At 37.1% G+C, this 144179-nt stretch overlaps 1 protein-coding gene across 4 annotated transcripts; it reads left to right on the top strand.

Annotated features, from left to right (window-relative positions):
* Positions 1–13125: 13125 nt before the first annotated feature.
* Positions 13126–88315, top strand: Sack1b (scaffolding CK1 anchoring protein B). Of its 4 annotated transcripts, XM_021247615.2 has the most exons (6): positions 13136–13270; positions 27187–27251; positions 33991–34494; positions 70971–71135; positions 71806–71930; positions 84910–87415. In XM_021247615.2, exons 3-6 carry the CDS (start codon positions 34051–34053, stop codon positions 87212–87214), a joined length of 3039 nt encoding a protein of 1012 aa, XP_021103274.2. In that variant the 5' UTR covers positions 13136–13270; positions 27187–27251; positions 33991–34050; the 3' UTR covers positions 87215–87415. The 4 variants fall into 4 exon arrangements, with proteins under 4 accessions (XP_004868884.2, XP_021103274.2, XP_087052128.1 ...); XM_004868827.3 differs by lacking the exon at positions 27187–27251 and having other exon boundaries at positions 13126–13270; positions 84910–88315; XM_087196002.1 differs by lacking the exons at positions 13136–13270; positions 27187–27251 and adding an exon at positions 13328–13350.
* Positions 88316–144179: the final 55864 nt, after the last annotated feature.

Genomic DNA, 144179 nt, shown 5'->3' on the forward strand with positions numbered 1-144179 from the left:
CTTTTATTGGATTAGGCCTAAAATAGGGATAGTAACTTTTCAATTGCTGAATTTAAATGAAGTATCACAGGGAGATTCTGATCTTAATTCCCCTCAAAAATTAACTTCAGAGGCACAAAAGGAGTTACAATTAATAGAACAAAGAATACATAACTTGCAGGTTTTTCTTATCAACTCTTAACTATCCAGTTCATTTGTTTATGCTTAGCACCCCTCATTCACCTACAGGTTTGATAAGACAGTGGTATGAAAAACAGGTCTTTCCCATGGAATGGTGGTTTTTGTCTAACCAGTTAGTGAAATCTCTACAATTATATCTAGAGCAAATTGCAAAAATAGTTTTCTTGAGACATAATCAAACCTGACAGTTATTTGGTGCTGACCTTCATTTCATCATTATCCCAATTGACAAGGATCTAATGCAGATGCTACTACAAACTGCTCTATATTGGCAAGTAGCCTTTGCAGATTTCATTGAATAGATAGATAACCCTAACCCTAATAATCCTCTGTTTTAGTTTTTTTCATGGCATGAGTTTATTCTCCCCAAGACTACTCACTTTCAGCCATTGCAAGGTGCCTTAACCTATTTCACCAATGGCTCCTCTAAGGGCCAAGCAGCAACTTAGAACTCTTCCTTTAGTTATGTGTTGCCTACACTCGGTCTTTCTGCTCAGAGGTCAGAGTTGCTAGCCATTTTATTTGTGATCTGAAAACTTTCCCTCCCAATCTCTTAATATTTTGAATGATTCCTTTTATGCAGTTTGTTTGACTCAAAGACTGGAAGGAGCTATGGTCTGCTCTACCTTAGAACCTAAATTATTAAACTTGTTTTTGAGATTACAAAAGGCCATACATCAAAAAATTCCTCATGCTTTAATAACTTGGGGGAGAGATTTTGCCTGTGTGCGGACAGATAAGAATGAAACCTTGTAGCTGCCCTCCTGGAACATGCGATCATGGGTTACTGGGTCATGCCAGTGGAACCACCAACATCTCAGAGACCAGGGATAGCACCCCCACTAAGAGCGATGAGCCAGCTGCACCTGAGTGACCCACCTCACCAGAGATGACTAACAAATCCACGGCAGGGTCCAGGACTGAGATGATGCCCCCAGAGGAAGAATAAATATAGACTTATGTTTAAAAAAAAGGCGGGGGAACAACTTCAAAATGTTCTTTTTACACTCACAGGTATAAAAGTGCTTGCATTCCTTCTGATTCTAAACTCAAGAGATCTCTGTTATTTGACTACAAAAGTTTTTATCTAGTCTCATGTACAATTATAAACCTAAAAATCATAAAAGGGATATTATAATTCAATTTGGCCAAATATATTTGAGTGCACTCTAGTTTTATAAATTGTCTTATATGTTTGTCTACTGTCTGTCTGTTTGTATAGTTGAGCTCAAAAAATAATTTTTTTCCCCTCTTTTCCTTTTCACCTTTAAAAATTTTTTTTTCTTTTTTCTTAAAAGATATTCATTCACCTATTAAACTGGCTTACAGATAAAGGTTATTAAGTTAAAAGCATGCCCTCCTTCCCAGGTTGCTAACTGATCAAAGTGCCAAAATAAATCTTACAAAAGTAATGTGTATTGTCACCTACTTGCAATAATCAAATTGCAATAAGCAGTTATAAATAAAAAGATATATATTCTTATCATTTATTTGTCAAAGTACAGAGAGATCGTGGGTACTCCCTTTGGTGAATAAAGAAGTGGCCACCAAGAAAATAATTATTCTGGTCTTAATTCACTAAAGGGACCCCCTAGTAATTTTCATAATCTTATGGGAGACACACTGCAATAAATATTGTCTAAAAATGTTATTATAAATTGGTTACATTGGTTATCATTGAAGTTTAAGTTCTAAATATGTTATTATAAAATGTTTACATTTGTTAAGTTCTAAATATGTTATTGTGATATGTCTACATTAGTCATCTTCAAAAGATTAATTTCTGTGGCATAAACAAAAGTGTTATTAGAAAGACGCTTTTGGTACCAAACTACATTGAAGAACATAACGTTTTATGTAATTGTAATATTTATTACTGCTCCGTTTCTGGTGTACAAAGTGTATTCATGCCCTCTAATTGTATGGGTCTTCCAACATATTGTTTATGGTAATAACCTTTTGATTCAAATATTTACCCTTCTCCTATGCTCCAGCCACCTATGATAATAAGCACACTTGTAGCCTGATATATTTTCCTTAGATGACATCCTATAAAAAGATAGCTACTTAGGGATTCAACCATAAGAACAAGCATGATTGGCAATAATAACAGTCTTTTAACTATATTTTTATTCCAAAATGCTTAATATCCAGGTAAAATTATAATAGTTGAGTTCACTACTCCTCTTACAATGCTAATGTTATTGATCTTCCCTTCTGGGTGTTCAACAACCAAAGCTTAGAGACCAGAACTTAAAAGGTATCTGGGCTAAGATGACAGCCAATATTTTGGTCCTGGCCCTCCAAGGTCAACTATAACAAAAAGATCCAGGACATGAGAAGGGAACCTTCTCCAAGATCCTACATCTTTAGTGAGTCACCCAATCTCCTGAGCAAGGAGGTTGCTGAATACCAAAATGGTAAGATCCAACAAAAAGTGTGCCAAAGTAATGTCACCTGGAGGAAAAAAAATCTCCCATGCTTTCGCAAGAAGCAACACGGTCAAGCAAGGCCATAACATATCCTGATGGCTGACACTGACAGAGGAGCTAAGAGGCTCTATGCATAGTTCCAAGACAGTACCTGAGGAGACTTAATTGACCTTGTTAGCAAGAGGTTGATTTTATTTAATATAAGTCTCACCGAAACTTGGTCTTAAACACCCAGTAGAAAAGTATAACTGAAGACAATATTTATTTGAGTTCAACAAAAGTTTCAAGTTTTTTAGCCAACAATGTTTTAAAAAAATTATTGGTTTTTTAATCCTTTTACAGCCCCAATTAAGAGAAATTATGCTTATTATAGACAGCTAAGCCAGTCAAACACACTATAGATCCTCACAATATATAGGGACAAGCCATTGTTGGGTGTATTCACTTTTCCTAAAAACATCTTCACATAAAACAAAAAGAAAGGGAGATATGTCGGGAGCAATGCTATGTAATTTTAGGGAAAAATCATTTGGTTAGCCTAGTATTCCTGCCTACAGCCCAGCTATGGCATTCTGAGACAAAATTCCATTTTGGCCTCTGGTCACAACTGAGACCTCAGTGATCTGGTGATGCTGTGATTCTCCAGAACAAGATTGTACCAGCTGAAGACAACCTGGGAGGAACCAAATCTTCATCTGCACAGTTCCTCATTGTTCTTGAATTTCCTCCACCCCCCAGTCTTTTGTTACACCTTTTTTATCTCAATGTGAGGTACTGAACTTTCTGCATTTCATTTGTTACATTTGTTTCTCCTGATCTACTGAATAAAAGGTGCTGCAAGCAGGGGATCTTTTGTCTTTGCTGCCCAGGGCAGTACTGATCAGGCCCAAAGCTCAGCTTCTCCAAGTCTCATTTTTTCTACTTTTCCTGTATAATAAGTTAATTTGCCCTGTGCTGCTGTGGCTCACAGGGGACTAGGACTTACTGCAGAGGTTCTAGTAACATCCCCTTTCCTTGTTCCCTATATTGAGCTGCAGAATGTGTGTGTCAGGGTACCTGTTGTCCAGTATCTGTGCCTACACACTCTCCCCCTTGTCATCTTCCAGTAATCACTACTGTACTTCAGATCAACTTTTAAAGTTGTAACCTCTGAGAGAGAACATGTGGCATTTGTTTTTCTGTATCTGGCTTCTTTCACTTAACATAATGTCTTCAGATTCCATCCACTTTCTGCAAATGACAGGATTTCACTTTTTATGGGGTAACAATTGTCATTGGGTGCATACAGACATCACACTGTCTTTATCCTGCATCTGAAGATGACCCAAGTGGCTAACACTCCCCCACAATTTGTTACCATGGATCCCTGCTCCTCAGAGTCATGCCATCTTAAAACTCATAGCCTGTGTTTCTTTTTTTTTTTTTTTTTTTTTTTGGTACCAGGTATTTAACTTGGGAACTTGTGCTTGCAAGGCAGGCAGTGGAACCAGTGAGCTAAATCCCCGGCCTCATAGCCTGTCTTTTGATTTCATTTTGGATGATTCAGTTTGCTAGAAAAAAAAAGCCTGTAAAGACTCTCCTTTCCTGTGATGTTGAGCTATCACCTCTGCTCTTTGTCTTCTGAATGAATTCACCCACAGACTACAGATTGGTAATGATGCATGAAGAGGAGCCTGTATTAGTAGGAGCCCATCCTGGCCCTTCCTCCTGATGAAGCAGGGATGGAAGGTACTTCACAATGTAGTGCAGAGAATATCACTCCTGGGAACAACTGTTAGATGATGAGTGCTTTAAGGATTTTTGCTTGGGGGAGGGAAGATGATTAGGCTTCCCAATATTAGGATTCTTTCATTTTTGAATCTGCATCTTTCTTACCCATAGTTTTTGTTGAATACACCTACTGCAATTCATTTGTCTCATAGTTAAATCTTTTTGCTTGATCTCAAATATTTGAAACACAACTGAGCTCAGAACAAGAGCATAACTTGATACTAAAAACTGAACTAAAAATATCAAAGAGCAAACAACATGCTCCCACGCATGCAGGCACGGAGTACTGTTTTCACTAAGTTTGATCATTGTCAATCACCCAGCCTAAGTCTCAAGAGCCAACAGCAAATAGCTTTGTCAAATTCTTCTTTGTTCTGTGGTAGAAAAGACCAATTTCCTCTGGCGGGGGGGGGGGGCTCCTAACCTCTCACCTCCCAGGATCTGGTCCTTACCTGACTCAGCCAGTTTCTCATTCTCTGGAGGTCTCTTATCAGCCCATCGCCACACACTAGAATTCTTTAGATTACAAGTAACAGCAACAACCTGATGCTTGTAAATGCAGGAACGGAAAGGTACTACAAGGATATGCATACTGTATCAGGATATATGCATTTCTCTCAGAGCCCAAGGAGGAGATCACATTCAAACCCCCAGCAGAACCTGGACCCAGGAAATAGAAAGAAATTAGGACTCAGTTTCATCTTTTAATCCCACTTAGACTTTGTTTTTTTTGTTTGCTTTCTTTTTGCACACAAGTTTTCTTTACTTCTCTATCTACACAACTAAGTATGGCCACTCTGCAGGTTGATTTTGTAGCTCCAGACACATGGTGAGCTTGCCTCTACATTCTGAGGAAAAAATTCAATTGGCTTTGTTTTAAAACAAATGCCTTCTCATAGTTCATAGGCTGTACTAGGTGAAACTTAATGCGGGTCGGGGTAGGGGGTGTGTGTGTGTATCTGAAACATCTTTGGAACATGATCATTCAAGATAACCCACCAAAATGGAATTTGTCTCCTAGAAAATAAGTCTTGAGTTTCTGTCCTAATTCGTCCTAGAGCTTGTCTTGGCTTTGATGTCTAAATAGGTGTGGGATGTCTGCAGTAATGATAACCATGACAATGTTGAACTTTTGTATGATAATTGCAGGTATTCTGAACTATCCAGCATCTCTTTGAGGTAGGTTGATACTATTATAATTATGTTAGATTTGGGGGTATGGATATGGAGACACAGGAGTTTAAATTGCTGTGCCAAGGGGTCATAACTAATCCGGAATAAATCTAGCATTTGAATTAGTCAAGTAGCTCTAAACTTAGGTCCAAGTTTAGTAATGGTGTTAGATTTCAGGCTGTAGCCTATCTGGATTTCTATTTTCTTCTTTTTCCATTCTAGATGCTGTAATATTCCAATCATTTTTTATAGTAGATTTTAAGTTAAATAATCTGTGCTTTATATAATAACAAACAATACAATCTGACTATCCACAGCAATATCATCTTATAAGTTTTGTGCATTTTTGCTTGATCACAGTCCCTTATCTCTTTTTCTAATTAGTAATCATACTAATTATGAATTTTATTTTTGGCTACATTTGCTAGCAGAATTGAAACTTTAAGAAATAATCTGGTTAAGTGAAGTTTACTATCTTAGTGGGATTCTGGTTTAATTTCCATTAGAGAACTATAATTTTGGTTTGAATGGGATTTAGTTAAGGCAGAATAGAACAGTGCTCAGAAGTGTGACTATTCTTGTTTTAAATATTGATGATTTCATCTTAATGATTAAAGCACTGATTTGGAGATACATTTTTTATTGGAAATTTGACACTGAGGAATGCAGATGTTGAATCCTTTGCTTAGGCTCAAATTCTCTTCCATTTCCAGTTTCAGTACTATATCCATTTGCAATTCTGCAAAAGGAGGAAATGTCAGCTAGAGTTCTTAAGAGACAAAAGAGAATATATAAAAGTTACTGGTAGAGTTAAAGTGAGAAGGCCCTTCATTACAGAACTTTATGAGTTCATTAACTTGGCTCACTCCCTGTTCATGCTTCAGGCAGTCATTGAGCCCTCCTGGGTATCTTCTTGCTGTGGGCACAGTGGTGAACAGAAACAGGGGATTGGTCTCTGAGGAGTAGTGTGTGAGTTCTTTGGGAAGCACAGGAGTTGATCTTTTGCATAAATAAACCTAAGATTGAAATTATAATAGTTCTAGGAAGAAAAAGTGAATGAATGTTTATAAACCTAGAACTGACCTGGTCTGATAATCTAGGAAGCTTTCCTGGGAAAAGGAGACTTACATTGAACTCTGAAAGAGTGTGTGCATAGCAGATATCTTTTCTCTTAAGTGCATCAAGATGTTTAATAGAGAATTATAAATATCAGGAAAGTAGTATGGATATAAAATTTTAATCAGGAGGGAAATGTTGTACATACAGTGTATAGTGTACCCTCACAAAAGGATGATATGCACCTATTTAGAAGAATCACGTAATGCTTTGTCTGACACGGAGGGGTTTCCATGAAGTAACACTGAGTGAGGAAAAGGAACATGTGTATAGCGAAGGACCTACATGCACGCTTGTTCTGAGGAGGATGAGACTGGTGAAGGTCTGGAGAAAGAGGACTGAAAGGAAGTAGAAGGGGCTGGAGCTCAGAAAGGCAGGAAACACATGGGAGGAAGAGTAGGAGAGTAAGTAGGAGAGATAAGAGAAGGGTTCAAGAAGACCTAGACCAGGGCTGGGGATTTAGCTCAGGTGTTGCCATCCCTGCCTTGCAAGTGCAAAGTCCTGAGTTCAATTTGGAGGAGAAGGAGGAGGAGGGGGAGGGGGAGAGGGGAGGAGGAGGGGGAGGGGGAGAGGGGAGGAGGAGGCTGCATTAAGGACTTCAGTTATGTTTTATACCTTTGAACTATTTTTTCTTTCACCACTGAACGATTAGCAGTCTAGATCTGTGAAGTATATGATATATATCAGGATCTAGAACACCAGGCCTGGCAGCAGGAAATACTCGGTAAATCCTAGTTTTTCACATTACTTTTCCTTCCTTCCATTTCTTTTCTTCCATGACTGCCTGTAGTCTTGTTCTTTGGTTCTCAATTCTCAGACTTAAAACCTATTCTGGGTTTTAGACAAGTTTTTTCTAATGTCCTCTTCTTATAAAGAAGCATAATGTAATTTATTGCTAATTTAATTAAACTTACATAATTTAAAAAGAAATGTTATGCCATAAGTGTAAGTGAAATAAAAGCTATTTATAAAAAAATGCCACTTTTCATAGCATATAAATATGCATAAGACTATTATAAGAAGATATGAAGAAACCATCACCTGCCTGACCTACGGGTACAGACAAAACTAATGGACCTTATTGGTAACTCTGAGGCAATTCAGTTAATGTTATGCTCTACAAAATAGTGAGCAATCCCTAGCAAATGCCTACAATAAGTAAAACATATTGTAAATGGCTTCCTGTAAAAATTAAAAATATTAAAATTCTGTTAAGATTTTCTTACAGTATTTGTATGTAACCTGTCTTAGGTACTTTTCTCATTGCTGAGACAAAACACCTGATACCCAAGGTTAAAGGAGGAAAGGTTTATTTGGCTTACAATTTGTAGAGGTTTCTGTTCATAGTTGGCTGGCTCCAAGGCAACGTGACAGAGGGGCACTGCAGAAGAGAAACAGTTTATGGCAAACCAGAGCAGGAAGCAAGTAGCAAGCAGCAAGCAACAAGCAACAAGCAGTAACCCCCTTTCTGTCCCTTATATGCTATTCAGGCTACCCAACCTTAGCGCAGGTAGCACTCACACCCAGAGTGAAGTAGCCTTAATCCTAGTAGCACACCATGAATCAATTCCCCCATCATACCCTTGATACCAACATCACACACTGTAGATCCAGCCACCTTTGCAAAGCACCACCTATGACTGCATGAGGCTTTGTGGGGACCTCTAGGCACAGGCCATCACAACAACAGAAGTTCTACACTTATCTAATTATGAATGGGTATTTTTAACCTTCATTATGTATGGCAGGGGTGCTATTCACCCAAGACGTCAGACAATTTTCCACTGTCAAGAACACTGTCATTCTCTGTCCTCAAAATTCTACTCAAACCTTCAGTCACTGTGATATTTTTCCAAATGTCCTCAATAGGTTGGCACACTGAGAACCACTGGCCCAAGTGGAAGACAAGACACTGGGGAGGTTAAACTGTACCAGATACCTTCAGCACCTGCCTTGAGAAACAATAAACAGGATTTTACATAGTAGAGAAAGAAGCAGTAAAGGAATTAAGTCTTATGAATTGCCAAGAGCCCCCACCAGTCAAAGCTGGAATTGGACAGTGCAGGGATAGAAGTTCACCTAGGGCAACTTCACAGGTGGAGATGCACATGGGATGCAGAGGTGTGATATGCAGGTAAATGTGCGATATTAGGCAGTTGGTACAGGATTGCAGACCTCCCCAAGTTCTGCCCTTCAGAAAAAGCAGCTGGCATTGGCAGTTCACTGCCCCATTCTCTCTGTGTGTTCTCTCTGCTTCTCTGTCTGTTACTCTTTCTCAATAAATTATTAAAATAGAACTTGCATCCCAGATCTCAGCTGATCTCTGAAATTCAGCCCAGGCAATGAGTGACTCTAAGGACAACAAGTGTGATTGCTCCTGATGTATTTCTACATAATTAACAGATATCATGGCACTAATGTTGGAGATAAGGAATTTCACATACTGCTATGATAAAACACCTTCAAGATGCATATTAATAACTGATAAATAGCTAGTGACTTTTTATCTAATTAAAAAAATAAGTTACTCAATGTTTTAAAAGATATTTTAAAGGGAATAATTTTAATGTCATCAAATTCTAGTAAGAAAAGACTAATGTATATTTTTTAAATTGAATAATTAAAATAATTAGTTCTTTATATAAAACATCTCCTATTTTCCCACTAGAGTGGTATACATATCTCTACCTCATTACATTATTATGAATTTTCTCATTTAAATACTGGCAAGAGTTTTAGTTCTTTATATGTTTTATTAAAAATATAAGCAATTTAATATTTTTGTGTATTTGGTCTGCCAAAAGAAAAAGAGGAAATGTATTCATGAGATATAATGAACTGAGCTATTAAAGTAAACAACTATGATTTTTGGCTGTGTTAATGAAGTCATTTCATTCCTCTTTGTTTCATCCCCTAAAATAATTTTTTACAATTATCTAATCTTTTACAGATGTTTGGACACAAAATAATAACAACAACACAAAAACAATTAGCCAGTATTACACCATAATTTTGAAGAATGGAGGAAGTCCAAAGTGTAATAATGTTTTTCTTCTTTCTAAAGAAACTTAGTGATGGAAAAATAAAAAACAAAAACAGAAAAAAATATTAACCTACATATCTGTTTAATTCTATTTGTTTTATTTTAATTCTGTTTGTTTGCATGTCTCTTCACAAATGCTCTTACAATCTTTTTGAACTTTAAATGTCATTTAAGTTGTCTCATGTTTACAGACATGAATACACACATGCCAAGGAATCAGATGAACAGAAGAGTTCTGGTTATGTCGTTATCTACTAGGCTTTGTTTGTCTTTCCATCCTCTGCCTTAACCACTGCCTGGCTTGATGCTTTTCCTATGGAACTCTCTCACACATGTGTTAATGACTTGATGATTCTTACATAATGTCTTATATAATAATTTACGTGTGGCAGATATATAAAGTGATTCATTCAGTAATTTCACAGCAGTCTCCCATGAAATGCTATAAGGCTATTTAAACTAATGCTGTGCTTCATTCAGCATTAGATTTTGCCAACAAATAGAAATTTTGATTGTTAATTTCCCCAAAGCACTTGAGGAAAATGCTTTTGATAAACACATCCATCCATTTTCTTATTGTTAGATGTGATGGGTCTTTCCATATTAATGGCTTTATCTGCCTTCCTAGAAGTCATTGCCTGTGGTGCACTAAAATACATACATTTCAAAGCTCTTAATGGAACTGGTGTTACTTTTGTGTGGAAGTGACTGAAACCTGGTAACAAACTAGAGTAGCTATTTATCATTTTTCTAAGAATTTTTGAAGAAATATATGTTGGTTAAAGACAATAAACAAAACAGAAAGTGTTATCCAGAATATGTTTTTATCACTGAGTTCCTTTAGGAACTCTATAATAATGAAAAACACATTATTATACTTCGTGCCTCCTTCATTTTTCAAAATCATGATGTAGTGCTGGACAGTTTTTTTTAATCTAATGCTTTTATGATTTTGGTCTCTTATTTTTGCTGAATTTTTGATTCTTTGCCTTCATTACATAGTATATATATGTATATTTTTTTCTCAATTAAATTGTAAGTATTTTAAGGGCAGTAAAAGAATTTCTGAATACTGCTTTTGAACCCCTTGTATATCTGAACTCAAGATGTATTGAATTCAATTTAATATTTTCTGTAATTTGTCCTTGGACTTCAGATTAAGTTTTGTAGAATGGGGTAAAGATGCAATGAAGATTGAAAACTTTCATCAGCGCATTGTCTTGGGAGCCTTGTAACCAGGGGTGCAATCTTGGTCCTGGTATTTTTTGAGTGTGAGTTCTAAAATTCTAGTTACAGTTCCTGTCATCAACATAATGTAGCTGTTTACAAACATTGCTCAGTGAGGATTTATTAGGTACAGTTTGCATACCGAGAGACTGAAGTTTTCAGTCATCCTTCCCATCCCATCTGGGCTCTGCACATTACATATTATTCTTTCTATCCTCTCCTACCGAGTTTTGCCCCTCTTTTTCTGAGTACCTATGTAGGAGAGTTCTCAGTACCTTAAAAATAACCTTTCATCTGCCCCTGCCTCTGCTTCTCCCTACTTTTCACACGCATAACCATTTTATTTCCGCTGCTGCTTTTGGCAGTGTGAACTCAGGCTTGGGGTTTTTTCTCCCCTTAAACTTTAACACTGAATCTGACTCTAGATTTTCAATCTCACTGGCTCTCAGATCAGTGTCTTCCTCTCCATTTTTACTACTCCTTCCTCTGCCACATTTGTCACAGCACAGCAGGGCTGCTCCTAGCTCCTTAGAGTGTGTGTGAAGGACTCCAGCTGCCGCATCCCTCTTGTGCCCCTGCCATTCTTCCCTGTGTGCAGTCAGGGCTCCATACAACCTGACTCCCATTATAATAAGAACAGCCACTTGTCTACAACTTACCCACAGCCGCGATGTTTTATGCATAGTAGCTTTACTTAATAGTTCTCATAACAACCCTAGATTTCAAATAACACTGTAGGCGAGAAAATGACGTCAATAGCTGTCTCTAAATCTTCCTTCCACCCTAACCATGGTATGCCCATCTGGGAATGGATTTGTTAGGTGCTAGACCTTGGTTTAGTCACCTGCTGCTCGTCCTTACTCTGCTCTTCCAGCATCTAGTCCTGTATCCATTTCATTCTTCAGGAAGGTGTGCTCACCAGTCAGAAACCAACTAAATTCCAAAGTTCTGTGGAGTTCTGCATTCCTCAACCACCTCATGGGCTGCTTATGAAGTGAGGCCAGTTTTTACATACATCCTCATCTCTCCAAGAATGGCATGCACTTGGCCCAGGGCCTTTACTGGGTCCTCCCACTCCACTACATTTTCTCTCTTTACTTGCTTTTAAGAATTTACACGCAGTACTTATCCCTCTTTGTGATGTCAGTAGACTTAGGCATGACTGTCCATCTTAAACAAATTTCTCTTCCAGTGGTCTCATTGCAATTTGTTTGCTTTAAAAGTTCTTGCTGTTTTTCAAATAGGCTGTGTATATTTACAAATGCATCCTCAAGGTGCTCATCAACGTTACACCTGGAAGAAACATCCAGAATTATCACTGAAGTCTGCACACCTACACCAGAACACACAGAGAACAGAGTTAACCAAGTTAGAGGGCTGCAAAACTGCGAAGAACTGCACGATGTGCAAATGTGGGAAATGAAAAGTAGCAGGAACAGAGGGGAAAAAATAAATATGTAAAACAAGAAAACTACATTCTTTTGAAGAAAAGGACTACTGATCGAAGCTATGAGGATTAGGAAGCTTAGAATTTAGTATCCCGGGACTGGCTTTCCCTGCTCTGCCTTTAGTCTTGCCGGGAAGTTTCTTACCTAGACTGAGTGAACGTCCTTCAGTCCGCCAGGGCCTAATTCAAATCCTAACAGTTTAGCATTTTCCCCGTGTATTTTATTCAGGGCAAAATATTCATAGGAATCACTTGCAAGGGTCAGCTTCATTTCATGATAATTTAAGTATCACGCCAGAAGTTTAAGATGTGCCCGTTATGACCCCAAGTTTCAATCTCCCCGAGCTAGGCTGAATTTTAACATTTGCCACAGTTGTACCTTGAAGACAGCGTAATTACACAGGTTACAACCCTCACCGCATTTACGGAGGTGCAGGCAAGGAGGTACAATTATTTATTCTTTCTGTTTCCTTTATTAAAATAGAATTAAAATGTCTCTACTTCGGTAACATCGCTTCCCTGTATCCCCCTGGAGGGAGCCGCGATTCATTTCTGTACTCCGATTCTTCTGTACCCCAAGTTGAAAACAGTGCCCCGACCTTTGAAATCCTGCTTTTATATACAAAGGTCCAAGCTGGAGCCCATCCTTCCCCACGCTTTCCAGGCGCCTGCAGGGCGGAGCCGCCCGCCCCGCCCCGCCTTTCCCAGGTGCGCAGCCCGCGCTCAGGCCCGGCCCGCCGAGCCCGGTGTCGGGACTTGCCGGGCCCTGCAGCCCGCGGGCGGGCTGGGGAGAGAGGCTGCTTTACACCTCGCCGGAGGACCGGACGGCCGGGGTTCGAGTTCAGGGAGGCTCCGGTGGGACCTGCTCCGAGCGGCGCGCAGGTGAGTCCCGCCCCGTCCCTCGCTCTCCGAGTCCTCCGCGGCGACTCGGGCGCCCCTTCCCGGAGCGAACCCGCGCGGCGGTGAGTGGGGCGCGGGTCGGGTCGGTCCTTCCTCTGCTCCTCCCGGCCTCCTGGTGCTGCGAGCGCGCCCAGAAGTTTGCAAAGTTTGGTCTGGGCAGGGCGGGCGGGGTTTGGCCGGGAACGGGGACTAGAGCTGCTCCCGGGTGTCCGGTTCGGTTCCCTGGGGAGGAGGGCTGGGTCCCAGGGAAGGGGCAGCTCAGACGAGAGACGCGGGTGTTCCGTAATCTCGGGTCAGAGAGGAACGCTAGCGAGAAGACTGTCTTTCAACGCCTAGCTCGCATGTGTGCGGCCCCGCTTCTGGGGCGGGGTGGTGGAGACCAGCGTGTTCCAACTGGAGTTGGCCTGGGCCTGGGTCGCGTCGTGGGTTCGCGCCCCAGGCGACTCTGGTGAGCTCCAAGCTGGAGAGCCACTGCTCTAGGGAGCGGTGACCTTACGGGACAGCGACACCAGGTCTGTCCCGGGAAGGGACTTGGAGCTGGGTAGGGTGGGGTGTGTGTGACAGAGTGTCAGACGCTGGAGTCCGGGGCATATGGAGACCACAGTGCTCTACTGGGAGACACTGGGAGGTTTTGGAGCCCAGGGGTCCGGTTGGCTCTTCTGGGCGCGCTAGGGGTACGAGTGAGTTCCAGGGTGCAGAAGCGGAGATGAGAACTGCTCCGACCGAACACTTGGAAAAGGCACGCTGGCCCCGGCAGGCAAAGCGAAATTATAAGGTTCAGCAACCTATTTCCAAATTCGGCTTGCTAAATACCTCCAGGTTCCTGGCAGGCACCGCCCTTTTTTCCCTTTCTGATCCCAACAAGCACCAGGAAATCTATGACTGATGCTGAATCAGTGCTGAGCAGCAGTTGGAAATGGGGCAGGCGACGAAAGGGAACATGGAAGAGAAAGTTAGCCTTTTAGTTTCTGAGGGACTTGTTCTTTATTTCGTTTCTCCCCGTCTTCTTCATAGTTTCCAGAATAGTAGAAGGCCCCCGCACCTGCACCTCCAGATCCACATTCCCCTGCCTTGGTTTTGTGGCTGGGGCACACGTTGTGCACATCCCTTAGGTTGCTGGCTGCTCCCCGCGAGCCTGCCTTAGGGAATGGGTGGAGGCTGGTAGGCTCTAGACCGCAGGTGCCCAGGATTCAGTGTGGGAAGCTTCTCCAGTTGAACAGTCGCTGAAAGGGATTTCGTACATGGAAAGAGACCGTGCCTCTGCTGCTGACTCAGTGAGTCTGTGTTATGCTCCCAAATTTATTACTTTTAGAGGTGAATTAACTTTTATTACTCTTTCTAGTACATCTCCTCCTATTATCTCAGCCCCTCACAGTTTACAGTGGAGGTGCATTCACTGAGTTTATCCATAACCGTGACTTGCCTTGCAGCAGCTCACCCTGTGTCCCATTCACTGACATTAGACAGTAAGGTGTAACTTCGCTGTGCATTTATGTCTGCAGAGTCTTGTGGTGAAACTGTGATCCCGGGAAAGCTGGTGTCTTCTGAAACTCCTCTGGTTGGAGGAGGCCCGTTTGGCTTAATTTGACTAATTATTTATAAAATTACAAGTTGTCCTTGTCTAGCTAGTCAGGTAACTTTGCAGGTTTGTTCTTTGGTAACTTGCAAAGTGTAAGTGTCCCAGGGATGTTTCTCAGTTCAGATCTGTTCAGCACAATGTTGTTGTTAACTCTGAAATGTACTTTTGTTCACCTGGTTTCTAATCTGGAAATTTTAGAACTTTTATTTTAGAACTTTTTTGGTGAATGTATCATTGGGAAATCAGAATACATCCCTCCTCCTCATGGAAACAGAATTCTCAGCAATGCCCAACAAGGGTGCTGTTGATAAACCTTTGTACAAATAGTACTTTAACAACTAAGGCCACTGACATGTCTCTGAGAAAGTATATTAGAGCCTTCAGAGGGAATTCCTTCCCCTTGAGGTGGGTGGGCTGGTGGGCACAGGCTCTGTCTTGATGTAGCCCAGCCCACAGGGGTAGAACAGGTTTTTCAGGGATGTGGGCAGTGCCAGTCACTGGCAGGCTGAGTGCTGGGTCAGCTGAGCGAAGAGGTGGGGGACATGGGAGGTCCCCAGGGTGGAGTGTGTGTGGAGGTGTATGGACAGGTTGGCTCCAGATTACTGAGGAATCAAGAGGCCTGGAGTGTACAGGAGGCATGTATAGGAGGCCTGTCCTGTACAGGAGATAGGGGTGTGGGTCAGGTAGGCAAAGGGTGTTCTCAGTGTTCATGACTCTGAGGACCATGAGTTGGGGTGGAGAGATGAGCTATATATAAGTCATGGTCATGGGACATGTCTATCTTGGGAAGTTGTTCAATTATATGATCATGGATGATGTGGGGCAACTTTTTCTCTGAGGGACACCTACTCTTACTACCCAATTTGTATTGTGTTACTTTTTACACTGTTCTTAGAAGTGGGGTTAGTCATCTCCTAAGGGGAATGGGCATTTTATTTTGAACTGTGTGTCCAGTAATTTGTAGACTACACACTGCTGGGAAGATAAACAGTAACGGTCAGCCTGTTTTGAATTCTAGCATAGGGTCAGGTGTAATCACCATGCTACTGACAGGGGCCTTTTTTAAAGCACTTACACAAAAGTGTTGCAGTTATGGTGACATCTAATGGTATAACTAATGCTATTTTACATTATCCATTCATTAAACATTCACCATTATGTTCCAAACAAGATACTATTCATGTACCTGCACCTTGAAACCATATTGGTAAGTGAAATAAATCAGATACATAAATTCAAACAACACATGGTTTCTCTTATATGAAAAAGCAAGAGTATAAATAATTTAAAGAGCAAAATAAACGATAGGAAACAGAAAACAGGAAGATAGATTCTTCACAAATGGAAAGGGATCCAGAGATGAAGGGAGGGGGAGGAGGGAAGGGAAAGGGGAAGTATGAAGAATCAAGATGTGTCATGTTAACACACCAACTCCCTTCAATGAATTGAATCATTATGTACAGAAAACATGTGCTAATAAAAATAAAGAAGCTTGTGACTAAAAGTAATTGTAAATGCATACAGAAATGAATAGATCAGATTCATTGATTTCCTTTATAGTCTCTGAAGGCCCTCAGGGATATTGAAAGTTTTCATTAATCATTTGTGAAGTTGAACATCAGCAGATGTAGAGTTTGGACAAAGTGCTTGAATTCTCTTGGCCCCTCAGGTTTTCCCACTGGCATTATGAAATGTTTGAATTGTGTGATCACTCCCTTGTCCCACCTTGCTCTGAAATTCTTTTGAGATTGCTTCTGATTGAGGGAACCATAAAATAATGGTAACTAAGGTCTCCCTGTAGTATCCTTGGGAATCTCATTGTTTCCACTTTTATTGTCAGCTTTTCATTTCAAAGGGTTTTGGTTCTCTATTTAACATCAGATTGCTTTTCTGATTGTATAAACATTACTCACTTGAGAAAGAAAAGGCAGCTTTGAAAGCAGGAAAGACTGATGTCTTCAACCCGTGGCTGGACTGTAGTCTTTCACCATGGGACATTTGTCTGAGCTGTCTTTTATAAACGTGTAGAGGCAGTGCCACCTTTAAGCCTCAACAGCACATTGCTCTAGATACTTAGTCTCCTCTGACTCATTCATCACTGTTTCCTGATGTTTTAAAAGAATTGTGTGTTCCTCAAATAATAATAGAGCTTTTAATTATTTTCTAGAGAAGGGTGCAATATGTTTTTTGAGTACTGACAATTTGCCCTGTGATTTTCTTTTCAATCTTAACTCTTCTTTTGTCTTTCTTACCCTTGTCTTACCTTTTCTAGTGCTTTTTGGTTCCTTCTCCTTCCTTTCCTTTTTTATGCTTTTCTTCTCTTCCCACACTTGTTTTTCTTTCTCTACACTCTTGTTCTGCTTCTTCCACCTTGTTTTCTTTTTCTACCCGTTCAATTTTTCCTTGTATTTCCTATTTCTGTTTCTCCATCTGTTCACTTATTTATTGTTCATTATTATTTCTGTCATCTCTACAATGAAGTTCTACTTTAATACATTGTATGTTTCTAAGCATCTAAAAGTCATATATGAGTCAAATAAACATATATCACACAGGGAATTTTATTCTTACCAGCTGAAATATATCATAAATTAACTTTAAATGTTAAATGCAATAGTCAAAAATACACTTCTAGCATTTTATATACTAAAAAAAATTCCTTTCTTTCCCAATAGAACATGTGTACAATGAACATTTGATTAAAACTAAAAATTTGTTTGTTTTGGTAGGGCTAATCAGTTCCATCTTTGCTTTAGTTATATCCATCTTATGAGATAAACATCACTAAAATCAAGACCTTTGTTTTTCTATTTCTCGAGAATTTAGAAGTTCAAATTACATTTGTTATATGCAAATAAATGTATCAATAAGACATTAAAAAGCAAGAAAAGATATTATATGATATCTTACTGGTGTGCAATAAGTTGAAATATTTAGAAGTTGATGGACTGAAGACTAGAATTGTCACAGAAAAATTAAATTGAGAGTTAGGGTTTATGTAGAAAAGTCCAGGGTGTTCATAGGTCAAAAGTAGGTGGCCACTTCTACATATAATTGAATTTCCTTTTTTAAAAAACATTCTCAGCAGGAAAACAGTACTGAAGAAAATTAAAATTGCAGAATATATCTACAGCTCCTATATCTGCTATGTTGAGTAAAAATATCACTCCCTATACATTGAAAGTAATAAAAAAAAGCACCTTATTGCAAAAAGATCAATTTGTATAGTACCAGGCCAATTCATGTACATTCAAATTTAAATACATTCTCTGAGAATCACTCACACTTGATTCATAATCAAAGCCATTAATGAGTCCTGTTAAGAGCATAGGATTTTGAAACTATTTGAAAGTCTGTTTATACAGTTGAATTTTTCCTACTTGGCATGTTAAATCTTGTGTGTAGACAACTTAGAATAAAAAAAAAAATCTAGAGAAAAAGAGTAAAAACTTTCCAAGGTCATTGGATCCAAAATGTGCTTCCAGAAAGCTGAGCCAGGAGTCCTGGAGCATCCTAAGTAGGTGTGTGGCTCTATCGCTCACAACCAACTCTATAAAGTCATTGATGATTTGAGTTAGAGAACTAATCCTTTTTAAAAATATAACAACATAGTGATACCCTCCTCCAAATCAATTTATTTCATGTACATTTTGTGTTCATCATTTTCTTGGTTTGTATAGCAGGTGATTAAAACTAAAGTCAACAGACTGTTTTAGATCCCATAATCAAGATGGCATGTGGGATGAATGCCAAGGCATATTTATTCATGTGATGGTGTAGGGATTGCTAAGTACTAGCCACATCCCTTTGGAGAAAGCTAAATTGAGAGACAAAGAGAGGAGCCTTGTCTTTGAAATAGATTTCAACTTTAAACTGCAGGGGAGTAGAAAAAGCAGTATTCACTTCCCTGTCCACACATTTGAACACCCAAGTAAGCTTGCACAGCTGCAATAAGATGTCATTCTGTCCCCTTCTCCTTCCCAATTACACTGACATGGGACAAATGAAAGGGAAACAGATGACCTGCCAGGTGTGCTATGTGTTCAGGGGTGGTTTAGACACCTGTGACAGAGGCCTGTAAATTCCGGTATTGTGACTTACCTCACAGTCTCCCAGCCTCTTGCTACTGTCCAGAGCCCAGCTTGCTGTCCATCTTAATCCACAGGACCTGCTAATCTCTCTGTATGAATTGAGTAGCAGTGTACATGTTTAAAAGATATATTTATTTGTCCCTTATTTATTAACATTCATGTGTGTAAGTGTTCGAAAACAAATGAGAAAAGCCAGGGAAGACAGTTCTTTGGAACAGAATGGAAGATCTCATTAAGGTTGAGAGTTTCTGGAGGAAAAATAAAAGGAAAGACAATTTTATTACAATTATGAAATAGTTATCTCGGCAAGCTTGATTAAAAGTGAGTCCCAAAGAAAACAACTAATGAAGAATTGATTGATACTGGGATTACTTTAGCTATTCTGATTATATATATATTTTTTCCTCAGGTTAAAAGTAAAATCTTTTCACACTAAATATACTATTAACATTTAATATTTTTTGGCACTCTAAATGAATTTGTCTCCACTTATAAAACTTCAACAAAATTATTCCTGTTTTTAGACTTCTTTTTAGCAGTCTGAAATTGCTTTTAAACAACCACATATACTTTGTCTTTTGAGACCAGTTTGCTTAAGACTATTAATTGCAGACTTTCACTTTTGCAGAGATGCAGCGCCCTGCTCTTGCTAGCAGTGCTTGGGAAGTCATCATTTAATATTTCATTTAATACATTTCGGTATACATTTACTGTATTTTCCTATAGCATTTGCCCTATACATGTCAATGTATAAATAGAGTGACTTTAATTTCCTGAATGGACTCAAAAGGTGAGACATGAGTGCATATGTTGGACATTTAGCTCCACGGGGCGCTTGTTGCCTGTGGTGTTTTTTGTCTAAATATAACCTTGCTATGAATTTTGCTGAGGTTCTGAAGCTGGAGTTGAAAGGTTTTTAACTCAACTTCTGTGGCATTTGGGGAATTGTGCATAGGTGTTGTGAAGTGAGGAGGAGAAGGGCTGGCCAGGTAGATCCCTACTTACTTTGCCTTTACCTGACATAGTGAAGGCAGAATTAAATGCTTGTCATGGAAGAAAATAGGCCTTATCCAAGACAGCAGCAATAGGGTGCTGATAAATCAGGACACAGGCTGTGGCAGCCTTGGAGCAACTTCCAGTGAGGTGGTGCAGGCAGCAGCCAACAAACATGTAGGTACCATTATTATTTCATACAGTAAGAACTTTTGGTTCATTAAAGTGGGTCATGGGAGGAAGCATGGCAGGTCAGGGGAAGGATTTCTGTAAAATAAGTAGGTGACATGAGTAATCAAATTAAGGAAGGAATGAAATCAGAGCATACCAGGCAGATGGAACAACTAATGTAGAGATCTAAGGTGGAAATTAGCAGGGCATGCTACACGTGAAGAGGAAAACCCTGTGAGACTTCCAGGGAAGGTCTCCATGAACTAACTGGATACATATGTGAGTCTGGTGCTTAGGGGAAGAGACAAGTCTGGAGATTGGTGAGTCATCGGTGCATCTAAGACTGGACATGATCATTCTGGGAGGAGGAATGAGAGTGAAAAGGTAAACACTCCAGCCCTGGAACAAGAAAACACGTGGCTGTGAGGACCTTTGAGGGAGCCTCCTAGACTCTTCTAGAATGCAGAGTGCAGGGCATCTCAGCAATGATTTTCATATGCTGTTGGCACTGACAACAGTCACTACTTAAAAATCATTTTCCTAGGGCCAGGGATTTAGCTCAATGGTTCCGGTGCCTGCCTTGCAAGCACAAGGTCCTGAGTTCAATCCCTGGTACCAATAATAATAATAGTAATAAATAAAAATAAAAATAAATCATTGTCCCACCTCTCTGGTGTTTTAAAGAAGAAAATGTGGTTATCCTGTTGCAAGTTTAACCTATTTTTACAGAGATACACATTCTTCCTGAAGCCAGAATCTGAGTTCATATCTGGATTTGTTTTTGGACAAACTGAAGGCTCACACTGATGTTTTGTCTGGTTGTAAAATGTGGTCTTGTCAAGCTCCAGGAGCTGCTCTGGAATGCTATATAGTCACTCCAGTTTCACCTTAATGATATACCAAACATCCATAATCATAATTTATTTAAATACCCAATTAATCTTCATATTGAGGTATTTATATATAAATAAAAGCAATACCAGAAACACAAGAAAAATGAGTCATGTTTTATAGCTAATTTTTATCACTGCTTATTCTGGAACATGTGAGACTTAGGACCTATATTATGATTAATTTAAATATACAGATACTGTTTGTGGAATGCTTTAATATAATAAAAAAGACACTTTATATCTTTATTCATCTAGCAAAATTCTCATTTGAAATTAATATTTACTTTGAGATACATCTATCAGTTCACCTAATTACAACATGTTTCTAATTTGTCTTTCAGAAGCTCTTTACAAATGGGTGATAAACAGTATTACCAAACCACTAACCTCCATTTATCATGAACAAGTACAACGAGTACCTACATTTTAAAAAGTTCTGTACATGTTCTTACAGTTTTAAAAATGTCTGCCTCAGCATTTCCCAATGTATCATCCTTTAATCAGCTCTCATTCTGTTTCCTTGAGTTATTGAGGCAATAGATTGTTAGTTTATTATTTTAACAGCTATGTGCTGAGCATTAAAAATTATTCTAAGTAGACACAATCACTGCCCTTACACAACTCCTCTCCTAGTAGTTAAGAGTAGAGAATGATGCATTTAAATAGTGCTTGGCCAGAAGTAACATATGCCCTGGATTGCCAGCCCCTGAGTTAGGGGTGATCCATGTATCAGGAACCTATTTACTGTGTCGCAACTCAGTGTATCTAGTTATTTTAAATTTTTTCTTTTTGGTTCCTGTACCCAAATAACTTTAGTTTCTGGATATTTTGTACTTGTTTTTGTTGTTGCTATGAAAGGATTATTCAACAGTTTTATATGTAGTGTTTAAACCATCAATTACTATAAACTTATTACATGACTGAGAATAGAGATAGCTATTCTAAAGTAAAAAAAGTAACTACCTACCAAGGTACTTCTTTTTAAAAATTTCTTTTCCTCCTTTGCAAAATAACACACATTCATTGATAAACATTTGTTAATACAGAAAAATGAAAAGCTTCAAAAAATAAAGTCACCTGTATAACCACCATTCAAAGATAACCACCCCCATTTTTTGTACATCTTTGTTCTTTTGGTTTTGGTTAAATTTTCTCTGATTATGTTTATTCTTTTATAGTATTATAGGCTGCTTATTGCCCATATAGCATCATAAAAGCATTTCTGTATGCTACTGAAACCACTAGAGGCAGATTTGACATTCTTATTTTTTTTATTTGAACATGGGTTTGTATGATGTTGTTTAGTTTAACCCCACACCCTCCACCCCCAAAAAAGAAGCAGCAGAAGCTGGCTGTTCCAGAAGGATGAACATGTTACGGTGTTGAGGGAGTGGGATCTCTGGAGAAAACATGGAAATCCTCCTTTCTTAAAGACTGCCCTGTTAGACCTCACCCTGTGCATCTCTTCCATTTGGCTGCTTCTGTTATAGACTTTATAAACAATATCCAGTAAACAAATTGTCATGTGGATTTAATTTTTTTTTTTTTTTTTGGTACTGGAGAGTGAACTCGGGTCCTTGCGCTTGCGCAGCAAGTGGCAAAACCACTAAGCTAAATCGCTGGCCCTAAAAATGTTTTTTGAAAATGCAAAGGGCCTGGAAAATCCTAAGGAATCTTGAAAGACAGAAAGTAGAGAGCTTACTCTATGTGACTTTGAGAATCACAACTGAGCTTTGGTGATCAAGAATGTATGATGATGACTTATAGATCAACAAAGAGATTATGGAACAGAAGAACAAACCCTGAAATATATTTTGTAATTTTCAACAAAGGCACAAAAGCTTTCCAGAGGGGAATAAAATGTTATTTTAATAAATAGTTCTAGAATGAATGGATGTGATATTTAAAAAAAACCCTCAAATCCTACCTCATACCATATACAAAAAGTAATTAAAGATGAATCACATGTCTAAAATGTAAAAGCTGAAACTATAAATCTTAAAGAAAATGAATGTTCCATCAAGATGTAAAACTATTGTGAGTTTGCTGTGTGTTCACAGTGACGTTCCCAGGCTGTGACTCACTGCTTCCTTTCTCCCTGATGTTCTCCAGAGGTTCATAAGAGCATTAAAGTGTTCATGTTATGGGGCAGATGTTTCATAGTATTAGAGATTAATATTTCATTCTCAAAGCTCCATCAAAATGTCCCAGCCTGGAAGTCTTATGAAAATGTCTATTAGTCATAAAGCTACAGGGCTTGTCCAAAATATGACCTTTGTGGTTCTTTTTGGGTCTAAATATTCTGTGAATTTACAAAATGATTGAGAAAGTGATGAGTCCCAGCTGAAATGTTTAGGATGCAAAAGCAAAAAGCTCAGAATGTAATGTGGGGTGGCAAGGCAGAGGAGCTGTCTGTGTTGCAGCCCACCTTGGGCTGAGCACAGTGGGGCACAGGAGGAGAGGCAGAAGGGGAGAAGGTAGCCCAGGCTCTGAGCAGCTTCCAGGTTTAGTCGAGTCTCAGTGCACACTCTAACCAGGGAAAGGTATTATGGCTTGTGTCTAGATGTGCCCCCAGAGCCTCATTCAGTCATAACTGAGGCTTTTTCAGAGGTGGCTGGATCTAGAGTGTGTGTTCCTGGTATTAAGGGTGTGTGATTCCTAAATCAGTCCACTGATTGGCTTGGCACTGCCCTAATCATGGTAGTCTGGATACAATATAAGGAACAGAAAGAGGTGTGTCTTGCCCTTGCTTGCTTTTGCTGTCAATGAACTGTTTCTCCTTTGCCATGTCCCTCTGCCAAGCCATCCTGCCTTGGAGCCAGCCAATTATAGACTGAAACCTCTACAATCAGTGAGCTAAATAAACCTTTCCTCCTTTAATTTTGGGTGTCAGGTATTTTGTCTCAGCAAGGAGAAAAGTAATTAATACAGAATTTGGTACCAGAGACATTAGGTCCGTAACCATAACTGACCCTGTGGTTAAAGCCTTTGGGAATGGCTTGTGGGAAGAGTTTCAAAAGGTTTGGAGATTTGAGCTAAAAGAGCAGAGCTGGAATGCCTGAGGCTGTACTTGATGGGAAATTCTGATCAGAGCTCAGAAGACCAGAAGGCTGATAGAAATCCTGCTGGTAAAGACCAGGCTTGGGAATTTTCTACTGGGAAGGACTACATTGACTGCTGGACTCCATATAATGTGTGTTATATACCTTGGCAGAAAGTTTGTCTGGATTTTGCTTGTGTCCAGACTGAGATTAAGGGTGGCAGACTGATTAATTTTGCAGAAGAGATTTCAAGACAGTCTAATGTTGAGGTGGTGGCATTGTTATTGTTGGGGGATTTTAACCAGATTTATGTTGAGAATCAAGAGCAAAGAGACCAACAGAATAATTCAAAACCTTATGAGTCTGACCAGAAAGAAAACTCCAGTAAAGTTGCAGCCTGCAAACATGGACCAGCGGAGAAATTGGTTGCTGAAAAGATTAGCAGGAAAAGGTCAAGTATTTCAGAAGAAGACAACAGAAAACATGGCCTTAGGATATCACAAGAACCAGCAGGACTCCAGCCTTTACAGCATCAGAGTTGCAAAGGTGAAAGACTGCTTTGAGAAGAGAGCCCCAGAGCACATGTTCCAGAATGGTGGCAGCTTAAGGAAGTTTTTCCTAGGGATTGGCTTCCAAGTGCTCAGCGATCCATCCAAAACAGAAGGGACACTAGCTACTGCTCCGGCTGAGGGCAGACCTTGGCATAATCCACTTGGTGCTGCTTTTAGGTGCAGGCAAAATGCAAGAGCATGGGGATCAAGAAGGCTGTCACCCAGATTTCAGAAGAAGACCTGGGAGGCCAGGCAGTGTGCCCTTGAGAGAGCAGTGTGTGAAGCTGTGAGTGTGAAGCTGAAGGTCCACTGGAGACCCCAGAAGTTTCAAAAATCCAGGAACATTTATTGTCTGAGAAAAACTGCAAGGAAGGAGTAGAGCTGGCCTAAGAGAGAAGACACGGGAGCTACCAGAACTGGAAGTGCCATAGGAGCAAAGCCACTTAAGCCCTTTGGAATTCATATTTTGCCACAGGTTGCCTCGGATGCTGCATAGGAAACTACAGGACTTAATGTTTGTCCTACTGGATTTTGGACTTGCTTTGGTCCTATTCTTTTGTATTCCCCCATTTTTTCCTTTTGGAAGGGTAATGTTTATTTTGTGCCATTGTATGTTGGAAGCGTTTAATTTTCTTTTCATTTGTACAGGGGCTCATAGCTAAGAGTTTGCCTTTAATCTCAGAGGAGACTTTAGGCTTGGACTTTTCAGCAATGCTAAAACTGTTAGGACTTTGACAACTCTTAGAGATATACTAAATGCCTTTTGAGTAAAAGAATGTACATGAGTCTTTTGGAAGGTAGGGGCAGAATGTTATGGTATGGGTCTAGATGTCCCCCAAAGCCTCATGCAGTCATAGGTGGAGCTTTTTCAGAGATGGCTAAATCTAGAGTGTGTGATCCTGGTATTCAGCATGTGTGATTACTAAATCAGTCCACTTATTGGTTTGGCACCACCCTAATCCCAGTAGCTTGGATACAATATAATGGACAGAAAGAGGCATGTCTCTTGCCCTTGCTTGCTTTTACTGTCTTCTACATACAATGAACTGTTTCTTGTCTTCCATACCCCTCTGCCATGTACTACCCTTCATTGGAGCCAGCCAATTATGGACTGAAACCTCTACAAACTGTGATCTTAAATAAACCTTTCCTCTCAGCAACGAGAAAAGTAACTAAGACAGGATGGAAGGATCCCCTGTGGGGGGACACTTCACCAGGATGGCCCCTATGTTGAGTCTGGTCCCTGTAGACATTTTCTTTATTGTCTATGAAATGAGGAGCTTGCATTTATCAGCAAGTATTTGTTCTTCCTTTTGTTTTAATCTAATGTGTTGTTCCATGAAGTAGGCACTTTTAATTAAATGCAAAAAATAGTGAACCTTGAAAGCTGACTCAGGAGACTCTGAAGAGGGGTAGTAGGCAGTGTCTTGTCACAGCCCAGGAGGGAATGGTTTCCTAACTCCTCACCTCCATCCAAAATTTGTGAATACCAGCAGGCAAAATAAAAGCTGTTTTAGCATTTGAGGCAGAGAGTGTCATAGGATACCAACATGTTACCTTATAGGATTCTGTCCAAGAACAAAGCCAAAAAAGTCCTCTGCTTGATTACACACAAAAGGAATGGTATGGTATTATAAAAAAATAATAGAGGCTTCCCTTTCCAATTTTGTGTAGCTTTCTTATTAAATAAAACTCTGTCCTGGATTACTGTCAGTTTTTTCCTTACTTCATGTAACTGAAGGCCATTTTTATGTTTCTTTTGGTGTTGCCTTTGCCCTAAAAAATTCTCACTTTTCAACTATTCTTCATGACATAATGGTTATATATTCTGTTCATTAGTGTATTTGTGTGGTCAATTTTTTATGTAAATTGAAGCTTCTAAATTTATTGTAGTGGAACCTAATACTGTTAATGTTTATTAACTGTTTTAACACCATTTTAAATGTTTATTCTGGCATTTAACAAATATGATTCTGTTCAGTTCTGCAGGTTGTATCAATGTGCTTGTATTATTCATCCAAACAGTTATTACACTTACTGATCAGGGTGGGACCAAGAAAAGAGCACTTGAACCCAGTACCAGATACAAGTCAATCAAGATGACCATGTCCCATTCATTGTAGCTTCTGGGATGCTAATATGGTGATAGAATGTATTCAACAATATTTCATGTGGTGGTAAAAGAGACTTTAATTTCATTTATATTTTAAACTGTGCACAGAGAAGTCCTCTGTAATTTGACCATTCAGTGTAATTTTTCTTGATAAATGGTTTCTTGTTTTTCTCATGAATTTGTTCATGGGAATTACCAATATGTTCTTCCAATTAATTGATAGTGATTATGTTTTAAAGTTAGTAACATTTATCAAGAGCCTTTTCTCCCAATATCAGGAATTCCTGTAATTTAGAATAGGGATAGTAAATGAATTAACAGTCAAAATAAGCATATCCTAAAATTATATTGTTGTAAAAGTGATATAGTTACCTCTGCCCTCCAATTTAAAAATTAGGGAAATTAAGAAATAATTAGGTATTGATCAAATGGAATTTCCTTTTGAGATTTATAAAATGAATTGCAGGTGTTGAAGGCTGTTCTTCTTAAAGGCTCCATAAGATGAGAGATTTCCTGTCCTCCACTCACGAGGTATGTGCACCCAGCACCCCATGATGGAGCATGCTCCTCGGCCTGTTGAAAATCATGCTTTGTGGGTGGCTGTGATCTGTGCTATTGGGCTATTCATTATTAGTGTTTTTATGAAGTCAGTTTAGAATCTTAATGAGTTTTGATGTCAAAATTAGAAGTCAATTTATACTTGACAGCTTGAGTATTATAGTACATTTTTAATTTAATAATAGCTTCTATAATGTTTTAATTGCCATCTTAAATTTCTGGTAATCAAATTTGAAGACAAACACAGTCCTGGTAGCTAAAATTTGAAGAGTGAAGAAATCTATGATTTTCAACTTTTATGGGCCTGGGATTATGAGCTCAAAAGGCAGATGTTTTGAAACAATCATTTTGAAACTTTTTTCACATTCTATGGGTAGACATTTTGATACATATCATAAAATCAATTCTGGAAAAAAAAGATTGATTTATGAGTTCTTTTTCCATATGTGAGTGATTGCAAAATACTCATTGAAGTTATATCAGATAACTAGTTTTGTACTATTGTATAAATTAGAAAAATACTTTAAATCATTTCCAGTTCTTTTATTTAAAATTGCTGTGGTTTAGATGGCTCCAGGGCTGGCCTCTCTTTGAAGCCTTCTGGGGAGAATCCATCCCAAGCCTCTTTGTTATCTGGTGCTACTGGCAATTTGTGGATTCTTGGCATTCCAGTCTGCCTTTGGAGTCCAGTAGGGTTCTCCTCTCAGGCCTTCTTTTCCTCTCCTTTGCTTGTAAAGATATCAGGCATACTGGATTAGGTCCCACTTTGACCCAGGAGGACTTCATCTTAACTGGGCATATTTACAAAGACCCCATTCCCAAATGAGGTCACCTTCAAAGGCAGTTAAGGTAGGACTTCAACATGTCTTATGGGAGGACACAATTCAACCCATAAGAGTATGCAATAGTTGAAGTAAAACAGCCTAAGACAGGCTGAGGAGGAGACCTCAGCAGTATTAGCACACATGAACCTCTTTACATTTCTTTAAAGTCCTGACTTTGGGTCATCTGCATATTAGGTAAGTACAGCCTCAGGCAATTTGTGATTTAATAAAGTTGTAATTTATCTCTGGAGCATTTTCCACTGATTTGTTATTTTAGAAGTGTCTTCAGTATATATTCTCAGACCAGATACTGGAAAAACTGAGACTAGGTTTAGTTTGTTTGTATTTGCCTATGATGAAATACTACTATATTGTGTGTGGTATAGGGAATGATCTGTTTTATCTTAAAAAAAAAAACTCTTATGGTCAAACTTATTTGAATCTTTATAGCAATTATACTGATTGGGAAAATGTTCTATCTTTATAGTAGTTATACTGTAACAGATTGTGAAAATATAAAAGTCATAATAATGTAATAATAATAGTGATGTTAAAAGCAAAGTTCTTAGCGTACATTATCTCATTTATTACTTAGAATGACAGACTGAGTAAATACTCTTACCCTTCCTTCTACATATCCCCAAAGCTGTCCAAGGGTTTCGTGGTAATTCGTGAATCAGGTTTTGAATCTGACGCTGTGACCCTACAAGATGAGTTCTCATCCTCTCTCTATATTTCTCTTCTATCCAGTGCTTGTAAAATTTCTCATCAATATGATTTTAATTAAACTTTTAATTCTGAGAGTTTTGTAAATTCATATATAGTTGAGAGAAACAGTACAGCAAGATCCCTTTTATTCTTTACTAGATACCCAAACTGTGATACTGAATCACAACCAGTATGTTGACATTGACACTGTGAAGGTTCAGAGTATTTCCATCACCTTCAAACATCCCTCCTGTTGCCATTTTATAGCCAGTTTTGCTCTCCTTAACCTTCCTTCTTCTTGACAAGGGCTAATATTCTGTACTTCTGTGATTTCAGGAAGGAGCCTACAGCACTGTAACCTTTGGGGAGTGGTGTTTCTCTGTCCTGCAGAACTCTTTAGAGACTCATCCAGGTCACTGCACTGATCAGTAGTCCATTTTATGCCTGAGCACTACACCACCATATGGGTGTATTTTGGGTTAATATTTACTTGTTGAGGGACACTTTGGTTGTTCCCAGTTTGGGACTGATATAAATAAAGTTGCGAGGAATATGCATGGACAAGTTTTTGAGTAAAGATGTCTTGATTTTTCTTGGATATTTTCCAAGAATATGAATGCTGTAATATATGTTAGTTTCTTGTTTTGTTTTATAAATTGCCAAACTTTTTCAGAGTAGCCAATAGTTTGATATATATATATATATATATATATATATATATTGTATTCAAAGGACTTACATTGAAATTTCCACTTGCCACAAGTGACTCTAAAGGTCTGACATCAAATGCAATCTGTAATTTAAAAAATGGATTTTTAAAGCCATTTTTTACTGACTAGATTCACTAGTAGATAAGGCCAGTGTTCTGCCCAGCTTTTAATTCATAATAAAATTTCATCTTTCTCTATTTATTGCTCCATGTTAAAAGAACATACATTTCCTAGGATTGTTAATAGTTATTAATAAAGTGGTACCTTCTTTTATAAGTTAAAAGCTACACCTAATTAATTTGACCTCTAATAAAACCTTCTGTCTGTCCAGTGAATGCCTTGAGGGTGTAGCTTTGTAAGAAAGCACAGGAGCTATTGTATCACAGTAGTCATTTATGTGTGCCATTTTGTCTCGTTAAGTTTTTTGTAAATGTTTCCTTCATAAGTATTCCTTGTAAACAGTCTTTGTAATAATTTAGTATCTCAAGACAGTGGATAGGTTATAGCTTTCCCATGGGACAAAAGCAAGAATATTTGATTTTTAACTTTTGTACATAACATAATAATAATCTTAACTCATTGCTCATGACTATTCAATTTTTCTTTTAATGTGGTTTTTCCACATGCCATCTACCATTAACTATTGGGTTAGTCCTCTGGTACTTCACTTTTTTTTTCATTTATTGACTCAGATTTCTTCATTAACTTTTCATGCAACCTCATTTATTTTGCTTTTATAGTCCTTTTGATCTCTGTGATTTCTGTTAATGAATCAGTAAAAGAATGAAATTTTTACAGTTTTAAAGTATTTATTTGGCCAGGTGTGGTGGTGCATGTTTGTAATCCCAGCACTCAGGAGGCTGAGGCAGAAGGATCACCATGAATTTGAGGCCAGCCTGGGCTACATATTGAGACCCTGTCTCAAACAAAACAAAATAAAATGAGACAATGAAGTATTTTTTTATAGGTAAAGCTCAAATAAATATTTTAAAAAGACTTTATACATTTTAACTTCCCTTAGATAATCAGCATTTAACATCACAGGTATAGGAATTCAAAAGTTAAATTTGAAAAGTTAAGTAAAGAAACAAGTGTTCAGAAAAGTGTGGTATATTATGCAAGGATTTTATTTTATTTTATTTTATTTTATTTTATCTTATCTTTTGGTACTGGGGATCGAACTCGGGTCATTGTGCTTGCACAGCAGGCAGGAAACCACTGAGCTAAATTCCTAGCCCAACTTGGGTATATTATGAACAGCCACTACCTGCCACCTTTAGCAGTCACAATTAATGAATGTAATTTCTTATGTAACTACTGAATGCATTTTCTTACAGGGGGTGGGATTATTAAATGAAAACTACACTTTAGCCAGGTATGGTGGCAAAGGCCTGTAATCCCAGCAGGTGATGAGGCTGAAGCAGAAGGATCCATAGATCAAGCCCAGCCTGTGCAATTTAGCAACTCACCCAGACCTTCTCTCAAACTAAAAATAAAGGGAGGGGGGGTGATATAGCTTGGTATTAGGTACTGGGGAAAGGAATACATCTCACTAAACCTTAGGAAACTATACTTTAAGCATAAGCATAGTCTGTCAAGTGAATAGAAACTTTGTTTCTTTGTTAAAAGGAGTATTATGATCCAGGTGTGATGGCACAGGCCTGTAATTCCAGAGCTCCAGAGGCTGAGTCAGGAAGATTGCAGGTTTAAAGCCAACCTGGACTATATAGTAAAACTCTATCTCAAAAAATAAAAAAGTGAACATTATATGCAAAAGAGACCTTTAGTGATGTTGAAAAAGTTTTGATACTATGTTGTCTTAGTTTGCTTTCTGTTACTATTACAAACTCCCTGAGATTGGGTAATTTATAAAGAGGTTTATTTATCTCACAGCTCTGTTGAGGGCCTTGTGCTGTGTCAGTTCATGGCAGAGAAGTGGAAAGGGGAAATGTGCCAGAAGTGCACTTCTATGATGGAGAGGGAGGGGAGAGAGACCTGATTTAACACAGCCTCCTCTTACCATAACTGAGTCAGTTCCCTGCCCTAGCTCACTTCCCCCATATATATATCCAGTCTCAAATCTATGAATGAGGGCAGTGCCCCCTTGGGCCAAGTACTTCCTCATAAGCCTCCATTCTTAAAGACCCCACCTCCTCTCCATACTGTTACATTGGACACCAGGCAGCCAGTGCCGGAAACTCCATGGCCAAGCCATGTGTAAACCTTACCACCTCTGTGAAGCAAGCAAGTGATGCTCTTTCAGTCTTGGTGCCATGGACACTTTAGGGCCAGGCGATTCCTTATTGCAAGAGTCTGTCCTCTGTGTCACAGTGTATGTAGCAAAGTCCCCAGTCTCTCTATCCACTGGATGCCAGTAGCACCCCTCCCTGCAAATGGTGACACTTAAAAACATCTCAGATATTGTCCCCTGGGGAAGTTTCCCCTATTGAAAGTCACTGAACTTGAATGAAGTGTGACTGAGAAAAAGGTAGCACCTACCACAGTGATCAAGAAATTTATGTTTCCTCTTGTGTACCCTGGTGCATACCAATTGAGTAAGCTAATTTAAGCTAAGTAATACAAGAAACAAATTTTCTCTATCTGTACTGTAGCTTTGATACTAACAGATGAGCTAGGTGTTCAGGGTGTTTCATAGCATTAGATGCTGTATCCTGGAGCTGGGATCTAGGAATTCTTCTAGCTGGCTAGGCTTGAATTAAGATGTGATTCATGGGGAGAGCTTTCTGGGAGATGGAGAACAATACATCCTCCATTTATCTTAGATCACATTTAATATTTAGGTTTTCTAGACAATTAGACTAAAAATTCTGAAACTGATAAAATGTGGCACACTTTGTCTTCCATTCTCCTCACTTTGTTCCAATGGGTGCTAGGTCTTTTCTGATCCCTGCGCTTCAGCAAAACAAGATTCTAGCATCCATTGCTTCTCAATTTCTCTGTATGATGAATGAGTGAATCTTCTTATATATTTTGAGCCAAGGAGCTTAAAAAATCATAATAGCTTCCAGATTTACCCTCTCTAATGTGATTTGAATTTGAGTAGCGCTAAGACTGAAAAGGATGAGTAGAGTGGAAATTTTTAATTAGGATAAGGCCACTGACTATGTTTTTGGTCCAATCAGCCCTTTAGTGCTTATAGCACATTATAGAGTTGTATTTTGTTTGCACCTGACAGTGAAAATCATGACTTCAAAACACTAGAAAGTCGCTTATCACACCTAGATAAAGACGAGTCCAGTATCTCACACAGTGAAGCACTGATTGATTGAAAACCTTGGTGGGCATTGTGAGGCCCGAAGCATAAGCGTGGGGAGGCAGCTTTCCATTGCTAAGAGAAAGCTCTGAATTTCCTTTGTCGTCTTAAATTTCTGTATCACCTATGTCTTGTGAAGTCACCAAATCTCATGGTTTTATTTCTTTGAACATCTCTTGAGTATTCCTGTCACTTCTTCATGGGATGTTTGAGCAGTGAAAGACTCTTTTAGCTGAGTGTCTCTCTTCTGGTCCCCAGCAATGTCCAGACAAGTTGTTTTAAGCACAAGTTTTGGTGAATCACAAAAGTCTCCTGGACCCTCCATACATGGCGCTCTCTTTTCTAGTCAGCTTTATCTTCTAGTAAAAGAAGCCTGTTTTCCAGCATCCAGAGTTGTTTTTTTCCTGATTCCTGAACAGCACTGATTACTGTTCTTTGCTTTTGCTTATCATTTTAGTATTGCATGGAATAAAAATATTTCTTCCTGCCATCTGATCAGATTTTTACTCACAGAACCCCAGGTTCAGCAGAAGCCTTCCTCCTGCACAGAACTGCCCATAACTCATTTTCTATTGAGCTCTACTTGCTTATATTTTTAAAGCGCTGAGTTCAGGCATTAACTAGCAAGTGAGGATGAATACATACTTATTTTGGCCCTTTGTTCAAAATGATAACAGTTTATGTATATATTTTGCCACCTACTTTAACTAATTAGTAAATCCCTGAAAGATAAATATTTTGTGCTTTTTGCATTTCATGTAGCGTATTATTATGTGCCTAACAAGTGCTTAGTAGAGACTTAGATTGCCAGCTGGCCAGGCACTAGCTGTGTTCTGATTGTATTTTAAAGCCACAATCCAGAGACTCACAGAAACTGATGCCATCATGTCCAGCCCTGTGTTTAAGTAAAGAACTTCAGTGTGTCAGAGAAGAGAGGTTTTTTAGATCGAAAGCTGAGGGTGGTACCTTGAAAAAGTAAAATCAGACAGCAGTTTGTAAAGGAAGTCTGCTTAACTGATTTGTGAGAGAGACATGAATTTTTCTGCAATTCCCATTTTGGATATGCAATATATGCCCCTGTGAATTACTTAGGTAATCCAAATGAGTAAATGTGAAAATAGTAGTTAACATATGTCAGAAAGCATTTGCATGCAGAATTCTAAGTGATTTTCATTTTCTTCTTTTCAAACACACAGGTATATCTTGCCACTGCCTACATGGACATTTGAAAGTGCCTGCATCAAACACTTGCAAGCATGGAGACCTCTTCCATGCTTTCCTCATTGAATGATGAGCGTAAGTCTGACAACTACATTGAGCCTCACTACAAGGAATGGTATCGGGTAGCTGTGGACACTCTGATAGAACATGGATTAGAGGCATACCAAGAATTTCTTGCCAAAGAACGAGTTTCAGACTTTCTAGCTGAGGAAGAAATTAATTATATTCTGAAAAATGTCCAGAAGGCTGCCCAGAGTACAGCACATGGAACTGATATTTCTTGCGATGAAAACTCATCTTCGGGAACCTACTGGCCCATTGAGTCAGATGTGGAAGCTCCCAATCTTGATCTGGGCTGGCCTTACGTGATGCCTGGACTCCTAGGGAGTACCCACATAGACCTCCTCTTCCATCCCCCGAGAGCACAGCTGCTTACAATAAAGGAAACCATTAGGAAGATGATCAAGGAAGCAAGAAAGGTAATAGTGTTTCTATCTTGAAATGAGAAATTTTGAAATGTGGAAAACTAACATGCATAGTGTAACAGATATGTATGTCTACATGTATGAAGCAGGTCCCTTAGTTTTAGGAAAGATAACTGTGGATTCATAAGAAACTTGTACTTTGCAGATGTCATATGGACCTGGGGAGAGGCGGTACATCCCAGCTCCAGGTGGAGAGATCCCTCTCTTCATAATGTGCCCAGGCGCTAATATCTTAGCCCTTGAAGGGCAAGATATGTGGACTAGGAATAAAATTATTTGATGTATTCCTAAATTTTAAGAACTTAAAATTTTCTTTATTCTCTGAAAAGAAATATTTTGGTGAATCTGGTGAAATTTTCTTTGTTCTCAATAAGACTAATTCTGCTTTATGTGATTACATAAACTATGGTTTTATTTATCTGTTTTCTGAGTTATGTGGAAACAGTATAAAAGCCAGATGATAATTTAGTACTATAAAATGAAGACCTCAGGTATTGGGCATTTTAGGGCCTTGGTGCTCTTTATCAAATATTTATATTGCCTTATAAATCTTACAAGTCCTATTTCAGAGCTCAGATAAAATTGCAGATATATTCCTGTAGTCAATAAGTAAAAATTATTGACAGTTTTTTTATATATCCAGCATCATGGAAGACACTTTGGAGAATCCAACAAAGTTTCCCAAGCACAACTTAGAATTTTAAAATGTTTGGGCAAAATATTATGATGTTTAATTAGAGTATCTATTAGTTATGGAGACTGCTTGGTGCACACATTTATATTTACACAGGACTTGAGGAGGCCTGTGATGGTATTTCTTTCTTCCATGTCAACACATAGCAATTATGAAATATGGAAATAATAAGATCTAGTGTGGTTCATATGACAGGCAACTAAAAATCCAACCATTGGTTGAGGGAGACACAATATGCTGAGGCTAATGTCAAGTGAAGGTTTTGCAAGTGCAAGTTGATTTTATCCCCAAACCTTCTGAAGTCAAATAACCAGACTTTTCAGCTGTGTTATCTTCTTGAGTACTAGTATGTTGCAAAAAGTGCTGAACTATTCCTACTGTTAAAAATTAAGTATAGAATCAGACATAATAGTTGACCAAATTTTATTAATGGGTTCAAATATTAATTCAAGTTTCTAAATTGAACCATGAGTGTTTTAAAAATTATGCCTTGTGTTCTATGATCAAAAATAGTGGTATTTTATAAAATAACAGAAAACTAAAGAATGCATATGTGTCCTTCTAAAGGGAAAATAACAAATGTCATATATTAACATTTACTAATTTCTTTTTTCTTTCTTTCTGGTGTGTGTGTGGCGGGGGGGCACTGAGGATTGAACCCAGGATCTTTGCACTGAGCTACAACCTTTACCCTTTTAAAATTTTTAATTTTGTGACAGGGTCTCACTAAATTGCTATGTTGTCTGGGCTGGAGTAAACTCGCCGTCTTTCTGCTTCAGCCTTGCACAGTGCTCAGATTATAGGCATGTGCCACCATGCCCAGCACATTTGTAATGTTTGTTAGAGGACATTATATGCTTTTGAAAGTCATTAGTGGTAGAGAACTGTATTACTGATCAGCTGCCCCATAGATGGCGAGGAGAAGGTGAACATATGAAGACGTGCTTCCCGGATTCAAGTTGGGAATGTGTATAAGGCTGGGGCAGGAAAACTGGAAAGTGTAGCATGCAGGTGAAGATTAGTACTGTGGTGACCTAGCATTTATGTAGTTATCACCCTATTTCCTTTGGGCCACACACTCAGTGCCACAAAACAGACATAATTCAGGAGGTATTACTAAATTTTTGGGCTAGCACTCACTGGAAACTGAACATTAGTTGTGACTTTTTGATGTATTTTTCTTTGCAAGGGCATTGTGTGTTTAGTGAGTCTCTAAAAGTAATACCATTCCCCTGGCCATTGTCTGCTGGGAGCTCTCTTGGAACAACAAGTGGAGGAAATTGAAGAATTTTCTATAGAACAATGTAATGTTTTGCTTCTCTTGCATAAAATCAAAATGACATCAAATAAGACATAGAATGCTACATATACATATCTAAGCCGAATTCAAAAAAGAGATTTGATCAAATTGAGTTATAATACAATTGAATATAAATCATAGCAATTTTGTTGTTGTCTTTCCAAAAACATTGAAGAATATGCTAGTTTTTACCCAAATGCAATAAATACTGAGGGCAAATTGGCTATCTATGCATGGAAGGGATATTTATCAAATATTTTGGGAGTTTCTTCATCTGACACTTATCTATTTAAAGATTTTTGAAGAATCAAATACTCTGGGCAAAATTCATTGACTGGATTGTTTTAAAAAATTAAGATTGTTTAGCTGATAACGAGACAAGGTCCTGTAAATAATTTTAAAGTAAGGACGAATATTATTATGAAATAAAGAGCTTGTCAGAACATGTTGCTTTTTAAATATGAAGCTTGGTTTTCACAACTATCATTTACTCAACAGAAAGTCACGTTCTGTTCTTAACCTGCAGAAGCAAGATAAGCTTTCAGGTTTTGAATCTTTTTCCAAGGATACTTCTTTTTATAGATGATTTAGTGGATATGTCTGTGTTATGGGGACAATCTCTCTTTCTCATGAAGTATTTGAATAAGGTAGATTTAATGGATAGAATAATTTCTAGCTCCTTTTCTTAAGGAGATTCCTTTGGTAATCAACATTGTAAAACTCTGCTAAAATATGAGGCCAAACAAGTAGGGATAAGAACTGGCAAAGAAGAACCTAAGAAGAGATCACAGAAAAGAACAGATCCATTTTCACTGTTCTGTTTCCAATTGAGATAAGACATTAATGGAAATAAATCTTAAATTAATTAATTGCTAAGAGGTCTGAACAATTAAAATCTGATCATGAAACACCAGGTTAACCTTTTAGTACCTTGAGAAAGGAGTTAAAAATAATGTTATATCTCATCTATCTTTACTGGAAATAAGTCTAAATTTTTTGTGTACTGATGATTGAACCAAGGGCCATACACATGCTAGGCAAGTGCACAACCATTGAGCTACATACACCCTTGACCCCTGAAATATTTTTTTAGTATCACTGTTACACTGTTGTTCCTAGTTTAAGTTGTACTGTTTATGAATCATTTTTCTTTTATAAATAGAAGATGCTTTTATAGTATTTTTAAAAATCTACACTTTTAATCACTTATACATATTAGTTTTGATAATTGTCCTTTAGACATTGTTTCCAGGCTTTTCTCCCCTTTCTTTTGCATATTTGCTTATGTTGTTTGAGAATTTTCCTTTGGGAAAATGCAATTATAGATACTATCTTACATGTGCCCTAAAGGAACATATTTTAATTTATTCAGTTTTTTTAGGCTTTTTCTATTTTTTACCGTGTGGTTGACATAATTACATTTGGGTCAGCTTCATAAAGTCTGACAGGGTCTAGCAAGACTTTCTCCCAAGTAATTACTTGTCTCTCAAGGAATGTTCCCAAGGTAATATATGCATGTATTCCTAATTACTGTGAACTCTTCTTATGAAAACATCCCCTTTAATTACTTTATAAAAAGTCATCTTTCATTAAAGTGATTTTTTTCCAGTCACTCAATGGTACCTATTCACCAAGTATGACTTCTGCTAGCATTGAGTATGGAAACATTTAATCAGAATGTCTTTTGCCTGTGTTTCCTAATTCTAGCCTAGATTCTTTTGTGAATTGTGACTCTTACTCTTGCAAAATATTGAATCAAGTTGGCACATAGCTGAAGTACAGTGAGAATTAGGGCACATAATCCCTGGGTGCTCTGTTATGTCACTCAAGTTCAGGTTTTGATTGCTCCCTGAGTCACTATTCCTGGGTGTGTCTGTTTGGCCCTGAGAGCTGTTAGTCACACAGAACAAAGTGATCTGTTACTGTAGTTGGCCCTGTGGATGCAAAGGAGAAGGTGAACTAATGGAGGTGCTTCCAGGGGCCAGCTGGTGGCATAAAAGTAGTGTTAAACTAGAGGTTTAGCCACCTGAGTGGCACACTAACTAGTTTTAGCATTGAACAACTCATTGTCCCTTCATAGGTATCAGCACTTACTCAGTAAAGGATAAGAAGCAAAAGCTCTTGGGTGTTTCTAAAATCTAGTATGCATATCCAAATTTCTAATTGTTTTAAAAATAGTATTATATTGCTTGCTGAACTAATCCATAATAGGAATGATTTTCATCATGTCACAGTGGTACTGCCAGGTGCATCACCTTATAACTATCCTTCTACCCGACTTGGTGACCTTTCTGTATTTATCTCTGCCTTTCTTAGGCTAGTATCACCTCTCTCCTAGTGTTCTCAGTTTTTAATTATTTCCTCTCTGCCCCATCTTTTTCCCAACTTGCACTGTAAATCCTTTCATTCTTGGAATTTGAGCCATAATTAGTTCTAGGAAATATATTTTACTTAGGTTTAATAATGTTATTATCTTGTGACATTAAATTGAATAGCTTTTCTCTGAATAAAGGGGATTACTATATGTTAATACATATTTTAGTTTAAGTATATGTGAGAAAGAGGTTAGGGAGAAGGAAGAAGGGGATAGAGAGAGTGTTAGGGAGAGAGGGAAAGAGAAGGGAGGTGGGCGGGGGTGAGGACAGGACCCTGAGCCTTGTTTGAATTGCACTGACTTCCTGCTGGAACTAGATGGAGAGAGTATGTTCCATGTTCTCCTTCCTTGATTCATTCACCTCCTTGCTCCTTCAACAACTACAACTCTGTATTAATTGTAGTGGGGGACCTCAACACCCCACTGTCACAAATAGATAGATCAACTAGACTAAAAATAAGTAATGAAATACTAGAACTCAATCGAACTCTTGAACAAATGAACTTAACAGATGTTTACAGAGTCTTCCACCCTACAAAATCAGAATACACATTCTTCTCAGCTGCACATGGGTCATTCTCAAAAATAGACCACATACTCACATATAGAACATGTTTAAGTAAGTGCAAGGGAATTGAAGTTATCCCCTGTATATTTTCAGACCATACTGCGATGAAATTGGAGATCCATAGCAAACTCGAAACTCGAAAAATTTCATAAACACGTGGAAATTGAACAACACACTTCTGAATAAGCAGTGAGTCACAGAGGAAATTAAAGAAGAAATCAGACAATTCCTTCAATTAAATGACAATGACAATACAACATATCGGAACCTATGGGACACAATGAAAGCAGTCTTACGAGGGAAATTCATAGCAGTGAATACGCATATCAGGAAAACAGAATGAGCCCAATTAAACAACCTGATGCTGCATCTCAAGCTTCTAGAAAAAGAAGAACAGGACAACCCCAGAGCTCATACAAGGGAGGAAATTATAAAGATCAGAGGAGAAATCAATGCAATGGAGACTAAGAGAACGATATAAAAAATCAATGAAGCCAGGAGTTGGTTCTTTGAAAGAATCAACAAAATTGACAAACCCTAAGTCTGTTATTTTTAAAAGTTACTTAATGAGGGCCGGGGATTTAGCTTAGTGGTTCCGTCACCTGCCTCACAAGTGCAAGGACCTGAGTTTGATCCCCGGTACCAAAAAAAAACCAAAAAAAAATCACATTAAAAGTTACTTAAGGGAGATGAGTGGGTGAAGAAGGCACTGTTTAGGAACTTTAAAATTTTTACTTTAAGGTAATTTTGTGCTTCCTTGGTTGACTTAATAACTTTTGTATAACTACTTTTAAAAAAAATTACCCCAATAAATAACGCTCTATTTTAAAGAGGCCAGCATATAATGGTATGAAAGCTTAGAATCTTGAAGTAATCTTAAACCTGGCTCAGTCAGCTTGTTTTCTTAGATTATACATTACAAATGCAGCCTTTGAATTATTTCCCGTGTACATCATGGAGATGCTGTGCAGATAGGACCCTTGTGAGAACTGAATAAGATAGCTGAAGTTTCTAAAGTGACACCCAAGACACCGGCTGCCCGTTTGGCTTTCCTGCCTGCTGCTGAGCTCTTAACCCCTCCTTTTCTTCCTTCTCTTCCTTCTATTTCCTTGTCCCTTACTTCTGTCAAAAAAATGCATCAACTTACATATTTACCTCACTTATTTGGCATTTGTTGTTTTAAAATAAGAGTAACCTCTGACTAAGTTCAGTATTTACTATCACGGCACAGCACTTGGAATACTAGCTAGGTTTCCTAGGTGTTTGTGATGTGAATAGTCCTCAAAAGATGTATGCACTTGTCTAAAGGATTGTAATGATTATGCATACTACATTAGTTGTAGGGTGACACAGTATTTCCCACATGTTATTGCTTGGAAGTTTCAACTGGGAACCTTAAATATAAGATTCAAATAAATATACTCGAAAGTAAGAACCACTGTGAAGACAGTGTAGATATGTATTTTATATTTAGGGTGTACAGAAACGTATCTTCTTAGAAATAATGGTGTTTTAGAAAAATGGCAAAGTCATACTTTCTTATCTGTCATCAGAGATCTGATGGGAAGTTAAAGACAAAGGATGTGTTCTACAGAGTAGGGAAAAAAATCATTCCATTATCATCAAGAATTTAAAAAATTTAAAAACTTTCTGGGTAATACAAGGTTATATACAAGGGTTATATATTTATATATACAAGAGTTATATATTTATGAAAAAGAACAAGGTTTTATAAATTCCTAAAATCTACCTGCCTTATAGACCTGTGATCTTTGTGTCAAAAGTTCAGCTAAGCAATTTTTAGTTTAATAATGTATTACTTACTGAAAATTTCTGGTACAATTCAAAAGGCAATAAATAATATTAATTGAGGTATATCCTATTTAGTCTTCTTATCTTAGTGATAATGGTACTATTTTATGCTTTATTGAAACAAATATTTGGAAAGATATGAAGAAATGAAAATAAAATTATTATGGTACAAAGTCTTGAACTTGGCTGTCCACCAAAACCTTCAGTAACTTATGAGTTTCAGATGTTTACAAGGCACTTATCAGTTAAATGCTAAAGATTATCCATGACTTTTAACAGATTTTAATTTAAAAATGGCAACTTAGAAGACTTTAGCTGTGAAAAGGAGACAGTTACAAGTGACAGTAAATTTAAGAGAGACTTTCTCTTGTTGATAACCACAATTCTATGAATACGTGCAAAGAAACAGTTTAGCATTTGAGTAATTTAGAAGTGTATACTGATTTATTTGATCAAGGGAAATGTTTTTAAGACCAATTATTACTCTTTGGTTCTTAAAAGCTCTTTTTTCCAAAATTAGCTATGAGAAACCACTCCTGAGGGACTGCACATTGTCTCCGCTGTCTTTCTATTGAACCTTGAGTAACTGTTATTAACAGCAGTGCAAAATGTATTTTTGTGTATGATGCATTCTCCAAAGTACAAAGCCTATGTTTTTTAAAGCTCATTTGTTAACCCATTTTCTTTCCTGTCACGGCTTTGAAATAAAAGTGACTTACTTATTGAAATGTGTAATACTTTGTCTGATGACACTTCTACTGCAGGAGTGACAAAGCTAAATGTCATCATAAAATGTCATCATAAAATGCTCAGCTTTCATAATGCCTAAATACCACCTCCATCTCATAGGATTTTTACAAAATCAGTTGCTTTCAGGGCTAAGCCAGAAAAAAAATAAAAAGGAGAAGGGAACAGATGTTGTTCCAACAGAGAGTAAAGGAACAAAGAGGAAATGACTTATTTGGGAATTCTTGTTAAAAGTATTATAGAAATGATAAGCTGAGGACCTTTGGTGTACACGGAGGCATGTTATCAAAAGTTGACGTTCATGAGACTGAGGATCTGGCTTCCCTTTACTCTGTGTGCTTTCAGTGAGATCTAAGTGATGGAGGTTTGTTATGGGAGTCTGGTTGAACTCATGAGTGCTGTAACACCAGACTGATGTTATATTTAAAATATTCTTCCTGCTTTTTTACAGTTTGTACAGATTCATGTGGCATATGCTTTTATATCCACTACTGGAGTCTATTAACTAGTCACTCTTAAAAGAGTCTTGAAAAATTCAGTAGGTTTTATCACCCAAAGGAGAGCTGGCTTCTACTTTTGAGCAAAGGTATCTATACAATGTAAGCTATTAGCAACAGAAGGCAATGTTTTTTAAGCACATGTGTATCAGACCCCATGCTATACATTTTACATGCATTACATTACATTGGCCTTTACAGTAGCCCTGAGGAATATCACATTTCACTGATGAATAATCTGCTCACTGCAGAAGTCATTAGTGACTGTGTGGCACCAAAATGCTCATGTTTGGTAAGTAATGACCATGCTTTCCTAAGTGAGGGTGTTAGAAGACCTGGTTTGGTGGGCCTAGCAGTGAGGCTAGGTGGTGCACTGTGGAGGCTTTGATTTCTAAATGAGCCAGGTAATTAATTGACCTGGCGGTGACAGAAGGTTATGACAAGCAGGTAAGGTGCAGTGGCTACAGTCCAGACAAAGGCAGGGTGTACGGAGGTGGGGCTCAGGATAACATATGGGGGATGTTTGAAGAGGGGAGAAAGTGGAAGCCAGAAAATGAAGTTGTCCTTTGGCCTCCCTGACCTTTGGGTTTTACTGTGAGGTAGAACAGTCAGCCTTTGTCAAACTCATGGCCTAAAATATGACAGCCATTCATTCATTCATTATTCATTCCTCATTCATTCATCAAATATTTATTTAGTGCCCACTGTATATAAGGCACTGTCCTAAGTTCTGGGAAATAACTGAAAGAATAAATTACTGAAGAAACCCTGCCTGCTCTTGAAGGAAGCTTGCATACAAATGTGAAAAGATAGATAATAAGTATGATAAATGAGACATTCTGTAGAGAAAATAAAAATGAAATCACAAATGTGGTTGGGCAGGAGGGAATTGGGAGAAGGTCATTTGTGATTCTAAATAAGATACTCAGATTTGGCCTTAAGAAAGTGACATTTGACCCAATATTTGAGGACAGAGTTGCTAGATCCAAGACAGCAAAGGGGAGATGAGTAAAAGGTAAGATTAGAGGGGTAAGACGGAGGCCAGGTCTTGGAAGTCCATGGAGGCCAGTATAAAGAACTTGGCTTAACCTCTGTGTAAATTGGGGCTGCAGTGGAACCTTTTGGGCAAAAGAAAGGCACGATCCATTTCAAGTACAGTGTATTTTAAAGGATGTTTCTTCCTGCATTGTTGAAAATTGACTGTAGAAGCTTGAGAGAAGAGTGTGTTAGGAAGGTCTTAATATAATTTATATGTTGGATGAGTGTCTTAGTAAGGACAGTGGCAGTGATGGCTAATTTGATATGTTTTAAAGGAGCAAAATGTGGAGTGTGAACTAAGTTGAATATAAGATGACTCTGGCAAGTTGGGCTTGTGCAGTTGGAATCATGGCACTGTCATCTACACTTATCAGAGGCCTCTGAGAGCTGGCACAAGGAAGCAGACAAGAGATAAGGTTTCAGGGGCCTTCTAGTTACTACTTTCAACTCAGCCTAGGAATGGGTGACCCATCATCCCAGCCTCTGTGACCTGGGCTCCAGACATGCTCAGTACAGAGATTAGTGTTCATATTGAAACCCAAACATAGTGACTAACTTGGTGAACAGGCCTGATCCTGAGGGCCTAAGTGAGGGACAGAGTTGGAAGTATAGGTAAATAACAGGTGTGAGATAAGAACCAGACTGACAAGATGCTGACCAGGATCTAAGAAAATAAATCATACACCCTGCTGAGAAACAGAACCTCCAAACAAACTAGTCATTTGAGCCCACTTCAGGCAATTATTAAGAAATTTAAAAAAAAATTCACAAATGCTGGTCAGGGCAAGGAAAGATACAATATAAAACTGATCAAGTGTGACATGGGAGGTCATTTTTTTAATAGGCCATTTGGGATGAATTTTTAAAATTATTTTTTTGGTAGTGCTAGGGATCAAATCTGGGATTCTGAATTTACTTGAGTGAATAAACTTTGAGAAGAATTTAACTGTATGCTGTAGAGCTTGGCAAGGGTTGCTGTGAGCAGTAAATTGGAGACAAATTTGAGAGAAAGCTTTGGCACAGCTCAGTAGATGCTAAGAAGTTATGAAATGTATTTGAGTAAGAAGATGGTGTCATCAAACCTGATGTTGGACATAGTGATATTTTATTTTGGTTAGGTTAAAAGACAGAGAAAAATATAAAACAGGTTATAGCAAGTATTGGGATAAGTAACAAGCGAACAGTAGACTGGAGTTAACTAAAGTTCAATAGAAAACAAAATGTCTTCCTGAAGAAGAATATGTCTTCAATTTACTGTTACAATAAGAAAAAATATAACTTCTTAATTCTATCTTAAGGTTTTTTTAGAGATATTTTAAGATATAAACACCTGATTTTAAATCCAAAAATGATTACTGTATAAAAATACTTACATGTATATACACAGTTTAATTCTGTACATGCCTGTTGAATTCCTGCTAGGTGCAAGACACTGTCAAATCATTCAAATGGGAAAAAAAGTTCTTCCAGTGTTTTAAATTCTAATGTTTGAGGAATGTGGTAAAAGTTTCGTGGAGGATATGTAGGTAAAATGCTATAGGTGTATGGATACCACCCAGGTAACCTATGTATTATAAAGGATATGGACTTTTTCCATCTTTTTACTGATGAAATATCAGAAGATTATAGAAAGTTTTGAATTTTTCTGACAATCACGATACAGATAAAATACAGAATAGTTTTTGGTAAACTTAGTAGCCCATCAAATGTGTATACTTAAGGTTTAATTTTTCTCTCATGATTGGAATACTTACATTCCTTACGAAAGGCATGAGAAAATACAGGAAGGGTTAAGAAAATAAAATTCAACTACTGTCTTCAGCTAGTATTAGAAATGTTCTTCCCTATTAGGTAAATAATAGAAAAAATAGGAAAAAATAGAGAGGTACATGTACCCACAAGTATTTGGGTATGTGTGTATTTAAAGGACTTATCTAGAAAAAAGGATGTTAGTTAATATGTAACACACCTGAGATATATACTTATTGTGTATATTTTAAAATGTTGCCTCCTGCATTTTCCACTTACAGTTTTTTTCCTATAATGAAATAATCGATTTTTCATCCTGGAATGTGATGACATAATGCAAGGCAATGGGAGCTGCCTACTTTGAGTGTAGATATTGAGGAGCTTCTCTATTCTGTGGAGACTTTAAGGAACAAAAGTAAAACCAGCTAGAGGGCTGTCTGCTTTTTATTAGTGCACATGCTGCTGCCTGTGATACTGCCAGTGATAACACACTCCTTTATCACCGGGCTCCTCCCTCTCACTCCTCAGGTAAACGCCTTGGTTTACTCTTGCTGATAGGATGAAGGTCTCAGGGCCATATTCCTGCATACATGAAGAAAACCTCAACTCTTTCTGCATAAATTTTAGCTACTAACATGGTCAGTTGACTTTTGAAGCTTTAAAAAAGTAGAAAAATACAGTAAGTTTACATTTTCTTTCACAAGCCAAAACTTTACTTTAGGTTATATTAATTTCTTATTAATAATCACTTTTTTATTTTTTCCCCTAACAAATTCAAACACAGGAAATATTTGCAACAAGTTAATAAATGTGAAAACCAAAAACATTGCCATTTGGCTAAATATCAACCCAATATGTGCTACTGAAAAATCTATAATCATGAGAATATAAGTATCTGAGTCATAGCAGTCATATTTGAACTGGCTAAAATTCTAGAGCAGTTAATTAAAAAAATCATATGTTTGTCTTTTTACAGATGAACATAGAGAAGTTGCAAGGTCCACAGTCACCCAACTGATTAATAACTATAAGAATGATGGTACAAAGGTGTCTTCACCTCTGTTCCAAGACTCTGTATCATATTGCTTCTCCCTTCAGAGGTGAAGAACAAAAGAGGCTAAATCATTTATCCTGGGCTTTAGAAGCAGGAAGTGACAGGAATGGTAGGAGGCCCCCAGAGGGCCTTCCTTTTTAACCACCCTGGTGTGTTACACCTCTGATAGACCATTTCAGGCTGGCACTGTGCCAACCAATCAGGTACTCTTTCCTTTTAACTAGTTATCTGCCAGGGACTCCAGCTCATAGAAGCTCCATGAATAGCTGGGTTTTTGTTCTGAAGTCTTCCCTTGTGTGCTTTATCTCCCTCTACCTCCTTCCATTCACTTTTTTTTTCTTGGTTTTTGGTGATTTGGTTCAGTCCTCCCACTTGTCTGGAAAGTTTGGAGCAAGCACTGGATATAAATGAAAAGATTCAGAAGATGTAGAGAGGATTTGGTTTTCTTTGGATTGGTGTAACAGTAGAACAGATCACCTTATTCTAGCCAGGGCTTGAGATTTTGTGAGGTTGAGATTTAGTCTTTTGATAGTGGTCTGTGTTCAGTTTTCACTTTTTTAAGTTTCTCTAACTCTCTGGGCTCTCATTTAAAAATCTGAAGGGTTTTTTTGGGATCTTCTTTCCTGGAAGAATCCAAACTCCAATTTTTATCTTCCCAATGTGATTATCAAAGCTTTCTGAAGATTTTTACCCTCTTAGAGCGACTTCATTCTAATTCGTTTCTCACTCTGTGCTCATTGAACAATTTAGGATTTGACAAATGCCTTAGGGCAATAACTGCAAAGATTTTTGAGTTTTCTTTATTTCGGTTGCTTTTTCTCTGAGTGGTGATCTACAGGTCATTTTGGGGTAGGTGTTTCAGGACTTGTTTTTCTCTTCTTATGCTTTTGAGATTGACAAAGAGCTCTTGATCACGTTTTACTGTTTGGCCTGCATGTCTTGCTGTTTGAATTAGGAAATGTGAAATTTTGTGAGGTAAAATAGTGCAAGAAAAAGAATTTGGCTTTCTCTGTGATCTTGGTACCACAAGTCCTAACTTTATTTTATTAAAAATTTTTTTTCTGCCTTTATCATTTTCATTTGGAGTGTTGGTCTAATACAAGCTATCAGTCTGAAGAAACTTTTTATATTGAATTAATTAGTGTGATAAAATATTACAAAATCTCCATGTGAATTTTGGAAGAAATTACACATTTTAGGTTTGCATTGAAGAAGTTTAAAATATAAATCATAGTGAATTGTCACTATTTTAATATTTAGAAAAGTTGTTTAAATTTATTTCTAATAGTAAAATGTAAATATTGCTCATTCAGTGAACCATGTAAGGGCTGTTTTTATTTCACTCTTATTTTGAGCATTTCCAACATTTTTATGGATGGATTTTATGGATGTAGTTTTTTATTTTCTTCCTGTGTCTTACTCTTCCAACATTCCTCATGCAGAGCACATCATGAAACTTATTTCAAACATTGTCTGGATGAAGCTTAGTCTATTAAGCTATTTATGATAAGTCTGAAGATTTAAAATGCTACTACTACAAAATGATATACACATGGAAATATGTGTATAGAGAGCCTGTATTGTAAGTACAGTGTGTGTGTACATATGTTGATATATACACAGAATTTATTTCCTCACTTTCAGAATCTTAAGTCTATGAGTCCCTCATACACACCCGTAAGTGTTTAACCCCAAGGAAAACTTAGCAGGTTTATGTGCTCCTGATTTTAAAGTCTTAAAAGTTAATTCTTGTCTATATTTTTAAAAGCCACCATAAACATCATAAACCATCTATAATTTAATAGTTAATTTTTATATATATGTAATTTTCACACTTTAGCTATTTATGTTAAAATTAGTTGTTAAATCAAAAGTATATAAGGCCATAATCTTTGAAACATTGGAATGAAAGTAAATAGCCATAATGAAACCAAATACTGTACAAGAATTTCATTGCATCATATTCATTATTTAGAAAATAATTTTATTCTAGAAGACATAGATGTTAGAAAGTGTGGTGTTAAAAACTTGAGCATATATATGCATTTATCCCTTTTTTCAAAGTCATTTATTATGTGAAAACAGTACAGGTGTCCATTGAGCCAAGTTCTGTAACTTCTTTTTCTAAGATATATTTTCAAATAGTTTATTTTCAGTTGTTAATAGCCTGATTTTTAAAACTATGCAGTTCATTCTTGAAACAAAAGATTGTCTGCTCTTTTTTTATATTTTTGTAAATGTATACCAATTTTAATTCAAGTACATAGTCTCACAGTATTGAAATCCCTTGAGCTCAAAGTCACATTTCCCAGGCATCAGTCTTATAATAATGCATATGACCATACTATTTTACTTTTTAGGAAGAAATCAAAGAAATTGAGAAACCAAAAAAATTATTTGAACATAACACTATAGAAAATATGATCCAAATAGTGTATACCTCTGTTACACTGATGTGTAAAAGTTGTCCTCTACCCTAGATGTACAAAAAGCCCATGTGTTTTTTTTGTTTTGTTTTGTTTTTTTTGTTTTTTCTGGTTATTGTTAAAGAAATTGCTGCAGTGCTATAATGAATGTGCATCAATATGTTGTTTTTTTTGTGATCAGGAAGAAACAGAGATAAGTACAGTTTAAGTTACATGGCTATCACATGGCTTAGCATTTAGAGCTGGACTTCATTCTTCCCTTCATAAACCTGTGATATTTCCCAATTAAGACTTTCAGGGTAGAATCCTTTAAACTTCCCACCTTTCCTCCTCTGATGTCTAGTTTCAGCTACTCTTCTTTTCTAATTTTTTTCCAAAGAAGGAAAACAATCTGTGATTTTGACCCCCTGTAATTCTGGTACTTTAATTCCAGTGCCTTTAATTTGTATTTACGGTCACTTCTCTGCTTTCCCACGTGATACTGCTCTACAGTGAGTTCGTGCCTCTGTCCCGTTATCTCCTTATCCTCCCATTCTTTGTTACACTTTAGCCATTACACACTTTTAAGTACTAATTTTTGTCAAGTGTCTCTACCTTCTAAAGTTTCTTTCCCCCCAACCTTAGTCTGAATTTCCCTTCTGTTCCTGTCCTAACCTGCAGTTGCATGGGCTGCCATGGTCTGCACCTTTAAGATAAGCCAGCAGCCTTTTGAAATCCCTGGGTCCCTTCCCTTTCTCTGTAAGCAGTGTTCAACTTTAGTTCCCACCCAGTTGCCTTCTATCTTATTTTCTCTTCATTCTTGTTCCATCTCTCCAGCTATTGCTATTTATTTAATTTATTTTAGTCATTCATCTCCTGAAAGTGAATATTTCAGAATTTTATCTTTAGGTCTGTTCTCTCCCTGCATTTTATTCCTTGGTTCTGCCTTCTATGTCCATGTTTCAGCCACCATTCCTATTTATAACCCTGGCATGACATGTCTCCCTGATCTCAGCTAGTAATTCTAGGTGATAGCCCAACATTTCTATTTAGAGGCCTCTCAAACACATCATGTCCAAAGTAGTAGCTAAGCATTGAGGAAGCTCAGTTAACTTTTTCTCCTGTCTGCTCTCTCCAATGAGAGGAGCACTGAATTCTTGGACCCCACACTCTGAAGTCACTATGATTCATTCCTCTTGCTGACCCCAGTTTTACCACGATATGCTGGATTTTGGGCTTCCGCCCTGTGTACCTCCTATTGCTCTTCCTTGTCCCCACCCTCAATCTGCCTTCTATGTTTTCCTGACTGGTGGACAGCCCCAGTCCTCTTAGCTCATCTTTTGCTTCATAACAACTTGGATCCCTCCAGTGTTTCTTCAGTATTCCTCTAGCATCTTGCCTGGATGATCAATGGCTCTGTCAACTTTTTCTGATATGTAACCTCTGTGTCTTTGCATTTATCCTTCACTAGCCTTGTCCAACATCTGCTTTCTAGATCTGACCGGCTCCTTTTTCTGCCTCTGAATCTTTCCCTTGGCCTTTCTTCTGCCAGAAATGCTCTTCTCCATTTATACCTTTTAATACTGTATATGATGTATTTTTGAGCAACAAATTTAAATGTGACGTGGTGATTTAAAAATATATCCACAACTTTTCTACAGTCTCCTCTCCAAAAGGTGGAGTGAATTTCCTTCCCCATGTGGCCCGGGCCTAGTGATGTCCACATAGTAGCAGTTGTGCAATTAGGAATAGCGTTCGTGTGCTTAGGCTGTACGTGCATAGTGCTTCCCCCTGCTCTCACTGGGACTGGGCACTTGGGAGAAAGCTGGAAGCCATGTCAGTAGGTCACTCAGCAGCGTAAGTAGAGGTCATTGTGGTTAGGAGCTGAGATTTCCTACCAGTGATGCACATGAAGCATCTCAAGTCTGTCTTCCTACCAATTTGAGATACTGTAGCCTCAAACCTTAAGCTGCTTCGAGTTAGTACCAGCCAACCAAGCTTTGCTCAAATTCCTGAACCACATAAGCTGTGTGATAAAAGATGTTTATCATTTCAAGCTAATACATGTTAGGAATAACTTGTTTTTCATAGATGACTAATAGAGTATATTTCCCAGGAGGTCTGATCTTTACTATTGAGATTATATTACTCATAAGAATTCATAGTTTATATCACAAACATGCTTTTCTAAATCCATCTATTAATATTATACATTTTTTTTTTTCGTACCAGGGATCGAACTCAGGACCTTGTGCTTGAGAGGCAGGCACCAGAACCACTGAGCTAAATCCCCGGCCCCAGTTTTTGTTAATATATTTATAATGACATTAATACACATTTTTATAAGCCTAAACTGTTTAGTAAACCATGTACATATGTATGACCCTAAAATATGAGTCAGATTTACGCTTTATATTTTGGGAGATTTCTAGATATAAATGTATACCATCACCTAGTGCTTCTTAAAAGACATTCACATCATCTAAAATTTCACATTTCTGATTATGCTGTGTCTCCAGTGTGAACATATTAAAGCGGTTTGATTCTTCTAAATTAGTTTATATGCAGAGCCAGCTTTGAAGTGAAATCTAAGGTCAAATACATGACAAGGAAATAATAAAAGGAAAGTATGTTTTTGCAAGATCTTCTAAAGTTTTTTCCTTTTGACAAAATTTTACACAAAGAAGGATAAAAAGAGTACTGTATAGCACACATATGTCTGTAAGTGTGTGAGCCCTCAGTATTTATTACTAGGGGCTGAGGTAGGGAAGCTCAGTGGTAGAATGTTTGTTTAGCATGTGTGAGACCCTGGATTCAAGTCACTGAAAATATTTCTTCTATGTCTTTCATATATATGAGTATATGCTATATATATTTACTATAGCTATTCTATTTCTCTCTATTTTTTAAGCATTTGACTTTGTAATGACTTTAAGTGCCATAAGTGCCAAAATATAATTCATTTACTCTTACCTTACTTTAGCACAATCAGTGTGTTTTATGGTGGTCATGAAAAGAGCAGTACTCTCTTCTCAGGAAGTAAACTGTCTTTTTAAAACTTTTGTCAGTTATATTTCTTTGTAGGGTGCAGAAGAGGAATTTCCTTCAGAGCTTGTATGGAACAGTGAATCTTCCGAGCTTCAGTCACATCCCTCCTGTGTTCGTCCGTGGTCCTTAGTGGCTGTAGGGTCCACGGATTTAATTGGATTTCTCAAGTGTGCCCTGTCTCTATTCAAGAAGCAATGGATCTGCCAAGCATTTGTTATGTAAAAATCCTAGGAGCCCTTTTCCCCCTGGTAGAATATGGTCAAATATTATGTGAGGTCTGTTTGGATTCTGATGAATCTCTTGATCTTATGTAGGATGACAGTCTCATAGGTATTGAGAAGATATGGTCTGCTTTCTGTGATTTAACCTATGTGTGTGGTGTGTGACAAGAAAATGTATGCACATGCCATAGAAAATGCAGAGACACAATCTAGTCTACACAAGTGTCTTATATTTGAGAGAATACACTTGAAGAGATTTTAATTAAGAATATGTGTCATCCTAAGAAACATAAGAAATAGAACTCTACAGGGTGTTTTACTTAACATTTTTGTTTTTTACTGAAGTTAAGCACAAAGCCTGTTCCCTTCTCTCCAGGGGATAACACAATGGAAAAGGTAACAGGTCCTTGGAATTTAGGATTCAGATGCAAAATGATTTCATTAGGCCAGAAGAGCAATGTTAGAAAATGAGTAGGGGAGTTGGGAGGAGGGGAAGAGAAATGAATGATAAAAAAATTGAGATGTATTATGTACACGTAACAACTCACCACAACGAATGTCATCAGTACGTACTGGAAACATGTACTGATAAAAAATACAAATTGAGAAAAAGAAATACACAGACACAAATTTGATATTCTTTCAGAGGGCACAGATGAATGAGGCAGCATAAAGTAATAGCTATGGGCATGGACCCTGGATTCAGACTTCCTAGCTTTGAATTTACCAAGTAGCTTTCACTATGTACTAGGTATGAAACAATACACCTAAAAGGATATTTTGGTCAGTCCTAATAAACATTATGGGATAGGTGTTATTTTCACTTTTTTTCTGATAAAGAAACAGATTTCATGAAGTGAAGGAATTTGACCGGGGTCAGCAGTGTGGTGGATCCAAGATTGGCGTGTAAATCTCTGAATCTGAACCCTAGGTTTTAGCTTATTTATGGATAGAGACTTTAAAAATACTTTGTTCTATAGACTGTGCTTCAGAAGGGATGTGGGACAGCAACAGTAACTTCCCAAACCTGTATCAGTGCAAGGAACTTTACAAAGAGATATTAAAGAAAGTTACTATTGATCCTGGAGAGAACAAGGTTGCTCTGGCTGGAACAGCAGGGTTCTTTCTTGGGATCATGGAGGGACAGAGTCAATGCCATTTCAAGGTCTTTATCTATGTTAGCTTTGCATAAAGTCCTGTATACTTCCTGTGCTTTCTTGAGACTCGCATGTTTGTGTTTTGTGTTTGTCTTTTTTTATATCTTCAGATAGATGTGTCAATTTGTGCTTCTGGCTTTATTAGTACATATTAGTAGCACAGAACACTGAGGTCTTTTGGGGGGGAAAGCAGCATGTGTATATAACATACCTTGCTTATTTTTAATGTCATCACCTCTCTCTTCTTTCCTTCACCCTCCCCCTGATGACTGACTCCTTTCCCCATCTCCAAAAGCTTACCTTCTTGTTTCGTCATTCCTCAACAGATAACATTTTTTTTCTTTTGTGTTAGTGGGGATTGAACCCAGGGCCTTCACCCTAAGCTGGATCCTTGATCCTTTAAAAAATTTTGTTTTGTTTTTTGAGACTGGGTCTGGCTTTACTTCTTTTTGTGTGGTTGATTATAGTTGTGGTTTCTGTTGAGAAGGCCCTAGAATATAGTGGCTGTCTCTCTCAACAATTGTCATTGACTTCCAGAGAAAATTTAAATTGCACCGAATTTAAATTATTTCTGGCCACTGTTTCTGAAAAGTTAAAAACATTGGATATTTAAAAGATTTTTTCCATTTAATATTGGTAGAGTAAAAACGGCAGAAACATTTTAGTACTTCAAGTTAGATTTCTATAACTGTCAGGGAAACTTACCTAATTGGCATTTATATATATTAGCCGAAATTATTGAAAGGAATTTGTTTGATAAAAATCAAGTATAATTGTTGAATATTAAACATAATTGGATATTATAGTCAAGTCTAGATTCTTAGAGGTTACACTGAAGTACTAAGATTGCAAAATATTCTGAAAATAAGTTGGACATAATCTTTTAAGTATTTACCTGGAGGTTATCTCTGTAGTTCCTCCACTGGAATCTTCTTTTTCATTATCTTGTCGCTATTGCATTCCTCCCCATGTCTTTTCTCTTAAACCCTTTAGGCTACTTACTACTTTCCAGCAGACCAGGGAGCAGCTTTACCAGCAAATACTGCTGCTATACTGGTATTGCAGCAGCAACCACAGATGCAAAATAGTCATGAGTAACGTGATTAATCAAATAATATTCATAATCTTCTTGCCGATAAGTCTCAATTGTATTGTTATGTGTTTTAGGTAGTTCAAATGTTAGCAATAGGAAAACCCTTAAATGAGGTTTAAAGTTCTAACATTTACTTGTATGCTGTTTTATTCCTAGATGTAGATAGTACAGATGGCGATGTAGGATAGTTTCCTAGAGCTTTAATGGAAATCCTAAAAATTCCATCTGAAACATTCTGTAGATGTCTTACAAAAGGTAGAAGAACACAAAAACCTAACTGTTGGTTTAGCTGTCACAGTGTTTAATCTTTTATATGGTAAATTTATAATGTGGGATGTGTTAGTCACTCATTTTATTTTTGTCTGAACTGGTAATATGATGAGGCAGTAAAAAAGAAATGTAAACAACATTAAGGTATCTAGCAGAGGGGTGAGATGGGTCACGTGACAGTTCACAACTAGCAAGGCTCTGGTGGGGGGGATATAATTATTTTCTAGTCAGCAACCTTAAGATTTAACGAACATTGATGTTATAATTAAAGCATAATCAATTAAAATAATGATTTGGACCGAGGAGAAGACATGAATGCATAAGGAAAACATCTGAATCATTCTTTATTTTTAACTAGCAATACCAGAAATTTGCAAGATTATGATATCCCTTATACTCCTTGACTGACACACATCTTCTTTTCCTCCTCTACTCAGGTTATCTTTCTTGGAGTGACTAATGATACATTCTTCCTTCACTTTTGGGTGGTTAGCTAAGATTTTCACCAGCATAGGCTCTCTGTGCTTCCTCGTACCATGAAGGCCTTCGAGGATCTGAGGTATGGGAACCTGGCCATTGCTGCTGTCCAGTCTTCTCCTAAGCTCCCTCTAACTCAAACAGGAATTCTCTGCCAGCCCTGCCGGGTTGCAGGGGTGGCAGGACTCTGCAGGAGCACATCACTAGCTCTGTTCAGGGCTTTGAAGGATTGAGCACTCTATACTTCCGGGGGACTCAAATGGAGATGACTGGTCTTCGTAGTCATGTGACCAGTTATGTGTTGAAAACTGGGACAAAGGTCAGAAAGGATGAGTCACTGCCCATTGTCACTGGGTCATGAGCATGTCTTTGTGGCATCCCCCTGAACTGTCCTAGAGACTCCAAACATAATACTTCCCTAGCTAACCCCTCATCTGTTTGCCTTTTTAATAGTGCACTAAACCTAAATTGTTTTAAATGCAATATGAGCATCTAGTTAAATTTAGAAAAAAAACTAGGTAATTTATACTATAAGGAGCAGATAAAAGTACCAGAACTCTAACAATGGTCCCATATAGCTAATATACATGGGTTGATTATAGTTGATTTTTTTTTTTTTGGTCACGGGGGATAGAACTCTGGTCCTTGCACTTGCAAGGCAGGTAGTGGAACAACTGAGCTAAATCCCTGGCCCAATAGTTGATGTTTTGATATCTTTTTTATCTGATTTATCATCAAAATTAAGAAGAATTTGATTTTTCTTATAAATCAATTTATGCAGTTTAATATATCAAGTTAAGTTATCGACTAGCCCCTCAGTCAATACAGATTTTGTACTATGATTTGATAAACACAGGATATTCCAAGGAATTCCATTTAAATCCTGGTAATATATTATGATTAAATAACAATATAGCAAAACATATACTCACAGGATCAATTAGGTCTTATACATAATCTCCTTTAGCCAATATATATTTGTAAATTTTTTTGCTTAGATATTCTTTCTTGATTACCTTGAAATGTATCCCATTTTATTCTCTTATAATGCATTTAAGGTGAACAGTACTGTTAAATTTAAATTTCCTTACAGGTATATGGAGAAAGACTACTTTTTAATAGGTGCCGCGCATCCATCCCCCCAATACCAGTCAGCTATTAAAAAAGCTACAAATAATATATATTTCAGCCTTTTTTGTTGTTTCTTTAGTGTAGAAAGCAATTATCTAATTAATCTTGTTATATTTTAATTAAACCAAAGAAGATTATTTCTATCATTGTTTTATTAAACAAATAGTATTGAAGAGTGTGTTAGAGATATTTACAGATCTCAGTGGTTTGGAAATGTTTTCGTGCAAAATAAGAAAACTATAAAGCATTCTTAAATATTGGTGAAATATAAAAGTTAAAAAATTCAGAAAGGCTAACTTTTAATTCTTTATTTTCTTTGGTCTCATTTGATCTTTATGCACAAGTCTATACCTAGCATCTTACTAGCCTGATTACAGTCTGAAAGCCACATATATTGTGTTCACACATTTACCTTGATTGAGTCACCGTGAACTTTTGCCAAACAAACAGCAAAGAGCAGATGTGACATGGAGTCTTGCTATAAAAAAGTAAATCCACCCAACAAACACAACATTAACAGTAGTTCTATAAGGCTCTCCTTGACCAGAATTTAAAGGAAGGAAAAAATAAATGAGAGGAATACTTAACAAAATCTAAGGCAGGTATTACTACTTAATTTGTTGAACTATCTTGAGGTTTCATGGGGGGAAATGTGTAACAAATGATGACAAGGATATTCTTCATGGGAGTTATATTTAGTTATTTTATTGGTTCTCAAATTCCTTATCTCTTCTTACCTACTTTTAAAAAGAATTCTTTTTGTGGTTCTGGGGTTCAAATGCATGGCCTTACACATGCTAAGCAATTCTTCTACCACTGAACTTTACTTCCAATTCTTCCTCCATTTCTGTTTTAGAAACCAAGCAATTTATTCCATGAACCATTGTATTTATGCTGTTGGAATTATGATTCCTTAACACATAATTCTTCCAGTATGAATGTTGTTCCTAAAGTATGGTTCTAATTCCAAGAATATACTCCTTTAAATACTCTGGAGATCTGTCATATTTAAATATTCTGTTCATTTTATTATGGATAAATATGGGATTACTGCTGGGGATTTAGCTCAGTGGCACCGCACCTGCCTTGCAAGCACATGGTCCTGAGTTCTATCCCTGGTACCACCAGTAAAAAAAAAATGGGATTGCTGCATTTAAAATTTTTGAATTAGTGAAAAATATTTCAAATGACCATTTTTAGCTATACTGTTTTTATTAGTACGTATTGGCAGTACATAATGTTTACATTCTTTGTGTGACGTTGGTACATGTGTAAAACCCATGCCAATTCCTTGATCACCCCCCCCCCTTTCTTCTCCTTCCCATTTGAGAAAGATGTGTCTCCACTTCTACTAGGTCCCCTTCCCACTGCCTCTACCCTTCTTTGCTTTTCTCTTTGTCACCCACCCAGGCCTCCTTGCCTCTTGTCTTTCTGGGAAGGAGGATTTGGCCTCTTGGAGGCAGCAGCCTGGGAGTAGGAGCTGAGAGGCAGGGAAAGTCTTTGAGGTGGCAACGTCTCCCTTGCACACTTCCTCTTTTTCATGTTTTAAGACTGTTCTTGGGTTTTGACCCAGATGCTATCATTGAAGGAAATGCCATAAATTTTACTTAGCAAGTTTGAATTCAATATGGAAATAAAAGGCCATCTGACATAACTTCTAAAAAACCAGTGGGGTGATCTTTTAACTGGATTATTAATAAGGATAAGGCTGTCTCAAATGATTTTGGAGCCTCTTTTTTATGCTTATGACTTCCAATTTAGTTTAAAACTAAGTATGTCATTGAAACTGTTCCACAATGTCAGGTATTTAAATTCACTAGACCATTCTGATGCCCTTCCTCTCCCCTCCTCTCAGGGGATGGATTAGTTTGGGCTCCTTCTAAGTTGCCAGGGTTACTGTTTCCTTAGATCACCGCAATAATAAAAACTAAGGTTTACCTTATGTTATTGAACTGCTTCACTCTTTAGTAATTTGGATAACTTTACCTCTACTATGACTGAATCCAAGGGTTTTAATGCCAATCTATATAATTTTTTAAGCCATTTGACTCATTTCCAAAGAAGCCTCAGGTAGCCTAAATCACTGGCATATTTGAATTCTCTCATTCTAACTTGAATTTTGCTTGTTAATTCTCTTTTAATATTGTTAATATCCTATGTATAAAAGTTGAAATTATTCAGCCTATTGAAGTACTTGGAGATTAAGTAAATCCTAAAATGCCATTTAGCCAAATTTTGTGTGTGTGTGTGTGTGTGTTTTGTTTTTGTTCTTGTTTTTGCTACCAGGGATCGAACTCAGGACCTTGCGCTTTTGAGGCAGGAGCCGGAACCACTGAGCTAAATCCCCAGCTATTTAGCCAAATTTAATAAATTACTTTGAGGACTTTGGGGTAGTTTTTCTCCTTCACTTTGCCCTCCTTACCTCATTCTCTTCGTCTTTAAGAATTCACTTCCATTTTCCCCATATTAATAGTTCAACTGTCTACTTGAGGACACACATATATAGAACATATTTTCAAATAACATTTATGTAGAATATCAATGAAGAGTGATGCATAAGACATGAAATTTTATGAATTTTACATATAAAACTACTTGGTTTAATTCTAACGAATGTACTTGGAGTAATTGTCAACATTTCAGCTTTTGAAAGAAGCAATCTCAATTTTGATAAAATGTTAATTTAATATTGTAAGTAACCTGGCTAAAGTTTTTTAATTTAGCTGGATGGTCTGAAAATTTTTTCCCATACTTCTTGGCCTTTAAGAGAACTGTTCCCTGTCACCAAAAGTATGCTGTCTTTTAGTTTCCAGATGTAAAACGGAAAAATAATACAAAATTTATGAAAGCCAGTGATATTAAAATAATCCAGGGGAAGAAAGAGGAGACATAGAGTAAAATAATGAAAAGGTTAGCCACATCAATTAACTATAGGATACAAACCTATGAATGCATTATATAAAATATAAAACTACTTCAATATAGCACATCTTACCGAAACCCCTTCATATTGAAGTTTTTATTCAAATGGAAACTTACATAGAATAAATAAGACTCCTTTTGTGTCTGGTATTTTGGAATTTTTTATGCCAGGTTAATTCTTTATGGCTGACATCAAAGTGAAACATTGCAATGGAAAGGATATACAGTATCTTCTTAGGGCAACTGTATGTAGTTTTGCCTTTTGTATTAATAGTTGGGAGCATATGTGGTTAAGGTCACTATGAATTTAAAAGTATCATCCTAGAGTCAATTTTGCTGCCTCTGAATCCCGAACCCTTGCTGAATAACAGTTTCACTCATCAGATCATTTTATTTCATCTGAAATGTTTCCATATGACATCTAAAATAAGGGACTTTTAAGAAACATAATCCATGTATATTTATCAAACTTAAACAACAACAAACTAGTCATTCATCATCAAATAATGAAACATGTTGAAAATTTTCCGATTGTTACATAAATATCTCTTTAAGGTCATTTTGTTGAAGTCCAAACAAAGTCCAGTCCTTCTGCTGCATTTGGTTGGTATGACCTTGTCTTTTAATCTATAAGCATTTGTATCTTTTTCTTTAAAGTAATGGTTGAGTATTTAACATTTTCATGGTGTCTTTTAAATGGAAGAAGCTAACTGATGTGTTCCTATTGATTTTAGCAATGTACTATGAAAAGGTATGGGTCATATGACATTGAGACATTTTAGTTTGTTTTACATAATATGAGTTTTGTAACATAACCTATTTATTTATATTTTGAACCCACCACTTACTTTTTGCCTTTTCATAAAACTCACTGGGCTTACGTTTTGCCCTGATGTTGATTCCTGGTCTCTCCAGTGGTCTTCTCATCAGTCCAGCCCTGTTGGATGGCGCTTAGTCGTTGATGTCAGAATCCGCCTCTCTGTGAACCTGCAGGACTCTGAGTCCTGCGTCACCCTCACCAGCTGCTCCTCTTGCTCATTCCAGGCTTGTCAGTCATTACTGGAAAATGTCTCTAAAACTGGTTAAAGTGCAACTTCACTATAAGCTTGACAGGGCTCGCACTGTTAACTGCTTAACTCACTGCCGCATTCCTCGGGGGCAGCCCTTCTGAACTTTCTGACTGCGCACTCAGGGTGACCCTGGCTCAGCCTCCAGCCCTGAAGTGAAGGGCATCGGCGACAGTCCCCTAACCTGCTTCCCTTTGCTCTGCCCTCTGTCACTGCATCCTAACACCACCATGTCTCCATTGTTGCCTGTCTTCTCTATCACCCAAGCATCTTTGCATGACCTAATTCCAAAGCAGACTGCCTGCTGCGTCATCACCGTCCATTTTGACACTACTGAGCTCTGACACCATCACCCTTCTTTCCCTTTGATCCTTTTGCTGTACACCCACCTTTTCCTGTAAGCCTACAATTCTTAAGTTTTGGTAGTTAAAATGATGGGCAGATGGGTGGCTAGAGGGACGGGTTGATAGGTAGAAAGAAAAGAAAAACAACACAGCTTTTTATCACATTTTGATGTACTCTGATGACTTTCCTGATATACAAAAAATATTATTTTTTAAATTTCAGTTTTCTTAAAATGCCACAATAATTCACTATGTAATATAGTTCTCAGGAGATCTCTGTCCATTCTTTCTCTACTTTCCTCCACAGTCAGGCAGTGAGTCTTATTAAATCACCATTTACAACTTTACCTCAGTCTTTTTATTTTTTTAATTTATTTATTCATTTATTTAGGGTATGTGGTGATTTTTTTGTTTTGTGTTGTTTTGTCTTATGTGTATGTGTACATATTATATATATATATTTTAATTTTTCTTGAGACAGAGTCTCACTATATATTTCAAGCTGGGCTTAAACTCACTGTGTCAACTTGAAGTGATCCTCCTGTCTCAGCCTTCTGAGTGCTGGGATTACAGGCCTGTACCACCATGCCTGTTTTATTCCTGATATGACCATCCACATTGGGATTTTATGATAAATTAAGACCAAAACCTCCAATTTCTTCTTACTGCTGATAGCTATTCTAACTCATCCCATATATCCAAACATATTAATATTCTTAAGTATTGTTTGAATCATATAATTGGCTGTAAAGTTTTAAATGGTTCTTTACTCTGCCTCATGAAATACACGTTAGCCTGGCATTGCCAGACTTCTCTCTACAATCTGGACTACATATACTCTATAATCTTTCTAACCTTATTGCTCCCAAACTCCTCCAAGCAGAATTCCATTTCCCCAAAGAACTGAGTCCTAGGCTTTGGTGCCACTCTGCTTGTGAGCCTTCCTGCCAGCCCCTCCCCGTGCATGTGTAATTCTGAGATCTTCCTAAGACATCTGGATCCTCACCCTGCTCCCTCCTACTTTCTCCTCCCTGCAGTAGGCTTCAGTCTTTTCTTCATAACAGATAATCCTTTGTATCACTGAATTTCAATTATGACAACTGCTCTACCAAGGACTCCAGGTACCCATGACATGTAGTTCTTAGAAGCAATTGTTCCCATAGAATAGTTTTGTCATAATTTTATTTTATAAACTATCATACTAATTTAGAGTTCTATGAATAAATCTCACAAAACTGGGAATAGAAAGCATATAAATGATGCATCCCGACAAAACATTATTGAAATCTCATATATGCCGATTGTGCCTGCCTCAGAAGCTAGGCATGACATAGGTATATGAAGTTAAGTATGGAAACATATAACTCAATAACTGCAAAATAAAAATCCAGAAAGATCAAATATATTTTAATCTCACATGAGATTATTACACAGAAAGTTTTCACATAATTCTAAAATGATTTTTTTAAAATTTTCACATCTAAATATTCTTTTCCCAATGGCTTTTTCCCATATTTGAATTCTTTAATCATTTCTCATTTTAGTGTTATGTTTATACACATGATTCATGAAAATTAAAAAGAGAAAATGAAATAATAGTTTGCTCTTTATTTTCACCTCCTTGGTCGAATTTTGAGTAGTGCTGCTTTGTTTAAATTAATGATTTGAAATAACAGTTATAATACATGCATTTTCCCATTAAGTTTTCTTTTAAATATCACTAGTGAAAGCACCAATTACACATACAATAATACTGCAGAATTGGAAGGTATGCTATTAAGCAACTAAGCTATTAAGCTATTAAGAAATAGTGATATTAAGCTATTAAGAAATGAAGTAAAGCTATTAAATAGTAAGCTATTAAGAAATGAGGTAAAGATATATATTTTTTAATATGTTATTTTAATAAATGGCTTTTGGTCTAAAAAAGTCTCCTGTTTTAGAAAGTTGCCTTACATATCTATTCTGCATCCGCTACCTAAACTTGATTGAAAATCATAGCCATCATCAAATTTATCCTAGTTTTTACTCTCAATTATGATCCCAAATGACATAAGATGTATCTATAAAATTAAATGTAATAGAATTTTAACATTTTAAAAATATTGGTGAAGGGGTGTAGATATTTTCATTATTCTTTCAACATTACTATTGGTTTGAAAATTTTAATAACAATACTAAAAACTAAGTTGAAAAGATATACAAAAATGTTACTTAAAGTTATTCCTATATATTCCTTAAAATATTAAAGTTCTATAACATGTCCTTTGTCATTGAAAAATTATGAATGTGTCATGGTTTCCTAGTAAAATCTGTGTAAACTTTAGAATGAAAATACAAGCTTTTCTCTGTCTGTTTTTCCACATAGTACTGGAATTTGACTGAAATATGGCCCCGGATTTTTATTAGCAGCACTTCAGAAAATGAAACAGAAACAATTTTTATTTTTTATTCAATTTGTTTTTACTGACACATGAACACATAAAAATGTGCATACTGTTATACCATGTGATGTTTTATATACTATGTTTTGTATACTATTGTGTAAACAGATCAAATATATTTATGACCCGCAACATTTATTGTTTCATTATGCTAAAACCATTAAAAATCTTTTCTTGTAGCTTGGTGAAATGTACAGTACATTTATAGTCACTTAATTATGCAGTAGCATGCCAGACATTCTTACTCTTATGTAACTGCAGCTTAGTGCCTACTGACTGGCCTTTCTACACCACTCTTTTCCCTTATTCTGCCAAGCCTTTAATATCCACCATTGTCCTCAACTTCTACAAGGTCAACATATTTAGATTCCACATGAGTCAGATCCAGTGCTGCTTGTCTTTCTGTGTTTGGCTTATTTAACGTCATATAATGATCTCTTATTCCGCCCATCTTGTTGCAAATGATGGTATTTTATTTCTTACACCCCTGTCTCTGTACCCTACTCGGCCATTCATCACTTGATGAGCATTTAGACTGTTTCCATTTCTTGGCTATTTTGAATAGTGCTGCAATGAATACGATGATGCAGATGTCTCTTTCACACATTGATTTCATTTTCTTTGCATGTGGGGTTGCTGGGTTATAAGGCAGTTATATTTTTAACTTTTTTGCGGATCCTCCATGCTGTACTAATTTACATACCCCCAAAATAGTATGCAAGTATTCCCTGTTTCTTTACATTTCCCTAACACTTGTTATTTTTAATCTTTTTAATAATAGCAATTTTCACTGAGGTGAGGTGATATTCTAGCTCCATTTGAATTTCTTTGACCTCAGTAACTAAGCATTTTCTCATATACTTACTGGCCATTTCTGTATCTTTTTTTGTGAATGATTGTTTGGCTTTATCACTCATTTTAAATGAGGTTATTGACTTGTGGCTATTGGCTGTTCAGTGCTCCTTGTGTATTCTGTATGTTAACCCCCTTGTCAAATGTCTAAAACATTTTCTCCCATTCTGTACAGTCTTCTTGTACTGTTTCTTTTGCTGTGCAAAGCCTTTTGGTTTGATGCAATGCCAGTTGTTTGTCTGTTTTCTTGTGCTTTGGGGGTTTTGTCCAGAAAATTATTACCTGTTCCATTGTTTAGAAGTACTTCTGTCATATTTCTTCTAGTAGTTTCATTGTTTTGGGTTTTAATGTATAAATTTTTCATCCATTTTAGTCTGAATTTTGTAACTAGTTTTAAAGGGCAATCTATTTTAAAGAGCATCCTGTGATACTCCTACATTTGGGATGTACATGAAGTCGGGGGTACTCTACCAGCTGAACAGAATTGCCCTACCAGCCCCTCAAGTGATCAAAATTGTGCCAGATCCAGTGAATGAGGTGGGTGAGGACACACTAGAGTGTTTTTAGAGGCCAGTCTGTCTGTTGGATGGCACTAGGCAGCAGCATTTTTCATTTTGTTATCATATCTGCTAAAGATGCTCATGAGAAAGGACTTCCAGAATTGCTTCAGAGAGTGGCAAGAAGGATGGGATAAGTGCTTTTAAAGTAAGGGGTAATGTTTTGAGGGAGATTAGTGGTAATATGTCTTTTACTGTCAGAACTTTTTATAATTTAAACAATTTTGATCACCCCTTCTATTAGTCCTGTAAATTAGTGCTATTGCTATGAAATAGCCCAAGCACTTCTCTTTACAGTTTCTGTTGTCTTCTGTTATAGTATCTGAGATTTTTTTCCCCCATTTTCCCCATTTTTCAAGAGGTGGTTGATCAGGTTTTTGAGACCTATATACAATGTACCTTGTGATCCTGTTATTGAAGAATAGTGAAATATAGTTATTTATGGGTTCTAAATAATTTGGATTTTAAGTATCCAGACTTGCTTGTATGTCCATAGTGATACATATTTTAAGAAATAAACTCCTAGGATGCCTGAAGTGACTTAGTTCTCATGTTTATTATGTATAAAAATAAAGTTCTCTAATACATGTTTATGATAGAGCTTGAAATCTCTATCTAGTCTTATTATTTTAGTCATCATAATGAATAGTGAATGAAAAGATATTGCAAATGGAATTTACAACCAGGTCCATGCAAGTTGTTCTCTGGTTTAATTGATTTATTATACACAGAGCCTTTTCAGTGACTTCCCCAAGATCTCTTAATTTATAGCCAGACAAACTTATTGATTCATAGTTACAACCTACTTAGGTTTCAGGAGTGTTAGGGCCAAAGACACTTACTCTTCGTAGCCACATTTTGTTTTTTTAAATCCATTTAGCACATTATTTTTGACAGGTTTTTATTGTCTTTGAGATATATATCCCTTAAGTGATCATGTCTCCTTATTTCTATTATGCTATTCTTAAAAGTTTTTCAGTTGCATTCAGTTTTTCTTACAAATACAGTTATTATAGGATTTCATTAACCTTTTTTAAAAAATTTGAACTCCCTATTCATTTTTCTTCTGTTAAAAAAGTAAATCCTCCTGTCTTTATTCAGACAATTACCAAGGAAGTCTGTATCCCTTCAAATGAAGCACAAAAGGTATAATACTCCATTTTGAGGGCGATCGTGACAGTTATAGAACTCCAGAACATTAACCCAAGGTACAACTACATTTCATTAAGTATCTAGGTCAGACAAAAACATATTGCTAATAGCTTTATATCTTAATAGATCACGAAGAGAAAAGCAATGTAAGATTAAAAAATAAAGCATTGAAGGTAATGCAGCATATTTCTATGGAGATGCAAGTTTTCAGCATCAACGTTATAATGAATATTTTTCTACCAAATCCATGAAGCTTCATTTCTTTTTTACCTTTGTTATCACTAGTTTCTACCATATTTTTTGTATGTCACCATACTTATAAATATGAACATTGCAGTAGTCATAAAGGATCCTTCACCATCTTTGGTTATATGATTCAGCAGAATTAGCTTATTTTCAGTATGCATATTATATCATGCATTTTCCCAAGTCACTGTTTTGATCTGATACTCTGTTTTTTGGGATTTATATTGCTCTCCAGAGCTAATCAAACATGTATCAGATTTTCCAGATCCTTCACAATACAAATAAATTATTTTTAGCTACATTTATTTCATGCTCATAAGCTTAATGATCTTTGTGTTTATATTTAGGATGTTTCAGTAAACATTTGTAAAATATTACTGTCCATTCTACTCTTTCAGCTTAAATAGCTAAATAAATCTTTATTCATTATTTAAGGTTTATCCTTGAAGCCTTCTTGTCTGTTTCTTTCTACTGTATAACTATTCATAACAACTAACTATTCTAACTATTCACAACAACCACGTACATACATTTTTTTCTCTGAGTTTACTGTTATAGTGTGTTACTTAACACCTGATTATGTTACTTCCTGAGTGGCCTTAAATTGTGTTATGCATGTGAAATTATCAATATTAATTACCAGTAATGATATTATTTTAACTCAGTGTGAGCTGCAGTTTCTGGACCACTTTACGAACATTTAGCATTGTACAGTGAGAAAGAAAAGTGAAAACCAATATGCTTGAGCCAGGGTCTCTGAAACTACTAAGATGTGAAGTTTCATTCAGATCTCAAAAATGATCCATCTAAATCTCAAAGATATCTTTCTAAAATTTTTCTAAGTCTGATATTTCTGGTGAATTCACTTATTTATTAACTTAAAATTTTTAATGTAAGAATAAAATAGTGTAGAAAGAGAAAAACAAGTAGTATATAAAATCATTGTAGTTTAATGAATACCATTTAAATGGTTTCTATATTGACATAAAATCAGTTGATGTGCTTTTTGAAAGCTTTATCCTAATCAGATCCATACTTTTTCTTTGATTATATATTGTCATTGTGTTGATTTCTAAGGCAGAATGTGATTTAAATAACTAGCTGGGCCTGAAATTGTCTCAGATCAGGTCTGGCACACATCATTTCTAATTATTACTCTTCTCCCTTAATGTAATCCACCATAAGAAAGAGCTACAGTTTATTTTGCCCTTCATGGCACTGCTGAAACTTGCTGTCACTCCTACTACAGCGTGTAACTTTCCAGCACATTCAGTGAGCGTGCAAGAAAACAGAAGGGCCGAGAAGCAGCCGGACTCAGCAGACATCAGATAAGCGTGTTGGAGATGCAGTCTATTCTCCTGGATCATGATTTCTTATATCATCTCAAGCAAGGGAGACTGTTGTTTGTTCAACCTTTAGTGTGACAGACTCATCCACTGGCTGAGTGACTTCTGTTGGTTTTTGCAAACAAAACCCTTTGTTTACCTGGTGTGGTTTTTTTCTTTTTTTTTTTTTTTGGTTCCTTTTCAAAGTTTAAAGTAATTTGTTACATGAGACTGGTAAATTAAAAATTATTAATTTATATTAGGGAATCTTAGATATACAGACTAAGGAATACTGTGTTGTAAAGTAATTATCCTTTCTAGTTAAAAATGACGTCCTCTAGTTTAAAAATTACTGCTAGATTATACTATGCATGTATTTCTAGAAGTAATTTTGTAAAATAAATTTATAGTTGTTTTCTTTCCTTTATCTTAATGTCCATATATCACCACACCACTCATTAGTGGGTAGCAAATGCATTAAATTGGTACTTGCTGATGTGATTTGAAGACTGTAGCATATTTGATGTAACAGTGAATAGTCACGGGACACAGAAGACTCAGCATCCACAGCAGCACTGCACATCTGCTCTTCCACCAGCGACTAATATATATAGTTATATATACTACCATATTTATATATATATATATGTGTGTGTGTGTGTGTGTGTGTGTGTGTGTATGTATGTATACTACTTTATTTATTTATTTATTTATTTATTTATTTATTTTTGGTACCAGGGATCGAACTCGGGTCCTTGCACTTGCAAGGTAGGCAATGGAACCTCTGAGCTAAATCCCTTGACCTACTATCATAAATATTTATATGTAGCCTTCCAGCTTCCTGTTATAGGTGATCCTTTGCTGATCCTTACTCCTGGTACTATAATTGTTTTACTTTTGCACTAGGTTCTACCTCTTATTGCCTACACAAAGATGTTGCTCCCCTCCCACCTTCTCTTCATCATTAGACTCCATTTTATTTTAATAGCATGAAGACATAAAGTACTGCTATTTCTCTCTCCTTAAAACTAAAGTACAACTGAGTTTCACCCAATTTTACCTGCAGCTATTGTTCTATTTCTTTGCTTCCCATTGTAGCCAAAGTACACAAACCAGTTGTATATATCTGTATTTTTTGGCATTTCTTTAAAATTTCAGTACTGGTAATTGAACCCAGAGCCTTCACATTGAGCTGCATCCCCAGCCCTTTTTATTTATTTACTTGTTTATTTATTTGTTATTTTGTCACAGAGTCTCACTAAGTCACCAAAGTACCTAGGCTGGGCTTGAATTAGGTATCCTCCTGCCTCAGTCTCCCAGAGTGGTGGATTACAGGTGTGTGCCACCTGATATATCCAGTATCTGTTGTGCCACTCTCTTAAGTGCCCTCTGCAACGTCTCTGCTCTTACTTCTTCACTAACCTCCCCGTGGCTTTGCAGGGGAGCATCACCCTCTTCCTTTGTACACTGCCTGCACAGCCCTCAGAAAGTCCTCCTGTTTGTATTAACTCCGTCTCCTTTGCTGAACTTGCCATGGCTGTGTCACTGATACCCAGTTATCTCTACTCAGCATTCTACCTGAATATTCAGGCCCTCAACTTCCCTTCTTTCTGTTGTACCTAAAATTGATTGCACCTAATGTGGACTCTGCGGTTCAGGTCAGTGACATTCACATTCAATCCCTCCACACGTCCCCCTGGCCCAGAGACAGCTTTATCTACCCATTGCTTTTCTTCACTCGGGCTACATCCCAATCCCAGCTGCCCCTTCCTCCTACAGCTCAGCTGCGCTGGTAGTCTGTTCCAAGTGGCCTCCCTGTTCCCACCCTTGCACTTACTCCTAAAATTTGTTCTTAATGCAGTAGCCTGTGCCATCCTTTTCACACATAGTCAGATCATGTTATCACTGCAACTTATAGCCCTCTAATAAGTTGTCATTTTACTTAGAAAGAAGCACTGCAGTCCCTGGCCTGCCGTTGGGGCATGATCTTTCCCCCTTCCCTGTTTCCTGACTGTGCCCTAGCAGAGCCCTGGTTCCCCTGCCTGGCACAGTCTTCCCCGTGATGTCCCTGTGGATGATTTCAGTTGCTGTACTAAGGAGACCCTCCTATGCACCCAACATTCTTCCTTCTCACTCTCCATGAACCCGGTCTCCCTTGTACTACTTGGTTTTTCCCCCAAAATGCCTTTTCATCTTATAACTTATCACATAATTTACTCATAACTTTTATGTCCTGTTCTTTGCTTGGAGAAAGTATACATGACAAGGCCAGGGCTTTTGTTTTCTTGTCTGTCATATTTTAAGTGGTATGTGTGATACATAGAGTAGTTGATCAGTCAGTTAAGTTATAATCTTTAAAAAAACTATTTCTAGGTCTTTGGGGAAGACACCTAGAAGAAAAATAGCCGGGTCAAAAGGAATTTCTAGATTTAGATTTTTGGGAATCTTCATAGTGATCTCCATTGTGGTTGTACTAGGTTACAATCCCACCAAGTGTGTAGAAGGGCTCCTTTTCCCCTGCAGCCTCTCCAGCATTTGTTATTATTTGATTTCTTGATGATGGCCATTCTTTCAGGAGTAAGAGGGAATCTCAGTGTTGTTTCAACTTGCATTTTTCTAATGCCCAGAGGTGTTGAGCACTTTTTCATGTATTTATTGGCCATTTACACTTCTTGTGAGAAGTGTCTTTTTATTTCACTTGCCCAGTTTTGCTATTGGGTCTTTTGTATGGGTCTCTAATTATTTGAGTTCTTTATATAGTGTAGACTTTAGCCCTCTGCCCAACAAATAGCTGGTATTTTTTTTCTCACTTTGACATAAAGAAGGATAAACTTGAGTCATTTGTAAGAAAATGGATGCATCTTGAGACCATAATGTTAAGTGCAATAATTCAGACACACAAGTGTAAATATAACGTGCTTTTTCTCTTTGCGTGAGAAACCCAAAATATAAATAAAGAGCAAAATAAAAGATAATAGGAAATAGGGAGGTCTTTCTCAAGTGGGAGGGGGATCAAGAGATAAAGGGCAGGGGGAGAAAGGGGAGGGAAAGAAATGAAAAAAGAATAGAGATGTGTTGTGTGCATGTTCCAGCTCCACACAAAGAATGCAGTCATGTACTGCAAACACGGACTAATGAAAATTAAAACCCAAAAAATCTCTAGTTCTAGAAATCCTACTTTTCCCTGGAGGTATCCCCCAAGAAAGATTATTAAACTGATTCCCACACTGGCTCCCATGTCTACCCATCAGACAACCTTGCATTCTGTACCTTGGTTCGCCCTTTGCCCCAAATCCTACTGAAATCCAGATTTCCTTTAAGTCAGCATTAATATGAAAATTACTACTGGTAGAAATCTACACATGAGTGTGATAAAAAAATAGGAGGGATGTTTGAAGTTTTAAAAAATTATTATAACAAAGGACATGTTGCCATTAGTCCCCCTAAAATATTCCCCCTCTCTTCAAACACACTTATGCCATCCTTCTCACCCATTTCTGAAGCAGTGTGGAAGTCCTCTTTTGTGAATGTCTTCAGTTGCACTGTCCTGGCTGCCAGAGCACCCTCAATCAAATTCAAAAACCTTTATAACTCTAATGGTCATTTTGACTTTGTGGAAGAGCCAAAAGTCACACAGTGGCAAATGTGAAAAAGGTGGATAAGGACACCTCATAATGTTTTCAAGGTCCTGACTTTCTGAGGACTATTTTAAAGGAGATTAATGGCAATATACCTTTTATTGTAGTGACTTTTTATTTAAGCATTCACTCTATATTTTCCTTAGCTTTAATATGTTTTCTTATTTGTATATACATTTATACATATGTATTTGTTCTGTATTTTGTTTGGCATTTTTCAAAACTAAGAAATTTCTTCATCTATCTCTGTTAAGTATCCTAATTGTTTCTCATTCTTATCTTTCACAGGTCATTGCCTTAGTGATGGATGTATTTACAGATGTGGACATTTTCAAAGAAATAGTGGAGGCATCAACTCGAGGGATATCTGTGTATATTTTGCTCGATGAGTTCAATTTTAATCACTTTCTCAACATGACTGAAAAACAAGGTTGTCAAATTCAGCGTCTCAGGGTAGGAATTCTCTTTTTTTCTCAAGTATTTTTGTGTACCATTTTCATCATAGTCAAATTTAAGGTATATTAAGATAGAATATTCCAAAAGGAAAAGGGAAAATATGTATATGTACAGTGATAAAATAATTGATCACAGAAGGGCCCCCTTGTCCTTTTCAGAATGTGAATGAAATATGCACTTTCATCTTGTACATTTCTGAGTTAATTTTGCTACCCAGCCATCTATAGCCTTGAACCCACTGATTCGAAGTGATTCTTGGATTCAGCAGGTGTTGTTTGGCAGAATCATTTGGTGTAGACGTCAGTTGTTTCACTTTTGAAAGGAAGACTGATTTTAATTTTATCTCTTTGGTCATCGTGGTCCTACAGTCTATAAAGTTTTCTCATAGTAGGATCCTAAGGGATTTATGAAGCATTCTGTGTAAATGTAAAGTATTGTTTCCTGTTTTAGATATATTAAAATATATTGTTCAGGTGATTATTTTTCTTTAATACTGAGTTTTGAGGATAACTTTTGAAATTTTCTTTCCATTAATTTTCATGTGTCTTAAAAGTTCACCTCAGGTTAATATTTTGGATAGTAAGGTTTTATATTGATATGCATTTTACTTTTGAAAATATCTCCTTTCCAGCCATAATTTTTACTTTATATGTACATATAATTTTAGAACATTCGAATGCGGACAGTGAAAGGCCAAGATTATCTTTCAAAAACGGGAGCAAAATTCCATGGAAAAATGGAACAGAAATTTTTGTTAGTTGACTGCCAGAAAGTCATGTACGGTTCTTACAGGTAAGAACACTGGGTTTGTGTTCAGCATTATCAGCCACTTAAATAATTTATTAGTTTTAGATTTTAATACTTGGCTTAGCTCTATCTTGAAAACAAGAAAGGAATCCTTGCATGAAGCTTGGAGACTTAGGTTTTAGTTATGGCTCTGCCTCTGAAGAACATTAATATTTTGGGCAAATCACATAACTTCTTGAGCTTCACATTCATCCAGAGCACAAGTGGCTGACTCACAGCTAAGGTGCCCCACCAACACCAACACCAACACCAACACCAACAGTGGGTTTTTCCTCTAAGAAAACAGTAAGTAGTACGGAACTGATAACAACTGCTTATCAAAACAGAAGCTGCCTTCCACTTTGAAGAGCCTGTCAAATGGATTTTTCTTATTTCATTATTCAGAATCTAATCAAACCAAAAACTGCAGCCCAGTGCAGGTGAGTGTGGTACAGAGTATAGACATTGCCTAATCATCCTGGCAAACCTAGAGTCAGCCCTGAGGGAGGTAGACAGTGAAGCTGTAGAAATCAGCAGGTGAAAATGTCAGCAAACACCACTGAAGCACTCAGTCACCAGGGCAAGGAGGACTCCCTGAGAGATGCTGTGTGGGTGGGCAGTGACTCCTTAACTCTGAGAAGTGTCACATATTGGAAGGCATGGCGTTAATTCAGTTGTACTTTTGTTTTTTTATTGTTCAGCTCTAAAATGAGGCTAACCATAGAACTTACCTCATGTCGTTGTTGTAAGGAGCATACGAGTGAATGCATTGGGAACCCTGAACATTAGCTATTAAGCTAGGACATTGTTTTAACTCTTGTCTTCTCCTATGTCTCATTTAAGCTCAGGAACCCTTTTTTTTTTTTTTTTAACTGTTTAGTATTCCTAGTGAAACTTTGTTAGGAGGAATTACAGCTAGTGCTTGCAATTAATGAGTCCTTTTAAAGTCTTAGTATCTGTATATGTATTTGATCAGAGTAGATTTTGAGAACTTTTCATTGGAAATTTAATTAAAGTTGAGTTTATTTGACATAGAATGATGTTTCTTCATTCATAATCAATGCTTTCTATTTTTGTTATTTAACTTGACTCAAGGTTATTTTCAATAGTATTCCCCTCAGCTTTGTTTTGCTACCAGTAGGTGTTACAAGTTGCCAAGTTTTGTCCTGACTGTTGCTGAACTACTTTAGATTGACATGGAGAAAAACAAACAAACAACTGCAGTGACCAAAAATAAAACAAAAATTCTTTCTATCTATATTATAAAGCAGAGCCAGAATTGCAGGTGAACATGGAGTTCTTAGGAGCACAGATTATAACAACTCTGTTGTTTCAAGTTCATTTTAAATATACTTCTTCAAAATAGATTGTTTTATGGCTTCAATGTAGAATGTCCCCCAGAGGCTTAGGTGTTTAGAGTGGGGCTTTTGGAAGGTGAATGGATCACGGGGTGCTGTGCTCCTCAGTGGATCAGTGCACTCCTGAGTTCAGCAGCTGAGTGTGCTGTAGGAGGTAGGGCCTGGATAAAAGAGGCAGGGCACTGGGCTGGGGCGTGATCTGGAAGGTTCTGTTTTCGTCCCTGGCTCCTTCCTTCACTCTCTGCTTTCTGACTGCCATGGAGGGAGCAGCTTTCTGCACCCAGGCCCTTCCACCTTGCTGTTTGTGTTTTAGAGTCAGCCGCCCAAGGACTGAAACTGTGAGCCAAGATAAACCTCTCCCCCTCAGATTCGCAGGTTTTGAGTATTTTTGTCAGTGTTGGAAAAGTGACTCAGAGAGTTGTCTGCTATTCTCATTCTTTTTCCTAATTATCATACATTTTTTCTACTGCTACGTTGAAAAAGTTATGAACCATGTTGGTTAAAACATGTTTTCTTTTTATGAAAACATCCTTGGACCGGAGGATATGGCTCAGTGGTAGAGTGCTTGCCTAGTATGCCTAAGGTCCTGGGTTCAAAACTATTTAAAAATAGAAACAGTCTTCATCCCTTATGTTCTAGTATTCCCACTGGTTTCCTCCTGGGCAGATTGAAAACATCTCCTTTAATTCACAGTCCTTGCATGTCCTTGGCATTTGAATTCACTCTGCCCTCCCTTTGTCACACATTGTGTGATGGCTCCCTTGTCATGAGGGTGAAGGGAGTTTTATTAAGAAAACACAGCAGGAGTTTTGCCATAATACTGTGCTGAAACTGATGAGAGGAGACTCTTAAATACTTTTTAATCAGTGTGTATATGTGTCTTATTTGATATCCTTATTTGAAATTATTTATGAAAATCTGAAAAATAACTAGTCAAGCTTTTCCCACAGATTGAACTGAGAAAGAATTTTAAAGGTTTTATTTTTTTGAATCTCTATAAAAGTTACTTTCTAAAGACTTTTTAAGTTGTCCTCTGTTAGCATTTGTTTTTATCAGACATGAAGGTTATCACATTTGAGATTCATGCTACAACCAATCTACTTATATACACCCTTTGCTTTTTAAACCATTGATAGGAATGCAGAAGTTTTAAATCCACTGTTGAATATGTGAATTCAAAACCACACTACAGCTTTTTGACAGTGTGGTGTTTTAGGGAGGTGGATAATTTTTTTACCCCAGGAAATATTTGGATATTTAAAAAATTAAACATTACTGTATGATTTGCAGTTCAAAACAGTAGCTCTTATGCTGTGTCCATAGCCATTCTTTGCAGTTATTCAATTGCTTTTCTTTTAGATGAAGTCTCCTAATGTTGCCTAGGTTTGTCTCAAAATCAAAATCCTCCTGCCTCAGCACCAGAACCACTGAGCTAAATCCCTGGGCTTTTTTGTTTTTTTAATCCCTCAAAATAAGGAGAATTGTTACTATTAGAAATTGTATTGGATTTGTTTCTAAGTAATGGTTATATATTTTTTTTCCAGTGGTTTATTTAGATGAGAACTAGTCCCTGTATTATAATTACATCCAGCTCATGTTCTGAAGGTGAAAGAAACTATTGCCTTTCACTTTAGAGTAGAATAAGTTTATCTGAAAAGATTGTTCTTAGAAGAAGTAAGAAAGAGGAAAACCTAAATATATTTTGGAATTATTTTCAAGTTGGTCCCAGCATCCGTAAACATCGGGTTGGCCCAAAAATGTTGGAGTGGGGTGGGTGGTTATCAGTATTTGTTTTCAGAATAAGATGGGACCATCTTTCCCTTGTCACTTGCTTTGTGTTTGATGCCATCATATTGGGTTAGAACAAGATAACTCAGCACAAAGCTTTGAGTGTAGATTGTTGAAATCAAAACATCTCATTCTGATCACTTGATTTAATTTTTTTCTTAATAAAGGGTTGGAGGGAGGGCACTGTGCCCCCAAAAGGGGAGGGTGTCTGTACTAAGGATTTAGAAACACTTTGGAAGCTCATAACCTCATCAGAAACTGCCTTTAGCCACACTCCTGACCTAGTAGATGAGTAACAAAATGATGAGATAAGTTCTTGGGAATTAAGCCATGTTATTTTAATTTGCTGTGCTTTTTTTCAATTGTCTTACATATCTTTAAAATTGTTACTGTGGAATCATTTTCTTGCCAAATAGCTTTATCAGGCAAAATTATTGACCTCATAAGAGCTGAAATAAGTCAGCTTTTTGGTGAACTTAGGTGGACTTTCGTGACCTTGTACTTTATATTTCTAAAGGGTTTTTTTTTTTGATGGTGTTTTGTTTTTTTTTTAACTCCAGAGGAAAATCTAAACTCTTCTCTGATCCTAAAACTCATCTTTAGGGTAAAGAGTTAAATGTCCAAAGGTTGTCAGAGTTCATGAGGTCAGAGGGAGCTAGCCTGGCACCTGGACTCTGCCCCTCCATAGCTGACAGATTCTAACAGAAGTGTATTTAAATTCTGGAGCAGCTGATGCTGGGCAGGGCAAGGGCGGGGTAGGGCTGGGTTGTTAAGATACAGGCTCCTGTATTTTAACCAGTGGTTGTTGGGAGGGGTGCCCAGCAAAAACAAAGTTACTTTCCTTTTTTTTTTGAAACAAAACAAACTTTAAAAAATGTAATTTTTGTTCATTAAAAATGGGAGAAAATTCCAGGGTCCCTAGCCACAAGGAACCAGTGACACTGCGAAGTGAACAGTGGGAACTCAAAATTTTGAAAACATTTAGGAAAAGAGAAAATTGACTTTCTGTTAATTGGCAAGTGTTCGTTCCAGTGGGGCTCTGTTTTTGTTGGAATGTGTTATGTTGTATGTACGTGTATGTGGACCAGAGACTGCTGAGTTATATAAGGTTCAGAAAAAGATGGTTGGAGAAATCTTGATTTTTGTTAATTTATCTCAATAAAAGCCCACTGGAACTCCAAAACAAATCCTCCTGCCTCAGCCTCCTAGTAGCTGGGATTACAGGTGTGCACCACCACATGTGGCTCCTAGTCAGTTCTTTCAGCTAGTTCTTCTGATCCTTATTCCATTACCTTAAATGAAGTGATTATGCTGTTCTTGCTCAATTTATCAATTTCAGTCATTATTGTCTCTTGGCTTTTCATAAAGGTAATTGAGGAATTATACGTTCTGCCCATCAAGATCCACTTTCCTTTCATGTCATCCATCTTCCAACATAGTATTATCACCTCTTTGTACTTAGAAGTTCAGACTTATATTATTTTAACTGTGTCAACATTGATCATTTATGAGCCTTGGAATGATTTATGATGTTTCATTTTTATAACAAATTTAATAATAGCTATTTTGTTATCATTGGCCATGTTTTCTATTTATCTATTGCTTTCTTTCTGGTGATCACACAGATTTTGTAGCATATGAATAACTTTTCCAAATGCTCAGTTATTGAAAACAACCGGTAATGTCCAATCTGAACTAAACTAGAATCTCAGCTAGGCTTCTCATATATCCCATATTCCTCATTTTTTAAATCCCATTTTTTTTTCTTGTTTTGGTTTCCATGTATTTTCTTTTCCCCAAGTTTACTCAAGTACATTTTCAGAACAAAACTTATAATTCTATTTTATAGCTTACCTTGAGATGAAATTTAAGCCAAATCATTTATTTTTCCTCCAAATGTAGAAGGTGTTGCCTTATAATCAAAGTCGCTGCAAATAAGTATCAATAGTTATTGTCCTCATTCTTTTTGTGTAACTCTTTGTTTCCTTCTTGAAGTTTCTGAGACTTCTCTTTTTTTCCTATTAGTTTTTTGCTTTATCTAGTTTGTTGTGGTGTGAAGTTAGGTTGTTTATTTTAAATCTTTCTGCTGTTTTTGATGTACACATCTACAGCTCTCCCATCCCTCTTGGTGATGCTCTCCCTGGTTCCCGTACATTTTAATGTGTTGTTTCCATCTGTTTCAAATATATACTCTCTCATTTCCTTGTGACTTCTTCTTTGACCCATCGGTTGTTTAAAATTTGTTATTGAGTTAAATATAAGTATATGTGCGTTTTCCAGTTTTCTTTTTCTACTTATAATCTAAAAAGATAATTTGCATGCTGCAAATCTTCTTCACATTGTTCTGATGTCTTCCATTTTCTACTCATTTTTTTTCATTTTATGAAAAAAATAAAACAATTTCATACCAAAATAGTACTAGAATGACAATAGTTAATACACTGTGTATCATTATCTTTAAAGTTATTACTCAGAGTATAAGATTGACAAAAATATCACATGGTTTCTCTCATATGAGAAACTTAAAGTATATGTATGCACAATGGAAGATAGAGAAATAGGAAGTTTTTAGGTGGCTCCTCAAATTACGTATTTCATTATTTCACAAATATCTTAATATATGTTAATTTATTTCATTTAAATTATTAGCTTCTCTTAATTCATTAAAAAGAAAGTTTTGTACTAATATCTGTTTGTTTCTTCTTTGTAAGAAAGAATCCTTTTTGCTCTCTTTTGGTACTTACATGGCACCATACATCTTTTTCTATCATTTTGCTTTCAGCCTTAATGTGTGTCTTTAAATCAGATGTGAGTCTGTTGAACAAAGCATGTAGTTGGTTTCTGATTTTGTAATTCATTTAATCCATGCAGTTTTTTGATTTGGGGTTTAATCCACCTACCTTTGAAGTAAGTACCAATTGGGAAGGACTTAATGTAGCGTTTTGTTGTTTTCTGCATATCTTAAGAGTTCTTTGTCCCTCCTTTACTTTCCTTCTTCCTGCCTTTGTGTTTCATTGATTTTTATAGTGAGCTGTTCTGATTCCTTTCTCATTTCTTCTTTTGTGTTTTCTATCAATTTTTTTTTTTGTTTAGTACTGAGACTAAATATGGCATCTTAAACTTCTTTCTCACTTTCTTTTTTCTTTCCTCCTTTCTTTCTAATTTGCAGTCCTAGGGATTGAACCCAGGGCCTCAAGCATAATAGGCAAGGAAGCATGCTTTCTCTCAGCCATACACACTGCCCTTTGGCATTCTATTTTAAATCGAAAATTGATATGTGACAATTACATTCTGTCACAACTTTACTTCCAATTTTTATTGATATCACAAATATATTACTTTTTATGTTTTTACCCTTCAAATTCTATAAGATAGGATTGCAGAAATACAGGTTACTGTATTTGTCAACATATTCATGTGAGCTGGAGATCCTTATATTTTCATATGGCTTTGTGTTGCTGTCTACTATCCTTACATTTCAACTTAAAGGACTCTTTAAGCATTTCTTATGGAGGTCTACTAGTAATGAACTTCCTCAGCTTTTGTTTATCTCAGAACATCTTAATCTTCCTTCAGTTTCCAAAGGCAGATTTCTGGGTATGTATTGGTTTTCAGTGTTTTTCTCCCAGCTCTTTCACTGTGTCTCTCCTGCTCCCTTCTACTCTGCAAACATTTTGTTGAAAAAGACATTAATGACCTCATGCAGGCTCCCCTGTTAGTGACAGGTTGCTCTTTTCTTAACAATTTCAAGATTTTCTTTTTGACTTTAGACAAACTGATTATGATGTGTCTTAGTGTTGTTCTCTGTGGATTTATTAGAGTTAAAATTTCTTGAGTTTCCTGCATTTGTATGTCAGTTCCTTCCTTCAGATTTAGAAAGCTTGAGGCTATTATGTCATCAACTAATTTCATAGATTTGTTTCACTAAGTTCAATTTCTAGAATTTGATTTTGTTTCTTTGGACTGAGTTTCCTTGTTTCTTCATATATCTTATAATATTTTCCTAGTATTTGGGCATTTTAAAAGGCAGTCACCCCTCCCAGTCTTCAGAGACTCAGAGAAAGACCTTTACCAATCAGCTTTGGATGCTAGAACCTCTCAAATACTGTGGAGACCCTGCCCCTTGGTGTAATCCCACGTACCTGCAGCTCTGCCATGTGCTTCCCTCTGTTTTGAGCAGGTTCCAATCTCTGGAGCTGCCAATCCTGCCCATGCAAGTTGGCAGCCAGCTTCTTGCAAACCCCCTTAGACAAAAAAGAATGTTGGCTGTGTGGTCCACAGTTCTGTTTTCATCCTAAGGAGGAGACCCGCTGTGTGGGGCATGGGTGTTTTTCATGTTTGCTTCATCCTCTGGAGGAATATGGATATCTATAGTAGAAACCCAAGTTCTCTCACTTCTTTGTTGGACTCTTATCCTGCATTTACAATGGCCAGAGTGCTGTGGCTTCTCGTTGGTCTCTAGAGTGTTACAGGGGCCTTCCTGCTCTTATGTTGTTAACTTTGTCTACTCATAGAGAAAGTAGAACTTGTAGTTTCTTAGTCTGCCATCTTACTCACCTTATGTTTGTGTTTTAAAGTAAGTGTTCTTATACTGTGTATTTTTTCTGTATCTTTAGGTGACTTCTAGTTTTTTTCCCCTCTGTTTTGCATCTAAGCTTTTGGGCTTTCACGTCTATTGATCCTTTGCTATGTGTTGATATTTCAGAATGAAGGACTAGAAAGCTGATTAGAAATTGGGTGTGAAATGCTTACCAACTGCTTAGCTTTCCATAGAGTAGTTAGCTAGGATCCTGGTAATTTTATAAATGGGTCCTCGGAGGTCGATATAAGTAGCTTTTTTTGTCTGAGGCTGTTCAGTGTTTCCTGAGTGTTCTCTTTTTCTCAGAGAGGTTAGTAGAAGGGGACAGATTTTGAAGGTGACATAATCTTGAATACAGGTGTTCTAGGAGCAGAGCGGGGAAGGGCACTATTTTTAGCTGTGGCTTTATCCCAGCATTGTGCAGTTTAAAGTTCCTGTGTTAAGAACTTCTGGTGGTTTTTGCTGAAACCAACCTTCCCTTTCCTGAGTGGGTCAGGAAGGAGTGCAGGCTGGGAGAGTGACAACAGGGAACCTGGAGATCCCACCAGTCTACATGGGGACTGTCACATCATCTCCATTTCTCTGGTTTGTTTGTTTGTTTGTTTATTTATTTATTTATACCAGGGATCAGACTCAGGACCTTGTGCTTGCAAGGCAGGTGGCAGCACCACTGAGCTAAATCCCCGGCCCTGTTTCTCTGTTTTTATAGCTTTAATATAAGTGTTCTAGTCTATTTTATGTTTCTGTGACTGAATTCCACAAACTGGGTAATTAATAAGGAACAAATGTTTATTTTTTGTATTCCTGATGCTGTGCAGTCTAAGGTCAGGGAGCTCTCTGGTGAGAGACTTCCTGATGGTGGAAATTTTCTGCCGAATGCCAGGACTATGTAAGGCAGGCATCACATGAGGTAAATCTTGATAGTTCAGGTCTCTTCCTTTCAGAAACCAGTAATTGCATCACCAGGGTCTCACCCTCAGGACCTCATCGAATCCTAATTATCTTCCAAAGGCCCTGCCTCCGAAAACCATTCACACTGGATTTTGGGGATTAAGTTTCCCACACATAAATTCTGGAGGACATTGTCAAACCAAAGCAGGATAACCCACCATCTATAGTACCCATGCCTCCAATATGGAATCCATAAATTGTGTATTGGGCCAAATGCTTTATTCTCATCCACACTCCACTTGTACAACCTTCTCTGAGTCAAGCACAACTTTTCATTCAATTTCTCTCTCCTAAAAATGTGTTGAATTTTTTACCTTCTGCTTTGCTTTTCCCTTTCTGGTCTGTTTAGTAGTATATTTAGAAAGAAACAAAAGTAAGTATGCATAATAACCTAGATTTATATTTTTAAACCTTTGAAACTTTCCCCTGACATAAACATTTCTGGCTTTTAATCTTCTTTGATGCGAAAGTAACAATTTGTTTTATCATTTATTTGTGCATAACAAATATTTTTGAGTATGTACATTATGCCCAGTCTTAGCCCCTGGGCATACAGACCTCACAGTCTATACAAAGTCCCAGAACTGAGACAATTTCTTTTTATTTTACAGGGCATAGGAGAAAATGACTAGCAAAGATAATTAGCAAAGCACATAAAATATCTGGTAGTCATGAGGTGTAGTGAAGGCATTAGATCAGGGGAACATGATAAAGCATGATCAGATGGGCACTTTGAATAGAGTGGTCATAAATCCATAACAGGAAATCAGTCAGGGACTCACAGAAGGGATGGAAATATTTTATCAAGAACAGTGACCACAAAGACCCTGGGGCCAACATCTGGGGAACAGAAAGGCGGTGCCATAAGGGAAGCTTAGGCAAGGAGAGATCTTGCCTGAACAGAAGATCAGTTGGGGAGCCATGGTCTTAGGCTGGGTAAGGAGCTCAAATTTTATTTTAAATAAAAGGGAAAATTCTATGTAGGAGTATGAATTGATTTATATTTTGAAAAGATCATTTCTGTTACTGGGATAAGTGAAAAATAAACAATAAGGAAGCTAAAGGTTGAGTTAGCTGACAATACTTCAGATTAGCAGCAGGATGGTGGAGATCTGTAAGAGGTTTTGGAGTCAGAATCAGTGGGAACTATTTATTCCCGCTGGTTTAGGGAAAGCAAGCATAGAAAACTCACCTTTTGTTTTTGTAGTGCTCACTTAAGAAGATGGGTGAGCCACTGACTTAAATAAAACTAGGGAGGAAGCAGGTAGGGGAAGAGGTACTGGATGAATATGTATGGATTGGACGTCCAGTGATACCTTGGTTGTCCAACGGCTCCAAGCGTGAACTTTCCACTATGTGAAGAGCGAAGCTGGAAAAATTCTGCTCAGTGTTTGTAACTTTGCTCCATAGCCCAACTAAAAATCGGACTTGCCAAAACCAGTATAGGCCAAGAGTGAGTCATGCTTCATGTCTCCTGGTGGACACAAAGGGGCAACACCTCAGTCAAGCTCTGTTCCCGCCCACACAAGATACAGTACTCTGTTAGTGCCTCAAAACGTTAGTCATTGTGCTTTTTCTTCATACTTTATTCGCATAAAATATGGTAACTATGGTTCCAAACAAGTTAATGATATCAGCAGTAAAGCTAGGAGGAAAGCTGTGAGAACCACAATAGAGTTAAAGAAGGAAATCACTGCAAAATTTAACAGATTTCCCGGAAAATGAATTTATAAGTGTAATTTGGGGACCTCACAACCAATTATTTGGTTTTCTATTATTTCTTATGGGAAAAATATGTTCAGTTCTTGAATTTTTCAGTGTTTGAACACAAATTTGGAATGAATTGAGTTTGACAACTAAGGTATCACAATATTAAGTATGTGAGAGCCATTAAAATTACAAGTGGAGATTGGCCCTTAATTCTAGAGATGTGGGAGAGGTCAGCACTGATAATACAGATCTGATGGCATGTGGATGATAACAAATCACATAGGATGACAGGAACCAGGCGTCTATCCCCAGATCCTGCAGCATGTCTCATGTACACAGATTCTCAGATTTGTTTGTTGAATATATCCAATTGGATGGCTTACTGTCACCTGAAATTTTTTTGCAATATTTGGATTTATCAAAGGAAGCAACTATTCTTTTCCAATTTCCACACATTCACCTGCATCCATATCTTCTCAGTTTCCTAAATTCAACATCTGAAGGTTATTTTAATTTCCTAACATGGTTTTATTTCCTATGGTTATAATATAAGTAGGAAACTCAATTCTTTTTCTTTCAAGTCTATACTAAAACTAAAAATTACTACTAGAAAAAAATAATTCTTCTAACATCTTTTTATTATAATTTGCTCAAATTTGGGGAAACATCCTAAAGAATCAAACTTTCTGCTTTGCTTCCAAGATTTCCCCCACTAGGTCACAAATCCCTAGTCCAGATCTTTGCTTCAGCTAATACAATCTGTTTTCTCTGTTTGACCAAAAGATGATTATCATTGCTTCCTTTCCCTTTCCATGTTTCTTCTTCCACACAAATTGTCTTCCTATGGCTTTTATGTTGCAACTATTGAATATATAGCCACTCTCCCAATTTTGCTAAGCTCCTTGTTTCTCTCAGGATTTCCACATACTTGAAAACTAAATAGTTATTCAATTATTTGATGTTCTAAGATTTTGTGTTTATATCTTCGGCTGGGTTGAAAATTACTTAGTCATGCTTGTGCCATTTCCTTCAAGCTGTTTCAGTGGGTCACATAAAGAGCTCTAGTGAAGATCTTCTCATACCAGGCATTCAAAAAGCATAACAGACATTTGAACATTATCAGAATAACAAGATTCTTAAGTTGTACATTGCAGTTCATGACATTGTATGTATTTGAAATGATTTCTCTGTACATTTAAAAAATATTTACTTTTGTCTGTGTTGTTTCCCCAATATGAACAGTAAGATCCTTGGATGTAGAGTATCTCTCTCATTTTTCTTATATTTTGTGTCATATATCTTGACGAACACCATCTTTGAAATTTAATTTTTCTGGCTCAGTGTCTCTTTATATTCTATAATTTAGGCTTTTCAATATCATATTTAAAATTATATATGAAGTTTCAAAGTCACCTCTAAACTTTAGGAAAAGAAATAAAAATTCCATAAAGTATTGTGTTCTCATTACAAACTTTAATTTCCCAGAAATTATATTTTGTTGAAAGATCCTGATTGGCATTTTGAGTGGGTTTATGAAGACTACAGTTAGCAGCCCTGTGTCTCCTGAGTACAGTAAAGTCTGCCCATTATTTATTGAGGCAGCTGCCCATGAATTCTACTTACAGCTCCCTGCAATCTAAGCTATACTTACTGTGTAAACCTTACAAATAACAGTCTGAATGCACTGAAACTCTTAAAATACATCTATCCCCACAGACCTGCCTTGCATTACCATATGTCAGAACTCTCAGCGATTGTAGCTATTATGCTATCCATGTCTTTATTTTGGATACAAGGAAAGAAAGGTCCACATTTATGTGGCTACAGCTCTACAGAAGCCAGACTCTGAACTCTTCCTCAAATATTGACTTTTCTGCACAATTTCAGGATCATATATGTGAAATATAGTATCATTAATTTGTTACTCCATAAATTTGTGGCAGATGCAAATGTAAAATGCACAGCAAGCATTTCTTCAGGCTTCTGACAAGTAGTGTAAGAAACCAAGCAGACAGAAAGCCAGAACTTGAATTGCTTTGTTACCTAATAGAGTGGATCCTTGACTTATGAACTGAATTCATTCCCGAGGACTGATTGTAACTCAGGTTGGTCAGCTGAAGGCTCAGGCTCCTCTACATAGCCTTCAAAGTCTTTCTCCAGTACACAGGCAGATCTCAGTGTCCTTAGAGAGACATTGGCCCAGGATTTCTCAACCCTACGCAGGAAAGGATGTTGTAATGTTCTTTCCAGAGCTCTTTAAATCCATACCTGAGACTACATGGAAGCACTAGCAGCCAACATTCTGGTCATAACTCAAGACTTTGTTCCTAAGTTAAGATTAAAATTCCAGTCCTAACCCAAGTTGTTTGCATATCAGGCCAATTGTAACTCAAGAGTCTGCTGTACATGAATATGCAGCTATTCATTATGCATATGCAGATATGCATTATGTTCATGTGATCATTAAAAATATTGAAAATCAATATAGCTAGGACAAACACAGTTTTGTCACTATTAAATGATCCATTTTTAGTGGGACCATTGATTATCATTAGTCTTTTAACTTAGCACAATTAAAATTTCCTTTCTTTTCTTTCAGCTATATGTGGTCATTTGAGAAAGCTCACCTCAGCATGGTTCAAATAATCACAGGCCAACTTGTTGAGTCCTTCGATGAAGAATTTAGAACTCTCTATGCCAGGTCCTGTGTCCCCAGTCCATTTGCTCAGGAAGAGTTGGCAAGGGCAAAGCAAGGCAAAGCACTGTGGGAGAATGGCACATACCAGCGCTCAGTTTCCTCCTTAGCTTCCATTTCCAGCCAAAGAAACCTTTTTAGTAGACAAGACAAAATTCATATCCTAGATTCTAGTTACTTCAAAGGCAGAGGGATATATCCCCTCAACGAGCATGACAAATACAGCATAAGAAATCATGGATACAAACCTCATTTTGTTCCGAACTTTAATGGTCCAAATACAGTGCGTCAGTTTCAACCCAGTCAGAAAAATGAAAACTGGAAAAGGCATAGTTATGCTGGGGAACAGCCAGAAACAGTACCATACCTGCTGCTTAACAGGGCTCTGAATCGAACCAACAACCCTCCTGGTAGTTGGAAAAGGCCTTCAGATAGTGTCAGTGTGACGTCCTCATCACGAGGGGGCTACACAGGGCTTCTCAGCACACCTGCCCAGAGTTTTGCTGACCAGCTTGCCCAGAGAAAAACAACAAATCTCCCCGAAAGGAATTCAAACGTGCGCAGGTCTTTTAATGGGACAGACAATCACATTCGCTTTTTGCAGCAACGAATGCCAACCCTTGAGCACACTACAAAGTCATTCCTACGCAACTGGAGGATTGAGTCCTACTTAAACGATAACTCAGAAGCTGCACTGGATTCGAACGGTTCAGCTTTAGGGGATCGATTTGAAGGCTATGAGAGTCCTGAGAATCTGAAAGCCAGTGCCCTGTATACACATTCTCGCCTTCGTTCCTCTTTTGTATTTAAACCAACTTTACCTGAGCAGCAAGAAGTCAACAGTTGTACAACTGACTCCTCAAATTCAACTATCACTGGTTCCCAGGGAAGTGACACATCTAAAAAGGTCCCAAATACCCCTACAGATGCACAGCATTTGACACAAAAACCTCTGCCCGAATCAAGCCCCAAGATTATGATACAGTCAGAGACACCAAAAACACACACCTTGCAGGTTCCCGAACACCAGTCAGCAGTTTTACACCAAACTGCAAGGAGCCATACAGAAGCAAGCAACTATTCGCATGCAGTGTTGGGTATAAATAAGCAGACAGAAAAGCTCAAGAATCAACATGAGAATCTGCTTAAAAGACGAAGTTTTCCATCCTTTGACCACTCAAAATCCAACTTAGATCATGGGAATAGTAAGAATTATGTATATAGTACACTTACAAGGAATCAAGTTAGACAACCAGAAAAACCCAAAGAGGATTTGCTGAAAAGTTCTAAAAGTATGCACAATGTGACCCAAAACATAGAGGAGGAGGAGGAGAATATGATCCAGAGGGTCCCTCCAGGTGGCACTGCCACCAAGTCCATTTCCATTGCTGCCTTACTTGATGTGAATAAAGAGGAACCCAACAAAGAACTCACTTCAAAAAGAGATGCGAAGGGGTCTCCAAGTTTTTTGAAAAAGGGATCTCAGAAGTTAAGATCCTTCCTTAGCCTTACTCCAGAAAAGAAAGAAAATCTACCCAAAAATAAATCATCTGCATTCTATAGAATTTGTAGTAGCTCTGACACATTAGTTTCTGAGGGGGAAGAGAATCAAAAACCAAAGAAGTCAGAAACCAAAGTCGATTCGTCTCCTAGAAGAAAGCGTTCTTCTTCATCAAACTCCCAAGGTAGTCTCCACAAGAGTAAGGAAGATATAACAACAGTTAGCCCATCTCAGGGTGCCAATTCTTCATCAGAGGAAAATAATAAAATAATTCCTTCTCCAAGGCCAGCTGAAAGAAAGTTCTTCGAGAAGGGAGGAGACGCCTCCACCCCAAGATTTAACACTGAGCAGATTCAATACCGAGATTCAAAGGAGACTCATAGAGTCATTGCTCTTGAAAGAAGACCAGCCTCTCCTCCAAAGCCAAAGCCTAGTGAGCTGCTAAGATCTCATTCAACAAACCAGCGTGTTTACAGTCGTTTTGAGCCATTTTGTAAGATTGAGAGCTCTACTCAGCCAACAAGCCACATTCCAAATACCAGCATAAACCACCCAGAAAGGAAATCCTCATCTATGAGCAACAGTTATGGCAGGTGCAGCCCAATGCTTAATTATAATGCTGGTGTTTATCAAGCATATCAACCCAATGAAAACAAGTTTCGAGGATTTATGCAAAAGTTTGGGAATTTCATACACAAAAACAAATAAAATGGTATAATCTCAAATAGCTATGAAAATGTAAATTGAATGTGGGTATTAATGTTTGCCCAAGGGATGCTGCAGACAATTTTTGTACCATGCCAATAGATTTCTTAGGTACAGAATTGTGGTATGATGTATATGTTCTACAGTGCAGTAGTGTACAGTAAAGTTATTGTTTTTTGTGACAAAATTAGTTATGCTTAATTACTTTTGTAAACACTTTTTTAAACAGTAATAGTAAAAAATAGATGTGATTAAATTTACTGAGACTAAAGTGTTTAGAAACTTTAGTGAAGATATGGTATATGAATTTTAACCATTCATTCCAAAGTCTTTTCTCTTAAAAAAAAGTATCATATTACTAAAGTGATGCTTTATAATACGCCTTTGTGGTGTTTTCATTATCTTCAAAAATAGAAAATGAGACAAAGGTTTTAAAATTTTTAACTCATTTAAAATTCTACAAGATAGCTTGTTATATTTTATTAATTTTTTCTATGCAGCATTGTATAACTGTTTGGGCAAAAAGAGCATTATTTAAACTATGTAGCTCAGCACATTTTTTACTTTGCCTGAACTTTTTGCAAAGTATCATCTTCATGTGATACAAATCACATGCATAGAACTCTTTTTGAACCCTTTGAAAATCTTCTCAGGCATGATGCTTTCCAATCTGGACCCAGGGACTCTGAACCCCACTCCCCCCAAGCTGCCCATCTTTTGTAGTCATTTCCTACTTCAAATTTATAGAAAGCAGGAATTTGGAACATTGTGGGTTATTTCTATCCTTTTTTTTCCTAATATATTGAAACCTTCAGAGATGTAAGCTTCTGTCTAAATTTTTATTGTAAATTAACATCAAATGCTGTGATGTTTTGTTTGCAAAATGCTTTGCTCTTTTTCAGTTTGAGCAAAATATTGTATGAAAGCATCATGTTTTCATAGGGGTACCATGATAAAAATGAGAAGAGGCCCCATGTTTCCATGCCTACAAAACCTGGTTGTTTTTCAGTCTTTCTATATCTTAATTTGATGATGACATTCAAAGTATAAAAGACCTTTTGCCTAATTTAGAGTAATGAAATAAAAAATTTTCTATATACATTACAGAGACTTTAACTTGGCTTTGATTCATGCACAAAGTACAGAATTCAAGAAGCAATGGATCATGTGAGAAGTGTGAAGTGCTTTTATAATGCTTTAAATACATTATTTAACATCTCTGTCTTGCCACAAGGGCAGTATATGGTTGTAAAATTACAAGATGCAGTCAAATATTAATAGCTATGTCATTAAAATAATGGCATTACAATACCTGTATCATTAAAATGACTTTCTGTAGTATTAAACACCATGGAAAGAAGCATGGGAGAAGAAAATATGATAGTAGAGAAAAAGAAGCTTAAAATTTATTGAGCACTTAACTATAGACCATGTCATGAGGTAGAAACTGTGGGTAACACTATCCTCATGATTTATAGATGATTGAGGTGATAATTGAAACATTGAGACTTAGATAATGTACCAAGTGCCTAACTAATAAGTTATGGCTCTAGATGGAAACTTCTGTCAGAATACCTCCCAATTGGTCAGGTCCTGCCCTGCCCAGACTGCTAGGATTAAAAGGCATTTACACTTGATTTCCTGACTCCAGAGCAAGCAACCAGAAAAACTTTAGTTGAATTCCACCAGAAAGCAAGGGCACTCCAGGCTTAAATCAATCACAGGAGAGGAGGTTGGGAGAGTAAATTGAGTAAACTGAGATTAGGTTCTGGATATAATTAACAAGCCAGTTGTAATTGCTGGGCAGCCCTTTTGATGCCCTTCTGGTTGGCCCGTAAAAACTCAGAGCCAGGGAAAGGGAACTGGAAGTGAGTGGCAACTTTTGAGCTAGGAAAAGCTACTCAGTGAGGAAGTTAAGGGGGAATAAATCTCAAAGTTAACAGCTTTATCTCATTAAATGTTTATAATAACCCTGTGAAGTTAATAGCACCTTTTACAGAAGACAAAATGAACCTCAAAAAAATAACCTAACTGTTCAAGAGTCACATAGCAATGAATTAGCAGAACTGGGGTTTGAGCCTGCATTTTTAATAGTATACCACACCATAAATTGTTACCTTCTCCTCTACTGTGCTTAAAGAACCTGCTCTCAAAGTGATTGTCTCTCTTTTGCTCTTTCTTTCCAGAGATTACAGAAATTACAGACTGTAGAAATATGACAGTAACCACACAGAAGTAGCATTTTATAAATACATATCCAGAATATATACTCAGTTTTACATCATTCACAAAAGTAAGGTTCAAAGCACTCTGGAAATCCAGCAACATAGGATTTTATTGTTCTGGAAAAAGCAATATAATCAATTTGAAAATTTTCACCCTCCCTAATAAAGAGCATAAAACTAAACTTTTTGAGAGTGGATTGTCGTAGAACAGGAAAGGTAGCCAATTATGTTCACATTAAAATATTTAAAATAACTTGTTTTTTCCATTCTTATTTTTTTAAATCCCTTTTTCTCTTCCTTTCCTTCCCCCTCCCTTACTCCCCTTCCCATTTGAACATGATCTTCAATATCTATTCTTCATTTTCCTCCTTATTTACGCTTATGAAAGAAACAATATGATATTTGAACTTGTGTCTCTGATTTATTTCACTTGAGATTATGATCTCAAGGTGCATCCATTTAATTACAAATGACTCATTCTTTGCTATCTCAAAGTATATAAATTCCACATTGTATATAAATTCCACATTTTCTTTATCCATTCATCTGTTGATGAGCATATGAGCTGTTTCCAAGAGTTAGCTGTCATAAATTGTGGTGCTATAAACATGAGTTTGCATCTACCTCTGTAGTATGGTGTTTTTAACTCTTTCAAAAGATACCTGGAAGGCAAATACTGGAACCTCTACTTTTAAATAACTTTAAAAACAACCTTATCAAATCATTAAAAAGTATTAGAATTGAGGTTCCACAGGTGGAAGAGATTACTCATTTTGCTCTTGGCAAAATTCATTTCAGTAATTCTGGACCACAGCTCTTTGGAAATGTTCCAGAGTCCAGAACTTAAGAGTTAACCAAATTAGATGGACCAGTATTTCCCATTTTTTGTTAGCATTGGATTGGAAATCTTCTGGTGCTAAGATGATAATGAATTAATTGTCCTTAGGCAACTCTGAAATACAAAGTTTGATTATGTTTAGCTATAAGCAAAAGTCTGTTGCTATTTTGTACAGCAACTTTCATAGTTTCTGGAAACAGATTATAGGAACATCTTTTTAAATAGTTGGTGAGCTCTTCATCTTAGTGGAATAGGGGAGTACAGGATGCTTTATTTTATCCACCCCTGATAGCTAATTTAGGCTTTTGTACTACAGCTTTATTTTCCTCTGCATTTTTTTCTTTGGTTGTTTTCTTTCTATTTTCTTTTCTTACAGAAATATCTATGTGTCAGAATATATACATAATAACTTTCCAAAGTTTCTGGGCTAAGAAACTCCCCAGAGTTAAGACTGAGCAAACACATAGTACTTCCAAAATATTAAAGCGTTTCAGTTTTAAACAGGCACTTCCCTTGTTTGTGGATGCAGTAATTTCAAGCAATATATTTCTCTTTCACTCCACATTAATATTGATGGAAGGATAATGTAACTTAGGTGTTCTTTGATATTAAAAGTTGGTGATCCAGTCTTTGCCTCTACATAGTACATTAAAGAAAAATAGTTGTTGCGGATGGTTTCAGGGCATTGTGAAACACTTAATGTCTCCTTATTATATTGAGTAGGATTAGCCACAGTGCTGACATAGTATACTGAGGTGTGGGTACATGTTATGGGTCAACAGTGATAGAAGCAAGTATCTTATTTAACTATGGTGATATCTAGTACAATTTAGATAAAGATTAAAATGAAAAAGTTTGAATTCTGGATGCATTCAACTGTAACTGTACTTAAAACCTATCCTTAGTCAAATATTATTCCACAGATATTGGTATTTTGTGAATATCTGTTGGTTCTTAATGTGCCTATAGCTACGGGATATAAAATAGAATCATTGTTTTATGGTAACTACATTTGAGAATTATCTGTGATGTTGTTTAAAAATTATAATATTCAGTTTCATTCCACAATACTTAAAAAAGATGAGTTGAAATAATGAACCAAAGAGTCAATTTAACATTTTATATGCATACAATATTACAATGAATTATACTTCTACATTAACTTTTATTTTTAAATTCATAAATATTAAATAGTTTTGTACAAATATGAGCACAGTGTAAGCTTTTTGTTGCTATTTTTAATCCTTATATCTTGAAATCTCCATGTTTACTCTTTCACTTAATAATTATAATTAGAAATTTTTGTTTGTTTGTTTGCTTTTGTTTTTGGAGGCAGGGTCTTGCTATGTGGCCCAGGCTGGCCTCAACCTGTTGTCCACCACCACATCTGACGATGATTAGGAATTTACATTACAATATTATGCATATTAAAACATTTCTCCATGAATTTAAAATCTGCTCTAAAATACCTTTAGTCTGATTAGCAATTCTATTTCATATAATAATTTACCCATATTTGATATTCAGTAATGATACTTTTCCCTTAAAAGCATCATATACAGTCCTTTGCCTCATATCCACATTTGTGTCAATGGCAAGCCCTTGTGTATGATGATGACCACATAAAATTATGATTGACCTGAAAATTCCTATTGTCTAATTAATTTTCACTATACTTTTTATATGTGCATGTATATTTAGGTACATAAATACTTGCCATTGTGTTATAATTGCCCACAGCACTCAGTACAGTAATATGCTGCACAGATTTGTAACCTGGTGACAATGGGCTACACCCCGGTATGTAGCCTCACTGTGTAGCAAGCTATACCATCTCGGTTTGTCTAAATTCACTCTCTGATGTTCACATGATGAAATCATCTAACAGTGTATCCCCATTAAGAGATGCATGAGTTTACATTCTTCCTCTAATTCTCTTTCTACTGGAATAAAGTAATTACTTCAATGTTTGATTCTGAAATAATTATTTCTTTAAGAAAATTTGGTAGCTACCTTGTATATAACTTGGTAGCATTTGGTTTTGAGTAAGATAGTCTAAAGGTGTATTTGAATTAGACAAACATTAACCCATAATCTGAAAGTTATTTAAAACTCAAAATTACTTAGAAAAGGGGCCAGGGATTTAGCTCAGTGGTTTCGCCGCCTGCTATGCAAGTGCAAAGACCCAAGTTCGATCCCTGGTACCAAAAAAAAAAAAAATTACTTAGAAAAATGTGACGTCACAGATTCTGACATAAGTGAAATACTGTATATTGTAAATTAAAAGCACTCTCCTTTTATTAGTACATGTCACAGTACATGGAGTTTTACACCATCTTGAGGCCTATGTATATGTACACAACAACTTCTTTTCTTATTAGGTAGAATAATGATGAAAATAGAAAACCCTGATTCAATTAGTGTGATAAAGTACACAGATAACATTTCTCTTTGGTGGCCATTCTAAAGGAAATGTATGAATAGATTCAATTGGTTTAAGGAGGTAAAGATGACCATGAAATATTGGGCCTGAGAAAGACCAGAAGGGCATGAAAACAGGTATGTGTGTATCTTCCCTGGGGAAATAAATCACATCCAGGAAATTACCTGAGTGAAAGTAATGAAAAACAGAGCAAGAAATATCATATATCATAAACTGCCTCTGAGTTAACAAAGACAAGGGCAATATTGTTCGCTTGACATTTCTCCCATAATATTATCCTGCTTCAACAGTCTGGCTTATTTATTCATTGAACACTCATGGGGGGCTGCTTTAAGTATGTAGATTATGCTTTAAGTCTAAGTATGTAGATTATAGTAAACTTCTGATGTAACAAAGTATAGGGCGGAGAACGGCTGGGAAACCATAGGCTACCAACAAATTTGCATGAGAGTTTTAAAAATAATTTAACAATAAATCCATGTGCTCCTTACAAGCTACTCACATGTCTACCTTTGATGTGCTTCTAGTGCCCAGCAAAGGTGTCACAATAGGTCCTTGATAATTGATGGATAAACTCACTTATTAGATGCAGTCAGGAAAGGGTATTTTATTAATATCCATACATTAACAGACATTTTATAATTATTAAGGAGCCATTTGTACTAAACACACAGATATGTAGAGCAGGAGCCCAAGTCTGCATTTCAGCCATCCTAACCCTAGAATCTGGGCACCTTTAATGATCCAGCAAGGCTGTTCTTCCTAGGACATATTTTTAATTTTTTTCCCCCTAAGGCATATTTTTATGAAGGGAAGAAAGCTTCACATGTGTTCCAAAGGTGAAGAAAGTAGAGCCACATAAATTACATTCAACAGCAATTGGCACAAAAGGGAAGGGAGTGGTGATTTGTGCTAGACAGGTAGCCTGCCCACTGACAGATCAGCAGCATGAGAATGCCATGGAAGAATGCCTCCTCCACATTCTCTATGGTGCATAGACTCGGTCGTCTGGAGTGACAGCAATGAATACTTTCATTGTGGACCTCAGCACAATCAGCCTCTCGATTGCAACAGCAGCCTCTCTGCTAATGTTGAAAGGTTATAGCAACAACAACAGTATCTTCATGGGGCAATGATTAAGCACATCACCCACTTGGGTATGGAAGTAATTGGCAGCATTGTCCCAGTGGGCCAGAGCAGGAAAGAGCCAATATCATCAATGAGGTAGCCAATGGTGTGAGTCTCTCTGGGGACACTTGGTGCATGTTTGGTAGGAACTTAAAGAGGGTCAAAAATTCCAACAGAACTGATATCATGGGTGAACTTACTGTTCCCTTCTTAACAAATTAGAATTGACTAGGAAATACAAGTTACTCATATATTTGCAGCATAAAACTAATACCCAAAATGTGAATGGCAGAATGCTCTGCATTCCTTTGCTTTCATAGAAAGAAGAAAAGTAAGTAAAACAAATTGAGAAGTCTCTGATTACAGATTTATTTTAGAGAAGAAATTTAGTATTCATCCTAATAAAGTATATTGCCTCTAAACTTTTTCAAGATAAAGAAATAAAGATTCTAACAGTATTTATCTCAATCATCAGGCAATTTAAATTAGACTCAATAGCCTATATTTTTAAAATGTTCTTTTGTTTTTCTGTATTTTTTATTTGTTGATCAATTAGTTGTTTCACAATCTACCAAAATTTAGTACCCCCAAAGCCAAGCCAGATATTTAGTGAATTAAACATTCTAATAGAAATCTATCATAACAGCTCAGAGTGAGATGTATTTCCTTAAATCAGAACTCTAAAATACTTGATTTGAGGAGCACCTCAAAAAATTTATTACTCCCAAACCAGCATTACCAAAAAATCTCAAGGACATCCTAGAAAAAGACAATGAAACCAAAAATGCCAATAAGTCAAAATGAATGAATACACCTGGTGTGAGGAACAGCTACACAAAAGGAAAAAAAAAGTAGGGAAATTGGCAAATGAAAAAAAAAGCCCAATGAGAAGAATAAGTCAACACCTCTCAGTAATAACACTCAATGGGAAAGATCTCAATCCCCCAGTGAAAAGACACTGAAAAGGCACAGATTGACAGAATAGATCAAGAAGCAAAACCCAGTAATATGAAGTATAGAAAAACACAATTAAAAAAGAAACTCGGATTAAAAATCACAGGATGGAACACAATATTGCATGCAGTAGGAACCCAGAAAAAAAGTAGGAGTAGCTGTCATAATTTCAGGTGGAGTGGATTTCAAGCCAAGACTGATCAAAAGAGACAAAATCAGTACATATCAATTAAGGGAACAATTCAACAAAAAAGATTACAATTATAAACATATATGCACCAATACTGGTGCACCCAACTGTATAAAATAAACACTACTGGACAGGAAAAGTCAGGTAATCACCAATACAAATGTAATGGAGCAATTCAATATCCTACTGTCACAAATAGGATCAATTAGACGAAACAAAAATCAATGAAAAAATATCAGTTGAACCAAATCTTTGGATAAATGGACTTAATAGATATTTATAGAGTGTTACATCTGACAACAGCAGAATACACAATCTTCTCAGCAGCACATGGAAATTTCTCAAAAATAGAACACATACTAGCCCATAAAACATGCTTAAATAAATGCAAAAGAATCAAAATTGTTCTATGCATATTAACAGGTCATAGTGCAGTGAAACTAGAAATCAATGGCAAAATACACCACAAAAAATTTGCAAACACATAGAAATTACATAATCCTATCTGGAATAATCAGTGAGTCACAGATGAAATTAAATAAGCAATTAGGGAGTTCCTACAATCAAACAGTAATGCCAAGACAAAATGCAAGCCATTCTAAGGGGAAAGTTTACAACAGTGAATTCCCATATTAGAAAAACAGAGTGAGCTCAAATAAATAATCTAATCTTGCACCTGAAAGTACAGAAAAACAAGAACAATACAAGCCCAAAGCTAATGTGAGGAAGGAAATAATAAAGATCAGGACAGAAATTAATGAAATTGAGACTAAATATAAATAATCAGAAAAGTTGGTTCTTTGAAAGAATAATTAAAATAGATAACCTCTTAGCCAAACTTATCAAAATAAGGAAAGAAAAGACCTAAATCTATGCAATTACATGAATTAAATGAATTAAATGAAAAAGACAAACCACAATTAATTCGGCCGAAATCCAGAAGATCATTAGTAACTCCTTTGAGTTATTATATTCCAATAAAATGGAAAATTTGGAAGAAATGAATAAATTTTTAGATACATATGAACTACCAAAGCTGAACCAAGAGGATACAAAAGTCCTGAATAATCTGTCAATGAAATTGAAGACGTAATTAAAAAAACTACCAAGAAAAGCCCAGATCCTGACAGATTCACCATTGAATTCTACAAGAACTTTAGAGAAAGTCTAAAGTTACTACTCCTCAAACACTTTAATGAAATTGAAAGGGAAGCAGCAGCCCCAGCAGTATTCCTGGAAGCAAGCATTCCCTTGATTCCAATGTCAGAAAAAGACACAATCATAAAAGAGAACTACAGGCCAATATCTTTAATGGACATAGATGCAAAGATCTTCAATTTGATACTGGTAAACAGAATGTAGCAAATCATTAAAAACATCATTCTTCATGGGGCATGGTGGGGCACACCTGTAATCTCAGCACTTGGGAGGCCGAGGCAGGAGGATTGCTGCAACTTTGAGGCCAGCCTCAGCTACACAGTGCATGCAAGACCAGTCTGACTACATAGTGAGACCCTGTTTCAAAAAAAGAAATCATACTTCATGACCAAGTAGGATTCATTGCAGGGGTAATTCAACATATGAAAATCAGTAAGTGTAATACACCACATAAACAGGGCCGGGGATTTAGCTCAGTGGTTTCGCTGCCTGCTGCGAAAGCACAAGGACCCAAGTTCGATCCCCGGTACAAAAAAAAAAAAAAGAAAAAAAATACACCACATAAACAGAAGCAAGGACGAAAATCACTTGATCTCAATAGATGTCAAAAAAGCAGTTGACAAAATCCAACATCCACTCATGATAAAACTCAGAAGAAAATAGGTGTGGAAGGTCTTTACCTCAATATGATAAAAGCTATCTATGAAAAACCAATAACCAATATGGTACTAAATACACTAAATGGAGAGAAGCTGAAAGCTTTCTCTCTAAAATCAGGAACAAAGATGTTTGCTATCAAGACTCCTGTTCAATATAGTTCTTAAAACATCTACACAAGAGAAAATAATAATAGGGCTATGGATAGGAAAAGAAGTTAAATTTCCATTATTTGCATATGACACAATCCTTTGTGTAGAAGAACCCCAAAACACACTGAAAGACTCCTATAATTAATGAAAAAAATTTAGTAGTGTAGCAGGACACTAACTCAACAGTAAAAAAATCAATAATGTCCCTGTACACCAATAACAAACTCACTGAGAGAGAAATTAGGGAAAAAATACCTTTCACAATAGCATCAAAAAAAAAAAAAAAAGAAAAGAAAAGAAAGAAAGAAAGAAAGACAAAAGGAAAGAAAGAAAGATAGAAAGGAGAAAAAAAATACTTAGGAACTACTCTAACCAAGGAAGTAAAAGACCTCAATGAAAACTACATACTCTGAAAAAGCAACTTGAAGAAGATATCAGAACAGGGAAACATCCCCTGTTCTTGGATAAGGAAACCAATATAGAGAAAATGACCATACTTCCCAAACTGATATAAATTCAATGCAATCCCAATCAAAATTCAAATAGCATTTTTTTCACAGAATTAGAGAGAGCAATCCTAAAGTTCACATGGCACCAGAAGAGACCTAGAATAGTGAAAGCAATTTTGGGAAACAAGAACAAGGCAAAAAGCATCACAATCCTGGAGCTTTAGTTATACTACAAAGCTACAGTGATAAAAAAACAACATGGTATCAGCAAAAACCAAAAACAAAACAAAACACCAAACTGTGGATCAATGGAATAGAACAGAAGATGCAGAAACAACTCCAGGCATATTCAGCTATATTATCTTTGACAAAGGTGCTAAATCATTTTGCTGGAGGAAAGACTGACTCTTTAACATAGGCTACTAGGAAACCGGCTTTCCATATGCCAAAGGTTGAATCTTGAGCCATGTTTCTCACCATGCACTAAACTAAAATCAAATCTATGTATTGAAACAGAAACAATATGCTAAAAGACAAAACAGATAAAACTCTTGAAGACATAGGTGTAAGCAAAGACTTTCTGAACAGAACCCCAGTTGTGCAAGATATAATCCCAAGAATTAACAAATATAATCACATAAAATGAAAATGCTTCTGCACAGCAAAACAACAACAACAAAAACAATAATAACAATAACAACAAAAATGCCAACAGATTCAAAAGACAATCTACAGAATTGTAAAAATAATTGCCAGCTACTCCTAAGATAAATGACTAACATCTAGAGTATATAAAGGGCTCAACAAATTAGACCCCCCTAACATTAAAGACCTACTGAAAAAATGGGCATATGAAATGAGTATACACTTCTCAGATGAAGTGACTAATAAATACATGAAAAAAGTTCAACACTTCTGGCCATTTGACAAATGCATATTAAAGCAACACTGACTGAGATTCCATCTTACTCTTAAAAACTGGCTATCATCAAAAACTCCACCAATAGCAATGGCAGTAGAGGCTGCAGGGGGAAAAAGGAATCCTTCATTAATGAAGGGAGTGTAAACTGGTACAACCATATGGAAATCAGTATGGAGAGTCCTTATCTAACTAAAAAATGAAATTCCAATTGACCCAGTGATTCCCCCAATAGGTATCTTACAAATGGTTAGACATCATACTATATCCATACCCATATTTATTAGCACAATTCATGAGAACTAAATCTTAGAAACATCCTATATGCTAATCAACAGATGAACATATTAATAATGTAGTATTTATATACAATAGAGTACTACTCTGCCATAAAGAAGGATAAATGTGAGTCATCTGCAGGAAAATGGATGTACCTTGCAGCCATCACGTTAAATGAAGTAAATCAGACATACAAGCTTTAAATATCATATGGTTGCACCAGTCGGCACTCTCTCCAACAATGGAGAAGGGTTCCTTTCTTCCCACAACCCTGTCAGCATTTGTTATTGACTGATTTCTTGATAGCAGCCATACATTCTGGGGTGAGGTAGAATCTCAGCATTGTTTTCATCTGCATCTCTTGAATGACCAGTGATGTTGAACATCTTTTCATATGTTTATTTGCTGCTTCTACTTCTTTGTCTGAGAAATGTCTGTTCATTTCAGATGACCGTTTTTGAATTGGGTCTTTATATTTTGGGGGCTGACTTTTTATAGTTCTTTATATATTCTAGATAGTAATTTTTTGTCTAAGGAACAGCTGCCAAAAAATTTTTCCCACATTGTAGGTTGTCTCTTAGCTCTGTTGGTGGTTTCTCTTACAGAAGCTTTTTAATAAGAGATCCCAGTTGTTGATTCTTTGTGCTAGTTCCCATGCTACTGAGGTTTTGGAGTACTACTCAGCCATAAAGAATGAGAAACTAGAGACATTTATAGCTAAATGGGTGCACATTGAGGTGATAGTATTAAGTGAAATAAATAGGACACACATGTAAATACCGAATAGTTTCTCTGGTGTGAGAAACTAAGAATGTTATAAAGATCAAAATGTATAATTGATAATGTAAATAGGAAGAAAAGGTCTAATGGAGTAGGGGAATTGGGAGGGGTAGGGGAAAGGAAAGAAGGCAAAGAAAAAATATGAGAAAAAGAAAAAATGGAAACAAAGTCTTTGGAAATAGGGAGGGGTGGAGGAGTTGAAGGGAGGGCAGGGGAATGGGGAAAAAATAAGAACCAAGATACATCATGTAAAGATAGTACAAATCCCCAATGATGAATGTAACTGAATGTATACCTAAAATGTACCAATAAACTTAATGAAGAAAAAATATCACATGTTTTTTCATATATGAGAAATGCAATATATAATTGAATTTCAAAGTAAAAGAGAGATAATGAGAAAGAAAGAGAAAAAGTTATTGTAATCCAGCATGGACAATGAACCAAAAGTGTACTTTGATTAAGTGTAATTATCTTATGTGTTTTATATGTTTTTGGCCTGCTAGTCTAGCTGTTAATCTGTATGTATGATAATTAACTTTCAAAGATGTACCACATAAAATAAATAAATGAATCTCATGCTGGCAAACAAAATTTTAAAAGAGAAGCTGAGCTGGTCCCAGCTCCTGGAAGGAAGCTCCCCCACCGCCATCCCACTATCCTAGGGCAGAGAAACTGAGCCAGTCTTAGCACCTGGAAGGAAGCTCCCTCACCACCATCCCAAGCTCCTAGTGCCGAGAAGCTGAGCCACGCGGTCACTAGAAGCACACATACCCCCACCCCGTGGAAATGAGAAGACATGTAAACAAGCCTCAAAAACAGACTTCTGGATCACCTACAGCAACCCCAAAGGGAAACAAGATGGAACAATTTGATTCTCAACCACCTGGACTCTCTGAACTGGCAACAAAAGAGGATCTGGGAAAAATGAAATCAGAAATAATTACTCAGATAACAGCAAAGATTTTGCTCATGGTGCAAGACATGATTAATAAATCTAGAGAGGACACAGATAAAAAAATAGAGGAGCTGAGAAACATGATGGAATCCCAACATAGGAAACAAATGGAATCCATAAAACAGATGCAAACAGATTTCCAGGAGATTAAAAACTCCATTGAAAGTCTGCACAGCAGAATGAATCAATGTGAGGATAGAATTTCAGATATAGAAGATAAGATTGCAATTAGTGACCAGGAAAAGAAAAACTGCTTTAAAACTGTAAGGGAACATGAGAAATCAATCCAGCAGCTGCTAGACGATGCAAAGAAGAATAACATAAGACTGATTGGAGGCAATGAAGAAAGAGGAGAGAGTGCAGATGACATAAAAAATCTCTTCACAGAAATGATGGCAGAAAACTTCCCAAGGAGGGGAAAAGAACTTGACATACAGATAAGTGAAGCATATAGGACTCCAGTTAGCCTTGATCAAAAAAAATCTACACATAGGCATATAATAGTTAGGATTTCAGAAATCCAAAAGAAGAACAAAATTCTACAAGCAGTGAGAGAAAAGAAACAAATCACATACAAAGGAAAGCCCATCAGAATCACAGCAGACTTCTCAATGCAAACCCTCAAGGCAAGAAGAGCTTGGAGTGATGTATTTCAAGCCCTAAAGGAAAACAGCCTCCAACCCAGATTGATGTACCCTGCAAAACTAGCTTTCAAAATTGATGGAGAAATAAGATACTTTCATGATAAAGAGCACCTCAGGAACTTCATGAATATCAAACCGGCACTCCAAAAAATTTTAGACAATACCCTAGGAAAAGACAATGAGGATCACAACCCCAGGAAACCCAGCAGAATGAATCCATTGGGTGTGACAAATTAAACGCAAAAGGAGAGAATATAACCAAAAGTCATGACAAGGCTTTTAAAACTTTTGACTTCATCTCCCTAATGAGTGTATAATTCAATCTTATTATTGTACTGATTAGTATTTTTCAGATTCTAGAGTTGCACACCTTTCTTTGTGCTATACTGGCTATTTATCATCTTCTTATGTCTACTTTTTAATTGGGTTGTCTATTAATGAGCTGTAAGAGTTCTTTATATATTGTGGTCATAAGTTATGTGCATTGTAAATATGGTTTGTTTAGGACTACTTTTCATTTTAATGATGTCATTCAAAGTTCTAAATTTTGATGGAATCTCATTTATCAAATTTTTTCTTTTATACATCATGTTTTTTGTATCCTACATAGTTCTTGCCTACCCTAAATTCATAAACATTTTCCCTTATAATATCTTCTTAAAGTTTTATACTTTTAGGCTTTCATATTTAGGTTCATAGATCCCTTCAAGATATTTTCATGTATGGAAATAAAGGGTTGAGGTTATCATCGATCAAATTTCTCTCTATCCGTGTGGTTGTTCATGATGAAATCTCAAAGTCAGAAGTGCAACATTTCTGAAGATATCTTCTGATCTGATATTATTTGTTGAATTAAGTTGTATAATTTTCAATAGTAGCATGTTTGGGAAGAGTAACTGTGGCAGAATTGTAAAGAAAGTTCTAAGATCTAGAGTTAGAACTAGAATAACTTCTCTTGGATTCTGGGGACAGGGTAATTATCCTGGTAATCATCTACCTGGATGATGAGAGGAAGACAAAACCTGGACTTTTGAAAATAATAGAACACAAAAGATGATCCAAACAAAATTAGACATTTAGAAATACTGACAAAGAGGAAGATGAGTCCTCAAAGATTGGCCAGTGGAACACAGAATCTGTGGCTTCACCTGAGAGCAGCTGGGACAGGGTTATGGCTGGCCACGGGGGCCCGCTCTGTACCCTACCCCTGCTGCCTTCTGGGATTCTCTGATAAGACAGCATCAGAGCCCTGGCAGCCACTCCCCTAAGATCTTCAGTGTCTGACTGAAAATGCTTACCTTAGGCCTGGAGACTGTTGGAAGCATTCTATTACACTCCTGTCCCTCTCTGCCCTGCCTTCCTTTCACCCTGACATCTTTTACCCTCAAACACACGGAAAGACTGGCCCAGCCAATGACTTCATCCGATTTGCTTCATAATTAACTCACTCTTGAAAATAGTATAAAGTGGTTCGATGTGGATGCTTAAGTGGACATTTTATCCTTTGGAAGAATAGATCGAGATATAAGAAGGAAGCATCACTGTTTCATTCCTTTCCAAATATAGAAACTTGATTTGTTGACTGGCCAAAGTATAAGAGGCCAAGAGAGTAAACCCGACTGACAGTGAGTGTTGTAACATTGAACCTCAACTTTGAATGTTTCTGAATATGATCAAGTTTTAGACACCAAAGTAAGAATATGATTTTGTTAAAGAGCAAAAGTCAAACAGAAAGAGCATGATGTAAATCATTCTCTAACTTAATCAAAGAAGTAAAATAAATAAATAGGATCTGAAAATATCTGTAAAACACATCAGTGGCCAACCTACTTAATGAGTGATTTCATTGTCTGCTTCTCCATTTCTTGCCACATATGTCAAATTTGTGAGGAACTGAATTAGACCAGAGGCCCTTAAACTTCAGCATGAATCTAAATTGCTAGGAAAGCTCATTAACACACAAATTTCAGGATCTCACCCCATACTCATTTGGAGGTGAGTCACCCTTCTGAGTCAGTAGGTCTGCAGTGGAGTCCAAGATCTTGTAAGTCCTTGGTGATGCTTCTGCACCCAGCCTGGAGAATCACAATTTGAGGACACTGAATGTTAAGTTTATTCATGATGCTAAGAAAATACTTAAGTCATAACAATTTCAAAAATGTTGCAGTACCTTTAAAATATTCATAACTTCTAACTAGAATAGATTCCAATTAGATAAAATATTAAAACTTTTTTCTTTAAGAATGATTTGGTTCCTTGCAATCTTCTATAAGACTTACACACACGCACACACAAACACACACACACACACACACACATTCTAGGACCTGCATTTAATTAAATAAGATTATATTGACAAGAAGGTGTACTTAGTCTTTAAGCTGAGAAATAGTTTTTCACCTTCTTCAATTTATGTGAAGTGAATTAACCTGCCGAATCCAGATTGCTACAGTTACTTACTCAGCCCTAACATAATGTATACATTAAAAGTGAAGAGGGATCGCATCTGCTCTTGTTTGTCTTACTGAGACAAATGTTGCCAGCCTGTGTGCCAAGGTACATCGTTTTCTGAGGTGATATGCAAAAGTAGATTAGGAATTGTGTACTCTATAGCATGTTGATTATTAAAGCACAGTTCAGTTTGCCATTTCAGGATCTCTCCTTCTCTAAAGGTTCTGTCACATTCGGGGAGGAGGGAGCTCATTTGCTGTGGCCCCCAGTTCTGCGTTCAGTCATTTTGATCTACCTACATTACAGAAAGAAAGATATCATCAAATACCAGTGATTTCAAATGTGAACTCTTAAGGTTTTGAGGAACTTCTGGAGAAAAAGAGACAATAATATTAAAATAATTTTTAAAACATTTATTAAATCATAATTTTGAGTAGAAGACAATAAAATTCTCCTCCCAAGAACCTCATTTTCATAAATCATAGTAAGATTAGCTATTTCAGATGTTTGGTAGTCTGCTTCTCACTCCTTGAATCAATGTTGTAATCACAGAAAAGAGACACTGGACAATTGAGTTGACACTAATCTAAGATATAACATATTAGAACTAAATTTTTAAAACACGGCTTTGGCTTTTATATTGTATTCAGATTAATTTTAAATAACTAACGAATTATAAAATACACTTCAGTACATCTTACTACTTGGAACTTGCTGGGTCAAAAATTAAAATTGAAAGATAATGAGAATGGATGCTTGTGTGGTTTGTTAAATACAGGCAAAATAAATCAGAGATCCACAGGCTTGGGAGAGGTCTTTTCATAGAATTCCCTAAGTGGATGAGTAGTATTATATGGAAAAAATTAATAAATTCAAACTGTACTAGCATAGATTCTCCATTCGAAAATGTTTACCCTAGAGGAAAGAAGATCCATAACAACTAGCTGTTGTGATCTAAGAAATATAGTGCAATAACTAGGATTTGCAGAGGTTAGCATGTGCCAGGTATTTTAATGCATTACCTTTCAGTTGGTCCTCACAGAAATTGTATTGGCTCTGTCCACGACTTACTTCATCCTCTGAGGGAATGAAGCTCACACTTACGATCTCATAGAAGGAGTTAGTAAAGGGTAGAATTAGAATTTGAACTAATTCAGAGCCCATAAAAATATTTTTTAAGTTGACTGAGCTTTCATTGAATTAATTGGCTGTAGTTCAAAACACATTACCTGCCTATTAGTGTGTTAACCACAGAGTTTGTCAAGACATTTGTCATCATAAATTAGAACAGAGAATTATAGTTATCTGTCTACCACACCAAAATTAACTTGAGACGTCTGTAACATGAAATATAGATATGGCTCCTAGAACAATGACTTGCATTTATTAAGTGTTTAATAAATATTAGAAGACAGGGAAGAAAGAGAACCATGCTTGCAGCTGTGATAGTGTCTAGAAGGAAGAGACCCTTGGTGTTCTGACTGAGCGGTCTACTCCTAATATTATTTCCTACTCCTTCCTTGTCTTGAGAATTGCAAGTTCTTTCCAGAGCTAGTCCTCTGAATTCTCTCTGGAATTCCTTTTCTCCTTATATACATTTTCCACAAATAAATAAATAATAAATTTTCATAGCATATTTATCCTCTCCCTCCCTGTATTTTCAAAGGATCAATGCAAATCAAACATCATAAACAGACAGGCTTGCTCTCTTTCACCCGTGACTGTCAAACAAAAGCATGTATTTCCTTATAAAAATACATTTTCACAATTAAATGTTTTATTCTAGTTACTGTTTTCTCCTTTATCACCGACAACCAGGAATGAAAATATATCCTTAAGATTCACTACTTGCTTTCAAAACATTGCCAGTATATAGGGATACATAGGAATGAAGAAAATAATTGTTGTAATAAAGACAAAAATTATAATTTAGATACAAAATACCACCAAGACTCAGAGAGGGGAGAAAACATAACCAGTTGAAAATTCACTTGCTTTACTTTTTAAAAATGGCTTAGTTTTGAAGCAAGTTTTGTCCAGAAAATAAGTCAAGATAGTAAAAAGAAAAAACAAAACCCAAGAATCCCCCCAAGTCACATTAAAAATGATTTAATTTGTAAGAATTTTACCCTGTACAGCTTTCTAATAAACCTTTCCCTCACTATCTTTTATGTATCCACTTATGGTAAACACTAGCCTAACAAAAGGACTGTTCTTCCAAATCATGTCATCGACCTGTACTGCCAGGCCACAGAAATAGATCCTAAGAACTAGTTTAGAAATCCTCAGAAAATGAAGTCTTGAAAATGCTAATCCATGAAACAAACACAGATCCATTGTTTCAGTCTGATGATCTTAACACCACTGCTAGTGTGTTTAGTATCATGGATTTGCTAATACATAAGTCAAAGTATAATGACTAATTTGCCTTTATATCCTAGACTACGCATCTCTTTAAATAGTTAAAAACAAAAGTCTGAACCCTTCATGTCTCTGGTTGTGAGCCCTAACATGCAATAGAGCAGCATACTTGAGTATCAGCACTACCACACTACAGTGAATAAAGAACAAACACAGGCTATGCATAAAATTGTTGTAAACTATTATATCTAACATTTAAAAGTTATCAAGGAGAAAATTAAAATGATATTATATATACATTTAAAGTGCTTTTTAAGATAAATATTGGATATTAAAATGTTGCTCTGAGAGAATGATTCTGACAATGAAATTTTTTTCATTTATTTAATTGACCGAATCATGTTGCCACTATTTCTGGCTTCTAAAACCAGGAAAGGAATTTTTTTTCTTTGCTGGCAATTAAATAAATGTATAATTTTGAATAATCATTTGTAATTATTTCCTGGACATAGTCCCCATACCTTTTATCCAATTCCAAAAACCCAGCATTTGGGCTGTGCTTTTGAAGTTGAGTTAGAAGTGGAAGTGTCTATAATAGGGGCTTTGGCAACCATTCCACTGGAAAGAGAACCAGAGCTTCACGGAGCCCAGCAGATGTCAGCTAAACCAAATGCTCTTCTTCTAAATTCAGCAGCACACCATTCCACACAAGTGGAGATAATAACCTCTTGCCAAACTTGTCTGCAATGGTCAACATAAAAAATGTAAGTGCAGAGTCATTAAAATGATTTATTTTCAGTGTTTGAGATAGATTCACTGAGCTTGTAACAAACAAAACTGTAGCAGCAGTGCATAGCTCTTAAGAATATGAGTTTCAATCAGACTTGGATTTTATTTGTTTCACTGCTGACTTTGGGATTATCCTTGGGCAGGTTTCAGAATGATCTGAGCATGAGCATCATGGTCTACAAATGGAATTACAACATTTTCTATAAAGAGTTGGGAAGCAAATATTTTAGGGCTGTAGGCCTTAAGTTTCTGTTGCAACTATTTACCTCTCCTGTAGAGCAAAATCCATCACAGATAATATTTAAGCAAATGAATGTGGCTGTGTCCTAATAAAACTTCATTTACAGATGTTGCAATTTGACTTTCGCATAATTTCCATGTCATGGAATATTATTCTTCCTGTGATTTTGTTTCAACCACTCAAAATAAAGACATATTACAGTGATATATGCACACCCGTGTTTATAGTAGCACTACTCATAATAGCTAAATCTTGGAAGTGGCCCATATGTCCATCAACAGATGAATAAAAAAATGTTATACATACACACAACAGAGTACTACTGTGCTGCAAAAGGGGTAACTTTGAGTCATTTCTAAAAACAATCTTTGCACTTTGAGAGCATAATGCTAAATGAAATAAGTCCAACACACAACCTTAAATATGGAATAAGTTCTCTTATATGAGAAACCCAAAATATAAATAAAGAGCAAAATAAAAGATAATAGGAAACGGTAAGATAGGTCTTTTATAAAAGGGAAGAGGATAAATTATGGAAGCGGAAAGAAAGGGGAAGAAAAACAGCATTAAAATGTGCTATGTCTATGTATTAACTCCCTATGAGGAATGTAATCATTATGTCCTACAAACATGTCCTAATTAGAAAAAAATTTCAAAAATGTGAGTCATTCTTAGTCATTCTTATGGGCTATAGTTTGCAAAATACTAATCTGTAAAGTAGTGATAATAATGTAACCTTTAGAACTCATGGAATTCTGATGAAGGGTAATAAAGATAAGTAAAGTTCTTAGCATTATTGCAGCCTTTACAATTTCCATTCAGATAAGTATGGCTTTTACAGACTAGTCATTCTGGAAGTCAACGCATATTTTTCAATCAAGTTATTTGGAATGGTTTTGCAGGCCTTTGGGGGGGAAATAGCTTGAGACTGCATTAGACCCTTTTCCTTGCTGAGACCTTGGCAGCATGAGCCAGTAGCAAAGAGAAGCACAAATACAGGGTAAACTAAATAACAGCTTTGTAGCCAGTCCTTCAGTGCCACAGGATTTAGGTAATTCAAGATTTTAGACAAGCCAGCAATGATGCTGAATAAAATCCAATTTAATAAGTTGAGCAAAGTAGCAGAGGTCACTCCCATCAATACATTCAAGTCAATGAGTCCTCAGTAAAAAGGATCTTTGTGATTAATACAGTCAGAATTAGTGAAGCAAGTGGAGATTTACAGCAAACATGCAACCCCAGGCAGCTCAGACATGCTAAGCTTGGAAATACAATATCAAAAAGAAAAAAAAAAAGAGTAAAAGCTGACAGTGGCTGGAACCTGGCACATAACTTGAATCTCCAGCACTTCATAGAGCAACTTAGTACAGCAGTCAAATTTATTCCACTGGTGGATAGTATTGGGTTTGATTAGTGCAGGAGAGATGGTGGAGATTTAAGATTAAACCCATACAGGCCCAGAACTGCACTATCACTTGCATATACAATATTTCATTTAATCTCTATTCACTAGTCAAAAGTATTTATTACTCCAATTTAGTACATGGTGGAGCCAGACATGGTCCACAAGGAGCCAAAGATCATTCTGTCTTATGGCAGTAGAGACAGCTAACATTTTTTCTTTAATATTCTTACCCCCCCCACACACACACACACTTTGATGACTGGCAGAAAGTTGGCTAGCAGGACTCCATGGAAGAACAGAGTCTATAGGATAAAGACAATGCTGTATTCAGATTTACCCAGATTTCATATTTTTAAACAAGCTATTTTGCTGGCTAGGAGGTTTCCAAAACTGTATAGCCCATGGATGGTACTTATGATCTCCTAATTTCTCTAAAAATATGCAATGTATTATATGAGAGGTGGGTTAACAGGACCCTAATGAAGCACGACTAGATGTCTTCCTTACAGTGTGTGTGGAGAGATGCCAAGAGCGGGGCCCGGTCCCCACCTGCTCATCATACTCTGTCCATTCCTGGTGGCCCATGGGCTGTGCCCTAGTCAATAAGTTCCAGCTTACCACCAGCTGTTAGATCTGTGGCAGGTAGATTTCCTCACTCACCTGTACCCAGATTTTGACCAAAAGAAGAAGGAATGGATTCAGCCTAATTCACTGCTTCCTTCCCAGGACTCAGAAATCTAAGTGAGAGCTGGAATGGATGGAATTTATGATTAAGGAAGGATATGGTCAAGCTGGACTAGTTACTGACATTACAGGTTTTCGATAGCTTGTTTTTTGACAGGAAGCACTTTCTGAGCGGATGTGGCACTATCATTAAAGAAATGTGGCATAGAAAAACACTTTTGAAATAATAATTTTTAGAAGAACAACTGAGTTTCTATCAAGAAGCCCTGAAGAGACATTGAACATTTCCTTTCTATTCTCTTTTTGGAAAATTGTATTATAAATTTGTCATGAGAAGGACCAGTCAGAAAGTGTGCACAAACATTTGAAGGGAATAAAATTTTAGACTGATACTGTTTGCTAATGAATAACAATAATACATTATTTTCTTGCAGTTTGTAATCTGTGTGGTACTCATTAATTTATATGTTTTACCTTGCTGAGATTTATTTTCTTATTCCTAATAAATATATACTTCTCTCTTACTTTTCATATTTTATAGTATTTTTCTTAAAGAGTATTGTGATTTAGAACAAAAATATCCCCTATAAGGCTCATGATTTCAAAGGTGGAGTTTTTAGATGATTAGATCATAGGTTGCCAGTCTCATTGATTCAGCCCTTGAGCAGTTTAGAGTTGAATGTATTGGTAAGAGATGGGGGCGGTTGGCGGAAGTACGTCACTGGAGCCATGTTTTTGATAGGTGTATTCTTTGTCCCTGGCCCTTTCCTCTCACTTTGCCTGCCTTCTGCTTGCTAGATGCCATCAGTTAAGCAGCTTTCCTCCACCACACACTCCCACTATGAAGTGCTTGCCTTGGAGCCAATCTACCACAAACTAAGCCCTCTGAAATGATGAGCCAAAATAAACATTTTCTTCTTGAAGTTGTATGTCAAGTATTTTGTCCCAGCCAAGGAAAGTTAACTAGTACAAAGGATAAGCCCTGGAATAGAGTATGCTTCAGGGACCACAAATCCTGAAGTAGCCAGAGTACAACTTTGGGGGTCCCTTCTGGCATGCAGTGGTGTCCAGGCCAATCCTGCTCCTCTGATAGGAAACTGAGGGGAATCATGTCTTTTGTACTTAAAATTTTTGCTTGTCAATTTTTTCACAAATAAGTCCTCTCACTCTCCATGTGGCTAGAGGAATGTTTGTGCCACTTACCCATGTACAGTATTCAGATATGACTTAGAAAGGCACAGTGGCAAGTTTGAGTATAAGGAATGTTTTATAGTTAGGGCCAGAGCACAAAGTGTCTGAGTAACTCATTTAAAATTATTCTATGTGGATGATAATAGTTCCTATTTCACAGAGTTACATTGAGCATTAAATGAAATTATGCAAATAAAAGACTTAGAATACTTTCTGGCTCACAGGATTTTTTCAGTAAAATGATAGCAAATATTAGGTTGAAGAACATCATTTTTGTTTCACAAGCATATGAAAGCAGGAATTGGTTTATCATTTTTGAATATTTACAGTACTAGCAAAATATTAATCATGGTGATCATTTGATAGGAGGAAACAATAAAAATAACATAGAATTGTGTTTGATGAAAGAGAAATGTGCTCAAAGAGCTCTGCAAGGTGTTAAAGTGGTCCATCAATTGGTTCCAAAGGCAATTCTATCTTTCATCACAGGGGGCACTAGATACATTTGGTATAGTACCAACTTCAAGAAATGTCGAGCCTTTTAAGGGGACTACTTTGACAGATTTCCACAAACAAAATCCCATACAGGGTTGTCTAAGTTTCACCATGTCAATAAGTAAATCAGTTTTTTAACTCCTATGGCTCTACTTGGTTCTGCTCATATCCCGTGATTAAAAGGTGATTAAAACGTAAGAAGGATTGATACTCATTCCTCCAGGAACATCTTAGAGAATAAAAGAACATCATAAGAACTGGCAGCTTGAAAAATATCTTGTAAGAACAAATGCAAGTAGTTTTGCGATTTTGGGATGGAAACTACTGTATAAATTCAAAATAGACTTACATCTAACTTCCTTCCTCATGCTTTGTTAAAATTGGGCTTGAAATATAAAGGAGCAAAGAATCTTAGTCCTTCATCATATACAGAGGAAGTTATATTTAATCAAGTTATATTTGGTTCAAAATTACATGTCTGAATTTATAGTTAATGATAAAATTATTTTTACGTGGTCAAATAAAAAAACCTGTACTGGCATTCTACAGAATATACAAATATCTTAGTACTAATGATGACGTGTGTATTATTTGTTTGAATGCTTTTTTCTATAGTGTGTAACTTGCAGGAAAAATGTATTTCAGCATAACAAATTTGTCTATCCATGTTTTGAGGAATTACATATTTTCTAGCAGATACATCTATTGCACCACATATTCTCCAGTAAGTTAAAAATAGCTTTTGTATTTTTCATGACATAACTGTGCACATAATAACAACGCAATATTCCATCACTGAAGTACATTGAAAATATCTCTACTCTTGGGCATTTTCACATTCCTTTTTACAAAAAAATTATTAATTTCCAATAACAGAGGTAATTGTTTCTTTGAAATGCAGAATAATTTAAAATTATACTACATCATTTAAAAGAAGTTTTATAACTCCTTCCTATACACAATTTTCATTTGATATTCATAGTTAGGCCTCTAAAACTTATTCAGGGAAGCAATCCCACCTAAGGTAATTTTCTAAATTAGATAAATCTGTAATTTCCCAACTGTAGCATGTCTTAAAAAAGGGGTTTTCAGGTGACTCTAATACAACTAAATTATGAAAAACTTTTGCTCTATGGTAGTTACCAGATTTGAGCAGTTAGCCATAACTTTCTCTTCTTTTCTCCCGTATTTTGTTAGAAGCTTATATCTGCTCTTCCTGCATCCATTAACATCCACATTATGTTGCTTATGTTCTTGACATTGTTCCAACAGTTGGAACAGAATTACAAAGCAAATACAATCTTCCAAGAGATAAATGAAAATGATTTCAACAACTGTCAAAATTGTCTTTCACATTAAAATGTTCATGACACGCGGAAGTTTCTTGTACTGAATTTTTTTTTTACCAACTGTTGTTTTTAAAACATATCTATATAAAAATAAAGAAAAATCAAAGTGATTTTAGTATAAATGTTTGAATATTGGCATGGATAGATATACTAAGCGGCAGGAAATACTGGGAAAAAATGTTTGCTTTGATGCCTCGTGCCACAGTTAGAAAGGAACAGGCTGTTGAAAGTTAGCTGGAGGTCCACAGATATGGTGTCCCCTGGGATGCTTAGAAAAGCAACTCTTTTCTCAGTGATGCCAACGGACTGATGTCAGGGGCTCAAAGTGACCTGGAACTCCAGGAAGAATTCCGAACTGCAACCCACAGGAGGCAGAGAGTGGCTGGGAGAAAATGGGACTCTGCTGAACTGGTCTTGGGGCAGGCAGTCCTTGAGAGTGCAGCCAGCATTTGGTATGCTCAGCTCAGCAAACTGTCAGCTTCATCTTCTCTGCCTAGCCATATTTCCCCAATTTCTGCTACTACCTTTAACCTCGATTTCTACTCTACACTCCTATTCCTCTGCAGCTTTGCAGTCTCATTTCCCTACTATGCTCAGCCCTGGTCTCGTTGACCCTTGATGCTATTTTCTGAGTCCTTTATGGAAATCACTGCCAGAAGTAGTACAACAACAACAGTAGCAACAACAACAACAAAAATTTAGGTGCCCAGCATTAATACTACTACAAATAATCTTCCATATTGGGATTTTAATTTCTGCACTGCAGTTGCCAAATCAGGCTCTTCAAGAATAGATCAGATCAAATCTAGGTTCCCCTTGACCTTGCATGCTGTAATTATAGTCTTAGACATTGGCGAAACCTGGGTCCACTGTCATTTTATAGTAAAGTTGGCCAATCTCTCAGCCTTGGTTTCTTCCTACATTTCCTGAAAACCTGGCTGACAGCCACCTGAATTAAACGTGCAAACCTATGGACCACAGTGATTATCAGAGGCATCTTGGCAAATACCAGGCTTTCCTATCTTCACTTCTTTCTGAAGCCTAAGAAAAAAAGTACAAATTAATCTCAAAACTCTTTCTAAGCCTGACAGGGCTGTATAGCTCTTCATAACTAAGTGCTACAGCAAACGACTACCAATAGATCAGAAGGGGGAAAAACCCTTAAAAATCTATTTTCCACATGAAGTAACTTTTATTCAAAAGGCTCTTTAAGGAGCTTGGAGACCCTTCTAATACAGTCTTGAGAAATGCCTTCGGGATTAGAGAAGATGGAAAGGGACAGCAACAGACTTTTAAAAAAAAGTGATGCAGGGTGTTTATTGCAGCTCTTGCCACTGGCTGCCTTCTACCTTCCATGACATCAACTGTTTTTATCTCTTCCGTGATGCTTCTCTGCCATGCTACCCTTCCCTGGAGCCAGCTGATTATGGACTGAAGTCCCTACAAACTCTGTCCATATATCTTGATAGTACAGACCCCTGGATTTTCCCATCTATTGGAACATGATCACATCTAACCACCCTCTGCAATAATTTGGGCTTTAGAAGAAATCTGCAGCAGAGGTCCAACGTGTAACACTGAATCTAGGACTTGTCAACCCCTTGGAGAAGTGATTCTTGTGCCTGCCAGTTGGAAAAGGTCCTTTAGTCCAGGCTGGACTAGAATTTGCACTCACTTGCCTCAGCCTTCTGAGTAGCTGGGACTACAGGTGTGTACCATGGTCCCAGGACTCTTTTGATCAACCTGTAAACAATGAACATTATTAGAAAGAGCTCTAGGAGATAATACCTTCTCATACTGGTATTACTAAGACAATAAATAAATTAAAAAATTGAGGAAGACTGTGACTTTGAAGACAGCCTGAGCTCCACTGTGAGACCCTATGTAAAAAAAACAAAAACAGAGTCGCGCGGAATACTCTGAATCAGCCCGCTGCACACAGGAAGTTCTGTGCATGCCCTACAGAGGTCCTGAGTCACCCAGAAGGTGCTGAATCACCCCGCTCCAGACAGGCGGGTCTGCTCATGCCCTGCTGAGGTCCTGAGTAGCACAGAACACGCCTAATCAGCCCGCTGCAGACAGACAGGTCTGCCCACGCACTACCGAGGTACCCATTCCGGCGGAATTCGCCGAATCATCCCACTGCACACAGGAAGTTCTGTGCACCCCCTACCGAGTTCCTGAGTCACGCGGAAGACACCGAATCACCCCACTGCAGACAGGCAGCCACCTGGTTCCACACTACAAAGACGCAGAGGACACCAGACCACCAGACCAAGGTACTGAGTCCCACTGTTCCCGGCCCAGAGGTAGGGGCTTCTGAGCCGTCGTCCCACTGCCCCTGGTTCAGAGGAAGGGACTTCCCGGTCACCATCCCTCCCGCTGCTCCCAGCCCACAGGAAAGGGCTTTTGGGTCACCATCCTTACCTCTGCTCCTGGCCCCTGTCCCACCTCACCTAGCTCAGAGGAGGTAATCTGTGCAGGTGTTAACAGCCCCCCACCCCAGTCAAAATGAGAAAATATGTAAATAAGTCTCAAAACCAGACTTCCAGATCACCTACAGCAACCACAAAGGGAAATGAGATGGAACACTCTGATACTCAACCACCTGGACCCATGGAACTGGCAACAAAAGGGGATCTGGAAAAAATGAAATCAGAAATAATTTCTCAGATAACAGGAGAAATTGTGCCCCTAGTGCAAGACATGATTAATAAATCTAGAGAGGAGCTGAGGAACATGATGGAATCCCAACATAAGAAACAAATGGAATCCATAAAACAGATGCAAATAGAGTTCCAGGACATGAACAACTCCATTGAAAGTCTACACAGCAGAATGAGCCAATGTGAGGACAGAATTTCAGATATAGAAGATAAGATTGCAATTAGTGACCAGGAAAAGAAGAATTGCTTCAAAATTATAAGCGAACATGAGAAATCAATCCAGCAGTTGCTAGACAATGCAAAGAAGAATAATATAAAACTGATTGGGCTCAATGAAGAAACAGGAGAGAGTGGAGATGACATAAAAAATCTCTTCACAGAAATAATGGCAGAAAAGTTCCCAAACAGGGGAAAAGAGCTTGACATACAGATAAGTGAGGCATATAGGACTCCAAATAGCCTTGATCAAAAAAAATCTACACATAGGCATATAAGAGTCCAGAAACACAACAGAAGAACAAAGTTCTCCAAGCAGTCAGAGAAAAGAAACAAATCACATACGAAGGAAAGCCCATCAGAATCACAGCAGACTTCTCAACACAAACCATCAAGGCAAGAAGAGCTTGGAGTGACCTATTCCAAGCTCTAAAAGAAAACAGCCTCCAACTCAGATTGATGTACCCTGCAAAACTATCTTTCAAAATGGATGGAGAAATAAGATACTTTCATGACAAAGAGCACCTTAGGAACTTTGTGAATACCAAACCAGCACTCCAAAGAATTTTACACAATAGCCTAAGAACAGACATTGAGGATCACAACCCCAGGAAGCAAACCAGAATGAACCCACCTGGCATGACAAGAAATTAAATGTAAAGAGGGAGAACCCAACAAAAAGAAAAAGTCATGGCAATGACAAGTCAATACATTTCAGTTATAACCATCCATGTTAATGGTCTCAATTCACCAATCAAAAGAAACAGACTGGCAGAATGGGTCAAGAAGCAAAATCCAGCAATATGCTGCATACAAGAAACACACTTAATTCAAAAGGAAACTCATAGACTGAAAGTTAAAGGGTGGAAAACAATACTACATGCGACAGGAACCTGAAAAAAAGCAGGAGTAGCTATCCTCTTGGTAGATCAAGTAGATTTCAACCCAACACTGATTAAGAGAGACAAAGAAGAACACTACATCCTTGTAAAGGGAACAATCCAAGAGGAAGAGATGACAATCATAAATATCTATGCACCAAACACTAGTGCATCCACCTATATAAAACAAATACTAACAGACATGAAAAGTCATATATGCACTAATACAATTGTAGTGGGGGACCTCAACACCCCACTGTCACAGATAGATCAACTAGACTAAAAATAAGTAATGAAATACTAGAACTCAATCGAACTCTTGAATAAATGAACTTAACAGATGTTTACAGAGTCTTCCATCCCACAAAATCAGAATACACATTCTTCTCAGCTGCACATGGGTCATTCTCAAAAATAGACCACATACTCACACATAGAACATGTTTAAGTAAGTGCAAAGGAATTGAAGTTATCCCTTGTATATGATCAGACCATAGTGTGATGAAATTGGAGATTCATAGCAAAAGAAGCTCAAAAAATTTCATAAACACATGGAAATTGAACAACACACTTCTGAATAACCAATGGGTCACAGAGGAAATTAAAGAAGAAATCAGGCAGTTCCTTCAATTAAATGACAATGACAATACAACATATTGGAATCTATGGGACACAATGAAAGTAGTCTTATGAGAGAAATTCATAGAAGTGAATACGCATATTAGGAAAACAGAACAAGCCCAATTAAACAACCTGATGCTGAACCTCAAGCTTCTAGAAAAAGAAGAGCAGGACAACCCCAAAGCTCATACAAGGGAGGAAATTATAAAGATCAGAGGAGAAATCAATGCAATGGAGACTAAGAGAATGATACAAAAAATCAATGAAGCCAAGAGTTGGTTCTTCAAAAGAATCAACAAAATTGACAAACCTTTAGCCAACCTTGTCAGAAAAAGGAAAGAAAAGGCCCAAATCCATGCAATTAGGAATGACAAGGTGAAATTACAACAGACCCAGCAGAAATCCAGGGGATCATCAATACCTGTTTCCAGAACCTATGTGCCAATAAGATGGACAACACAGAAGAAATCCACAGATTCCTAGATACATATGAATTACCAAAGTTGAACGAAGAAGACCTAAAAGTTCTGAACAACCCAATATCAACCAATGAAATTGAAAATATAATTAAAAACTTATCAACTAAGAAAAGCCCGGGCCCTGATGGCTTCACTGCTGAAATCTACAAGACATTTAGAGAAGAACTGCTGCCACAACTGTTTAAACTCTTCAATGAAATTGAAAGGGAAGCAATATTCCCAAATTCATTCCTGGAAGCAAGGGTCACCTTGATCCCCAAAGCAGACAAAGACCCAACTGAAAAAGAGAACTATAGGCCAATCTCACTAATGAACATAGATGCAAAAATCCTTAATAAGATACTGGCAAACAGAATGCAGAAGATCATCAAGAAGATCATACACCCTGATCAAGTGGGATTCATCCCAGAGATGCAGGGGTGGTTCAATATATGAAGATCAATCAATGTAATACACTATACCAATAGAGCCAAGGACAAAAACCATGTGATTATCTCCATAGATGCAGAAAAAGCATTTGACAAAATCCAACATGCATTTATGATAAAAACCCTACAAAAAATTCGAATAGATGGTCTCTACCTCAAACTGATAGAAGCATCTCTGCAAAACCAACAGCCAATATCATACTAAATGGTCAAAAACTGAAATCCTTCACACTAAAATCAGGAACAAGACAAGAATGTCCACTATCACCATTCTTGTTCAATATAGTTCTGGAAATATTAGCCACAGCAATTAGACAAGAGAAAGAAATAAAAGGACTAAAGATAGGAAATGAAGAAGTCAAATTGTCATTATTTGCAGATGACATGATACTCTATATAGAAGACCCCAAGAACTCCACCAAAAGTCTTCTAGACTTAATAACCAAATTCAGTCAAGTAGCTGGTTACAAGGTCAACACACAAAAATCAATAGCTTTCCTCTACACCAATGACAGACTCACTGAGAGAGAAATAGGGCAAATAATTCCTTTCACAATAGCATCCAAAAAACTGAAATACCTAGGAATCATCCTACCGAAAGAAATCAAAGACCTCTTCTCTGAAAACTATGGCACTCTGAAAAGAGAGATTGAAGATGATATCAGAAAATGGACAGACATCCCTTGCTCCTGGGTAGGAAAGATTAATATAGTGAAAATGGCCATACTTCCACAACTGCTATATAGATTTAATGCAATTCCAATTGAGATCCCAGCAGCATACTTCATAGACCTCAAGAAAACAATCCAAAAATTCATTTGGAACAAGAAGAGACCCAGAATAGCAAAAGCAATTCTAGGTAAGAAAGACATGGCAGGGGGTATCAGAATCCCCAACCTGCAACTATACTACAAACCTACTGTGATAAAAACAGCATGGTACTGGCAAAGAAACAGACTTGAGGACCAGTGGAACAGATTAGAAGATGCAGAAACAACTCCAGACACACTCAGCCATCTCATCTTTGACAAAGGAGCCAAACACCCTCACTGGAGGAAAGATAGCCTCTTTAATAAATGGTGCTGGAAAAATTGGGCTTCAACTTGCCAAAGATTAAAACTAGACCTGTTTCTCTCACCATGCACTAAACTAAAATCAAAATGGATTAAAGATCTAAATATTAAAATAGAAGCTCTGAGCCAGTTGCAACAGAGTTTAGGTAGAACTCTTGAAGACATTGGTGTAGGAAAAGATTTTATGAACAAAACCTCAGTTGCCCGTGAACTAGCACAGACAGTCAACAAATGGGATCTCTTCTTATTAAAAGGCTTCTGCACAGCAAGAGAAACCACCAGTAGTGTGAAGAGACAACCCACAATGTGGGAAAACATCTTCACCTGCTCTTCCTCAGACAAAGGTCTACTATCTTGAATCTATAAAGAACTTAAAAAGATCAGACCTCCCAAATTTAAAGACCCAATCCAAAAATGGGCAGCTGAAATGAACAGATATTTCTCAGATAAAGAGGTAGAAATAGCAAATAAATACACGAAAAAATGTTCAACATCACTGGTCATTCAAGAGATACAAATGAAAACAATGCTGAGATTCCACTTCACTCCAGAAAGACTGGCTGCTATCATGAAATTAACCAATAACAAATGCTGGTGGGGCTATGGGGAAAGAGGAATACTGCTCCACTGCTGATGGGAGTGCAGACTGGTGCAAGCACTGTGGAAATCAGTATGGAGATACCTCAAAGAACTAAGACTACAAGTCTCATTTGACCCCGCTATTCCACTGCTCAGGATCTTCCCCAAAGAGTTAAAAGAATCATACCACAGTGATATATGTGCACCCATGTTCATAGCAGTGCAGTTTGTAATAGCTACAACTTGGAAACAGCCCGAATGCCCATGAACTGGATACTGGATAAAGAAAATGTGGGTTTTTTTATAAAATGGAGTACTACTCAGCCATAAAAAATGAGAAATTAGAGACATTTTAGCTAAGTGGATGCACATTGAGGCAATACTCTTACGTGAAATAAATAGGACACACATGTGTAAATACTGAATAGTTTCTCTGGTGTGAGAAACTGAAAGTATAAATAAGGACTAAATGTATAATAGGTAATGTGAAATAGGAAGAAAAGGGGCAAAGGGGAAGGAAGTGGGAGGGCTAGGGGAAAGGATAGAAGAGAATATGATTAATATGAGAAAATGGAAAAATAGGAACAAAATCTTTATAAATCGGGAGGACTGGAGGAGTTGAAGGGAGGGCTGGGCAAGGGTGAAAAGTAAGAACCAAGAGAGACTATGTAAAGGTGCAAATTTCCAATGATGAATGTCATTATATTGTATACCTAAAATGTTCCAAATGATTAGAATGAATAATCAATAATGCAAAATTGGAAGAAAAGGTCCAAAGGGGTAGGGGTAGTGGGAGGGGCAGTGGAAAGGAAAGAAAGAAAAGGAAAAATGATGAGAAATGGAAAAAATGTAAAGTCTTTGTAAATAAGGAAGGGTGGAGGAGGTGAAGGGAGGGATAAGAATGGGGAAAAAATAAGAACCAAGATACATCATGTAAAGGTTCAAGTTCCCAATGAGAAATGTAAATGTGTTGTATACCTAAAATGTACCAATAAAAGAATTTAATACAAAAAAAAAGTGATGCAATTTAAGGCAATTTTATGATTAAAGGACTCTCAGTACAAATCAGAACATCAGTCCTCTTTAAACAAAATTAAGGGTGATCCTCTCTCAAATTTTGAGCATATAAAGGGGGGAAATATCAGAAAATTAGAGATATAGTTAGGCCAGAAGTGATCTCTTGTCCTGTAATTCTCATAAAGATGATGCTGAGCAGCATTAATTTGCCACTAGCTCCTTTTCCATTTCTGGCCTGGCTGGGGTTCATCACATGCCTTGTACTGTGGGAGCCTGAGGCTCTCTGTGCTCCTGCTGTAATGAGTTGAACAGGGAAGTACAAGGATTTTGCAGCTGCCTGTTTGCCAAGTTTGATCTATGGGGCCAGGAAGATCTCCTTCTCGAGAATGCACGCCTTCTGATCTTTTCCATTTCCTTCTTCTGGCAGATATGGATTTTTGGTGATTTTCAATCATAATTTCCTCAATTTATGTTATGGAAGACCAAGTTACCTTCTAGTAGTAACCAAAGTATAGTAAACTAAACAAATTTATGGTGTTTTCAAAAATAGCAATTAGCAAAGTGGAACTGTAAAATTACATAATGCCATCTTTTGTTTTACATCTGCCTGTATCTTGAAAGGGGGTTTAGGAGATCACTTCTCTGCTTATAACCAAAGCTTAAAGTCTGTACTCTGCCTTCTGCAGGAAAAAAAGACCACTACACCTTCACATCTGACAGAGATTCTTAGGAGCATGGCATAGAAGACATGTCTTTCCTCATGGCTCTTTAACTATTCAGGTCCCTTCTCTGCTTATTTTGCTTGCTCCTAAATCTCAGTAACTTCTTTTTAAAGAAAGTCTATAAGGTGGTGGTGCACTAGATTACAGTCAAGTTTAAGATATCAAATCTTCAGGGACTGAGCAAAAAGCCTGGGTCACTGAGAGGTCCAGGTGTGGTTTACCTGAGTGGTAATCAGTGTGGTGAACTACAGAGCATCTCCCCATGTCGTGGCTCTAAAAGGAAAAGAAAAAATGTGCCTAAAATTTGTCTTGAGGGCCACTACATTGCCACCTCCAACAGTATTTGAGATAGCAATGTACTCACACTTTGTCCTGCATTTGTGTTTGGTGCCCCTAATTGTGAGCTATAACCAAATCCTTTATTTCCCTATGCTTCAGAGAAAAAAGTTTATTTCTCCCATCTGCCTCTCTGTTCAGTTGTAATATATTTTTGATGTATATGTAAAAGCACACCATAAGCTATGAAACAATATAAAGGCAGGACACTGTTTTGTCAACAACCACATATAAGATATTTACTGTATACAAATTATTAAAATTAATGATGCTATCATAAGCATAAAAATGCAAAAGATATGAATCTTGTTCTCAGGGAGCTAATAACTTGCTTGAAGAAATAACACTACAACCTTACTATATAGAAATGATCTATAAAAATGCAAGAAATTTATATTATACCTATAGATGGTATGGTGCATTTATCCACAGGGATAGAAAAAAAATAATATTCATTTTCATAAATTTCTCTTCCAATCATAAGAGTCCCAAGAACAACTACTTCTTGTTCCAAGGTTAGGTTCAGTCTTTAAACAGCAGTTCTTAGACAAATCTGCAGCTTCTACTGCCAAGCCGCAACCACCCATGCTAGATAAAATAGCAAGCTACATAAAATAGGGAGATTCCAGAAACAGTCACTCAGTGTATGGAGTATTCCTCTGCAATGGCACTATGGGGCACAAGTCAATTTCCCCTTCAAAAAATAGTTTCCTCTTGGGGTTCCCTACTCTGCTTATGGGGCCAACCTTCAGTCTGTCACACTTGTTCTAAACATAAACTTCAAATGGAAGAAACACATCTGACTCCTGATCCTTTTGTGTGTTTTTTTCCTTATCTCTAGGCAAATTACTGGATGTGAAGATGTATAGCAAGTAAAGCATTGCATTAATAATGCATCATCATCCAACACCAGCACCAAAGCCAAAAGTCTTCCAGGAAAAAATATATCATTTCCCCAGTGACTTATGGGCTTTACATCAGGGTACAAATGGGAGATAACATTCTGAGTTGATTTAAAAACATAGAATGTAAGATCTTTACCACAAGAAACTATCAGTAGCATTTAAAGGATGTTTCTTTGAGATAAAAATAAAAATTACATTCTTATTCCAATAACAATCAAGTACTAAGAAATCCAAGCTAAAAGAGTGATTGAAGTAGAATAATTTTACCAGATAAATAATCTACAGACCAGCAGATGCTTGGCTGGTCAACTAAGAAACAATTAGGCATTAAAACAAATGCATGCCTCTGTTTGGAATCTTGTGGCATTTATCTCCACTCAGTGTCATAAATATTAAGGCATATATGGGACTGAGAAAAGAAACAGAAACAAAACAGCATGTTGTGAGCATGAGCAGGAGCGTTCATGATTGTCTGCATTTGAATTCGAGAGACCACCAATGTGGGATGCCAGTGTTGCTTGAATTACACTTAGATTCACAGTCTTTTATATTAAAATTTAACTCATTCAGAATAAATCAACAACAAAAATGATGATCTGATACAATTTAAGCTTAAATATAATTACAGTACTTAGATTTGTTTATAGGAAATTTCAAGCCTGGGCCTCCATTTGGAAGAGCAGGGTGTACAGAGTCAGGACACAAGTCTGTAATTTGGAATTGGCTTTGAATAATGTTCACAATGTCAAAGTCATTCATTTTGCTATGGTGGACAGGGCCAAAAACCTCACTGTCTCTAAAAGCAAAAGCATTTTTTCTCAGTATGTTGCCAAAAAGCCATGCTGGGGTAATGGTTTAGCCTGATTTTGCAAGAGCACGGCCTGTAAAATTAGTTCCTGCATGTCTGCTTAGAGACTCAATACCTTGTACCATGTATGCTTTAATTTTGGGAAAACTTAGAATAAATTAAATGTGATTTAACATATAGATCTTGATAATATGCACTGACCCTGGGCTTAAAATAGCGTTAAAACCAAAGCCTTGCAAACCTGTCATGAAGTGTAGCATAATGCTACTTTACATCAAGTATTATATACTTTATATGCTGTATTAGTTACTTCCTCTTTGCTGGGACAAAATATCTGACACTCACAACTTAGAGGAGGAGAGGTTTCTTTGGCTTACAGTTTCAGAGGATTCAGTCCATGGCTGCTTGGCTGCAAGGCAGAAATGGCATGGCAGAGAGGCATGGCAGATGAAAGGCACTCAACACATGGCTACCAGAAAGCAAGGAGAAAAGGGAGGAACTGGAGGCAAGAATGCATGCTTCAAAGTTACATCCCAGTGACCTCCCTTTTCCAACCTGGCCTATCTTCTCACACCACATTCAGGTATGAATTCATCCATGGATTAATCCACCAATAAGTATAGAGTCTGGATGACCTAATCACCTTCCAAACTCCCTACCTCTAAATACTTCAGACTTTTAGGGAACATTCTAGAGCTAAACTATAACAGCTGCTAAAGAGAAAGTGGGTTGGGAGAACCGAAATATTGATATTTTACTGCTCCCGGATTTCCCACTTACTGTGTTCAAAATTAAAGGAAGTTTTGGTTTGAAGATTAAATCTACAGTTCATTCAGTGAATAAACAATACTTTGTTTCTCTTGAGTAACTAATTGATACCTTATTCTGTTCATCTTATTAAGTATTTTAAATACCACTCAAATGACCATATCTGTTACGTAGTTTCTTTTCTTATATTTTGAATGCAATCTTTAGAAAAAGAAAAAAACAAAGAAACTGACTAGTTTCTTGTTATTGTTTGTGCTTTGAAATTGTTACTACTGCTTGCTGGAGATGATTTTGTTTTAAAGCAAAATATCACAAGATGAATTTAAGGCAGATATGTAAAGGGTTATTAAATATATTATTTAGCATTATATTTCTGCTACTTCTCAATAATCCTGAATCTCTTCTTTCTTAGTTGCCTTCAGTGAGACACAACAGTAACATCAACTGGCCTGCTTCCCCTCCATTAGTAGAAGTAGTTATTATAGTTATATTAGTAGAAGTAATATTAGGTGAAGTAGTTTTTCATTTCTTCTATATGACATTAAACCTTCCAGGCTATCACTGCCACCTGAACCCATAGCTGTACTGTGCATTAATTCACTCTATAGAAATTTCCACCTAATTGAGAAGACACTCCAAGCAACGACATACAAATGCAATGTGCTTTTCTAATTGAGAGGTTTAGGAGATACTCAGCAGATAGTTTCTTGAAGACAGAAATAGACATCACATCATAACTTTATAGCTTAACGTGTCCTCTCAAAAAGATATGTTTAAGCCTTCATTTGCAACACATGTAAATGTGACCTTACTTCAAAATGGGGTCTTTACAAAGATAACCAGGTTAAAATACAGTCCTCGTGGTAGTCCATAATCCAGTATGACTGGTGTGCTTGGAAAAAGCAAAAACCTGGACACAGAGCCAGATGTCTGCAGAAGGAAAGTGACACAAAGATGGAGAGTCCCACCTGGGGATGGAGGCAGGAACTGTTGCTGTGCTGTCAAGCCAAGAGCATCAAGGTCACCTGGCCCCCAAAATAGGGCAGGAAGGGTCTGCTCACTGGCTTCAGAGAGTGTAATCTCTACAACATCTAGACTGTGGCAGTCTCCAGAACTAGCCAATGATTTTTTGTTATATCAAGCCATACACTTAGTCTTCAGTTTAGTTTATTAGTAGACATTTGCAGTACATAATGTTTGTATTCCTCGTGTGGAGTTGGTACATGAACAGAACACATCCTTGTGTCCTTTTCATCCCCTTTCCCTCTGCTCCATCTCTCGATCCCCTCCCCCTTTGAGAAAGACCTAGTTCCCTACTTCCCATGATCTCTCTTTTATTTTGCTCTTTATTTTGACTCTGGGTTTCTCATAGAAGAGAAACCAAGTGTTATTTTAGTTTGTGTGGTGATATGTTATTAGAGCAGCCCTGGGGAAGTGATAAGAGGAAGAAGATTACTAGACATGGAAATAATTTGAAAAAGTTCTAAGAAAAAAAGTAAAATAATTTTCAGATATTAGTCTTTAAAACAGTTTCTCTTCATATTTATATCTCCTCCCTGAAGATGCTTTAGAAAATAGATACAATATTTTTTAAAAGAAAATAAACTTATCAATGAAAGGAAATTTTCCCTGATACTTTTATAAACTTCCTTTTGTTTTTTCATATGTCCACTTTTAAAAGTCAACTACACACCTAATTAAACTTTGTCTTACAAATTTAACTTACTGTAAGTCTTTGCCTATAAAGTAAGTCTTTGTAAACAATAATTTGGATTTTTACATAATATTCTATAATATGATTAAACATAAAACACTTTCTTTCCTGCCATTAGACACTGTTTTTATTCACTTATAAATTTTTGTATAAAATAATATTCTCATTTGAACATATTTTAAACATTTTGTCTAATATTTGAATCAAATGGGTAGCATTTAAAAATTTTTTTTAGTTTCATTCCAGTATTTGCCAGTAGTATGCAATGTTGTTACTTTATAGCACATTTGCTAGAATTAAATATTCTTATTGAGATTCATTATTTGTTTCTGAATTTGAAAAATTTTAAAAAGTTTCTAAATTTAAAAATTTGGTTATTTATTTACAAGTAATTTCAAACTTACAGAAAACTTGAAATAATCCAATTAGTACAAAGAACACATGCATAACTTTCATGCAGATTCATCTTGTCTTAGTTACTTTCCTCACTGCTGGGACAAAATATTCCACCCTCACAACTTAAATGAGGAGAGGTTTATTTTGGCTCAGTCCATAGTCAGGTGATTTCAAGGCAGGGTGGCATGGCAGAGGAGAAACAGCTCATGGCATGGCAGCAGGAAGCAGAAAGGGATCAAGGAAGGAGGGTGAGAGTCAGATCCTTCCAGGCCTGGCCCCCAGTGACCCACCTCCACCACCAGGCTTCACCTCTGCATCACAGCTATAAACTCACCTGTGCGCTAAAGCACTAAAGAGCACCACTTCTCCAGGATTCAATCACCTTCCCAAGCCCCACCTAAGAGCACATGAGGCTTTGTGGGACATCTAAATACAAACCAGAACACAACTATTGTTAATAGCCAACCTCATTTGCTTTCTAATTATCTTGCAGAACTATTTGAGGCCGTGGTACTTCAGGTGAGACCCTTTAAACTTGGATATTTCAACTTGTATTTCTTTTCTTTTTTTTTTTTGTATTAAATTCTTTTATTGGTACATTGTAGGTATACAGCACAATTACATTTCTCATTGAGAATTGTACCTTTACATAATGCATTTTGGTTCTTATTTTTTCCCCATTCCTAGCCCTCCCTTCATGCCCTCCACCCTTCTCTATTTACAAAGACTTTGTTTCAAGTTTTTCCATTTTTCATCATTTTTCCTTTCCCTTCTTTCCTTTCCCCTGCCCCTCCCACTACCCCTACCCCTTTGGACCTTTTCTTCCTATTATACATTATCCATTATTCATTCTAATCAATGGTACATTTTAGGTATACAATATAATGACATTCATCATTGGAAATTTGCAACTTTACATAGTCTCTCTTGGTTCTTATTTTTCACCCTTGCCCAGCCCTCCCTTCAACTCCTCCAGTCCTCCCGATTTACAAAGATTTTGTTCCTATTTTTCCATTTTCTCATATTAATCATATTCTCTTCTATCCTTTCCCCTAGCCCTCCCACTTCCATCCCCTTTGCCCCTTTTCTTCCTATTTCACATTACCTATTATACATTTAGTCCTTATTTACACTTTCAGTTTCTCACACCAGAGAAACTATTCAGTATTTACACGTGTGTCCTATTTATTTCACATAAGAGTATTGCCTCAATGTGCATTCACTTAGCTATAAATGTCTCTAATTTCTCATTTTTTGTGGCTGAGTAGTGCTCCATTTTATTAAAAAACCACATTATCTTTATCCAGTCTCCAGTTGATGGGCATTTGGGCTGTTTCGAAGTTGTAGCTATTACAAACTGCACTGCTATGAACATGGGTGCACATATATCACTGTGGTATGATTCTTTTAATTCTTTGGGGAAGATCCCCAGCAGTGGAAGAGTGGGGTCAAATGGGACTTCCAGTCCTAGTTCTTTGAGGTATGTCCATACTGATTTCCACAGTGCTTGCACCAGTCTACACTCCCACCAGCAGTGGAGCAGGGTTCCTCTTTCCCCACAGCCCTGCCAGCATTTGTTATTGGTGGATTTCATGATAGCAGCCCCTCTTTCTGGAGTGAAGTGGAATCTCAGCATTGTTTACATTTGCATCTCTCCAATGATCAGTGATGTTGAACATTTTTTCATGTATATATTTGCTATTTCTACTTCTTTGTCTGAGAAATATCTGTTCATTTCAGCTGCCCATTTTTGGATTGGGTCTTTAAATTTGGGAGGTCTGATCTTTTTAAGTTCTTTATAGATTCAAGATAGTAGACCTTTGTCTGAGGAAGAGCAGGTGAAGATGTTTTCCCACATTGTGGGTTGTCTCTTCACACTACTGGTGGTTTCTCTTGCTGTGCAGAAGCTTTATAATAAGAAGAGATCCCATTTGTTGATTGTTTGTGCTAGTTCATGGGCAACTGGGGTTTTGTTCATAAAATCTTTTCCTACACCAATGTCTTCAAGGGTTCTACCTAACCTCTGTTCCAAATGGTTCAGAGTTTCTATTTTAATATTTAGATCTTTAATCCATTTTGATTTTAGTTTAGTGCATGGTGAGAGATATAGGTCTAGTTTTAATCTTTGGCAAGTTGAAGCCCAATTTTTCCAGCACCATTAATTAAAGAGGCTATCTTTCCTCCAGTGAGGGTGTTTGGCTCCTTTGTCAAAGATGAGATGGCTGAGTGTGTCTGGCATTGTTTCTGCATCTTCTAATCTGTTCCACTGGCCCTCAAGTCTTTTCCTTTGCCAGTACCATGCTGTTTTTATCACAGTAGGTTTGTAGTATAGTTTCAGGTTGGGGATTGTGATACCCCCTGCCATGTCTCTCTTACCTAGAATTGCTTTTGCTATTCTGGGTCTCTTCTTCTTCCAAATGAATTTTTGGATTGTTTTCTCAAGGTCTATGAAGTATGCTGCTGGGATCTCAATTGGAATTGCATTAAATCTATATAGCAGTTGTGGTAGTATGGCCATTTTCACTATATTAATCTTTCTTACCCAGGAGCAGGGGATGTCTGTCCATTTTCTGATATCATCTTCAATCTCTCTTTTCAGAGTGCCATAGTTTTCAGAGAAGAGGTCTTTGATTTCTTTCGGTAGGATGATTCCTAGGTATTTCAGTTTTTTGGATGCTATTGTGAAAGGAATTATTTGCCCTATTTCTCTTTCAGTGAGTCTGTCATTCGTGTAGAGGAAAGCTATTGATTTTTGTGTGTTGACCTTGTAACCAGCTACTTGACTGAATTTGATTATTAAGTCTAGAAGACTTTTGGTGGAGTTCTTGGGGTCTTCTATATAGAGTATCATGTCATCTGCAAATAATGACAATTTGACTTCTTCATTTCCTATCTTTAGTCCTTTTATTTCTTTCTCTTGTCTAATTGCTGTGGCTAATGTTTCCAGAACTATATTGAACAAGAATGGTGATAGTGGACATTCTTGTCTTGTTCCTGATTTTAGTGTGAAGGATTTCAGTTTTTGACCATTTAGTATGATATTGGCTGTTGGTTTTGCAGAGATGGCTTCTATCAGTTTGAGGTAGAGACCATCTATTCGAATTTTTTGTAGGGTTTTTATCATAAATGCATGTTGGATTTTGTCAAATGCTTTTTCTGCATCTATGGAGATAATCACATGGTTTTTGTCCTTGGCTCTATTGGTATAGTGTATTACATTGATTGATCTTCATATATTGAACCACCCCTGCATCTCTGGGATGAATCCCACTTGATCAGGGTGTATGATCTTCTTGATGATCTTCTGCATTCTGTTTGCCAGTATCTTATTAAGGATTTTTGCATCTATGTTCATTAGTGAGATTGGCCTATAGTTCTCTTTTTCAGTTGGGTCTTTGTCTGCTTTGGGGATCAAGGTGACCCTTGCTTCCAGGAATGAATTTGGGAATATTGCTTCCCTTTCAATTTCATTGAAGAGTTTAAACAGTTGTGGCAGCAGTTCTTCTCTAAATGTCTTGTAGATTTCAGCAGTGAAGCCATCAGGGCCCGGGCTTTTCTTAGTTGATAAGTTTTTAATTATATTTTCAATTTCATTGGTTGATATTGGGTTGTTCAGAACTTTTAGGTCTTCTTCGTTCAACTTTGGTAATTCATATGTATCTAGGAATCTGTGGATTTCTTCTGTGTTGTCCATCTTATTGGCGCATAGGTTCTGGAAATAGATATTGATGATCCCCTGGATTTCTGCTGGGTCTGTTGTAATTTCACCCTTGTCATTCCTAATTGCATGGATTTGGGCCTTTTCTTTCCTTTTTCTGACAAGGTTGGCTAAAGGTTTGTCAATTTTGTTGATTCTTTTGAAGAACCAACTCTTGGCTTCATTGATTTTTTGTATCATTCTCTTAGTCTCCATTGCATTGACTTCTCCTCTGATCTTTATAATTTCCTCCCTTGTATGAGCTTTGGGGTTGTCCTGCTCTTCTTTTTCTAGAAGCTTGAGGTTCAGCATCAGGTTGTTTAATTGGGCTTGTTCTGTTTTCCTAATATGCGTATTCACTGCTATGAATTTCCCTTGTAAGACTGCTTTCATTGTGTCCCATAGATTCTGATATGTTGTATTTTCATTGTCATTTAATTGAAGGAATTGTCTGATTTCTTCTTTAATTTCCTCTGTGACCCATTGGTTATTCAGAAGTGTGTTGTTCAATTTCCATGTGTTTATGAAATTTTTTGAGCTTCTTTTGCTATGAATCTCCAATTTCATCACACTATGGTCTGATCATATACAAGGGATAACTTCAATTCCTTTGCACTTACTTAAACATGTTCTATGTGTGAGTATGTGGTCTATTTTTGAGAATGACCCATGTGCAGCTGAGAAGAATGTGTATTCTGATTTTGTGGGATGGAAGACTCTGTAAACATCTGTTAAGTTCATTTATTCAAGAGTTCGATTGAGTTCTAGTATTTCATTACTTATTTTTAGTCTAGTTGATCTATCTATTTGTGACAGTGGGGTGTTGCGGTCCCCCACTACAATTGTATTAGTGCATATATGACTTTTCATGTCTGTTAGTATTTGTTTTATATAGGTGGATGCACTAGTGTTTGGTGCATAGATATTTATGATTGTCATCTCTTCCTCTTGGATTGTTCCCTTTACAAGGATGTAGTGTTCTTCTTTGTCTCTCTTAATCAGTGTTGGGTTGAAATCTACTTGATCTGCAAAGAGGATAGCTACTCCTGCTTTTTTTCAGGTTCCTGTTGCATGCAGTATTGTTTTCCACCCTTTAACTTTCAGTCTATGAGCTTCCTTTTGAATTAAGTGTGTTTCTTGTATGCAGCATATTGCTGGATTTTGCTTCTTGACCCATTCTGCCAGTCTGTTTCTTTTGATTGGTGAATTGAGACCATTAACATGGATGGTTATAACTGAAATGTATTGACTTGTCATTGCCATGACTTTTTCTTTTTGTTGGGTTCTCCCCGTTTACATTTAATTTCTTGTCATGCCAGATGGGTTCATTCTGCTTTGCTTCCTGGGCTTGTGATCCTCAATGTCTGTTCCTAGGATATTGTGTAAAATTCTTTGGAGTGCTGGTTTGGTGTTCACAAAGTTCCTAAGGTGCTCTTTGTCATGAAAGTATCTTATTTCTCCACCCATTTTGAAAGATAATTTTGCAGGGTACATCAATCTGGGTTGGAGGCTGTTTTCTTTTAGAGCTTGGAATAGGTCACTCCAAGCTCTTCTTGCCTTGATGGTTTGTGTTGAGAAGTCTGCTGTGATTCTGATGGGCTTTCCTTTGTATGTGATTTGTTTCTTTTCTCTGCTTGGAGAACTTTGTCCTTCTGTTGTGTTTCTGGACTCTTATATGCCTATGTGTAGATTTTTTTTGATCAAGGCTATTTGGAGTCCTATATGCCTCACTTATCTGTATGTCAAGCTCTTTTCCCCTGTTTGGGAACTTTTCTGCCATTATTTCTGTGAAGAGATTTTTTATGTCATCTCCACTCTCTCCTGTTTCTTCATTGAGCCCAATCAGTCTTATGTTATTCTTCTTTGCATTGTCTAGCAACTGCTGGATTGATTTCTCATGTTCGCTTATAATTTTGAAGCAATTCTTCTTTTCCTGGTCACTAATTGCAATCTTATCTTCTATATCTGAAATTCTGTCCTCACATTGGCTCATTCTGCTGTGTAGACTTTCAATGGAGTTGTTCATGTCCTGGAACTCTATTTGCATCTGTTTTATGGATTCCATTTGTTTCTTATGTTGGGATTCCATCATGTTCCTCAGCTCCTCTCTAGATTTATTAATCATGTCTTGCACTAGGGGCACAATTTCTCCTGTTATCTGAGAAATTATTTCTGATTTCATTTTTTCCAGATCCCCTTTTGTTGCCAGTTCCATGAGTCCAGGTGGTTGAGTATCAGAGTATTCCATCTCATTTCCCTTTGTGGTTGCTGTAGATGATCTGGAAGTCTGGTTTTGAGACTTATTTACATGTTTTCCCATTTTGACTGGGGCGGGGGGGCTGTTAGCACCTTCACAAATTACCTTCTCTGAGCTGGGTGAGGTGGGACAGGGGCCAGGAGCAGTGGTAGGGATGGTGACCCAAAAGCCCTGTCCTGTTGGCTGGGAGCAGCAGGAGGGATGGTGGCTGGGAAACCCCTTTTTCTGGACCAGAAGCAGTGAGATGGTGGCTCAGAAGCCCTTCCCTCTGGGCCAGGAGCAGTGGGAATGATGGTGGCCTGGAAGCCCCTTTTTCTGGGCCAGGAACAGCAGGACAGAAGGTGGCCTAAAAGCCCTTTCCTCTGGGCTGGGAGCAGTGGGAGTGATGGTGACCGGGAAGTCCCTTCCTCTGGACCAGGAGCAGTGGGATGATGGCTCAGCAGCCCCTCCCTCTGGGCCAGGAGCGGTGGGCTGGATGTTGGCCTGGAAGCCCCTTCCTCTGGGCCAGGAGCAGCGGGAGGGATGGTGACCGGGAAGCCCCTTCCTCTGGACCAGGAGCAGTGGGACGATGGCTCAGAAGCCCCTACCTCTGGGCCGGGAACAGTGGGACTCAGTACCTTGGTCTGGTGGTCTGGTGTTCTCTGCATCTTTGTAGTGTGGAACCAGGTGGCTGCCTGCCTGCAGTGGGGTGATTCAGCATCTTCTGCATGACTCAGGACCTCGTTAGGGTGTGCACAGACCTACCTGTCTGCAGCGGGCTGATTTGGCTTGTTCTGTGCAACTCAGGACCTCGGCAGGGCATGGGTGGACCTGCCTGTCTGCAGCCCGGTCTCAACGTGTATTTCTAAAGAATGAGGTTATTCTCTGAGACACGAAGTCCGGTTATTGCTTTGGTTAATTTAGTATTGGTGCAATGCTTGGTATCTAATTCATCATTCATTTTACAGTGCTATCAATTTACAAAATAGTTTTCATATTGATTTCCTCTTCTGTATTATAGAATTAGATCCCAAATCAGCTATTGCAATTCAGTTGCCATCTCCTTAGCTTTCTTTAATCTAGAACATTGCCCCAGCTCTAGTTTGCCTCTATGACCTCTACATCTTTGAAGAATATAGGCTCTGTCTTGTTTAACAAGCCATGGTGTATTTGTCTGACCCTTCTCATTGTTACATGGTGATTATGGATTCTCTGCTGAGATGATTTGTGTGGCCACAACCGACATCCTCAGAGTATCTCATCTGGATGCACATGCCTATCTGCCCCTTACACTAATTTTGTTTACCTTGTCAATAGTGGTGTAATTTATTCCTTGGGTAATAACTATTTATGTATAAAACCTTTAATATCATACGAATTTTCTACTTTTCTTAAAAATTCTCCTGAAATTTAGCACTTAATGATTATTTTGCTTACTTCTTCCAGTTCTTAACAGAATGATTGTAAAATGCTGATATTTTCAATTCTGGTGGTCTTTTCACAAATTTGGGAAATTAGTCCTCAGCATTTTAAAAATTTAAGTTAAATTTATAGTTAATCTAACACATAAAACATAAAAATTGCATTGTGGTAAGATACATGTATGCATTGTATAAGGTTTAAAACAGGTTAAACATGCTTAGCTCTTCAAATATGTATCTTTACTTCATGACACTTTCCAAATCCTTTCTTCTACCTCTTTGAAACGCACGGTATATTACTGTTGCATGTAGGCATTGTCAGAACTTCTTATTTCTAACTGCAGCAGCAACCAATCTCTCTGCACTCTTCTTGCACCCTTACTCTCCCCCAACTGCTGCAGGCCAACATTTCAATTTCTTTGATTTCAAAGTTTTTTATTTTTCAGTAGTAAATCAAACCAAGGACCTCACATATGCTAGGGAAGTACCTTACCACTGAGGTGCTTCCCCGGCCTTAGATCATTGTTTGTTTGGTTTTTGTTTGTTTGGTTTGTTTCTTTTAGATTTCATATAGAGTGGGATTGTGCAATATATGCTTTCCTTGCCTGGTTAATTTTAACTAACATTGTGATCTCCAGTTCTGTCTGTGTTGTCCCCAAGGACAGTATTTCATCTTTTTTATAGTGTCCTATTGTATATATGTGCCACATTTTCCATATCTGTTCATATTAGTTGATAGGAAGTTAGTTTGTTGCAATTTCTTGGCAACTGTGCATAGTGCTACAATGAACACAGATGTGTAGATGTCTCTCCGACCTAATGATTTCAGTGTTTGGATATACACCCAGTAATAGAACTGCTGAATCATATGGTAGTTCTATTTCTAATGTTTTGAAAAAGAAACAGGGTCTGGCTCTGTTGCCCATCCTCGCCCCAAATCCCTGGCCTCCAGACTCAGCTGCCTAAATAGCTGGGACTACAGGTATGTGCCACTGTGCCTGATTTTCCTTTTTTCTTTTTTTGTAATTTTGCTGAATATTTTTTCAGTGCTGAGATCAAACCCAGAGTCTTACAATGAGCTACATCTCTAGCCCTGCCTTACCATTTTGAGGAACCACTATAATGACTATGCTAACTTCCATTTCTGACCACAGCTACATCTGCATGTCCCAACCAGTACTCACTATCTTTTGTCCTTTTCATAGCAGCTTTCTTCATGGGGTGAAATGAGGTAGTACTATGGTTTTGATTTGTGGCTCCCTGTTGATCATATATACCTAATATATCTATTGGCCATTCGTATATCTTCTTTTGAGAAATGTCTATATAGTTTTATTGCCTATTTTAAAATTATATTATATATTTTTTGCTATTGAGATGTTGGGGATCCTTATATATTCTGGATATCAACTCTTTGCCCAACCTATAGCTTGCAAATAGAGTATTTTTTGTCACATTTTGTAGACTGTTGGTTTGTTCTTATTTCCTTTACAGTGCGAAAGTTCTTTAGTTTGATGTAATCACATTTGTTTATTTTTTCTCTTATTTTCTGTGATTTCAATGTCTCACCCAAGAAAATACTCATATGTTCTAATGTTTCAAAGTGTTTCTCTTATGTTTTCTTGTAGTCCTTTAGGAGTTTCATGTTTTACATGTAAATCTTCAATCTGCTTTGAGCTGATTTGTGGAATCAATGAGAGATTAATCTCATTTTTTTATGGAGATATATAATTTTACCTTCATCATTTATTGAAAAATCTTTCTTTTTCTCCAATGTATGTTATTAATACTTTATAGAAAATTAGTTTGCTGTAGATATGTGGGTTGAATCTGGGTGGGCTCTTCTGTTCTACTGGTCTATGTGTCTGTATTTATATCAATACTTTGATGTTTAGATTATTACTACTTTAGTACATTTTGAAGTCAAATAATAGAATATTTCTTGCTTTGTCCTTTTGATCAAGATGTCTTTTGCTACTCATTTTTTTTTTTTTGGAGTTTCATATAAACTTTTGGATTGTTTTCTCAGTTCTGTGAAGAATGCTCTTGGTATTTTAATAGAAATTACATTGAACCTGTAGGTCACTTTGAGTATTTTGAACATTTTAATAATACTGATTTGAGTATGTTAAACCTTCCTTGCATCCTTGGGATGTATTCCATTTGATCATGGTGAATAATCTTTTTAATGTGTTTTGGGTTTGCTCTGCTATTAGTTTGTTGAGGACTTTTACAACTATGTTCACTAAGGAGATTGGCCTGTAGGTTGGTGTGTGTGTGTGTGTGTGTGTGTGTGTGTATGCGTGCGCATGAATATCTGCTGCGGGGGGGCGGTCTTTAGCTCATTTTGAATCAGGGAACACTGTCTGTAGCATATGTTTAGAATAATTATTTCCTCTTCTTTTTTGGGTATAGTATAAAGATAATTGACATTAGTTCTTTAAGATCTTAGAAGTGAAGTTTCTGGTCTTGAGATTTCTTTTATGACAGACTTTTATTATTGATGTAAGTTCGTTATTTGTTTGTCCAGGTGCTCCATTTCTTCAAGATTCAATTTTGGTAAAGTGTATTTGTGCAGGAATTTACCCATTACTTCTAGGTTTTAAAAGTTGTTTAGTTTTCGTACAGAAGATGTGAGTGGTTTATAACACTGGAACACTGAATTTGTGTGCTTTTTACTCTTATCAGTGAGTGTGATATCTTCTCATGATTTCTTATTACTGATGATCACTTTTTTTGTTTGAAATACTTCTTCTATTATTTCTCATAGAACATGTAGGACCAAGATATGTTCTATCAGCATTTTTTCTGAGAATACCTTTATCCTTCCTTCATTTCTAAAAGTTAGCTTTTGTGGGTACAACATATTTGCATGACAATTTTCTTTTCTTTCACTACTGTGAAAATCCCATGCCTATTCTCCTGGTCTATAAGGTTTCTGCTAAGAATCTTGATGCTTTGAGAATCTTCTTGTTATTGCTCATTTCTAAGATCTTGTTAATAATATGCCTTGGGATAGGCTTGGTTGTGATGTATCTGCCTGTTGAACTTTGACCTTCCTGCACTTGAATACTTGTGTTCTTCTATAGTTTTAACAGACCTAGGTATGGGGCCATCAGCATCACCCCAGTGTTGGGCTTCACTAGCCAGGACTAAGTTTCGGGGCAGTGCCCTGTACTTCCCATGCTGCACTACCCCCAGTAAGTGTGGCCTTGCTCCACAGTCTGCTGCTTAACATTGGGATCTTTCAGTAAAGGCAGCCCCTTGGCTACCTAGGTTGACAACAAAGCTGTCAGGCCTGAATCTCACAGCTGCGGTGACCTATGTAGAGCTGCAGCTGGCAAAGATGAAGGCTGAAATGTGTGTTCACTCACCAGGGCACAAGTCTCTGCTTGATACTGGGTGGGTTTCCAGCTCCATCTGGGAGCACTGGTCTGGTGGTAGCTGCACTGTCTGAGGGTGGGGAAAGGGAGGTGGGTGCAATCTCTTGGTGATGAAGGCTGATACCCAGCTGCTGTGTCACAGATGAGTCTCATATTCACAATGACCCTCATAGTTCAGGGGTGGAGGAAGTATGCCTGTTACCAGGCTAAAGCTGGCAATGATTCAGGCCAGAGCTGGCATCTGTCCCACTAGCACATAGGTTTCCATCCTATGCCAGGAGTGAAGGTTCTGTCTGAGAACTCTGGTCTGTGAATTGGTCCCATGTTTCCATCCTGTGTTGTGGCTCACAGTGGTGGGCCTGGCATTTGTTATATATATAAAAAACAAAATTAGAAAGCAACTCTCTTAGTGGACTTGAAATGCATCATAAAATGTGGCGGAAAATGAAATTAGAGTAAAGGAAGGGTAACAGCTTAAAATCTATAAACATGCTCCAAGAGAAAGGCTTGTGTTAGCTTTCTGCCCTTCTCCCCAGCAGCAAAGGGCCCATTCCTGCTCCTCAGCCCAGAGCTGGGGAGAGGCAGTGACTCCAGTCCATTGGCTGTAAAGCTAACATAGTTTGAGGGGCCTGGTCTGCAGAATTGGCCTGTCAGTAGGGGCTGTGGGGCTCTGCCTGACACCTGCATTCACTTGATAGGCCTGGTACTGGGTTCCAAGGATGGCCTGGGCTTCACAGCCTCTCCTTCCCCAAGGGGGAGGCAATGGCTGCAAGGAGTTGGAGAGGGAGGGATATAGGCAACTCTGGCCTCTGCCTCTCAGTGTGTGTCTGTGGGGAGATCACTGGAGAATCTTAGCCAAAATCTTGCTCCATGTTCTCAGTTTTGAAATTTATATACCATTTACTATTGATGTTGGATATTTATGTTTAGTAGTTTTTTTGTCATTTAAGATCTCAGTTAATATATTTTTTAAATGTATGTATTGGTACCATAATATTTTTCTTATAGATTTTAAGGACTCTTTGTCAAGTATATTCCAAATGTCTCTCTTGTTTTACTTTTTAAAATTCTATTCAACTACTCATTTTTATGTAAAGCAGCTTTAAACTTTTAAAAACTTATTTAAAATTTATTTTATTTGCAATTTCTCTAGATGGTTTTAAACTTGAAATGTTGCTTCAGGATTAATCTAAAGTGGTTGATTTTAATACTAAACTTATTGAGACATCATGAGATGAATACAAGTTACTTTTGGTCTCTACAATTACAAGAGGTGCTCAAAGAGGTGGTCATCAGCTTCCAGACATTTATTAACATGGCAAACTTCTACCTGGGTAACCTGCGATTAATACATGAGCATTTTCAATTTCTTCTCTAAGGGCCACCAGTGCAGTGAGTTTTCTGTGATGTACAACATCCTCTACGGTTCCCCAAACATGGATAACACCATCTGTTGGAAAAATACCATTCTATTTTCCTTTTCCTAAAATGTGTATACATTTTTTGGTAGACTCTGAATTTGAAAAGATAAAAACTGTGTGTGTTTAGAGGGTGCCATGTGATATTTCGATACATGTATATGTTTTTAATGTTCCAATCAGGGTACGGTATATATATATATATATATATATATATATATATATATATTGCTTCTAACATTTATCATTCTTATATTAAAAACACTTAAAGTGTTTGCTTCTAAGATTTGAGATATACAGTGTATTATTATTATCTATAATCATGCTAGTGTGGAATAAAACACCAGAGTTTATTTTTCTTAACAACTGTGTGTATGTGTGATATATATATATATATATATATATATATATATATATATATATATAACAAAATTAGAAAGCAACTCTCTTGGTGGACCTGAAATGCATCATAAAATGTGGCAGAAAATGGAATTAGAGTAAAGGAAGGGTAACAGCTTAAAATCTATAAACAAGAATTCTATTGGAAATCGAAGGTGATGGGGGAGAGGAAAGGAGTTGTCCTAAGCTTCTGTGGGGTGCATGTGTTGAAGAGAAGGGGCCAGGAACCAACTGACATTCTTGGGTAGGTGAGGCTGCCCAGAGCAGTCAGACAACCGTTCCCTGCCTCCTTCCTCTATCTGAGGCCATGTGAAGGTCTGAATGATCAGCCATGAGCAATCAGCAATAAGATCTGGTATCATTTTAGAAGACATAGGATGTAGTGGAAAGTTCTATGAGCTTCAAGATGAAAGAAGTTAAAGACACAATGAGCTGACATAAGAATTCTACATGAGAAACCTGATCACCACCGGTTTACAATCTGAAAAAATAAATCTCAAGTTTAGAATTTTATATACCCAGAGGGCTATGTAAGGCATTTTCAGTCAACCTAGAACCCCAAAAAGCCCCTAATTAAAAATCCTAGCTAAAGAAATACTATAGCATTAAATGAGTCCAATAGGAAGACATGCAAACTGGAAGCATAAATGAATGCAGAGAGTACAGGTTATTGAATTAGACCAGAAAATTGAGGTTAGATCAGTTTGAAGACTCTTAAGAATGATTCTTGTAGAAAATACAAGAAGTGTTTATTAAAAATGCTTGATAGTGCCCCAATATATTCAGAGCAAATGAAAAATCACACATTCTTCAAGAAATTAGAGCAGGTGAAATTTGCTTGATTGAAAATGTACATCAAAACAGAAAGATAAGAACTGAAATAAAATTGGATAAAAATTCAATAAAACTGGAAAGATAAAAAGTTTTATGATGTAGGGAAACCAGAAGTCTCATACATGGGTGAAAGCTGATAAAGTTTTTTGGTTGGCAAGTCTTAGTAAGGGTACTTAACATTTAATCTTTGATCCAGTGTACAGATAATATACACAGGATTCTTTAGTGTCCAACAAGAGAAACACACTGAGATGTGTGTGTGTGTGTGTACATACACAATAAATTTTACAAATGCACTATGAACATTGATTTAGCAAATACTAAATTATTGCTCCAATTGGAAATACAAGGACAGGTTCCTGTGAGTCTGTGGTTATATTTGTGACAACCAAATGTTATTTGCATTATTTGGGTTTGTTTGCCAATGTCTTTGTCAAATACGTCAGTCTCACTGTCATTAAAAACTTGTTCTTTCACATAACTGTTTTTATATTCACAGTTAGCATGTATTTTTTTAAATTGCTTTGCTTGCCAATTTAACATTTTCCACGCAGTATTGTATTTTGACATGTCTGAGCCAGCGAATTCTAGTTGAGAAGGATTTAATATTTCCTAACTTTGGGTAACGTGACCAAATCTCCTTGACTTCCAACCTTACAAAAATTATAGCTATTATGTTTTTATTTCAATCATAATCCTTGCACAAATCAATTTAGCCACTTTTCCATCTTTTGCATAGTTTCACCATATGCTCCTAGAGCAGTCTCATGTTCACATCAATGAGTTTAATCTTTCTTTTTCTGGAATTACTGTATTGTTGGTTCATTACATTGAACTCATGTGTAGCAGCTCCATAACTACAACCTGAACAAAGATTATTTAGCACAAACATTTCCTTAAGGGTCACCACAGCCTTCTTGGGCTTATGGACTTTACATGTAACTTCAGTCTAACACTTGGAGGTCATTTTGAACACTGAATTCACCAAGAAAATAAAAAGCACAAAAATATGAAAAAATGGCTCTGAATAAACTATAAAAGAGATGCTTTCTTTCTGCATGAAACCAGAAATTTGAAGGCAGAAGGTTGCCTTGTTCAAGCTCATCTGACAATTGCATGTGGGGAGACCACATAGTTCTCAGTGCTGTGCACATATATGGAAATGATGACAGAAGCACAATGAGCTCTGGTTTTGGAGTTATGGATACATTTTAGTAAGCAGGCAAATTTACAAATATGAAATCCATGAATACTGATCTCTGTGTGTATATGCAAAGTTGGAGGATACATATTACCACTTATGAAATAAAAAATAATGAGCCTAAGAAAGAATACAAAACAGGACACAGATCTAGTTAGAGGGGAATCATAGAAATTCTAATCCGATGTCACAAGTGTAGATAAAATCTGTTGGAATTTTGAGTGCTGCTCTTCTTGGGACACAATTCCCGACAAGGTTAGGGCATGCATGGGAATGTCAGAGGAAAGCCCATTAATTTGTACAGTTAATTTGTGTTAATAATTATCATGTGCACTGCATTCTCTAGATGTATTTTTTTGAATTAATGTCAAGAAAAGTCAAACATGTCTGATGCTCCCGGCCAAGAGGTAGGGGCTTCTGAGCTGCCATCCCACTGCTCCTGGTCCAGAGGAAGGAGCTTCCCAGCCACCATCCCTCCTGCTGCTCCCAGCCCAGAAGAAAGGGCTTTTGGGCCGCCTTCTGTCCCACCGCCCCTGGCCCAGAGGAAGGGGCTTCTGGGCCACCATCCCTACTGCTGGTCCCTGCCCCTGTCCCACCTCTCCCAGCTCAGAGGAGGTGAGCCACGCAGGCACCAACAGCACCCCCTGCCCCCCAAGTCAAAATGAGAAAACACACAAATAAGTCTCAAAACCAGACTTCCAGATCACCTACAGCAAACCCAAAGGGAAATGAGATGGAACACTCTGATACTCAACCACCTGGACCCACTGAATGGGCAACAAAAGGGGATCTGGAAAAAAATGAAACCAGAATTTCTCTGATAACAGGAGAAATTGTGCCCCTAGTGCAAGACATGATTAATAAATCTAGAGAGGAGCTGAGGAACATGATGGAATCCCAACATAAGAAACAAATGGAATCCATAAAACAGATGCAAATAGAGTTCCAGGACATGAAAAACTCCATTGAAAGTCTACACAGCAGAATGAGCCAATGTGAGGACAGAATTTCAGATATAGAAGATAAGATTGCAATTAGTGACCGGGAAAAGAAAATTTACTTCAAAATTATAAAGGAACATGAGAAATCAATCCAGCAGCTTTTAGACAATGCAAAGAAGAATAACATAAGACTGATCGGAGTCAATGAAGAAACAGGAGAGAGTGCAGATGACATAAAAAAAACTCTTCACAGAAGTAATGGCAGAAAACTTCCCAAGCAGGGGAAAAGAACCTGACATACAGTTAAGTAAGGCATATAGGACTCCAAATAGCCTTGATCAAAAAAATCTACACATAGGCATATAATTGTTAAGATTCCAGAAATTTGGGCTGGAGATTTAGCTCAGCAGTTCCACCACCTGCCACACAAGCACAAGGTCATGAGTTCAATCCCTGAAATAAAAAAAAAAAAAAAAAAAGATTCCAGAAACTCAACAGAAGAACAAAGTTCTACAAGCAGTTAGAGAAAAGAAACAAATCACATACAAAGGAAAGCCCATCAGAATCACAGCAGACTTCTCAACACAAACCATCAAGGCAAGAAGAGCTTGGAGTGACATATTCCAACCCCTCAAAGAAAACAGCCTCCAACCCAGATTGATGTACCCTGCAAAACTATCTTTCAAAATGGATGGAGAAATAAGATACTTTCATGACAAAGAGCACCTTAGAAACTTCATGAATACCAAACCAGCACCCCAAAGAATTTTATACAATATCCTAGGAACAGACATTGTGGATCACAACCACAGGAAGCAAAGCAGAATGAACCCATCTGGCATGACAAGAAATTAAATGGAAAGGGGGAGAACCCAACAAAAAGAAAAAGTCATGGCAATGACAAGTCAATATGTTTCAGTTATAACCATCCATGTTAATGGTCTCAATTCACCAATCAAAAGAAACAGACTGGCAGAATGGGTCAAGAAGCAAAATCTAACAATATGCTGCATACAAGGAACACACTTAATTCAAAAGGAAGCTCATAGACTGAAAGTTAAAGGGTGGAAAACAATACTCCATGCAACAGGAACCTGAAAAAAAGCAGGAGTAGCTATCCTCTTTGCAGATCAAGTAGATTTCAAACCAACACTGATTAAGAGAGACGAAGAAGGAGACTACATCCTAGTAAAGGGTACAACCCAAGAGGAAGAGATGACAACCATAAATATCTATGCGCTAGACACTAGTGTGCCCAACTATATAAAACAAATACATGAAACGTCATATATGGACTAATACAATTGTAGTGGGGGACCTCAACACCCCACTGTCACAAATAGATAGATCAACAAGACAAAACATAAGTAATGAAATACTAGAACTCAATCAAACTCTTGAATAAATGAACTTAACAGATGTTTACAGAGTCTTCCATCCCACAAAATCAGAATACACATTCTTCTCAGCTGCACATGGGTCATTCTCAAAAATAGACCACATACTCACACATAGAACATGTTTAAGTAAGTGCAAAGGAATTGAAGTAATCCCCTGTATATTATCAGACCATAGTGGGATGAAATTGGAGATCCATAGCAAAAGAAACTGGAAAAATTTCATAAACACGTGGAAATTGAACAACACACTTCTGAATAACCAATGGGTTACAGAGGAAATTAAAGAAGAAATCAGACAGTTTATTCAATTAAATGACAATGACAATACAACATATCAGAATCTATGGGACACAAAGCAGTCTTATGAGGAAAATTCATAGCAGTGAACATGCATATTAGGAAAACAGAATGAGCCCAATTAAACAACCTGATGCTGAACCTCAAGCTTCTACAAAAAGAAGAGCAGGACAACCCCAAAGCTCATACAAGGGAGGAAATTATAAAGATCAGAGGAAAAATCAATGCAATGGAGCCTAAGAATGATACAAAAGAATCAATGAAGCCAAGAGTTGGTTCTTTGAAAGAATCAACAAAATTGACAAACCCTTAGCCAACCTTGTCAGAAAAAGGAAAGAAAAGGCCCAAATCCATGCAATTAGGAATGGTAAGTTTGAAATTACAACAGACCCAGAAGAAATCCAGAGGATCATCAATATCTACTTCCAGAACCTATATGCCAATAAGATGGAAAACACAGAAGAAATGGACAGATTCCTAGATACATATGAATTGCCAAAGTTGAATGAAGAAGACCTAAAAATTCTGAACAACCCAATATCAACCAATGAAATTGAAAATGTAATTAAAAATTTATCAACTAAGAAAAGCCTGGGCCCTGATGGCTTCACTGCTGAATTCTACAAGACAGTTAGAGAGGAATTATTGCCACTATTGTTTAAACTCTTCAATGAAATTGAAAGGGAAGCAATACTCCCAAATTCATTCCTGGAAGCAAACATCACCTTGATCCCCAAAGCAGAGAAAGACCCAACCAAAAAGGAGAGCTATAGACCAATCTCACTAATGAACATAGTTGCAAAAATCCTTAATAAGATACTGGTAAATAGAGTGCAGAAGATCATCAAGAAGATCATACACCCTGATCAAGTGGGATTCATCCCAGGGATGCAGGGATGGTTCAATATATGAAAATCAATCAATGTAATACACTATACCAATAGAGCCAAGGACAAAAACCATATGATTATCTCCATAGATGCACAAAAAGCATTTTACAAAATCCAACATGCATTTATGATAAAAACCCTACAAAAAAATGGAATAGGTGGTCTCTACCTCAAACTGATAGAAGCCATCGAGAAGCCATCTCTGCAAAACCAACAGCCAATATCATACTAAACGGTCAAAAAATGAAATCATTCACACTAAAATCAGGAAGGACAAGGATGTACACTATCACCACTCTTGTTCAATATAGTTCTGGAAACATTCGCCATGGTAATTAGACAAGAGAAAGAAATAAAATGAAGAAAGCAAATGAAGAAGTCAAATTGTCATTATTTGCAGATGACATGATACTCTATATAGAAGACACCAAGAACTGCACCAAAAGTCTTCTAGACTTAATAACCAAATTCAGTCAAGTAGCTGGTTACAAGATCAACACAC

The sequence above is a fragment of the Heterocephalus glaber genome, unplaced genomic scaffold, assembly GCF_053883595.1.
Source record: "Heterocephalus glaber isolate CG9 unplaced genomic scaffold, H.glaber_assembly_v1.0 deba00001610, whole genome shotgun sequence".
NCBI classification, from domain to species: Eukaryota; Metazoa; Chordata; class Mammalia; order Rodentia; family Bathyergidae; genus Heterocephalus; species Heterocephalus glaber.

Excerpts from the sequence above, each read along its gene's own strand:
- Sack1b (XM_004868827.3), top strand. The coding sequence starts at position 34,051 with ATGGAGACCTCTTCCATGCTTTCCTCATTGAATGATGAGCGTAAGTCT. Across the intron at positions 34,495-70,970 it reads TGATCAAGGAAGCAAGAAAG|GTCATTGCCTTAGTGATGGA; the intron begins GTAATAGTGTTT and ends TATCTTTCACAG. Across the intron at positions 71,136-71,805 it reads GTCAAATTCAGCGTCTCAGG|AACATTCGAATGCGGACAGT; the intron begins GTAGGAATTCTC and ends ATATAATTTTAG.